We start from the raw sequence: 143,753 nt of genomic DNA on the forward strand, positions 1-143,753 counted from the left end.
GATCCGGGCTGCCCCAGAGCCAGGCTGCCCCAGATCCGGGCTGCCCCAGAGCCGGGCTGCCCCAGAGCCGGGCTGCTCCAGAGCCGGGCTGCCCCAGATCCGGGCTGCCCCAGATCCGGGCTGCCCCAGGACCCGGGCTGCTCCAGAGCCGGGCTGCCCCAGAGCCGGGCTGCCCCAGAGCCGGGCTGCCCCAGATCCGGGCTGCCCCAGGACCCGGGCTGCTCCAGAGCCGGGCTGCCCCAGGACCCGGGCTGCCCCAGATCCGGGCTGCCCCAGAGCCAGGCTGCCCCAGATCCGGGCTGCCCCAGGACCCGGGCTGCTCCAGAGCCGGGCTGCCCCAGATCCGGGCAGCAGCCAGCCTGGAGGTGGCTCAGGGCGGTCCCTGCGGGCTGCGCTGGAGGCAGAGCCCACAGCGCTGTCAGCGAGCTTGAACTCCGCAGCAGTGCAGGGGACACTCGGGCCCAGCCTCTGACCCGCACCATTTCACTGCGGATTAACCTCAAATTCCGCATTTCAGTGGCTTCTCCCGGGGTGCAGATGACAGGGTCGGGCCCCGCCAGGCAGGAGGCGCAGAGTGAGGATTCCCAAAGGCTGACGGTGCCCTCCTGGCTGTGAGCCCCCCTTGCACCCCCGTCCCCTCACACCTCCCCGCCCCATCCCCATCCCGGCTCCCAGCAGCATCCCCGGGCCCAGGGCGAGCAGCCGTGCCCCGAACGCCAGGAGCGGGTTGGGTTCGCAGGCTCCTTCCTCCCGCGGGTCGGCAGAGCCGGGAGCATCCCCCGTGTCCGGCTGCAGAGCCGCACTAGCGAGGGCCGCTGGTGCCCTCTGTTGTCGCAGGAACGCAGAGGAGCTGCCGGGAGCACGGGCGGGACCGTGCCACCCGCGGGGCCACGGCCCCGCTGCTCTGGGCTGGGACAGGGCTGCTCTGGGCTGCCCTGGGCTCCTCTGGGCTCCTCTGTGCTGCTTTGGGCTGCTCTGGGCTGCTCTGGGCATTGGGACAGGGCTGAGCCTGGCAGTGCCCGGGGAACAGCCCGGGCTTGCTGCAGGGAGGGCTCGGTGGCCTTGCACCCACCCAGGGCAGGAGCAGCTCCAGCTCACTCAGATCTTTCGCCTCCTGGCCACAGCAGCCAGGGGATCTCAGCACATTCCAGGATGCCTTCCGAAATAGTTAAGGATGAGTCTGAAACAGCCCATGGAAATCACATCCGGGTTTCCCAACTAAATAGTACATGTGCAATGGAATCTGCTTTTTCTTTTAAAAGAAGGAGTGCACCTCTGCTGTGGCTGATGGCTCAACATGTGCAGTGGCACCAAGGCCATGCTGAGAGCAGGGTGCAGCCCTCGCTGCCCAGCTCAGGGAAAAGCTGCCAATTCACACATTGCTGTTCTCAACGTGACTTACCAGGGTGCTCCAGCACTGACTGCTCTGGTAATTTCCCCAATTTGGGCACAGGATCACACCAAGCACATGCAGGGCTACAAAGTGCTGCTAAGAGGGACACTGTGACTTGTGATTTTCTTACAGTCTTGGCCCAGAGATGCACAGTATGGGCTCTGCAGGCTCTGGCCCCCAAAGACACATCTGACAATCCAGCCTGTAGCACAACTCTCCCCCATCCTCTCGAGGGGCAGCATGCCTCCCATCAGCTTCTAAGCAGCAGCAGAACCCTCTGAGCATCAATCAAACACAAGGTTTTGGGCTCTGTGAAGCCAGGCTGCAGTCTCCCACCTCATTCCCAGATACAGCAGGGTGCTTACATTCCTTACTCACCCACTAACAGAAACCCAGCCCTGCTGAACAGGCATCTGTGTGTCCTGCAGAGTCCTCAGGCTCAGACGCATTTCACGGCTTGCAGATGATATGATGATACAGTCATCACCTTAAAAATTAATATATGAAAACAGGGTCTTAACTGGAGCAGACAGATTTGACTCCATTCAGAGCAGAACAGACATCAGTAAGGAGTGGCTGGGTTCCATGTCCACAGCAATGGTCAGCTGTAATTTTTGTGCACATCACAAGACAGTACTAGTTAATTATTATTTTAGTACTATTTTTTTAGCATCTATCACAAACAAAACACCCCTCCTTATGGTCTGTACATTTTTGTGTAACCAAGTTTTAGCATTAATTGTTACTGGAGATGAAAGAAAAATTGCTATCTGGTCAACTCAGTAGAAATTTTGCTCTTTGTGAATTATCTCTGGAAAGATGCAATTTCTCCATAAGTGTGATTAAAAACAGCTGCAACAATTGCAGCCTCTGGTTCCTGTTAACTCCTTGTTAATGTGGCAGCTCAGGAGTTTCAGATGTAGCAATTACATGCTGTATTTCTGCTGTTTGGGAATGGTAGTAATGACATACAGGAAATCTCTCCTAAAAAACTGCACTGCTTCCTTCAAAGGCCACAAACACACCTGCCTGCAAAGACCTCATTGTGAATATCGGTGGGAATTACAGGCTAAGGAGCGACAGCCACAGCTGGGGCAACTCACACAGCCCTGAGAATGAATATCAATCAAATACTGGGCAGTGCTGTGCCTTCAGCACCCATGACCCTCCCTATAAGTCAGAGTTTTCTCTGAGAGGGCAACAGGGCTCTGTTTTTCACGAAGGGAAAGTTTTTCATCCAGGCAGTCTCAGGATCTGCCCCATTGCTCGAGCAGTCAGTCCCAGAGCAGAAATGCAAGGCCATGGGGTGATCTGGGCTGTTCTCTGGGCTCTCACAAGCACAGCTCAGAGCAGACCTTACACTTGCCCTGCAGTGCCAGACCAGCCCCAGCCCTGCACAGTGCTCCCCACAGACAGAGCCTCTCTGCAAGGGCAGCTCTGCTCACAGCAGAGGCAAGCACTGCCAGACTGCACAGCCTGCCCTTAGAAACTCCCAGATCAATGCTATTTTATTTAACAATCCCATTTCCTTTTCCTGAATTTCTGGAAAGAGTGTGGCATAGATCCAGGTTTTCTCTTTAAAGTGCAGCCTACACACGGAAATAAAAACATTCAGAAAGGTATTGGGCACGCTAATTGACTGAACACCTCCAGCAGCCCCGAGATGCCCAAGGAGCAGAAGGAGGTGTGGAGCTTCACACCTCCCTCGTGCTGTGAGCACAGGCAGCCTGTTTGCAGTGCCAGGAGTGTTTGTGTGTGCATTGTCTCCCTCTGTCTCTCCGTATTGATCCACTGCAGGCAGGGACTTCCAGGCCAGACCTGGCAGGGCTCCTGCACACAGAGGGATAACGAGCTTTAGGAAGGATTGATTTCATGACAAAACCCATGTAGGAGCACAGCACACACAGTGCTCTGCCTGCTCTAGACCACACAGATATGCAGAACTCCTTCCAGTGGCCTCAATATTATTAAGACCGAGTAAATGTTAATATAATAAATAACAAGTGGCTTAACTGCATTTTGAAGATGGGTAACAAAGCCTTTGTGGACACCCCCATGCATCTGTATAAACCAGGTAGGATCAGGCAAACTGTTACAAGGATCCTGTTGTGGTGTTACAATAACATCTTTAGGATGTTTGTGCTTCCATCTGGATCCACATCCCCTGAAAGTGCATTGGAAATGTTCCCTCCAAAGGGCTCATCCATTGCAATGAGGAGAGGACAGAGGAGAGCAAACCCCAGGCTAGGAACAGTGCAAAGAAGCACCCAAGCTGCTCTTTCATGGCCAAGAGAACTGTCTGGTTCATTTGAACTTACGTGGTCAGAGGGAGTTTGGAACTGTTCAGCCTGAAAAAGAGATTTATCAATGTGCATAAATATCTGCAGGGAGGGTGGAAAGATGCCAGAGCCAGGCTCCTCTCAGTAATGCCCAGAGAAAGGACAACAGGCAATGGGACAAACTGAAACATAGGTCCTACTTAAACAGAAGAAAACATATATTTACTGTGAGAGTGGTCATAAACCAAACAGTGACCAAAGGGAAGCCAAATAAAAAGGAAGCTGGGGTCACATCAAGCTGAGTGTTTTCACTTCTCAGACTGCTTTCTTTCTGAATAGGACAGCCAGGTTAAGCTATTACTAGAAATATGTTTTTAGGATTATAAATTTGAAAATTTTACTTTTAAATTAATTTTAAAAAATCAGTTTTAGTTATTGTTTTATTTTTAAAATATAGTGTCTGGTCATTATTCAGTCTGACCCTGTATTTCTCCAGGAAATAGGATTTATATCCAAATGCAGCATTTTTCTGAGCTTTTAGATTCACAAGATAAATACAGTAAAACCAGGTAACTTGCCTCATTGCAGGTAGAGAAAAGTAAAGATTTCTAGGCATCTTAATCACCCCATGAAGATCAATGGATGATTTTATGCTTTTTTGTGGAGAAAGACAGGATAGGGGAAAAAAACCCGCATATATTGATTCTCAGGCATCAGTGAAATGAATAATAGGGTGAAACATCCTACGTCAGTTCTTTGCAGGTCTTGTGAAAGCTGCCTGGCAAGGAAATGTAGCTGTGCATGTAGGTTGTGATTATGCTAAAGAGGCACTAAATTAGTACATTACATGCCCCATTTAGCACTACTGTGCAAAATCTGAAAGTGCTACTACATTTTGTTTCTAGGGTCAAGAATCATTAAAGAATGGATTCATGGTCATTCATTAGCCAGGAAATTAAAGTTTGACAGCTGCTTTTCAGTTCTGATTTCTCTTAAACGGCAGTGTTATATTAGAAGCCTTTTTTTTTTTTTTAACCTTTGAGGCTGTAGAATGATGTGTATCATCCCTAAAGCACAGTATCCCCAAGCCATCCAGCCAGAGTTCCCTCATAAGAGTGCTGTGTGGCTTTGAGGAGTATTTACAGGAGCTGGAAATGCTGCTGTGTGCTATTGAGAGTGGTTTCTTGCTCAGCTATATGGCTGTGAATGATCCGGGGCTGGAGCTGTAACCCTTCTCGGTTTGCATTACAAAGGCATCCTACTCTGAGCAAGCAGAACAGGGCCCTGCAGTCCTCTGTGGGCCACCGGTCCCAGGAGGGCAAATGCCAGGTGCCCATGTGTGTTTGGAGAGAATGAACCTCTTCGTTAAAACAAAAGGAGCAAGTAAACAACAGTCCTCTCAACTCTCAGCTGGGCTCAAGGGAGCAGAAACGCTGCTTGGCCACTAAAGCGGGCACATAACTTGGGAAAAGTCCTTGGTAACCCCAAGAAAACTCCTGGGATTAGAGTCTCTGTTCTGCAAAAGCCTCTGCACGTGAGCCACATCTGTGAGCTCGGTGGCACAGCTCACGTGAGTGCACAGCACAGCTCACACACCAGTGTTTGGTTTGCCAGAGCTGTGGCCCACGGGACAGCCCAAGGGACAGATTAGCTGACACTTGAGAGGCCTTTGTTCCCTGCTTTGCATCAGCTCCCACTGCAAACATACAGGCAGACATTCCCCTTTACTGGTTTCCAGCTTGCTCCTATGAAATTTATATCAACAACAGGAAGGGTCCTGCTTGCTCCACACACAGACATCCTAATGAGGGCCCTGCTTTATGCCTCCATAGTGATGCTCTTCCTGACAGGCCTAAAAGCATCTTGTACACTCCAGCACATGTCTCACTGTCCTATGGAGTTAACCCTCATTTTCTGTATGAATGGAACCAGTTTTGTGCTCATCTTTCTGAAGGTCTAGTACCTCTCTCTGTAAAAAAGCAGCTCTTAAATGGCAGCTTTGCATGGGAGAAAAGGATGGAGCAAAAAAAAAAAAAATTCTTGGAGAGCAAAATAAAACCAAACCAACCAAAAAAACCAAAACACCCCCCCCCCTCCAAAAAAAAACCCAAACCCAAACCAAAAAAACCCAAGACACCAAGCAGTCTTCTATTGATCAGAGCCCATGGCTGCCTTTTATTAATAATCTCTGCATCAATATTGCAACTGACATAATACTCCAATATGTTGCATCAAAAATGCCGACATCCAATTGGATTGATCTGGTTATTTGTACTATAAGAGACACTCAGTTCCAGTAAGAGGAATAGCAATATAGCCATCCGAATGGCTAAAGAGCAGAACTTAGAACAGTTATTTCACATTCCACTCACCACAAAACATTGTCCCTTCCAGGCAGGCCATCAAATAACACACACAAAAAAAAGACAAAGTACATCTGAAAAACTAGGATACTTAAATAGCAGAAACAGACAAAATTCAATAATTTATTCATTAGAAAATATTTCCCTCCTTATAAATTGGTAGAATCGAAAGGCCGTATTTTAATGATAAAGTTTTGCTTGGTTCTAAAGATCCTGTGCTCTTTGATAAATTTATGCTGAATGCATTTCCCTTTTTCTGAAATGTTGCTAGCCCCAGAGAGCACAGCAGGAGCCATGGAGCACTGCAAGCCTGACTTCAGGCTTAAGTGCTTTACCCAGTCCTGTCTTGGAGGTCTTCTGCACCAGAACAGCTTGCCACTGTCCTTGAGGATTATTCAGGTGCCCTGATGTCCATTGCTTTTGCTGTGCTCCCAGCCCCATTCAGGTGACCTGATGCTGAATCTGGGTCTTGAGCTTGGTCTGGTTAGGATGAGCTCGGTGGAGATCCTGTCTCTGCTGATGGGATCCCAGGCTACCTTCAGTGCTCACCTCAGAGCTTTCATGATGTGCAATGTTTCCTGGACCCATGAAATTATTTCCATGAAGTGCAGCTGGTGGTCTGCCAGAACCAAGTGACTCAGGAGCTGGAGTCCTCCTGAGAACACACGAGTACCCAGAAAACACTCAAACAGCCAGGCCCTCAAACCAAACCACTGAGAGCTGCTGACACACAGCTTTGGTGCTGGCAGCCTAGATGGTGCTTTTTCAGTCCCAGCTCAGCTCCCTGTTGTATTGGCTAATACAATGACAGCTGAGCAGGAATGGGGACCCAAACAGCCCTGTTGTGCTGGGACCAGCCTGCACAGGTCCACAGTCAGGTACAGCCATGTTGTGTCCTTTCCCATTGCTGCTGGCCCCATCACAGCCATCCTACTCCAACAGCAGCTCTGGGCCATGCCTCACAATGCTGGGAATTATTCTCTTGCCAGGCTGTGAAAAAACAACTCTAATTAGTGTTTTCTGGAGAAGCCCCCTCCCTGCCACCCTAGGAAAGATGCTGCAGGAGGCAGATGTGGAAGCACAAGGCGGCAGGGCAGAGAGGAGGGTGCCTGCAAATTCTCCATGAGACTCCTGGGCCAAGCGTTATCTCCTGTTTCCTTTGAGAGCCCACAAGACATGGCCTTCCCAAAGCAACCTCTGAGGTGGCCCGTTCAGCTTTTGTCTCTCTCAGCAAAAAACTTTCTGCCCCAGCGGCTCCGAACAAGGCTTCCATTAACTCCGTCCCCGCGAGGGCAGCACGTGGGACAAAAAGCCCAACACTGCGTCCCAGCCCTCAGACAAGCCTGGAAACAAACGGTGCAGGAATTTGTCAGAATAAAATCACCCGCTCGGTGTCACTGCATAAATTTACCTACCTCAGTGCCTATTCAGGGCCCTTCCAAAGGAGCAATATTAACAGAGAGAGATCGGACACCATCTCTATAGCAACCCCAACCCGGAAAAGCTATGGCTTCCCCAGCAAAGGGAATCCCTATTTGAGGCACACCACCAAGTCTAGGGGCTAGTCTTGATTTAAAAACAATTCCCCTTCAACTTACTTTTGTTCCTTGCAGTAAAACTTATTTAAGCAACGAGAGCACAGCAACCTGAGTGGAAGGAGAGCGACCAGAGGATGCCCAGCACAGAAGGGATACAGCAGAGGGATGGTGTGAAGTGCTGCAACACACACGCCTGTCAACAATGTAAATCACCAGCCTGCTGCTGTGGGGAGAGCTTTTCTTCCCACAGCAAATCCCAGGGTACAAAAGTTATCTGATGTCACACCTGAAAGCTAGGAAGAAAAGCATAGGTCAGAGTTCCAGTTTTTATCAAATTAATAATCACCAACTTCTCATTTAAAAAAAGTTCTTGAAATTAAGTGAAGTGCCTTTAAATTGTGGGCAAAAAAAGGTGAGAAAGCGAAGAAAGCTATTAGAGAGTATGAACTGGTGGAGGAAATGGGACTCATTGAAATGAGAGCTTGTTCCTGCAGAGGATATTAAAGCCAATATTGCCAAAGATCCTTTAACTCAAATCACAGAGACAGGTCTGCTCTATGTGGGGTAGAAATGAATGAGAATTTAGTTATGTCCCAAACTGGATGAGCACAATGCCCCAGTTTGTGCATACAGAGATTTGAGCCTGAGAGCAGAGACTGGGTGACTAATGGGAATAAGCATGAGAAACAGTGTCATTTAGGGAAAATCAGCCCACACAGGGTTATCCACGGCAGAGCCAGCAGCAGCTCCATCTGGATGCTTTTTGTGCTTGTGGCATGATCCAGTCTTTAGCCTCTGGTAATGCTTTCCATGTTGGAAAGCATTCCAAATCCTTGGAAGCTTGGATCTCAGGTGATGAATTTCTAAATTTGGTATGCAAAAAGCAGTTTTGGAAGGCAGGTGATCCAGCAGCATTGCAGACACTCTTACTTCATGATTCTTGACAATTTACGACATTGATCTGCATTAAAACCAAATGAGAAAGCTTGAAATAGCCCCACCATTATGCTGCAGAGAAGCCTTAGGTGACCTTCCATTAACACCTGCTCTGCAATAAATGTTGAGCATCAATTCACACCAGGATGAAAACTGGGCTTGTAGCTGGGTTTAACAAGTTCTCAGCACCCCATGGCTTCCCTGGCTGCAGATTTGTCCTCCTGCACACCACTATCTTAGTGAAGGTATCCCAAACAATGGCAAAGGCTCAACAAGGTCTCCCAGTGGGGCTTTTGGGTGGACAGCTGGAGGAAAGACCCTGAAGTGCACAGCTGAGCTGTGGCTTCACACAACTTTCTCCACTGAAGTAAAGACTTCTAGATCTGGAACTATCGTAACTTATTTGAGTCTAATCTGCCTGTCCAAACTACAGCTGCAAAGTAAACTTGTCCAGCTGAAATACCATGGAAAGATTAATGCTTAGCACAAATGCATTAAGTGCTGGGAAGGCAGGAGCTAAGGCAGTTAAGATAAATAAGGGGAAGTCTACTTCTAAGGCACATTTGTACAGTTACATTTCAAATATGGTTGCCAGTAATATGTAGTTTGGTATGGCTTCAACAAGTAGAAAAGATAAATTGCAGTATATTTGCACCTGATGGTTTCACTAGGAACATCCTGCAGAGGTGCCTTCCTCTCTGGCTCTCTGTGGCTCCTTTCTCTCACAGATACATCAGATTCCTCCCTCTGCTTGCTCCTCCTTCCCAGAGCTCTGTGCTTTCCCAGTTCCACAGCACTGGGCCCAGCAGCAGCAGCTGATGTGCTCTTCAACATCTTCATAAATGACTTGGACACAACACTGGAAAGGATACTGAACAAGCTCACAGACAATGCAAAACTGGGAGGAGCTATTGGCTCCTGCAAAGGCAGGGAGCTGGCAGAGAGACCTCCACAAGCAGGAGAACTGGGCAATCACCAACCATGCAGTTCAGCAGGGGAAAGTGATGGGTTCTGCATGGCACAGCCTGGGTGTAGGGACAGACTGGGGAATGAGAGGCCGGAGAGCAGTGCCACAGAAAGGGACCTGGGGGTCCTGGTTGATGGAAAATTGAATGTCAGGCAGCAGTGCCCTGGCAGCCAGGAGGGCCAACCCGGTCCTGGGGTGCCTCAGGCACAGCATGGCCAGCCAGGCAAGAGAGGGGATTGTCTGCTCTGCTCTGCTCTGGGGCAGCCTCACCTCGAGTGCTGGGGCAGTTTGGGGCACCACAATGTAAGAAAGACACCAAACCATTAGAGAGCATCCAAAGGAGGGCTGTGAATGGTGAAGACCTTGAGGGGAAACTGGAGAAGCTGAGGGCACTTGGTCTGCTCAGCCTGGAGGAGGCTGAGGGAGACTCTGCAGTCACAGCTTCCTCCTGAGGGGAAGAGGAGGGGCAGGCCCTGATCTCCTCTCTGTGCTGACAGTGACAGGACCTGAGGGAGTGGCCTGAAGCTGTGTCAGGAGAGGTTTAGGTTGATATTAGGAAAAGGTTCTGTCCCCAGAGGGTGGTTGGGCTGGAACAGGCTCCCCAGGGCAGGGGTCACAGCACCAGCCTGGCAGAGCTCAAGAAGAGTTTGGGCAATGGTCTCAGGCACATGGTGTGACTCTTGGGCATGGTGCTGAGCAGGGACAGGAGTTGGACTTGATGATCCTTGTGGTCCCTTCCAACTCAGCAGATTCTGTGATTCTGTGAAGCTTCTTGCCTGGAGCTCTGGGATTCCCCAAGGAGAGATAGTGGAACAGGTAAGAAAACACAGCAGTAGAAACCCCACTGCATGGCTCATAAGACCTCATATCCATGGCCAATACACAGTCACAGTTTATGACAGGAAACAGCCCTCTCTCTCCAGATACCTGCCAAAAGCTTTCAGAGACCAGTACTGTCACAAGAGAGGCTCCCTTCTTGGTCTCTTATTTCTGCCCTGCCAGATTTACTGGATAACCTTCTCTGCAAAGTGATTCTCTCAGTCCCAATGGTAAGAAATATTTAGAGGCTGATGCTGCACATGATAAACAGCACAACCCTTGGCAGCAGTAAACCAGCCCCTTCTCCTCAGCTGTGACCACAGCTTCTCCTTGTTAAGCTCTTTATGCCATTAAGTGGCCCCACTGGGAACAGCAGAAAGCACAACTGGGAGCATTAATGAAGATCTACAGCATTACAAGGAAAAGCTCAATGAATCAATGCCTTGTGCCTTATTCCCATGGCTGTGACCTGTCCCCATTAGTAACAGGAGAGGGTTTGAAAGGGGAGAGATCTCCCCTTCTCTTTCTCCCCTGAGAGGTTTGTAGTGCTTGGCACTGATAGATGCTTGCAGCCAACAGAGGTGAGTTGTTGCATCCCTTGTGTTGATGCTCACACCCAAATGGTGCAGACACCAGCAGCTGGGGCCAGCACTGGCTCTGTCACACACCTCTTGTGTCAGCTGGCAGCAGCAATGTTCACTGCAAAAGCAAACACCCACCTTCTCTTGTGACAAAATGTGCACAAGGGCTCAAAAGTGCAACCAGCAGGAAATATGCAGCAGAAAGGGAGGATTAGGAGATTTTTAGGCTGCTTTAGGAAAACCCAAAAAGCATGCATAAGACACGCTCAGAGGAGAACCAGTTCTTATGTCCCGAAATGAAGATCTGAGGCACACGTTCAAAGTGTACCACGGGAACCCAGGTGCACGGCCAGGGGATTAGGAAGGGGCTTTACACCTGCCCACATTCCCTCACAGCTGGGTTCATGCTCTGATCAAATGGCTCAAGCAGCAGGGGGAGCTGGGTGAAGGAAGGGGTCAGGGGATGGAGCTTCCTGACCCTTGCAAAGTGATTAAGACAGACCCAGATCTGACGGAGCCACGAGCTGCTGTGCTCTGTGAATGCCAGCAGCAGCTCTTGTCCAGGTCCCAGCCCTGCTGCACAACCCTGTGGAATGAGGAGAGCTTCAAGGGCTCCTGCACCCACAAGGACTTGCTGCAGGAACACACCTATACTGGGTCACACCATAAGAACATAGGGGTGTCTATCTGCAGGAATGAAAACTGGTGTAAATCTTGGAAACTTTTGTTTGATGTTTCCTGTACAACCTTGGTAAATAAACCAGTAACCCTGAATTGCTCAACTACATTGAATTCCATACTTAAAGTAATCCAGCCACGGGATGGGGAGATATGTGCATGTGCCTACTCATGGCACAGAAGCAGCTCCAAGGCTGACTGCAGGGAGTTATTCTGCTACACAGACCCTGGACTTCCCTTGTTGTTCTTAGTACCTAATACTGTATTTTTTGTCAAGAGTAGTAGCAAGGACTATATGAAATGAAATTAATTTTGCATTTCTTTGCAAGGGATTTTTTTTGTAGAGGCAGGAGTCTTCTCTCCAGCAATGGTAATATGGGAGCTGTGTTCATGCAGGACAGCACTGAGGGCACATGGGCAGTAATAAGGCTTATACTGAGGGTAGATCAAAGGGTCTCTGGACTTTTAGAGCTTTCTAGTAGGCTTGACAGGAATCCTTACAGCACTTTCAGCATAGGTTTGGGACACTGATAATAATGCTCATGCTGGTACCAATCAACAGCATCAACCTTTCCAGCCATCCCCTCTTAGACCTGCCTTGCTCCTGATAGGAAAAAAAAAAAAAAAAAAAAAAAAAAAAAAAAAAAAAAAAAAGTGTGAGCCTGCTTACCCCTCCCAGTAAGTAAGGTAACAATTAATCTGTGAAAAGACTTAACACTTCCCACCCCACTGTAGTTTCCTTAGGCACAATCCATAGCTCATAGCTCCTGCTCTCTCCAAACCCTTCTCCACCTCAACAGCCATCAGTGCATCTTCTTTCTCTGGGTTTCTCTCCTTGGCCCCCAGGTATAACCAGCCCCACAGAGTGAGCCTGTTAGGGGCAGGATGTGTTCCTGCCACTTGCCCCAGTGTTACTGACACGGTGACATGTCTGTTCCTTCCAGGAGAGCTCTCCCCAGATCACTGCCCAGTGCCTTGCACAGCCAGGACCAGGGAGCTGCAGTTAGGGACTGGCTGGTACCACACAGGCATTTATCCAAGTGTTTGTGATGGTCTGACCTTGCCACCAGGCAACTGAACCTCAGGGATTTAAAATCTTAGAGAAGGTCAGCCAGACAGTAACCTTCCCTCAGACTGGAAAATCCTGGAACAGGACTGCAGCAGACAGCAGCTCCCAGTCCAAGAGGGCCACAAATCTCCTTGGAAAGAGAGGACATAGAAGGGACTTCATCTGTTTTGGCCTCTCTGCTGCAAAGCACAATGAAAGAGCTGGTTTGCCATAGCTCACACTGAAATCTGCCTTTCACAGCACAGCACTGACCGGGGGTGTTCGCAGTGGCTCCTCTGCCCTTCACAAACACCTCGAGTCCACAGAGCAGTGCCAGGTCTGGGAGCCCAGCTCCAGCTCATGCTGCCTCATTATCTTCTCAGCCTTTTTGAGTCTTTGTCTCTAGGGTGGATGGTAAACTCTCAGGGGCAGTGACCATGACTTAGTTCACTGAGTGCCAGACAACTGCTGGAGCTCAGTTAATGACAGACAACTCCCATGGGCCCATTGTCTTAAGTGGGAGTTTCGGCTAAGTGAAGACCTCGGAGATTTGCCCAATAATAAGTCAGTAATTCAGGATGCACTTAAAGACACATTCAATGTGCCTTTGGAGCAACATCCTTGGGAAGTGAGCATTTGTACTCCAGAGCACAACTGCAAGGAAGTCTAATATTAATTAGGAAGCAAACTCAAGGGCCCTGAATAAGCCCTTATAACAAAAGATCTTTTATTGAATAACTGTAGAGGAGTGCAATGCCAAAGTTTCCATGCCAAAGTAACAATAAATGAACTGCAATTAATGCCTTTAAGGCCAGTCTGTAAATTCAATCTTAGCTTAAACAAAACAAGGAGCTTCTAAAAACATCTTTTAAAAACAGTGAGAGGGGAAAAAGAATGAATATAAACTAAATAAAATACACAGGTTGATTCAACCTGTTTCAGCTGATAAACGGCATAGTACTTGTTCTGTGCCAAAGTGACACTTGACCTCTATATATCTTCTTAATGAAGTCAGCAGAGAAAGACACCCAGTGAGCCTTTGTAACACTGTAAGCAAGTTGCAAGCTGGGCTTCACTAATGGGGGCTGTCACTTGGTTTTTTCCAGGTCACAAACTAAGAAGAGCAATTAAATCAAATTGGAGGCTGTACAGATTGGAGCAAGCCTCAATAGACCAGGTACCTAAATCATTAAAGACATAGTTCTTTTCCATGATAAATTGTTGAGGAGAGTGAAACATGCTGCTGGTCATTAATCTAGGCTAATCAGCTTGAAAGCTAGGTTGTTTTATTTAGTAATTAACTGGTTATTTGAAAAAAATGATACATGGCCTATAGAGCTGCCATCCAGCAGATAATAATGCAGAGCAGTGGGGAATCTCTTGAGGGCAATTCATGCCTTTTCAATTATAGCCATTGGCAAACTCTGAAAAATGGCTCTAGGTTTGTATTGACACGTAGCAAAGAAAAACACTCCAAGCAACATAGCAGGCATCTTGTGCATGCTGGTAATTGCTCTGGCCTGCCCCTTACAGACTGCACTAAAGGAAACCAAACATTTTGGAGGAATCCTTCTTCCCATCTCTTGGATTTAGTGTTTGTCAGACCCTTCTGCTGGAACTGGGGGAGAAGAGCTGCTGCATGTCCATGGTCAGCTCTGCAGTAAAGGGGGTCCAGCCTGCACAGCAGGGGCTGCATCCCCCCTACCCATGCACAGTAACCAGTCTGGACTCTCCAGAAGTGCTCCATGGCTCCCCAGATGGCTGAGACCAAATACAGTCTAAGCAAAAGAGCTGAAGTCAAATGTCTGCAGAACCTGCTGAGCAAGGGCTCCAGCTGTCCCACCTATTTATTGATGGGCAAAACACACAGGGCTGACTGTGCTGGCAGTGAGAAAGCAGCTTTGCAAGAACACACTGTTCCTCTGAGAGGAACCAGCCAGGCCCCCCTGCCATGGCAGTGACAGGTCAGTGTCACTCAGAGCCAGCCACAGCCATGACAAAGTTGTTTCACACTCAGCCCTTCCACTCATTTTGCACAGGGACACCCAACACCTTTACTACAGCCATGGATATATAAATTATTTTCCTTTGGTGACCGAGGCAAGTCTTTTAACATCATCAATAATTGCATCCAGGTGTCCACAAAAAGCCACCCAAATGCAGGGATCACACAAGTGAACCACATGTCCCCAGAATACTTTTTGTCTTTTGTCAAGTTATATTGAATACACAGACAACAGCTCTGGCTCAAAAGGCTCCTAACCACGAGTATCATGCACACTTGTCCTGTTTTTCACTCTACCCTAGGCATGTGCTGCTGGCTGAAGTTGGAGACAGGATACTGGACTACCCAAGCCAGTGGTCTGGTGCAGCAGGACTGCTCTTTTGTTTGGTACCTTCTCCTCCTAAGATTCAGAGGGAAAGAAATGCATGGCTGACACAGCAGCAGTAAGGATCTGGGCTGGGTGGAAGGGCAGTACCCTTAGCAGGTGGGTAAGCACTGTGCAGATGGATGGGCTTGTTGCTCAGTCACTGTATCCAACCAACTGTACTTCAAAAATATTTCTTCTTTTGAGAGTCTTTGATGGAGATTTCAGAGGCAGGAGGAGAAAAGAATGAGCCTGATCAATGAGGCAGGAAGCAGCATCCCCTGTGCAGAAGCAGCATCCACCATACACACAAAGCTTGCAAATACAGGCCATGCAGGGTTATTAAACCTGGTTGTGGGGGTCAGGAGAGCCCCCAAGCCAGTAACATCCCACAGAGCAAGCAAAGCAAGTTCCAACCAGCTTAAAAAAGCACCCGCTAATGAAAAACTTTACCAGGAAAGCAGATCACATCAAGGCCACACAGAAGCTTCAGATCCTTTAAGCTGCACTTTGAAGACCAGTGGTGACAGACTGACAGATAAAGGCAAGGTCACAGGCCATCGAGACCCCCTCCAACACACCGTGCAGCTGAGTTGAAAAAAAGAAGAAAAATCATTGTTGCTATTTGACTAAACATTATGAACTAAAAATAGCTGAATATCTCTGATTAGGAGAATTCCAAGGGCTTACAATCCTTGCCACTTGGGGTCCAATTTTCCTCTCTTTTATTATAGGCATTAGGTTTTGGACAATGCCAGGGCTACAGAGGGCGTATGTTAAGTTAGTCTAAGCCGGCACCACGCGAACCTTTGCACCCTGTAGGCTACTTTGCTGAATATTTCTGTCTCCAAATGAGCTGTAAAGGTTGCAGTTTTTTTCTGGCAGCAGCCAGCACAATTCCCATTAACACGTTTCATGAGTATAATTTTCAACAATATTAATAATTGTCCTCATAAAAGTCCATGAGAGGAACTTAATAGACTACACTGTTTTATTTCCATGAAATTCCTGCTCTTTTAAAAGCTCTCCATGCCTGGAATTAATATTTTCTCCTTTCAGATCTTGACCAACTGTTTCCAGGCATAAACTTTCCTACTTCAAGTGGGCTAATGCCAAATGAAAAGCAAAGTGATCTAAAGTTCTGCCAGACCCAGCAAGTTGGGTTAAAAAAGTCAAAGATGAAAGGGGCTGAACTGCCAGTCACCCCCAGATGACAAGGGGGAGACTTTGGGAATCATTGGCTCCAAGAAAGGATTTTTTGACTGCACTGAAGACCTCATCAACCTATGGGAATGCTCACTGCAAGGCCTATCCCACAAGGGATGGCAACCAGCCAGATAGGGCCACACAGACATAAAGCCATGATCCAGTTCCAGACCAGGACCTTGGGCCTGGGGTCAGTAGTGGAGGAGCAGCAGCCAAGATTGCTGAGCTGGTTTGCATGTTTGGCTCATTCAGCCCCTCTTAGTTTCCATCAGCAAAGCAGGTTGCCAATCTCTGCAGGCACAGAACACTCTGAGCATTGGAAAGAGTTCTGGCTGAAGCTGGGAGGGTCTGCTTGGAAACCCAGGTTCAATACCTTTGCTTAGGCTAGTAGGGAATAGAATTAATAACCTCCAAGTTCAGCATCCAGTCATAATTAACAGTGATAAGACATCCCATTCAAGACAACTCTTAATGCATCAGATAAAAGGCAGAATGAAATCTCAGTGCTTGAAACTACAGCATAAACTTAGACAAAATAAGATGGTGCTGTTTACCAATACCTGTAATAAGCTTAGCAAACTTATCTGGTGACAAGATACATCACAGAGGATTGTCACACTAGCCCTCCATGCTTCTTTATTGCAAGTCTCCCTTAGCCCAGCAGAAGTTTGGTGCAGATCACAGTGATCCATTCTCACCCATTTCTACCACCTAGAAATAATACCAAGGAGTATGAATACAAACACTTCTAACAAGCTGCTTACAAGCAGGTAATGGATTTTTGTTTGTTCCCTGCCATCTCCAAATTCCCCAAGACAACCTGTTATAGGAAAATAAGGAAAAAAATCTCAGATGTAGAAATACTTTTCTTTACCAAATATTTACCTTACACTGGAAAATTACCTTGTAAAAACAAAAAAAAAAAATCAAGCAAGAAAAAGCACAAACACTGGGACTGACTCAAATATTTCATGTCAAGGATTGCTGAACTCCTTTGATTTCCAGTGTAAGTGAAAACAAATAGCAGGAAAAACTTCATTTAAGTCAGTGGACCCCCACCCAAACAATATCAAACAACCTTGAAAATCCAAGATTAATGTTGGTAGAAGGAGACCAGATGATCATTGGTGTGCATTATCCCTCAGAATCTCCTTTTGACCAAGCAAACAACTCACCATACCTCTGTATCTTGGACCTAACACGTCTGTTTTCAGCTTATTATAAATGAAATGGTGTTATCTTGAAAATGTTTACCTGAAACCTGTTACACCTCTCACTCCTCAACCCTGTTGTCTTAATTATCACCTAAAGCCCTCAGTTTTGCATGGGGGTGTTTGACTGGGACAATCTTTTTGAGGTAGTTCTGCCCTTGTTCCTCATTAGAGTAATTGCAAGCACAGTTCACATCACTGTCTCAGTGCTGACTGAGCAAACACAACTAACAGGAATGGCAATTTGGGGGACCTGAAAACTGGAATACTGGCAAAATTCCTGACAACAAAAGGATAGACATGCTTTCTTGGGAATTTATGCCATAGTTCTCCTGAAAGGTTTTGACTTATTCTTTGCACACCCAATCAGCCCTCTGTCATCTAATCTGATGTGATTTCAAGGTGATCCTTTTGTCTCTTGACTACAAATTAAGCCCTACATACAGGAAAGCTATTTCCAGAAGGACTTGGAAACAGGGGATTTCAGGCACAGCATATTTCAACCATGAGGCATTTCCAGAGAAAGAGGCTGTAGCAAAGCACTAGTTTAAGAATTCTAACAAGCAAAAAAGCCACTCTGGTACTTCTCGTCAGCCACATGGGTTTGCACAATTAAAACACAGTAGTTTCTTCCAGGGCTTTGTTGAGCCTGGAATAGCCCTATGTGAGTGTGCAGTGTGGCATACCCTGCCCATTCTCTTCTCTCTGCAGGCTTGTCTGCCCAAGGCAGCTCCTCTGCTCCATGCTAACCTCTTTCTCCCTAAATGTTGGAATGGAGTTGTAGTTTGCTGAGTTTGAGTAGTGTTTCTGATAATGTTTAGGATCAGGTGTTAGTAAACTCCAGGAAATACTCAGTTCAGGTCCACAGTGAAGCCTTTGTTCAAGTGAGTATTTCCTTAAACCAGAATGCAATTTTCACATTAGCATTTATTCTAAAATTATCAGGCCCAATGAACCTGACAAATTCTGGGAAAACTCTCCAACCATACATAAATGATCATTTTGAGAGATAAAAGGTCTTATTCAGGGATTTCTAGGTCTTATTCAGGGATTATTTTCATCCTAAAATCAACTCTGCAGGTAAAAACCAGTCCAGCCAAAAGTTCCAAGCTCAGTGCCTATATACACTTGAATATGGCTTAATGCATATTTCCTTCTGCTGATTGGTTGGGTACAATTATTTCTTTGTTGCTGTTGAATATAGAGTAAAAAGGCTGAGAATCTCTGGATTCTTTACTTAGGAACTGGATTTCAGATTTATTAGAAGTCTATTTCTCAAATATCTTCTTAAGTAAAAATCTGCCTTTTTGGGGTTAAGACACAGGTTTGGATGATTTTGAAGAATGCATTTGAAGACAACAGTTTCTGCAGGAGCAGGGTTAATAAACTGACCCCAGTGCATAGGGAAACTCCCAGGCTGTCATACACATACATGCAATTTTCAAGGCAGGCACAACAAAACCTGTGAAACAAATAGACAAGTATTTTAAAGGGCAATATAAAATATTCTTGCCTTTGTTTAATACAGAGCCAGTTGTCCATCTGTAGAGGAATGGGAGTTTGTTACCATGTCATAAATCCAACTCCACAGCCTCAGCTGGATGGAGAGCTGCTGCCAGCTGTATTTGGCCTGATGAGCTCCTGCTGGGAGGGAAGCTGGAAGATGCTGCCTCACACAGAATCCAACTGATTCATCAGAAGGCTGCCATTCCCCTTCCCACATGAACTCACTACTGTTTTTACTGAAGTACCAGGCTGTCCTTTCCCCCAAACAGCCGACAAGCTCTGGCTGAGCATTTCTGGGAGCTGCTTCCTTCAGAAGGGAAGCCAGGCTTTGCAAGTTAGTTATCTCATTCCTAGCATAGAGTGCATATAGATGAATGCCATCTAAAAGGAAAAATCACATGAGCTGAGTGGATTGTATAAAAATGAGCTTTAAACCTGTGAAAAACTCAGACACCAGAACTGAGTAGCAGCTGGGAAATCAGTTTCTGCTGTATCATGCTTTGGCTGGCTCAGCCAGAACAGCAGCCACTTCTGCCATCCACACTCACAGGTGACACAAAAATACTGCAGCTTTATGGGATGGTCAGACTCATCTCTCTCCTAGGGCTGATGGCTGCTTCCTTTGTCTACTTCACAGCTATTGCTGGGAGGAAAAAAGTGCTTGCTTTTGCAAAAGCAAGAAACAGGTCTGACTTCTCCCTCGTGGCTGGGATTTCAGTCAGGGCAGCACAGTGAAGGCCTTGTTCTCCCCTGAAAGTTCAAGACAGTTTTGTCTAAGGGAAATAGAGGCTTCACCAGCTGCTTTTTGGTAAAAGGAGCCTTATAGACAATAGGTGAATCATACCCAAAAGCAGTCACTTGACATCAGCCACAAAAGCTTCCAGCCTCATGACCAACGAACCTCTGAACTAATATGGGAAGAATTACGATGGCATTTTCCTGGAGCGTGCAGCTTTGTCTCTCCCTTTTGCTGGGAACACAATCACAATCCCATCTCTCATTCCCTTCAGCTCTGAGTGACCCAAGACGAGTCTGAAATGCAAAATGGTCACAGGACTTGTCCTATCTCAGCACCTGGTACTGAAATCCATGCTGGCCTCTTTCTTTTTTCTAGGGCCTTAAATTTCTTTTTAGCATCTGACTGCATTAATCTCAAAGGCAAAGCTGTTGGTTTTTTTCTGAGGCAGAAAGGAAGAGGAAGCACCAGTAGTTCAACCCAAAAAGGCAACAAACAGTATATGCTGTCACTATCTGTGTCTCCATCAATGATATAAAAAGCTGTGGATTAATTTTTTAATACTTCTGTGGAGGGGACCAATCCTCCAAGCTGGTGGGCACCAGTCTAGAGCAGCAGGATCCAAATGGCTGTAAATGCTCTTTCTTGCAGATTCACCTCCAGTCACTGGAGCAGTGCTCAGGTCAGGTAACAGGATGTTTGTGATGGAATTTTTTCAACTCCATTTTGGCTCATTAGTCTTTTGTCTCTCCTACCATGCTCTCCTGGAAAAGAAAGAATTGACAGTGGACTTGCAACATAGCATTTCCTTTCCAGTGGGATTAGTCTTAACTCTACCAATCCAGAGTGATTTTTTTCTGTCAAGTATTCAAGTATTATCTTTCAGACTCCTGAAGCCTAGTCTGGGTTCCTGAACGTAGACCTGCAACATAATAAGGGAGGGTGGTACAGATAGCTTTCAAAAAGAGAAAAGAGCTTCTCCAACAGCAGTCATGCTGTCATCCTCCAGTGTTTTCAGGAAGAGAGTGGATTGTTTCAATATCGGTTTGGAGTAACCATGGCAGAGACAGATGTTTGGTTTTAGAGAGCAGGCAGTAAGTTTGTATTGTCAGAGCAAACACTTGGGACTCCAGAGCACAACATCCCGTGTTGTTTACCAAGTGTGTTATGCCAGAATCAGACGTGAAGATGCACTTCATGGTAACAAAGGAGGACAATGCTTTTATCCTGCAATTGTCAACAGTGTTACAGTGCTGAAGACTTTAGTTCAATATTTGCCAAGCAGTAAAATGAGCAACGCCTGTCAGTTTGTTGACCTAGATGCATCAGTTACTAGAAAAACTATATTGAGCAGACAGCAGTTCAGTTTCAATTGTTGGGGACCAAATTCCAGCCGTAGAATTAAGTGCTATTTGTTACATTCAGATTAACAGAAAGAACTGTTGAAGTATTGTTTGGTTGCTGTCACAGGGACACAACAAACAAACATCCTTATGCTGAGACACTTTGAAAGCAAGTTTGTAACAACAGTTTTGTCAGAGCCAGGCACTACAGGTCCTGCAGACTGAAATTCCAAGAGGGATTTAAGATGATGTAACCATCCTTCCTGGAAAGGCTAAAAACCTTTAACAAGATGTTACCTTTGCCCTACAGCAGAATAATCACTCTGGCTTCGTGGACAGATGTCCTGCAAGCATTAGGCTACAGCAAATGTTGGCATGAGGGTACATTTTTACCAAACCATAATTCTGCAGTCATCTGCCTCAGCACAGCCAGAAAGGCTTGAGCTGACTGCCTATCCCTGCTGGGAAGGCTGATGGGCCTGGAAAAGTGCCTGCCCTTGCCATGTATGAGGGCACATAGAGGGAGGATTGGTACTCCAGTTTCACCCAGTCCTGGAAAAGTGGCACAGGCCTGAGGCTGACAGCAGCCTAAATGTCCTGTGCTTGCATTCACTGCAACACCTCCCACTGCCAAATCACTGATCTATAGCTGCAATCCATGTACAAGAGAGTCACACACCAGCAGAATTGGCTGGCACATTCCTGCAGAGATAAAGCAAGCAACAACACTTAGGTGGAGCAAAGATCCAGCATGGTCTCCTCTGTTTACTGCAGGCACTGTTTCAGGCTTCAAAGGGATGACAACACTTAGACTTCAGCTAAAGACCTGACAATCATCCCTACCCCACCAGGCTGAACATGCAACTTCATGCCTGCAGGTAAAAGCTGTCAGAATCAGGACAGGATCAGCATTTGTGAGAATCCCTCTTCACCTACATCACAGTGAGACAATTTTACAAAACCTTCATTGATGTAATCTGCTATAGACTATGCCCTTGTGCTGCATTGGAGAAAAGCTGGCAAAACACTTTTGCCCATCTTGCCCAAGGAATCTCCTTTTCACAGAGCATCCCCTGCCACTCACTGCCTTGGAACAGTGTCCTGCATCAATCCCATACTGCAGCTTCTTCCAACTGCATGGGCTCTACACAAGGGTGTTTGCTGACTAGCAAGCACACCAAAACAGGCATGACAAATACCCAGTATATTAAAGGCAGAGGCCCACAGTTGGCTCCAACCCATGCTTTTCTAAGACAATGCACATATGTCACAGAGATTCCTCTCCAGCTTATCCAAGCTCTCAGAAAGGCTTTTCACTAAGTTTTAAAAGAGGCCTTGGATGCTAAGATACCATTCTGCTTTCTTAAGTAATGTCACAAGACTTCTGGTTTGGCCACACAGTTGCTTTTTAGAAATGAAAAGGAGATTCTGTGCTTCTCCTCGGGACAAGTGGCAAAACCACTGCAATCTTTTTTATAAAGAATGGAGGTGAAAAAAAGAGGAGAAAAAAAAGGATCAGGAACTGAGTTCAGTCACTCTGGGAACTCAGCCTTTATGTACTGTTTACCAAAAGGATGAGCTGGGGGAAGGGGTGAGGGGCAATAGTGTGCATTAGGTCTCACCTGCTGATTCTCAGGAGTCATGAATATTCTCATAATCCCCATCTCTTGGCCCAACAGGCTACAGGCCTTTTCATCACAGAGCTTGATTTCAGCGAGGATCTGGGAGTTGCTCTAAACTTCAGCAAGTGCAATAATATTCCCTTGTTTCCACATGAAAACAGCCTCTTGCCATGAACCACTCTCCAATGTTTCTTCTCTGTTACTCATCTACTAGTGGCATTTGTCTTTCAGACTGGATTAGATAAATTCTGGTTTGGGCTAGGCAGAGATCAGTCAGCAAGTCACGATTTCTGAGGCACTCAGCATGTTTTTTTCTTGCATAATTATGCATATGTAATATAAATGTTGAGATACAGGTATATTTATAAAATGTGATACACGTCTGTAGCTAAAACCAAGACATTAAAAATAAAACTGAAAAGGGACATGAGCAGTAGTAGACAGAGAAATTTTACCATATATTTTCAAGACAGATTATTGCAAGCATCTGATCTGACGTTCAGCACCTCCCAGGCCAGAGAATGTCACCTGGTGAGGGTGTAATTTTCATGCCCATAGGGCAGAGAAGGACAGGGAAGGCGGTTGTGCTGGCAAGGAAAGCAAACAGGGTGTGCAAAAATATCCAACAAAGCAGAGTCCAGAAATGAACCTCACCAGATAACCTATGGCTAGCTGTACTTCCATAAGCTTTATGGAATTCCAATTTTCAGGCACTAGGCAGTGGAAAATTATTTTCTTTTTCTGACAAGGGATGTGTTATTTCCTCCAGCTGAAGGGATGGACTTTGCATAAACTGACAGGAGGGAAAAAAGGACTTTTTAAAAGGGAAGCTCTTATTCTCCGTATAGCAACAGTTTCCAGTGGTAACGAGTCTTGGGTCATAAAAGAAACATTTAATAGCTTAAAAACTGCTGTCTTGCAAAAAGATCTAATTGATCAGAACTTCCAGATAAAAACTAATCTTCTGGCCATTGGTGAGAGCAGAGTTACAATAAGAACAAAAGGGATAACATTGTCTTCCTGGTTATTGTTGGAAGATTAAAAAAAATTAGTTATTTATATGTATTCTTGAAGGGCCTTATAAAGATAATATTCCTGCTGGTCTTGCTTGTGAGATCATAAGGATGGCCTACACAAAGCTATACATCTGCAATACTGGAATCTTGTGAAAGCATTAAGTGTTTAGCAAGGAATCCAGGAAATGGGGCAGCAAAGCTTTTATCCATTTGGATAAAAAATTTAGCCCATAATTAGTCTGAAATTACAAAATAGTTTGCACATGCAAATAACTTTTAGTTTAGGTGGGTTGAGATTACCACTGTTAGATGAACTCATCATCCCCCTGAGATATAGAGACATAGCACAGAGGAATCACAAATTAAGCATGAGCAGAGTTTGTTTTGGGATTGCACAAATCTGTGCAGGATGTGGAAGTTTGCTTTTCAAACTTAATACTACTTACTCCATAACATGTCATTATTATTAGTCTATAACTGTATGCAGAAAATATGTTATTATGCATAGGCATTGATGTGATAGGTAACATCCCTTATGCTTGCACTTTCAGGCTAGTCTACCAACAGAAAATCATTAGTATCTACATTTTTTAAGACAAGATAGGGTATGACCATCCTCATTCATCCCCTTTATGCCTGTGTCTTTTGTATCAACTCTGAGGCCTGATGTTCTTACAGATTTGTCCCAGTGTCTGTTTTGGCCTGTGGAGCCTTTAGGAAAGGATACCTGTCCCACAAAGTGTTGGGCTCAAATGGCAAACAGGCCTCTCACCAGCTTTGTGCTGGCCTGGGCAGATGGGGACTTGAACTGGACACTTCAGGCACAGCAAAATTACTGTCTGCTATGAAGACTTGGAGAGAGCAGTATTTTTGCAGGGCCAGAAGCTGTACTTCAATGATCCTTGTGGGTCCCTTCCAACTCAGGAAACACTATGATTCTATAATTTGTGCTCTGTTTGAGACATTTGCAATGCAGTATTCAGCAGGTATGAACAGTCCTCCAAACCTCACGGCACTGACAGTGCAGAGGGCAAATTTATGACTCTGCAGGACAGCTGTAGTGGTATTCCACCTTGTGTTTTGCTACTGGTCACATTCCTCTAGTCTTCTTTCTACAAAGTATCTTCAAGGATTCAGAGCTCAGAAACTCTGGTATAGAAAGTGTCATTGCTCCCAAGATTTAGTCCTGGCATGCAGGAAGGCTTTGCCTTCCTTATCATCAAAGACATAATCCAAGATCAATCCCTAAAACAAACCTGATGGTTTTCAAGATGTGCTGTGCCAATTTCAGACATCAGTCTGAAATACTCCTTTGAAAGCCACTGGTGTTTGGTGTGTGCTGTAGTCAGCTTTTGCCTCAGCCTCACCTCCTGCCCAGCTAAAACACATAACACTGGGCTGCTCAAAGGTCATTCTTTGTTTGCTTCTTGACTGCTTTTAAGACAGATGTTCCAAGGCACGACAGAGGATATAAACACGTGCATACTGGGGGAAAAAAAAAAGTGTCCAGGTGTTTAAGCAATGCCAAATGTGAAAGAATTCCAATTCACTGCCTTCTCCTTTAATCTGGCAATTCCAAGGGACCAAGCGTGTCAAGACTTGTACCCAGAGCACTTTCCGCTCGGGTGAGTTCAGACAAGGTCTGCATTAACTCCCCAACCTGCGAGAAAATTATTTGAAACAAAAGGTTCAGATATGTCCTTTTCCCTCCAACAAGCCTGGAAACAAATGGTACAGGAACAAGGTCAGAAAAGAATCATCCGCCTACCATACCCCTGAATTCATTTACCTACCTCAGAGCCCATTCAAGGAGAGGGGTAGGATGGGGAACAAGGAATGATATAAAGCGGAATGAAGCTCTGGGGTCGCTCGCTACATTACAAGATTTGACAGGCCTTTGCCAGCCTTCAGCTTCTTTGTGTCTTTCACATAATAGAGAAACACAAACTGAGCAGCCTGTGATCTGGGGGTTGCACTATTAGACAGAGCAAACCCTTTGCAAATGCTAATAGTATTGTAGCATCCTGTCAGACAGCAACACAAAAAAGGATGTTGATTTTCACATGAACCAGAACAGACTCATTGTAAAGAAGGCTGCAATGAATGTTCCATCTCTAAACATCAAAAGCTACAGGCAATTGGCTTGTGGACATGAGGCAAACACTGCTTCCAATGTTCCTAAATATAGGGGGCATACTGTAACCTTAATACTTATTTCATGAGGCTGGCAAAGAGAGGGCAGTTGTTTGAAACAGAAGTGAAAATGGTTTTCAGTTATGATTTCTGTAGTGAAATAATATCTATATCTAAAGAGGCTTTTGTTGTACAATTTACTGTCTTTCAGCAATCTGGAAGAGATGATCCTTTATGAAACATGAGTGTGCAGATTCAGTCCAAGGTAGAGCTTCTGTCACTTCCAAATGGTAAGGTTGGTACTAATAGAGCACAAACATAGTTGTCCTTTGCAGTTCTAAGGATGTGGCAGCTGTCAGTCCTGTCCAGTAATGCTCACTTAGTCAGGTGTTTCCTGAAAAGGTCTCTAAAATGGATGTAACACTCAAGCTTCTATTCTAAAACTTATTATAAAAGACCCTTTTCATTCAAACTTCACATATTCCTCTGTACTAATAATGGTATAAGGCAAGGTGTTATTGCCTTACACTGACTAACCTTCTAAAGTTTGTTGTTGTCCTTTGGGTGAAAAACCTGAACAAAGCTCACTTTGCTGCTTGTCACTACAAAGGTTAGTTTAGAAAGCCATATTAAAGTCATATTGGGAAATCACCACTGTTCTGGAAGTCCTCTTGGAGCCCATAGGCTTCCAAGAGCAGCAAATAAACAGTCTTCTATCAGTGTTCTGCAACACAAACACACAAGCATTTGCAGCTGTGTGCAATGAACTGCTTTTCAGAAGACAGGACTAGAAATATTTCTGGAATTGGCACTGGAACAGCACCTAAAGCCAGTCCCAAGAAACCTGAGTCAATTTCAGAAATGTTTCTAGAAAAATTTGTGAATTTGGCTCTAGGATTGTTTCATCAGTACCTTCAGAACTACTTCCTCAATCACTACTAGTCAAAACTAAAATAACGTCTCTGACTTTCAGCACTTCTTACAGAACAGCCTGGATAATTTCACCTTCTGATGTGTTGAAGCACTGAGGTGATGGCAGATGCAATCAAGATTTGTATACACAGAAATTTGCATGGGTTTTCCATTCCAGCACCACAGGATAAACAACCATTACAATCTCTGTACCATTTCAGCTTCTTCCCATCCTTTCTATATAGTACTATACTAAAAAATTCCTGGCAACAGCTACATGCTGTGAAAGCTCTGTGATAACAGCCATCTAGAACTCATAGCACTTGTGAAACTAGCTTTAGGAGTTACTTATCTTGCAAAGGTTTTATAATACTTTTAATTTATCTTACTGAATAAAAACTAGCAAGTGATTGATCATGGTCTATAAAGATTACTGCAAGGGAAGATGGATTACTGGACTAATTAAAAATAGAACAGGATCCAAGAACTTTTAACTGACATTTAAAATGAAAAAGGTGCCTGGGATATGGTAAATCACTAAGATGGTAAGTTTTTTCAGATAGAAATCCCCATATTTCGACATTTCAAATTATGAAATCTCTTGCATCTTTTTAAATACAATTGTTAAGAATTACTAAGCTAAATTAAGATACATGAAAATTTACTAAAACTTTAGCCTTGGAACTACATCATAACTCAGCTTATGTTCAAAATAGACTCAGCAAAGAACCAGATTCATGTGGCTTTGATGGTGAAAGAGCACACCAGTGTGTGTGAAATAACCAAGAACTTCATTGATGTATTCACCCTTTATGTTTGGTTTTTACACTTCTAAACATTTCCAAAATATTAATTTCTCTCATAGTCTGATAACTTAGAATGAGGTTACTAGTAACCACTGAGAAGGAGTAATTCTTGACATTTGAAAAGACATTATTTGTATCATTTTATCATTTGTATCATTTATCAAAAAGTGTCATGATACCTCTTGGCCATTAGTACTTAAACCTTGGCTCATAAAGGGTTCATTTTATAAAAACCAGAAATAACTTAGCATATCTACACAATAGTAATGAACATTCTTTGGAAATGAAATATCCATTTATGGAACATCAACAATATTTACATTTGGTGATTCTCCTCCCTAAACTCAAAAAGATACAGAAATTTCAGATTAGTCATTGCTCCTTACAATAAATTGCTGTCTCCAGAATCTGAAGGTAGCCTATGAAATACAGAAAAATATCATGAACTTGTGCAAACCAGTTTGGAATAACATACTCTTCAGTACCACATGAATTTTAGGCACTTCAAATAATTGTGTTTTCTGTCTCAATTCTGTTGTAATATTCAGCAAAGCCTTCTTATGCTGCTTGATATAAGATCTTTGTTACATTATTTATATAGTAAAGATAACAGTTGGTACAGTCACTGCTTACCTGGTGCTGACCCAGCTCTTCTCAATCAGACATTCTGATATCATTAACATATACTGGTATCATTAATGTACATTTGTTCACAACTTAACAAACAAGAAAAAGAAGGTCAAAGTGACTTCTTAGTTAGGTGCAATAACACCGTGTTCAAAACCCACATTTTATTATTCCTTCAGTTACATTTTTATTCAATAAATACCTAGTTTCCATGGAATACATCATGCTAAATCTTAGATGAGCAGCACAGAGAAGTTGGAACTAAACCCATAGGAACATCACGCTAAAAGAAATGAGCGTTGGGCCACTGGATGCGATATTTTGCAACATTTACATTACACAGAAGTTTCAAACAGTGATCTCTAGGTAAATGCAAAAGTTTTTGTTTGTTTCTTCGTTTGTTTTTTTTTTTTTACAAAGTACAGACTTCTTTCACTTGCTATACACAAAGGTGTCTACCTTCAAAGTTGGGCAAACTTACATTTCTGAAGTTATCTTCAGAGAATGGTCATGACAAAAGCCATTTTTTAATTTTTCAGTTCTTAAACACTCATTTTCAGGAATTAATTTTGAACAGAAAATCTCCAAACATTCAGTTAGATCACCCTGAAATATTTAACCTTTCAACATAATTTTAAGTTCTATGTTAGCTTTTTGTCCACATGGCTGAATATTTTATGTCCAAACATTTGGGGAACATCTTTCCAAACTTTGTATTGTTTCCTCTCAGAGCAAACCAAAAGAATATCTGTTGGAAAACATTCAGATTCCTCTCTTTTCATTTCTACATGTTAAAATCAATTGTCTTTTCAAAAGGGAAAATAAATCCAGGTCAGTTTTTCAATGTACATAATCAGATAACTGCAACACAAATTGTTTCAGGCCGAACATCTTCTTCCACATAAGTATTCAGAAGTGTATCCAGACCATTTGTGGCAAAGTGTGGGCAGAGAAATGTGGTGGTGATTAACCACCAGGCACCTATGACAGAGAGCTTATATCATGCTTAAATTTGTCTGAAGTAATATTTCTATGGCAAAACAGAAAGGCAGTTTTCAGTGCCTTACTAATTTTACTGAATGATAGACATCAAGTGGGTGTGGAAGGACCTTGTGCATGACATTCTTATAGAAGTGATTTTGGTCTTACAGTAGCTATTAGTAAAAATTAAATTAATGAAATTTTTCCTTTTTTTTTAGTTAGGAAGTTGGAGAAGTTGGAATTGTACATTCTTTTTATATTTCACACCTATTCCATCAGGTTACTCTGTACCTATGGTGAAGGGAGGAGTTAACAAGGAAATCTGAGTCTGTGCAATCCCAGAAATGAAATGTAATCGGCTGACATTCAAGAGTAACAACATATATCAGGAAAGAACAGGTAAAAGGACCAGCTGCTGACATTATTTCCTGAGCCTAAACCTTTTAAGGTGTCATTGAATAGCAGTCTGTGCTTTCAGGTGAAAGAACTACAAGAATTGCTTGGCTGACATCTCTAAATAGTTTAGGAGTTTAACAAAATCCACCACTTCCTCTCAGGATGTCAATACAATGCTTTTAAATCTGTACCACAGTGAGCAGCAAATGCTTCAACACAGAGCATAACAGATACAAATTACTTAGAAGGGCATTTTAATGTACATACAAATACTAAAATGTTATGTCAAACTCCCAGCATCATCTGCAGGCAAGAAAATGACAACAGATAAAATCATTTTATGAATCTGATCCAGCTCTACCATACAAGACACATACTAAAAATAACAAGCTTTTTTCCCCTTTCAGGAAAAAAAACCCTTAAATGTACAACTTCAGCAAGCTCCCAAGTTTTCTCATTAATACACAAATCAGATTCTTCTGTGCATGTAGCTTCAAAAATTAAACGAGCAGGTGATTTTAACTGAACTTCTCAATCCCATGAGACATTATTTTCTTTCTCCTTCAACATTTCAGGATGCTCCCCAAAAGATAGGAAAGAGAATGGGACACAAAAGCCATTTCAATTCAGTCTTTGTGCAAGGTATCCTGGAGAAGGTTGCATTCTTGTGTAAAGTTGCTGTTGAAACAGAATGACAATTATTTTAAAATATGTACAAATGTATGACAGCACTTGAGCTTATGGATTTGAGAATTAACAGAAATGAGATTTGGAAATTACCTGCATGCAAATACTTTTGCAAATGATATATAGTGTCTTGAAGAAAAGCAAAAGAACCAAAATGCTTCCATAGAAAAGTGTTCCATTTATTTTGATTCAAGCTAGTTATGGAATAAAATTTTCCTAATACAAATAAAAATATTGAACTGAAAGTAATCAGATAGCCTACAATGATTCCCAATACTTAAATAACTGGTCAGTTATTGTATTTTTACTAAGTTTCATATCTGCTTGTAGTGTAAAAACAGAAAGTATCGTTCTGCAGATTAGAAGCAAGAAGCAGCAACAGCCAGAGAATGGAATAAAACAAATAGGAATTTTCACAAAGTCTGTATGAAAAGATGCATTTAAATGAGATGGATGATTTTATATAGATCAATAAGATAACTGCAGCAATCTCTTTATGATCAAAACATGATTACCTGCTTGAACAATCTACTTTTCTTGATGGAGGGCTTCTATGAAGGCTTCAAGCTTCTCCTGGATTTCCCGAACTTTTTCTGGTGGAAATAAAAAGATCCCTGTTCAAATACTTATTACTATTAAGTACCTGAGGACAGGTTCCAAAAGAAAGGAAAACTCACACGAAAACCATGAACAAAAACATGCACACACAAACAAAAATTAATGCTGTCATCGATATTACCCTAAGCATTTTGTTTCTCAGTTACAGAGAAACATTTGCAACATTTTTCTGCATCAGAAAAAAGGAAACCCTGTCCTGTTTGAAGAACTCCTACAGACACATTTTATGACTATCCTGCTAATTTAATAACTCAAAACTTTCCTGAAGGAATCCAATACTAGAAATGTATTTCAAAAACCTGAAATTTCCATCAGATTATGCACAGCAGAACTTCTGTACACTTGTTACATGCAGGGAGCTGTTTGGTTTTAAATAATGCCCACTAGGCCCTTTCTTCTTTAACCAAATGTCCTCATTCTCCACAGCAAATGTAACAAACAGCACTAATCATTTTAAATAAAGTTGAAAGCTCATGCCCTTTCACCCAAGATAATTTCAGGGAACCACATGTCAGTATTCAGGACACCTCCTCCAAAGGGCACACATGATGTTAAGAATGTTTAAAACTTGCATTTTATTTTCTTGCATTTCAGTAGTAACCAGATGGATGTGGGCAGAATCTCATTTTATACAAAAACTAAATCTAGGAGTTTACTTCCCTAACAAAACAAGACTTGACCATAACTACAAATAGTTACTAGGAATGAAAAGGCAAAATAGATTGCAAAAAATCCAGGGGTTTAGGCATTTTTCCACTCTTTTCTCAATTCCATACAGCATTTGTCATCATATAACCTATTTGATTTATTAAATTGCTTATGAAGCAAGATTTAGAACACAGCTGGAATCCAAACCCTGTGAGATTTCCTGATTCGATCTCACCACATCCTCATTTGAAGCTCCTTCTGTGTGTGATTATAGGCATGAAAAACACACACTTCAGAAATATGAAGGAATGGGGGGAGAGCAATAGGACAGACAAAAATAAGTTAGATGAGCATAAACACAGACAAATATTTTTTTCCAGGCTAAAAATATTATTGGATTAAAGCCATATGTTCCCTTGTCTGAGATACAGGGTTTGAGCTTTTTTAAAAATACTTTTATTTTTTCTTCTCTTTATCAATACCATATGTAATCAACTTTGCTGAGCTGAAGTAACAGCAAAACGAAAAGAATAATAAAACTATCAGCTATAAATGGAACATGTAAACAAAAGCAGAAAAAAATGACCTTTAAAGAGAACACTAATGTAGATATGGGAACTGAAAGTTTGATCTAACAAAATGACAACTGCACAAACAAACATAAAATCCATTTTAGAGTAAGAGTAATAATAACAACAACAACTGAACAAACCCCTCCAGTCCTGTTCTAACAGAAGTAGAGAATTTTAGTGAGCATTTGAAATAAAGTATGGAAAATAGCCTGCATGAGTATGAAGAAACCTAAAGTTTCTCTCTTTATCTTGCAGCTCTGAGGTGATGAAGGGTAAGCCTCTGACATTTTCAACACTTCAGCATGCCCTCCCCAGTGGTGCTTATCTACAAACACAAGTACAGTGAAGCAGAATCACACTCAAGTCCTAGAGAAAACACCAAAAAAGCTTATTGAATTTCAGCTGATTTTTTTTTTCTCTTAAGGTACTTTGATATAAAATGAAGATTAGAGTCAATGGGAGGGCAAAAGCTGTACCTTGGCAATTAAGAAACAGCAATAGTTGATTTTCACCAGGTTAAAAAAAAAAATTAATTCTGATTCAGTTCATCAGAACCTTTGAAAGCCATCAATGAAAAAAAAGGTAGTCCTATGAGTACTTCTCCTTACTGAGCACATTCAAAGTGTTTTCACTACTATTTTTTAAATAAAAAAAGAATATGCATTGTATGCCAGTATATAAACCTCTAGTGTATAGAAAATATTATTTCTATGACATTAATTCAGGCAACTTAATTAACTCAGCTTCCAATACTGTTGCTCTATGAATGTTTACAAAATCAGCCTTTGAAATAACATTCTACTATTTTGGACAGAAATAACATATTTTTTTGACCACGCTATGCTGCATGGCACTTTGACCAACCTGGAAGGTGCCCCTGACCATGGCAGGGAAGTTGGAATGAGATGATCTTTACTGTCCCTTCCAACTCCAAATATTCTATAATGATTCTGGGTTTACAGATCATTAATCTTGGACCCTGCTCTCCAAAATGAACAGCAGCTGCCCGTGATAACTGGGAACGAGATCTCATGACTCAGAAGATCTCTTTATGTTGTGCTTTCAGCGGTTTTCTGTGGCACCTTTTTTTCCAATCGCAACATGTTTTCCCAAGTGTGTTCTTTGTATTGATCAAGCCATTAGACCCAGTGAAAGCAGGCAGATTTAGCAGTATTAAGTGCAAGTATTTTCCTTTCTCAACCTCTTGCTAATGAAATATTCCAGCTCTGAAAATTAATAGCATCAGCAAAACCATGTAATTATTATTTCACCCTTAAAAAAAGGTTTGTGCCAACAAATCTATTCTAATTTTCTGATTAAGGCATATTAAAACAACAGGATAGCAAATATGTATTCCACCAGAATATACTGAATCAGCTGTGTTTGCTCAGAGAACATGTATACTAAAATTGACTGCATACTACGAGCACTTTATTAGTTTTTATACTTGGACTGAATTGAAATGATTACTTAACTGTAGTAATTATGAGGTCTTGAGGTAATTTAATACTTTGAAATAATATGCTGGCTATTCTTAAAAAAGAACAGCTACAATGAGTGCCAAATAGCTGCAATTATTCATGCCGTGCCCTGTATTTTTAGCCATGGTAAAGCCTTTTGCAGCAGCAGATCCCAGGGAACCTGTAACACACTTCTGCAAGTCCATTCTGTAGTTCAGAGAAGCAGTCTGCTGGACTGGTTTACTTTTGAAATAGGCTGAGGGCAGAGTTATGCATTTACACAACACTCATCTTAATAAACTAGTAAATATAAATGTTTGGATGGAATTCTAATAGAGGAGTGCAAGTGCAGGCCCTGCAGTTCTGGGGTAACTGTCCACAGTTTCATCAGCACCATGTGACTTTGTATGTGGAACTATTCATTCCCAAAATTCAAGAATCAGATGTTATCCAACTTCAGGGAAAGTGAAATGCACAAGCTCTGTACCCACATTTGTAGGACTCTGACTGACACTTAGATCAAGGTATCAGTCATTTATACTTGTAAATTACAGTACATTCTGTTTTGAGGGAGTTTATCAGCATGCCAAACACAGAAAAGCATCTGGGTTTCAGGTAAGAATACTTATTGCAGAAGTAAATTTAGGGGTAGACTTAGAGACCTGTTGCTCTATGTCTTGTGACACTGTGTTTTTCCAAGGATAAGTAAACCACAGATTAAAAGCACTCAGCTCGCAAATTACTCCTGTAACTGGTTGAACTACCCAAGCTCTTTTATACAATGCTCCCATGTCACAAAGGGGACTTTAACAAAAGTGCTACACTTATTACAAGGTACTCTGTAAGTTTTAATACACATATTGCTTACAGTGGATTCTAGAAAGATGATGTGCTTGCTCTTTGCTAGCTCTAATGCAGACCTAAAGTTACAAATAAACAATTCTTCCAGCACCTGCTAAACACTGATCAAAAATCAAATTAAATCAATGAAGAATAACTGTAACTAAACCCTTGTTTCCATCTTAGAACAGTAAAATTCACAGGCCTAGGGGCCATGAATGGTTATTCTATTTCCCATTTACCCCATGTTTACCTAAAAGATAAGCTGGTTCATACATCAACTCATTATGCCTCTTGATCTGGTCATGAATATTCCCATAATCCTCCCTCCATATCCCATAAAACTTCACTGACAGAATGAGGAAATTCTTTATTCAGATGTCTTGAGATCCTCATTCATGCTCAGTCTCTCCTTATCTCCATATGAAATGATACTGCTACCCACTCATTTTCTTTTCATTAATCCTGTGATCCCAAATCTAAAAGGCTCAAAACCAGACTAATTGAACTGTAATGAGGATTTGGAATACACTGTGAATGCAGAAAGACGCAGGCACAGAGAGAGTTTGCTTTTCCTGCTATCATAACCTGGCCAGAAGGGAACCCCCTGGAATATTCAGTCTTACAAGGAAGGTTTGCTTTCTGATTGCTGCCTCAGATATCCAAGCTAAGCTAGCCAGCAATAAACAGTGCTAAAATGAAACAGCTGAAGCAACTTATCAAGCAAATCTCCTGATGTAAGGCTGAAAAATCCCAAATAAGAAACACAAATTACAAAAGCAAAGTGTATTACTGATTTATTTCAAACACACTCCTAGAGGCAAGAAAAGGTTTTCTTGTATTTTCCAGCTGTGTTAATTGGTTTACTAAGAGATGTGGCCTCTGTCCACAAAACCTGTCTTGCTTATGGTTTTGAAGATAAATTTATTTTGAGACATTCAAATACATATTCACCTGTAAAGAACCAATAATTTTAGCAGAGAATTTTAAAAATGTTCATGTCTGTCTGTGCCAGAGTACATGAGTACTTTGGGCAAATCAAAAAGCTTTCCCTTCCCAATTACAAATGTGCACATATGATACCAAATTTCAACTGCAGCAACAAAAAAAATCTAAGATCTTTTTGGACACAAATCCATTTTTGTTTTGTACTTTGATGAAACCTACAGTATGAAATGACCACAAAAATGTGTTAATATCTTATAATAAATTCTCCTGTTCTACATTAAAGTTACTTCTATCTCCAACTCATGTTTACATGGCTTTGATATTTGAAAGCTCATGGTTGTTGCTCCTTTTGCTCTGGATTGTGTTTAGACTTGAGTTCTCCCCTTCCCTTTTTTTTTTTCCACCTTCCTTCCATTCTTAATCCCCTCCTTGTCTATAAACTTTCTCACTGCTTGCTGTGCTACTTCTATGTTATGGTTAGTTAACCACAGAGGCAGAAATTCAGAATTTACTGCTCTGAATGCATCATCTTTCCTCTAGTAAAAAGGAAAGCCCTGTCAGTCAGAACTCATCACAATGCCCAGAAATACACCATTAAAACTAGAGATGTCAATCCAAAGTTTTCTGTTGAAAGCTGATTTTTACCTAAGGGCTATCTAAAACACAAACTCCATAGTTGTAAAAACCCCTATGAACAGTCAGGTAGAGAAGGGGGGAGGGAGGAATCATCTGTTTGGAGTTCAGCCTTTTGTGCCACATTCCTTGATTTTCTAAGGGCCATGTGCAAGCTTTAGTTCTTGTTAAAATGGTATGAGATAGCACACTCCCAGGCACTCCAAATAATGCCTCAGAAAGCAGACTTCCCAGCCACAGTTACCTGCAGCAACATGCTTACTCAGGCTTCGTGCAAACACTGCCATAATTCCCTGATCACTGCAAGGTCATGTCCTGCTGAATTTTAGAAAATCCTTTGAAATTATCTATGACATATTTTGCCAGTTTCCTCTTGTTCACATACCATATTTTCCTCTGGATAAGACAGAGAGGAAAGCTAAAGTTTTAAGGGGGAAGAAGGAAAAAAAGGCAAAACCACCCAGGCTGCCCTTAAAGAGACAGAACATAATTTGTCAGCTGCAAAGACAGATTTATAAGTAGAGGGCCCCCTCTGTTCCTTTAAGGCTGCAAAACAGATGGGAAGTGAATGGACAGTCAAAGGGTCAAGAAAACACATGGGAGGTGCTGCTTGTATGCTGTATGTATGTTCCCAGCAAAAGAAAGAGGTCAAGATTGTAACTGCATGGCTGGGTGCTGGAAAGGTCTTTTCTTTAAGCTGTTACAAAGACAAACGCTGTTCTTCATCCTGCTGTCAAACTGCTATAAATATTGTTTGTCAAGAGAGTTTCAGCAGCTAAAAGTTTTTTTTTTCAAAAAGGCTGAGCAGGAGGATGAATCATGTGAATGATTCTTAAACAATTAGCTCATTAGTGTAATAAAAGCACTGCAGAATCCTGAAAAGTTTAAATGGAATTTATAATAGTTCATCTAGTAAATCCATGAATCATTAAGAATATACAACCTTTAAAATGCAAGCTTGCAGAATGTAGCTGTCATGGTCATTAGTTACCAGTAGTTAGACTGAATGAAGATGCCAACTGACGCTACATTGTAGTACCTGTCCTTAAATGTTATGTTTTTTGTATGTGTTGCAATCTATCAGGACATTTGAATTTGCATCCAGTTTGATCTCCTTTTGCATGGCCATAACAGGAGAAAACGTCAAGGACCCTGTTTCCTACAAAGATAGAGTTTTGTTTTCCCTGTTGTAGGCAATTCCATCTCTTAAATAGGAACAGATCACCTCCAAACTGTATATTTAGCCTGATGTAGAAATATAATAAAATCAAGAAAAAAACCCCAAGTCACAGCTGCCATCACTGAAGTTACTTTGTTGCAAGTATTACTATCACATGAATTATTAATCCCTTCATAGCACACCTGAACAAAGCTGTCAGCAGCCTGTATGAAACAGTATTACCTTTATTTCACACTAGAGATAACCAGGCAGCAGCAGAAGTAGCTTGTCTGAAAACACTTCAGCTATTTTTGCAAGCTACTGAGCACTGCAACAATATTTTAGCATTACTAACAATGATCTTCAGCCCCAGAAATGGTAACTGTGTATTGTGCTGTTGAAATAGTAGATTAATAATCAATGTCTTGATCTATAGCTGCTCCAGATTCACTGGCCAGAGCTCTCAGTTTAACAAAACAGTTTTGACCACACATTTGCCCCCTCTTTGGTGGAATAGAACAGAAGCTGGTTGAGCTTCTTGGAGCAATCCCTGGGGCTCCTCAGGCTGGTAAGCAAGAAATCCTGTCTCTGACAGAGCATTTCAGAACTGAACTATGGGGCTAAAGCAAAACTGACAATTATGTAGACTACTGACTTTATACAACAGACATTTCCATGAGCTATTCATGCTCATGGAAATTCTGCTTGTCTACAGAAGGAAACAAAATATTACCAAACTGTGATGTGAGGTCACAAACTATTTCTACACTGTCACTGAGGTTAGCCTAATGTCCCAGTGATCATTATCCTGTATTAAGTTGCAAGTTTATGAGAGTCACAAGGTCTGCAATATCAAGGTAGGACTTGGGCATCTTTCAGTCCTCTGCCTCCATCTCAGATGTTTTAATTAAAACTGCTCTAATAACTCAGCCTTTCAACAGAACTTAGCTGTGTTGCTTACTGGACAGCTGGAAAGAGCACAGTAGCAGAATGACAAAGCAACCTTATAAAACAATCTCATACTTGGATCAGACTTACAGATACAGGAAGATTGAACTTCCAAATTTAAACTGTTAAACTAGAATGAATCAGAACATGGTGATGCTCATTATTTTGTGTGCAAACAGTGAAAAGCATAGAGGCAAATCAGAAATACTACCCAACAATTCATCCAGTGATGTAACAAAAGAGAAACTTTACCTTATGCAGAAAGTATATACACAGTGATGAAGATAAACTACTTATGTTAAGGCTACTGCAACCTTAAGGCTATAAAACTGTAAAGACTTTAACAGAGAAAATAACTGATATATTTTTGGGTGTTTCTCCACCCAAAAGAAAGCATACTCAGTAATTAGTTAGATAATGAAGTAATATACCATCAGGACCGTTTAAGTGTCTCTAGAATATGGGAGAAAATGATGATTAGACGAAATTTTTAGATCATAACAATGTTTAATAGTTGGAAATTTAAGTCACCTTATCCAAATGGTTCTATTATTTTTTCTTTGCTATAATTCCTATGGACAGAGTGGAGTCTACTGCAATTGACAATGTACAACATGCATGACACTGACCCCTCCAGCTTTTGGAAATGGGAATGTTACATTCCACAGCTCCATACTGCTTTAGAACAAAAGCATATATTGGTCCATTTACAAGCCTGTAATTTATACCAATAGTAAATCTCTCCATGATAAGTAAATCTCTCCATGATAAGTACTTAAATTTTGATTAATAAGTACCCTCACAAGGAACCAGTACCAAAGAGAAAATAGCATCCAATTAGATGTTTTGATCCTTGCATCATTCAGAAAATTTTAGCAAAAAAATAAATTCAGCAGACAACACCACAATGACCCTCAAGTACAAGAGACATGGGTCTAGAGAAAGATTAATAGGCATTAAACATGTCATTATTCATGTAGCAGTTTATCACTATTTTTCAATGTCAACTTTAAGTGATAGGCTTCTTTTAGTCAGTGACAAATGTGGTGAACTTTGTAAGGATCCGTTTTAGGACCCTGGACATCAGTGCCTAACTCTTCATCAATAACTAAGAAATCACAGCAGACAGGCTTTGGTCATCTGGGATTCTTAAGTTAAGTAAACCATCACTCCATCACAGGATGTCTGCAAGTGATGTATGTTCTCCCTTGAGGATTACTTCCCTCTGTGAGAAGATGCAGCCTTCTAAAGCACTTTCTGCCATGACACAAAGCAGGAACTACCTTATCTGCACTTTGACACACAGACCATCCTACACATTCTTCTGATTTTAATTCATTAGTTTCATGCTGCTGCCCCAAAACTCAAGAGAAAAAAAAAAAAAAAGAACTTGAACATTTAACCAGTGTCTTTCACATCAAGGTACACTTGCTTGGGTCGATTTCTTAAATTATCTACAGGGAGTTAAAAACATGAGAGTCATACAAAAATAATTAATTTGCATTCTAACAGGAAGTTTGCAAGTCTACTGTGAGATACTGCTTGGGTTCAAACTTAGGGGAAATTGAAGACATGACCATAGAGACTGATTCCAAGCACCCTGTTCCCCAAGTTCCTGCATCACAGAGCACCAGGACCCCTACAGAGCTCCAAGGGAGCCCAGGAATCATGCTGCCACCAGCACACCGGTGACACCAGCACAAGCCTGAACTCATTAAGAAACAGACAGCCCACACTTTGTGACTGATTGAGATTTGGGCAGAAACCAATGTGCTCTAAATGACAAGCAGCCCCTGATAAGACACAGACCATGCCAACGTCCTCAGGGAAGCTGCTGGCAGGGGACTGTGAAGACAGCAGCTCCCTGCACATACTTAACAGAAGTTGGAGATCTGTTGGGGATTCCCAGAGGGAAATGGCTGCTGTGCATCTCTCTGGGTAGAAGGCCACACCATCTTCCTGGTGTAATGTTCTGCCAGCTCAGGATGAGATGAGTGAGTGCTCCTCCCTGCTATGACCAGGGGAAAGGAGAATGAGACTAAAGCCAGACTGCTGACACCTCTGGAATTGTCTTACAACTATGAAGTAACCATATTTTTACTTAAGTAGCTTCTAAAATTCCAATATTTAGGCACTGTGGAAGAAATAAGAGCACAAAATAACTGTAAATAATCAGATTCTAATAAAATTACTCCTCCGTTTGCACTTCTCAAGATCCTTTCCTCTTTCCTATATCTATCTTTGGGTAGCAAGGGTGACATTCAAATATCTTGAAAATTATACCTTTTTTCTGTATCTTGTGAACACTGAAAACCATACTGCTTCTGATTTAAGAACTACTGACCACTGCCTTTTGAGCTGTTTTGTCTGCCTCTAGTTTCTACAGGAAAATTGCCTATGATCTGCTTATTTGAGAGATCTTTCCCCCTACAGCTGAGCTTTGCCCCTATGAAACACTGTGACCTTTTTAAAAAAAAGTTAAAGCTCATAATAGAAGAGCAAATGGAAGCAAAGGCTTTAGAAAGTCAAGTCAAAGCCTGATTTTAAGGAGCACATGTAACCAACAATGTCATGAAGGATGGAGGTCAAATCAAAACACGATTGGCAGTCATCTGAAGGAACTGAAATTTAATTAGGCTACAGTAATGACCACAGTATAGGATTACTTTCACACAACATTTGTGTTCTACAGCTAACAGCAATGAAAGAAAAAATGTAACCATGGAGCAAGTAATTATATGCAAAGTACTCTTCACAGACTTTACCCCCAACTTTGAATAAATGCATAACAAAAAAGGGGACTCACTTGGATTAAAACCAGTTTGTTACACAGAACAGACACAACAGAATCCACTCAGCTTAGCCAAATCACAGGAACTTCAGGCCCTGAGTCAGCAACTTGCATATGGAAGTGCCAACCTTAGCTTTCTAACTCCATTAAAATGGGAAGTTTATTATATGACTATATGAAATTACATAATTCATGCTCCAAGTTGGCAAATGGCTTACATTCAACAAAAGAAAAAGTAAATAAAAATTTAATGCTGTGACTGCAAAGCAATGACTTTAGATATAAAACTTGAAAGTATTTGACTGTAACTCTGGTTTGCTTAGTTTTTATATGTTTTAGTCTTTACAAGAAAATAATTAAGTTCTGCAAACTATTACATTTCATAGCTTACAAACGCATGACAGAATCGAAACAAATGGCCCTAAGCTGTATTTTCTTCATGTGAGGGCTTACTCCTCAAATGTTTCAAAAAGCTTTTGTGCAGAACAAAGTCTCAGCTAGCCCACGACACCTGTACAGGTGTCAACATTACTGACAAATGAACTCGGAGGCTGATCCATTCACATTCATTCCTAGCAATTTCAGAATCAAGTTTCCACAGGCATTCCCACCTCCTGCCAATGACTCTCCCATGCACATGGTTTTACTTATAATTTGGTGAAGAACTGGGTTTTCTTTTCCAACTTGTGAGGACACAGGATATTGGATGAATAGTATGCTGACCTAGGAAAGATGCTTTGTATGTACTATGTTTTGTTTATCCTGTGGCTTTGCAACATTCATAGTTTTGCTGTCCAAAAGGACTAAAAGGAGAAGAACTAAATGAAGATAGGACATATGTATTTCGTTTGGGTCTGTGAGATTCCAAGTGAATGGCAATGCTCCTGCTGCCTGTCTGAAGCTTGGATTCACCTGAAGCATTCAACATCTATGTGCACCACCTAGGAGGCTTTAGGTGCTACTGCAATAGGCAGAGACGGCACTTAGCTTTAGGATAAGACACTGAAGATCCACTTCCTTTCTGAAATGATTAAAGGATTCAATTCCTAACAGTCTTTTCTTAATAAAGCTTACTAAACCAGTACTTTCCACGCAGTTGCTAACCAGAAATATTCAGCTGAGGAAAAAAAAAAATGACCGTCCTTTACAATCTTCATGAATCACGTGTCATACAAACAAACCAGAAAACCCCGAGGGGGAGTGGAGAACAAGAGGGACCAGGGACAGGCAAGCGGCATCTTCCTGCCGACAGCGGGAGTAGAGCCCCGGGAGGGGAGCCCCGGGAGGGGAGCCCCGGGAGGGGAGCCCCGGGACGGGAGCCCCGGGACGGGAGCCCCGGGATAGGAACACCGGGACAGGAGCCCCGGGATAGGAACACCGGGACGGGAGCCCCGCGCTCCCTCCGCGGCCGCTCAGCGCCACCGCGCGCTCGGCACCGGCACCGCCGGAGCTCGCTCCAGCTGCTCCGGCCCCGCGGGGAAACGCAGCACGGCCGGCACAGAGACATGGCGCGATCAGTGAGCTACTTCTGCCAAGTGTTGTACTGGGGGACTCAACATTTTCAACAATTCCCATGTTATAAATAGTCTACAGAAAGGTATGATTTATCCACGTGCTATCAGGTATTTCTGCTGAACTTACTAGTCTGTCATTTGTGTTAAAAATAAAACAGCAGAAAATACATTATTCGTGTTGAATTCTTTCACCTAGGTATTATTTTCCTATTGCCCAATACTGAAGAACATAATTAATACAGTTCTAGGGAAGGTGTGACTTCAAATCATTGTCTTTTATAAATAACCAACCAAATGCCATTTTAAAATACAGAGAACATTTAAAACCTTCAGTAACTTCAGAGGCAGCCTGCAGGAATGTTCAATATCATTCACTTTAGAAAGTTAAACACAATTACAGAAGAAACAGTAGGAACTTGCAAATACTGCAAATGTTCACTTATAAAATTAAAGGTTATATATTGACTCATCCATTTTCAAAGGTACTCTAGAAATAAAGGGTAATTAATATCCAAAAAAAAGAGCAAGTGGAAAAGATTTGTATAGAGGTGCACACACTTGTGTGTAACAGCTGCAGGAATTTGAAGGGACTGACTTGCCACCATTAGATTTTCCCTCCAGCCCAAAGCAGTGCCTTAAAGCCAGCAATACAAACAGGGCAGTCTTGCAAAGAGGCTTTTCTGTGAAAGTCTTCCTATAAAATATTAATGTTTACCATTGTACTTTCAGCTCTCCTTCTATCCCATTTTACTTCTTATGGAACACCTAAGAAGCATATTTAAGATACTGATATAGCTAAGCAAATACTTAGTTGTGTGAAATATAAATTTCAAATCAAAGTATTTTGTCCGTCAGCAATGAGTACAATCAAGATGCAGGTGCCAACCGGAAAGTAAATGTAATTCCTCCTATTTCTGTCCAAGTCAGGGCTATGTTTCCCAAATGCCAGACAACTTTGGTGAAGAGCTTCAATAAAAATAATCCTCCAGAGTTATGAAGGAGGTTGTGAACAACTGCATTAAAACAGGTTCCTATCAACTGCTGAATAAGCCTACAGAACCCAGTTTGGCATGTAAGAGACAGACAGCACATTACTCTTGTTTCTGAATCCTTATAATAAAAAAACAATAAATATATCTCAACTGTACCTACAGTTTTAAAACATGACAAGAAAAGGAAAATATCATGGCTGTTACTTTTCGCACAAGAACTTGTGAGTTGTAGCAGATAGGTCACTGCAGCATTAGCTCACTGTTCAGTAACTGGCAAAAGAGGAAACAGACTACAAGGAATTACTGTAAAAAAGACCAGAATAAAACCCAGAAAGCATCATAACACAGCTGTATAAATCCATAATGTAGATACATTTCAAATATTTTGTGCAAGGTCTGCTCTTTTACCTCAAAAGGGGTTTAGTGGAACTAGGAAAGAGGAGAAGAGTGGCAAGGCTGATTGAAACCAGGAAAAAATATCCATGCAAAGAGCAGCTACACCATAAGAACTTTTCAAGTCAGAAAAAAGAACATCAAGTGCAGGTAGCATACACGTCTGTGAAGTCATGAATGGCAAAAAAAATGAAAAGAAAAAGATTACTGAATGTTTTTCACAGTGCAAGAATTAAGGAGAACCAAATGAAACTGGCAGGTGGCTCAGAAACAAACAAAAGGAAGTACTTTTTCTCACAATGTGTAGTTGAACCCTGGAACTAATTGCCACAGGATGTTGCAGATGCCAAAGTTTACATGAGTTCAAAAAGCAATTAGAGAAATTCACAGGAGGAAAAAAAAACCTCCATGAATGCCTATTAATCACAAAGATATTACCTCAGGATTAGGAAATCTTGGAACCGCAGACTGGGCTGCTGTGAGAGCACAACAGGCAAGAACTACTGTGTGCTTATGCTGTTCCCACGCCTGCTCACTGCCAGGGTCAGGACTCTGGGACACATCAACCACAGGTGTATCTTTCAGTACAAGCATTCTCATAGAGTGATTGCATTTTAGGACATTTTTGAATTAAATTTTCCCAATTCAGCTGTTCATACTTTCCTCTGCCCCTTTTTGCACTTCATGATCCTTTCTTCCCAAAGGACTCTAATTCTAGGGTTTCTCTATTTCCATAAACTTAGTAACCTTTCCCTGGTACAAGTATCATGATGATATTTATGTTAAGGAGTATATTTATGTTACATGTAAAGCATACTTTTGAAGAAATGCATCCTTCAGTATATTAAAAAATTAATAATTTGTTCAAAGATCTGTTTACACTCTTTAAAATACCTAGAATAAAACTTGAGATATCAACAGTGAGAAGCAGCAAGATTCAGGGCATAAATGTCATAGAAGGAATATTCTTATATAGGATTAAAGTACCATTCAAGGTTGTAGAACACAGACAACAAAACCTGCTCAAGTAAGTTTTGAGTCCTGTGTGAGCTCTCATCATGAGACTTGGTCACCCATGTGAGTAATAGCCATTAACCAGTATCCTGAATAAACAATAAAACACTTTCAGTGCTTCAGCACTACAAGACTGATAAAACAGCAGTGAGACAGTGTTCCCATATAATCAGCATCAAGAGGAGTCATCCCAACCTCAGGTATATAAATAATTTACATTTTCAAGTCGAGTTTCTAATCAGGAAGTGAATCCCAGCCCCATATTTACAAATTTAGTCTGGAAATTAGAAGTCTATTTGTAACCACCAGAAGAATGACATCCTGGAACATGTTTTCAGTGTCAATAGAGAGCCCCAACAAGTAACTGATTTGAAGACAGAGCTCCAGATATTCGAATCAGCTGGGTTATATAAACACAGCTGCATGGAACAGAGAGACTGGACTTTGTGGCTCAGGAGATCACTGCCCTTCCTAATTAAAATACCAATATACTTTATGAAAATTATGATTCATATTTAGGTAACTAACACCTATTGCAGACTTCTCTGTCCTACTGAACCCTGGATATAAGAACTTTCCTATTTACTTTGCTAATTGAAGGAAAAAACACTGATCACAATATTAATTTATTCTGAATTAAATATCCCAAGTCATACTTTAAGACAAAAATTAGTTTCTACATCAAACACAAAACAGAGATCTAAGAAGAATGCTCACCTGCGATGTGAACATGCAGGTATTTATGTAACTACAGGAGACAACCTCAACCTGGACTGTCACCTTAACAACTTTCACTGTTTAAAATTTTATTATATTAATCATAAAACCCTAATGGTTTTTGAGTACTTTTTGAGTTACCCAGAGCATTAAACTACTGTAATCCCTCTGGAAGAGGAATCGCCCTTAAATATTACTCTGTTTTAACTACATTTTTTCAATATATTTATATAAGTGAAGTTACATCTAGTGTAAATTATATTATCACACTATACTACCTATGTTCACCTTAGAATCAGTAAGATCTGACCATATTTAAGAAAAAATCTGTATGATATTAAATAAATGCCAGCACATAAACAAGCCACATCACACTGAATGCTCTCAAGAACCGTGGTAGAATTTACTTCATTTCAAGCTCACTTCAAAACACTGTAGAGTGAGTACTCACTGAGATCTTCTGCAAGCTGGACTCTCTTGCCAGTTAGGAGCATCACCTTCTTTTCATTGTCTTCAGCAAAATCTTCAAGCACTTCCTTTACATTCTTCTCCAAGCGCCTAACTGTAAAAAAACAAAAAAACAAAGCAACCAAAAAAAAGTGAGTGGCAACACTTTTGCAATTCCAATGACCTAAGGACAGAATTTTGGGAAGGTCTGTTGGAGATACAATATATATTACCATACTTATTAACCTGATAGGAGAAAAAGCAAACTTCTGAACATTTAATGGCCCTTCTTTGGGCCATTAAGAATGGAAATTCTTTGAAAAAGATTTTTAAATTTCAAAGGGTATTTCCCCTCTAAGCAAAATTATTACTGGATGACTTTTGTTAGAAGGAGATAATTTTTTGTTTCAAGCCCTTCCAGTGACTGAGCCTTACCTTCAGTGTTGGTGAGCTGCTGCCTCAGGGTATTTGCTGTAATGGCCAGCATTCGCTGTATCCGCCAGAAGAGGACGATGTCATTACATTCGAGCTGGAAGGACAGAACTTGTGGGGTCAGACCAGTGTCCAGTGAACATCCTACACACACAAGAATCTCTTGACATTTTTAGCAGTAATTGTAACCTCATGTATATATATCCAGACATTGCACAAAAACCCCACAGAATTACTGGTGTAGGTAACAAGGAAACACATCAAAAATACTTCACAAGAACCACATCAGCCTTATTTAATGCACTGCATCACCTTCTGCTATTTTCAACAGAGAGAGCTGTATCATGGAAAACCATGGAAAAACAATTTGTACACACTTTATGCAGGCTGGGGAGTGTAACCTAATGCTTACTGGAACACCACTGCTGGTAGCAAATTCACTGAGAGACAAGAGCTGAGCTCCAGGCTGTGCCTCCCTGCATGACAAATGCTTCTGAAGACAGGGCTGGGCCAAGAGCTGTATTTATTAACAACAGAAGAGACAGTTTCTACACCTGCAAGGATGGCAGAAGGGAGCATTAAGTTCACATTAGGGCACCTTAAAAAAGACAGGAACACGATTAGGAGTTTAAGTGTTATAAAGAGGGAGCTCTCCATATTGTGATCTCCTTCTCTCTTATCTCTTACAGGCAATGGTATTTCTAAAGTAACAAATATTTCTGGCTTCATGGCTTATTAAGAGAAAAAGTGAGGATCTCTATCTTTCCAGCAATTTCTCTTTGATTTAAAATATAATGGTAAGAAAATAGTGTATTCTTTGAGTGATTTGATGCATACTGTCATTTCTTGCACAAGCCTGGGTTGACAAATCTGGAAAAGTTATTTATAAAGACCTGTTTGGAAACTTCATAGCTGTTCATTCTTTTCCCCACTGATCACACATGGTTCGAAGCATTAACCATAAACATTTACTGACCATAGTTTTCCTGTGAATCCATACGGATGTTTTCTAAATTTTTTTGTATAAGTGAAGCAAATAACTATCAATGGGAAAGTGGGAGAAATGGCTATCAAAAACATATCAACAGCTGTACACTACTGGTTTTAACGGTGCATTTTCAATGCACATGGACTAGAAACAGATGTTTAGGTCATGGCTGATACCTAGTGGTCATTTTACATAATTACCACCAGGATGGCATTTTATCCATTACAAGCCCCATGTAAAACTTATCTGAGATCACCAGCTATCTGGTCAGATTACTTTGAAGTACTTCTAGATTTTTTTTCAGCTGAAATAGAAATATTAAGGCAAAACACCAGTGTAGATGAAGTACATCTGTTCTTTAATTTACCTCTGAGTCCACAAAATGCCTCTGATAATAATAGAAGCCTCTTCGACATAGATTGCAGTGGTTCAAAGCAGACTTCAGGAAGTATCTTCTATAAATTTGGTGCCACGTGTCTTTAATCTATGAAAAGAGCATTTAAATTTGTCTAAATAAATAAATACATACACTCACTATCATGCTTAGATTAATGATTGCATTTAATTTTAAAATATAACTCCAAATTCCACTGTTCCTATCATGTAACATGCATCTAAATATTTCTCAGCAATTTGTCTGCAACTGGGATATGATTAATGTGTTAGTTACACTTGGCAAACACTACAGATGACTTGTCAGTTTAAAAACCTACTCTTCCATGAACATAACCGAATGCTTAAAAATACAGTTTGTGGCCAAAACACGTTTAAATTATATACTAGAAAACATTTTTTACATTAGCACTGAGAACACATTTTTGAGTTGTACCCATTAATTTAGCAATTAAACCAGATTAAAGCTTAGAGAAATATTTAATGGGTCTTACGTAAACAAACATTTATAACTTTTCTTGATTAGGTTTATTATGTTTCAATTCTTCAAAATTAAACATGTGTATCAAGATGCCTCTCTGGAAAACCCATAAAACATAATTAAGAAAATCAGTTGCTTAGCTAGATAAACCTCAATTTGCACTCAGCCTCCTCATGTAGAAGATGTGGATCACTACTATGACCTTTATAAAAAATGCAAAGTGCTGTATAGGAAAGGAGCAGCAGATATTACAACTCTTCTTCCTAGGAGAAGTGCATGTATTAATGGTGCAAAGGTAGCCAAAGTTATTGCAGAAAATAAATCACTGCTATAGGAAATCTACATCTATTACTTATTAATGTCTGAATTCTCATTTAAAATCTCACATTTAATTAGATAACAGGTCTAATTACCCTTAGGGGCCTTTCACTGCAATGAGATATGTAATTTTCCAGAACATTTCAGATGTACAATACAATCCCTTGGGACACTCTAAAAAATCCTGCCTTTTTCTAAGTATTTTAAAAAAATTTTCTCTCTCTTCATTGTACTAATGAACTGTAAACTCCACATACAACCACACTGAAAGCTGTAGGATACACAGTATGTTTTTACTGTAACTTGCTCACAAAGGCCTTGATTACATCTGAACAATAATTTCTAACAAGCTTTGTGACAATGTAGGCAAGAAAGTCTGCTCAGCAGATTCTGATTCCAGTCTAAAGGGACAGATTCCAAAGTGCTGCACAGCCTCTGTCTGCCAGCCAACAGAAGTGTGTGAATTGCGTGCAAGCAGTCACTTAATGATTTGTCTGGAAACATCTGCACTACAAACTCAGTATTCAGATGAAATCTTTTCTTTGGCATCTAGAAAACATTCAGATGTTCACAGGGGGCTTCCATGTGTCTTGTTACAACCCTGCATCTCACCAGACATGGATCCACTGCTACTCCTCTTGCTTCCAGATTCTTTCTGACAGTCGTTACTTCATCATTTGCCAGATAAGCTGGATGATCTTCATTGCACTTGATTAATTTCTCAAGTTCATTTTTTGTTTCATTACGAATATTCTAGGATATAAATGATTAGTTGGAATTTATTATTAGCGACATAGAGATCATCAGCCCCTCCCCAATAAACATTCTATTTGCTTAATAAGCCAGGGCAGAAAAAACCTCTGACACTATTAACTATTACTTTTAAGTTACTTCAAAAGGAATTTGTGCAAAGGACACATCAAATATAGCATTTTTAATGGATAATTAACTGTCAATTTAATTCTTTTCTCTTTTCATTATACACAGAAATGCAGAACAAGAATAGAAGGGTGGGAAAAAATCATTGGTGTTAGCCCCCTTTTCCCTAGATGAATATCTGCTAGCAGGTTTCACATTCATATATCACTTGTGACACTGATTAAAACTGTAATTTTTGACTATTAGCTAGCAGGAACTCTCCATGGGTTCATACCTTTAAGCTGCTGTTCATAAAAGTCAACTAATATAGGCTGAAGTCACTACCATACTCCAATAGCTGGCTGCATATAGCTGACTGTAAAAGTCCTTTCTCCAAAACAATTACTTCCTACTCTATCCTTTTAAATTCTGCTTACTTCTTTAAAGTATGAATCAGTTTGAGAAACATCTAGGAAAAGTAATATAAAAAGCCTATAATCTCTGGGCATTCAACAAAAGGTGCAATTAAAATTCAAAGGAAATTTCCAAAAGTTATGAGCAAATAAAAGGAGATGTTATGATAATGCTCTCCCATACTAATTAAATCCAAATAGAGCATGACAGGAAACTGCATCTGACTTCTGTTTAGAAGGCAGGCATGAAAAGTATAGGAGAGAATAGCCCAGTATCCACCTGCTAACATTGATTTCTTTCTACTGCAAGAACTTCAATACACAGGTCAATGGCATAATAGCAAAGATGTAATTCAGCTGAAAAATGGAAAACAGTTTACAAGTCACTCTGTAGATGGAGCATGGAAATGTATACTAAATTCTCCATGCTATTTAAAACAATGACAAGTGAGGTTTTTTTGTAGTCCTCTAAATAGTGTGAAGAGAATCGGTAGTTTTGAAAATTTATTGAGTAATAATCAAAGTTTTCTAAAAGTTGTGAACTGTAAATTCTTTATAATTTTTTTCCTTTTACCTGTTCTTTGGTGCGGCCTACCCAGTGCAACCATCTTTTTTTCCAGTCTGGACCCACCATATCTTCAATAACAGATTCAGCTGAAATAGGAGGTACGATATTAATTATCAAACAAAATATATGCAATCAGCCAAATTTAAACTTTCAAAATTAGGTATGTGAAGAAGAATGAGCATTTAATGTTGAAGAACATAAAATACACCACACTCGGTTAAGTCAGGTGTATTTTACTTCAAGCAATTGTTGATGTATTTTACTAAAATTTAAAAATTACTTCCAACCAGTAGATACTTCAAGAAGTATATAAAAAACACAACAACCCTCTACTGAGATCAGCCTCCTGATTCCAAATCATGCATTAAAAAACGGTCAAATCTTACCTTGGCTGCAACTTGCATCAAAACTGATTATGTTAGAAACCATAAACAGACCAACTATTTTCCCTGAATTTATCCTGTTCTCCTACATGTGCATTTAGACCATTTTTTGACTCTATAGATCTCTACTGCTCTCATGCAGATGTCTCATTTTAAGAGCAAGAGCAAGAGAGCTTTTGAGGCCGTATTTTGCTAAATATTTCAGTATCAGTACCAGTGCAAGCAGTCACCACTGTGTCAGCTGGGCTGATATGAAGGCTGCCCTTCAGTGAAGTGAGCTAGCTCAAGACTGGCTCAGATTAAAAAGGGAAGAAGAGTGGAATACATGACAGCACTCACTGTCTTTGAGCCGACTCTGGAGCGTCTCTTCCATGAAATGAATGGCTGCATCCCACTGCTGCTTGTCAGATATTGACCGGTCTTCTAAAGCGTTGTGCTGGATCACCCGCTGCAATGCACAATGTCACTTTAGCACACAGCAAATCATTCCTTCAGGATTTACTTAATAACCCATTTCTAGTATTCTTTTCAATTTTTAAAATGTCTGATGAAACAGATTATATTGGGCACATACAAGAGATTCAAGAGGCACCTTTCAAAGCACTGCCAAAATTATTTTCTACAGCCTACATAAATAATGGAAAAAATAAAGCAAAATATACGAAATCCCTCTGGATTACGGAATCTATAAAGATGAAAACCAAATGTTGTTATTTTATAGGGCTACACTGAACAGAACAAATAAGCTGATGCCAAACAATTCTCACCAGGCTGCCCTTGTGCAGCCAGTGGGTTATGGAGGACATTCATGAAACAGCCAAAACAGTTTTATTAGATACTATTTAGGGCAATAACTAATAAAAGATAATAATGAAATGGGGAACACTGAATTAAAACATATAGAAAATGTGAGATGGACAGAACAATAATCATTCTATGATTACATCGAAAGAATGCAAAAATACCAATCATCTCTAATAAAAACATTTCAAGGCAAAAAAGCCCACTACATTATACCAGGCTATCCTCCGCTCTCTCATTCCATTTATGCCGCTTAATAGTTTCTTCTTTGACAGCTTGCTTCAGTTTATCAAAGATATCATCGTGCTCTTTTCCTTTTTTTTCTGTCATAAAACGGGAAAATTCTTCTTGCAAAGTCTCCCATGCCACCTGAAGAGTTAGCAAACAATTTCTCCTGAAATGGACCATTACACCATACACCACCTGATAAAGGCACATTTACTACAATTCTTTCAAGCATGAAAATCTGGAGACTTTTCCAAAAAAACCCACACAAACATAAATCACTGACTTTTTCTTTGCTGCCTTATCCACTGCTAATAAAAGCAACATTAAACTTTGCTTCACTATATTGTAGCAAGCAGAATTCTGTTAAACTTGCATAAATCTATTAAATGTGAATACACCTACTTGAGGGGTTTGTTAACCTTGCAAAAATAGGTTCGGGTTTTTTTCTTTAAAATAGACAAAATTCACCAGAAGAGCAAAATACAATGTTTTTTTGCTCTGAACGGTTCTGGGACCGTTGATCTTGCCAGAATGTAGATCTTGCCAGCCTTTTCTGACTTGTAAGCTAGTTAAAAGAACTGCAGTTCAGCCATTCAAACATCATCTTACTTCTCTGGAGTTATGCTTTCATTTTACATTTTAATTAAGTTTTAATTTCATTTTTTTCTTTAAATAACTAAATTCTCACCTCTACTGCTTTATTAGGCAGCTGCTTGTCAGTCCACTGCTTCAGTTTGATGTCAACAGTGGTGTTAAATGTCCCTGAGTTTGCAGTCTGTGCTGCTGGCAGGTATATGTTCTCAATCACATGAGTAGATACCCTTTCCCATAAAGTTTTCTCAAGCATCTCCTCCCTAAAATGAGAATTATTGATAGTTTCCAGTACACAAGCGACTAATAGGTGTGCATTCAATTTGTTAGGAACACAGAAAACAACATTACAGATTATAGGAACACAATACATTGTCCAAGAAAAACAGTTTCTTACTTATTGTGGGGGGAAAAAAAAAAAAGACAAAATTACTGTACCAGTGCTTTGGGGTGACCTGAGTCAAACTTATGACTTCATCAAGAATCTCATTCTTTGCTTTCTCAAACAGTTCATTCTGTGCAAAAGAAAATAATAAGATTATGTGTAGTTTGATCATGTCTCCATACAAAAGGTAAAAAAATTCAAGACCTTTTCCTTAAGGCCTTTAAGCATCAAATGATGCCTCCTGGTCGTGTTCTGAACAATGTGTGTGCATATCATCAGGCACCCTGGTTTACCATACATCTTCCCTCCCAAATCTTGCATGCCTTTGTCCAGGCATGGCATTCAACATTCAGGATCTCTATAAAAGAATTACAAAATGAGATCCCAATGGTTTTGCTACTCTGTCTGAAAGACCAGGGAATGTAACTTCTCTTTGCCAGTTCTGTCATAATCACAAAGAAACACTGACCTATCCCTTAGTTACCTAAGTCAGGTAACTGTATACTAGAAGAGTGAAGGACTTAAGTGCTGAAGCATCACAATTCTGAAGAACAGTATTTCCTTCCCCTACAATAATTTACCCTGTCCTAACATTTTGAAATGTTAGTACTTTGTGTTAACATTAAGAAACCTTTACAAATGAAATTAAAAGGCATAAATTTAGATTCATAGTCTTCAAGCCTTTGCAGCACACAGAAACAGCAGCAGTGTAATTTACCCTGTCAAGCTCTCGCAGCCGGGGGTAATTGTTCTTCCATTCCGTCTCCAGATTGAAACGTGTGGCTGCAAAAATCAGAAACAGGGCCTTGTTCTTTTAATTGTCCATAAGCACTTCATGACTACCTTACAAGTTCAGCAGGTTTTAAAACTGCCACGAATGTTGCTTATGAAAAACTCTCCAAGAACTTTAAGTGTGTCTGCAAATGAGCAGAATTTTTTTTTTCTGTCTATGCCAAGATACTCTGTCTACAAATTGCAGAATTCATGCATTAAAAAAGCACAGAGGAGTCATTCAGCTTCCAGCTCTGCACACATCAGCCCTGCCCTGGCTGACCAGATGGTACCTTTTTATAGGAAGCCATTTTAAACATCTTAATCCAGTGGAAGAGCTGTATTTTGCTCACAAAAAAAAAAAACCCAACTTGATTTTTGGTCTTCATACTTTTTTACTTCTTTGGTTTTTAGAGCAAGTAGTACTTGGCAACATAAATTACTTTTTTAGTTTTTTTCTAGAAATGACCTGGGGCAATTATCAATTAATGGGAAATATTGATAATATAAAACATATGAAACAATTCCCAAGTATGCTGGCAAAACATTATATGCATATGGAAGAAATAATTGTTTAATAGCAAGTTGCTATTATATTTTTTCAAAACATGTTTACCTTTAAAAGCATCTGCTTGCTGCTCCACAGACTCTCTCACCATTTTCCAAAAGCAGTCTGACACAGCAAGACTTAAGTTCTTGGTTGTTACCTGATGTGCTTTCAGCATACTTGTCCTGTGAAGAAAGACAGCCAGAGGAAGTTCTCTGCATACCATTTCTCAGGCCCCTATTTTCTGCTCTCTACAATAAAGCTTTGCTTCTCAGAGCAGAAAATAACAATGTAACTGTGTACCAAACCCAAATTCCAGTCTCTTCCTCTAAAATACTCAGTGTAGATCATCACCAAAGCAAGGAGAAAAAGCCCCAAAACAAAACATAGGAACAAAAGCCCCACCCTAAATAAGTTTTTATTCTAGAGGTTGCAGTGCAGGTACCACAGTCCCAAAGATCATGTACTGTACTTTTCTGAAGAATACCAGCCTATGAAATCAAAATTCCACTCAGTGAGTCTCCCTCAGAACATACAAACCAACCCTTTGAATACAACATGGTCACACCAAGACAACTGACGTTTACAGGCACTAAAACTCACTTCTGTGCTGGATTCACTCCTCTCAGCTCTAAGTGCTCAGACAGGCTGAAACTTAGTTCTTGTAGAGCTGATGGAGAGACACACAAACCTTGGAAGAGTGGCCCAGAACTGCAGTGGAATCAGCTGCTGCCTGAAGATGCCTGTCTGTCTTCACTGACTTACAGCAAGCATTAGGAAACCAGGATAAATTGGTCACCTCAACATGGTACTTAATTTAAGCATATTAAATCTCAATTAGTGTTTCCACATTGCAATCCTTCTAAATTCCACAAGAAAACCTGATGCTAGCATTTACCAACACAAGCTCATTTTAACAGAAAGGATAAAACAGCAACATACTTTAAAAGCTTTGAATTTTGAAAAAATTCCTCTTCATATTCTTTAATGGATTCAATGCTTTCACTGCTGTTTCCTGCAAAAAGAAAAGAGTGCTGCAACAGTTCCATTCAGACAGCTTTCTGGGCTACCAAGGACAAAATATGCAGAGCTAGAGCTCTCTTTACCTTTTCCAGTAACAACTGCAAAATAACCCAAAGCTTTCATTGGGAAGAGTTTGCCTTCAATGATTTGCTGGATCTATGAAAATAAAGGATTAAAAAAAACATCATTAACTTTGCACAGAGACATTCCACAGTTTTAAGGCCAGATCTAGTCATAGTTATGCATAGACTACAGCAGGAAGCATTTTGTCATGGGACTATGAGTACTACTGAGATTGAAAACAAAACAAATAAAAAAAATAAAGGCATAAATCTAAAAAGGCATAACACAGCAGAACACAAAACACAACAAAAATGCCTATATCAGAATATCCTTAGCCTTTCTGGGAAATGGAACTTGCTCAGGTCACCTTCATGAAAGGAATCAGTATTATAGCAAGCTGAGACTGAAGTCCCGTAGCTGATCACTAAAAGCAAGACCTGAGAGAGATTAAAACAGCAACTACTAAAAATATCATCATACTCAATAGAGAAATAAGCACTCAAAACCATCTAGAACAGGCAGGTGAGGTCCAATATCTCTGCCAGCATCACAAATATTTTACCATGTGTGACTTCAGCCAGCACAATATGAGAAAAAGAGTTTCACCTCTTTGGACTCACCCTGTTTGGACTAGCCACATTTTTCTCTGCAAGATCAACCTTAGTCAACACAAATATTGTCCTTTTTCCTTGGGGATCCATTTGGCTGACTAAGTCTGTGACAATACTGCGCTCTGCGTCCACTGACCCATCTAAAATAAATATAAAGTTTATTTTAGGGACTATGTAATCTACACACAGTACTGAAAACACAGTAGCCATCATCAAGTTTCATGTTACAAATTTAACCCCATAAAAGTAGACTTATGCTCCCTTTTTGGATACACATAGTGGAAAAATTGCTTTGTTCCCAGAATCAAAACAAAGCAGTTTGTTGTAGTTCTCTAAGTTTTCAACAAGTATCAGCTTACTCAAAACATTCAACATTATATTATATTCAATATTATTGCATGCTACCGCCAAAAACACTTCTGTGGAAAACTTGAATTTTATTATCCATTTTTCTTTAATGATACAAAAACTCTCAGCAAAAAGTTGCTTTTGCCACAAATTTTGCACAGATTGCCTTAATTTATAAACAGATATTCCACAGCATGCTGTTTTGTACACTACACAAATTACCACAAAAGGAAAAATACTATCAGAACAGACTTCAGAGTAACATATGAACCATGATTAAAAATACAAATGGATAATTGCTTAGATTCTTAGTACCTTGAATACAGAGGATGATGGCATTAGGATTCTGCATGTAGGCTTTGCTGATGCTAAAGATAGTTTCCTTTGTATCTGGAGCCATACCTGACGTCACAGTCTTTAATATGCATATGGAGATAAATATTTAAAGAAAAACAAAGGAAAAAAAACATGTTAAAAAAACCCCAACAGCTAATGTTCTCAACAATAACACTACTTTATTTACATGTCTTCATTTTTTAAATTATTGCATACTCACACTAATGACTCCAGGTAAATCAACCAATACCATTCTCTGCAAACCAGGACCTTTCACACTTAAGGAGATGGTCTGTGAAATAAAATTGAAATTAGAAGTTTATACACCATCTACTTTGAATATAGTTACATAGACAAAAACATACATGAAACTATATGAACACATATCTACACACATATGTTTTATTCAGGAACAACCCGTCATTTTAAATAGGAAGTACAACTTTTAATGCAAGTATAAATGCAGCATTGTTGTATGAAACTGATTTTAACAGTCCAAATACACCTTGTATACTGCAAAACACAAAGTATATGCAGACTGGATTCATCACAGTCCCCCAGTTGAAGAATACTTCCAAAACATATACACATACAGATATTTACCATGAAGTATTTGAAAAGTCTTACCTCAGTGCTAACAGTGCACCCTTCTTTCACACTATTTCTCATTCTGATTTCTATTTCATTTCTCAAAGCTGCAAGCTGTTACAAGAAAAGCAAAATACCAAACAGAAAACTCTTTATAACTGTAATAGAAGAAAAATTACCTAGACAGAAAAACATTTTTAGTTAGGGATGAAGATCTCAGTTTATAAGTATTTCAAATGCATGTTTAGTAAGTCTAGTAAATGGGAGGGCACTAAATGACAGATTACCTGCAGATCCCTTCATGCTTCAAAAAGTGTCTTGGCACAAGGAGCACTCAACATTTTATCCACTTCAGTGCCAGACAAAGAGATAATTTAATAGCTAATACAATGCCTTGCCCCACTAAACATCTTTCACTCTAATTAAATAGGGGCTTAGAGATCACAGAGATACAAAATTATTCAGAGAATCAACAGAAGTCTCATTAACTTCTAGTCACTTTATTATACTTACATCCTCCTCTTTGGTCAGATCAAATTCCCGAGAGCTGTCTTTGAATAAAGCCACATGGTGGGGACCTTCACTAAGGGTCACCTAAATGTTAAAAGCTTTAATGAGAAAGTATAGCAAATCTAGCACAGAGAAACATGAGAAACACTTGACATATGTACACTTCCCTCTGTAGAAACACAGTTCTATGTAATGATCATTTAGCACAAAATTACTAAATGGTACTGCTACTACTCAGACAGTACACATGGATCATATACAGACCTGCAGAGCTCTTGTCATTGGCTGAAACAACTCCCCTGCTTACAGGCCATTTTATAAACCTATGTACATGTATGCTTCAATCAATGTCACAATCAGAGGGAGAACAATGCAGCAAATGCTGATTCAGAGATGGGGATGTTTCTTACCTTGACAGGGGAACGTGTCATCATCTCCCCAGAGCCTCGAGGGAATATGCGGGCCTGGGCGATCATTTCTAACACGCTGGTTTTTCCTGCACTTTGGTCTCCAACCACCACCACCTTAAGTGAAAGTTTAAACAGCCATTGGCTTTTGGAAGGATATTCTGGAAGTTTAGACAAAAGCTGACTAGGAAGACATACATCTGTATCAACATCATCCATTTCCATTGAAAATGGAAAGCTGAGCACAACAGCAGTAACTGAATCTAGACAGGGTTTATCTAAGAGCCAAAACAGGCTTATTTAACATGGTTAAATTTGTTATCTTCAAAATTATCTTACTGCTTTTAAAATGAAAGACATGTCTTAAGCAAAAAGGTGGAATTATAAGAAAATAGCCTAGCACTAACTCTGGATTATTCTGGAATATAATGAAATGCTCTATTTAATTGCAAAACTGGTGTTTCAGTAGAAATCATTGAACTTGTTATCTGCTTACTCGAGGTAGGTGATCTTGAGTGTTATAACTGGCATCATAATCAGACAGGATGTCAAGTACTTCAGAATACATATCAATCAAGGACTTCTAAAAAAAAAGTACATAGAAAAAACACAGTCAAATAAGAGATATATATAGTTATATAGTTAAAAAATAAAGGATGTGTGAAAGTCCTGATGACTCAAAAAATTAACAGAGGTATCTTAAAACAAATGTTAGAAGTTTATATATGAATAAACAAATGCAATTTAGAATAGCATAATGGAAAATACAGTGCCATTATATTTCAATGAGGTTTTGTAACACATACCTTTAACTTCCTCTGATGAATTCCCTTGTCATCTCTTTGCAGTACCAATTTTCTCAATTCTTTGTTCTCCTTCTCTAATCGCTCAAGCATTCTTTGGTATTTGAGCTATAAAAAGTAGTACAAACATATTTGTGCAATTATGGACATAATAGATTCACATGAGTGAAGTTTTACCTATGAAAAACTTATAATCCTTCAGGCAGGTCTTTCAGAAATATAGAAACCTTCATGATCACTAGTCATTAAGAATACAAGGTCACCAAGAGAAGTGTGTCAGAATTACTTTATTTTTTGCAATGCAACCCTTTTGCTTCAAAAGTTTTTATAAGAGCACACTATTCAAACCTCAGGACACAAAGATCAATATTAAAGCTTCTTAAGCATCATTTTCAAAGAAGCTACACATATGGAACCAGACAGAAATCAGTGTCAGTGTGAACTGGCCATTCAATCAAAATGGAGCTTGAATGTAAATGGGCATGCCTCATTTAGACCCTTTCTTCAACATAAAACCTCAGATTGAGACAACTGTACCAGCTTTGCCCTGTTTAGGAGATTGCAGTAGTACTCTGAAGATGAGAGATATATATAGTTTTGATATCTACTCTGGAAATGTTTTTCTACAATGTGGAAATGTGTTTGGCCTGAGTGTACCTTAAAAAAAAACAAATTTCAATATGTTATTAAAAAAAGGTAAGTAATAAATGCACTCAAAACTAGCAAATCTATCATGAGGTTAGGAATGCCCCTATAGAATGTAGCTGAGTCAAAGAGCCAATCAGTTTAGAAGCCTGCAGATAAAAGATTAATTGTACATTAATGTGAGCAAGAAAACCAAAACATTGACAAATATGACTAATGTGCACCATCCCTGAAAAAAATCTAGCTTACAAATAACTAGCTCTGTCTTGCTAATCAAGGTGAGATTAAAACTTGCTTGGAATGAGGTCTTGCTTTCTGTAAGTCATTGTCAGAGAAGAACAGACTAAACTGACCTTTGCTCTGTGCCAACACAGGGGCCTCTGCATTCATACATTCAGAGATTGAAAAAAGCACTGCATTTCTACCAAACATACTTCAGGTCTGCTTTTGTCTAGTAAATCTGAGTCCGCTGAACATAAATCACTACTTAAGGCACCAATAACTCAGAAAAGTCACCTGAGTGCGTAGTAATTCTTCTTGAAGTTGATCAATCTTCTCTTTGTCAGAAACCTACGAAGAAAAATAATCATGGCTACTATCACTTGTTTAGTTTAAGCACTGTAAGTAACCAAATTATGAACTGAAAGTTTCATTCCACATAAGAAAAGTGACTTGACATGCATTTTAGCAAGTAAAATTCTTCAATTAGCATTTGAAATTTAAAGCCGATGGAAAGCCCCATCTGCATCAGGAGCTTTACATCAAAGAATTGTCTGAATTTCAGTACATGCAAATGTAAAAATGAACCCTTCAAGACCTTAATACTGGGAAAGTGGGCTTAAGGAAAAGCTGCTTCATATGGTGCTGAGATTTCTGCCACTGAACTAAACGTAGTTTTAGTGGTCAAACTCTCAGGATCTTGTATATCCATTTTCTGAATTAGCACCATCTTAATGTGATAAAATCACTGAACACCTGCTTGCTACAGAAAATACTTTCAGGTGAGTATTCACTATTTATGAATATTCATAAGCATTCTTACTTCATATTTGTATGTCATAATTCTAAACAGGCTACACAACTTCATATACTTTAGATAGGCAGGACAGTCTTGAAGGGTTATTTCAAAATTATTTAGATTACATTAAAACTTAGGAAAAATTAGGATATTATAGTACAAGACATCTTGAGATTCAAGGAATTAATGTAGTAAGATCAAGCACTAAGAAACATTCTAAGCTACATGTTCCTAAAATGTGTTCATCAAGATGCAGTAAACAGTTGTTTTAAACAATCCCCTTTTACTAACACAAAGGCAAAAAGCATTAATGATGGAATACAAATTCCTATGATGTAAATATTTACAGACAACAAAATCTAATGGTTGACTGATAAAATATTCAATTTAGAAAAAATGGTAACCTAAACAATTATTGAGTGTGTCAATATTTAAATAAAGTTCACGTGATAAAGCCCATGTGACATTTACAACTCAAGCTGGCTTCAAATGAGAAAGAGCATATTATCTAATATGCAGAGGACAGCTGTTATTTAGACATAAATTAATTCCATTACTAAAACTTTACAGGAGTTGTTACAGACTAAACAAGAATTACAATCCACAAGTATTCATAGCACTCAGTACCATTTAGCTGTTAAACCTGAAGAACTGTGTCTGCACTTTATAGAAAGAAATCCAAACTGACACTTCCATCTAATTGCCATTATTTTCTTTCATAAAGAGCAAAGACAAAATGCTGTAAATTAACTTTTCATTGCTGTTAATTAGTTCAGTGGTAGCAAAAGTACATCAGAAACAGGGTTAGTTGAACAGAGGACTTGATGCGTGCAGCTATAAGCTGCTATATGTAAATAAACATTTACATATACACACACCTCCAACACCTCAGAGATATTAGGGGAAAACAAAAACAGGAGGCAAAGAAAGTGATGCACAGAGCCAAAAGAAGCAAGAAAATTTAGGAAAGAAAAGGAAAACAAAGAGTTTCCATGTGCTGCAGACTTTCAAAGGAGGTAATATTTTCCTGCTCTCTGTTGCTCTCAGAGGACTTGTGGGGCCATGATGCACCTCTAAAGTGCTTCCCTACAGACCTCTCCAACCACAGGCACTGTCTGTGTGGGCTGATGCTTCTGTTCAATGCAGAAAGCCAAAATACTGCACAGCCTTGCATTGCGAGATCTGAAGCAAAGAATCATCCAGCACTAGATGATGAATTCTAACAAGGACTTTGGGTAAGTTATGTCAAAACCAACAAACAGCTCCAGAATGATGCCTTTGCCTCAGTGCTTGGTGCAGGTGTGATTTCAATGTTAGACATACAGTATTTTGAACATGTGGTCCTTAATATTGCTAGAAATTTTAAAGTTGCCACAAAAGCTAAAGTATCAATTTGAAGTACTAACAGTCACATAAGACTGATTTCTGATTTCTATCCCCCCCAAAAAACAACTATTAAAGTATGTTTCTATAGGTATAGAGTACAGAAGGTAGTACATAGGTATAGAAACATACTGAGTTTGTTTAATCCAGTTCAATACAGAGTATTGAGTATTTGTTTAATCCAGTTCAATACGGTTTGTAACTCAAGATTACTCCCTCTTTCCCCATTGCCACCATAAAGAATTATGAGAAAAGAATGCTGGAGACTTATTTTTAATCAAGGACCCTTGCACACAGATATCTGTTCACTGCAAATAATTTGAAACTGATTATGTGCAGAACTACAACAATTTCCAATAATTTAAATGAAAATATTAAGGCCCAGACAAAATGCATTCAAGCAGCCATGCACAGTGCAGTAGGTAAACAATTTTACTGCTAGATATTTAACAGGCTGCCCAAGAAAAAAAAAAATCAACAACAGAAGATTAAATTTTTGGTTTTAGTATCTTCTCCTGATTGTGAGATGGTTTGTACTGTTACTCAATTTACAACTGCAGTAGATTTAATATTGAGTAAATAAATTAAAATGGAAAAATATGCAAGTAAATTGGGCAACAAAACTTTCAAGAACTGAAATAGAAGTACCATGTTTTATTACAGACATGCAAGCAAGACAACTCAGTTAAAAAATAAAAAGGGTTAGTTTACGCCCTGTCAGAAGGGCCTGCAATGATTTATTTCATTGACAGTCACAATTTGTTCTTCCAAAAGAGAATATGGATCAATAATTGGATTCTTTGACCCATATCCTCATATCAAAGTATTAAAGAAAAGTTTACCATCTCTTTTAAATTGATTCAAACATAAAAGTTAGTGTAACAAACATGACTCATTCTTTGTCTTAAGGCATGTATGCCAAACAGCACATTGAATGCTAAGTGAAAATTTTCCATATGCAAAGGAAGGTAGACCTTCAGTCCTCTGAAAACACAATACTTGCCATGGAGGGCAGGATAACATTTACAAAGACAGCCCTTGCAGCTTCTTCACAGCTTGGGAATTGCGGAATTAGTTGCAACAAAGTTCTAAAAAGTAGACTCTCAATCATAAACAAATGTAGTATCAAGCTCATTTTTTCTCTGAACGTGTTTATTAGCCTGATAAATTTTTATATATCAAATATTGTGTTGGTTTTCCAGCAATTTTTACATGTTCATACATTTTATTATTACTTCAATCTATTATTCTATACTCTAGCTCTCTCACAATAAACTGTATACAATCCGACAAGGGAGCTTGTAACTCTAAACCATATAAAATAATATGGCAAGAAAGTAAAACACTGAAGTACTACTATACTTTCAGAGAACACTGTTTTCCTCTGTTGATGGACTCAAAAGCATGACAATTACAGCTATGCAAACATGTCTAAAAGTTTAATTAATATTTAGAGCATTTCTCTTTCTGTGGGATTTATCTTTAGATGTACAGAAGATCAAGTTCTGTATTCAGTGCTCAATTCCAAAGCTGCTGAAAAGTATGACTAATCAGAAAGTTTTTAAGGAGATACAAAAGCAGCCAACAAAGCAATGTGGTCAAGAATTACAGATTGCAACAGATCAGACAACTAAAACATCCCACTTTAAGAAGGATTTCCAATCAGCCATATAATAATTAACAAAATGATCAGAGCTTAAATTAAACAAGTAAAGAGAAGTATAGATGTTCAACAAGCATAACAAATCAGTAAAAATTCTGCTTTAAGATGGAGAACAGACAAGGGACTACCACTGATGACTATACAGTAGATATACTGTTATTATCAGCAGTATTCTATTGTATAGGCAAAATTCTTACTAAGGAGCTGCTGTCATTTTCAGATTGGCAACAGTATAAAGCAGGGGAGAAAAACTCCCAGAGATATAGTCCCTGTAAACACCTACACTCTTACAAGACAGAGCCACCAGAAACAAGCAACAGTAAACAGGTTTGATTCATGTACTTTCCTTAAATGCATTTTTAATGTTTGAACTTTAAATAACACTTTTTATAGAGGCAGAGATAATACATTTTCAAAGCAACACAAAGTACCTCTTTTGCTTTTAACATCATGCTTTAAATGCAACTTGGTTAAACTGAAACAGGACCACCCATCTGTAGTGAAGTTGGCCAATTACTTGCATCCACGATTTAATTAGTTAGATTTTTCTAGCTCAAATGCAGAGAGCTGAAGTATTGGATTAGAGTGAATGCAGAACATTTCATCCCTCAGGGCATCACCTTGCGCTTCTGCTGGGAAGAGAAGCCAGCGGCTCTGCGTGCTTCCTCTTCGTGCTGCTGGATTTGCTGTTGTAACAGAATGAGCTCCCCAAGCAGGCCCTGCCGTGAGTTTATAATAAAAACGAGAGGAAAAATTTGGGGCGTAAGGAGAACAAAGTTAAACCAAAAGGCATGACACAAAGACAGATGAAAACCAGGTATGAACGGGTCAATTCAAATGCAAGTGGAATTTCATTAGCAAGATCTCTTGCTAGCTGGAGTGGATAGAGTCAGCAAAACCATGCATTTTGCAAATCCAGGGAGAACAAAGCAACCAATGTTTAGCTACATTTTACAATTATATTCAGCTTTAACAAAGCATCTAAATATTTTTAAAATTCCATCTATAACTATCTCAGCTTTAAAATATTATCAAACTGTTCGGTTCAGCTTTGTCAGTAAAAATTCTTTAGGGTATTTTTGCTTTGTTTTTATTGCTAGCAAAATACAGACAGTTTATAAAAAATGATTTTTGGTTGGTACTTGACTTTCCAAAATTAGCTGAAGAAAAATAGTTTCTTGAGCATAAAAAAAGAAAAAGCTCCTTCTCCACTTCCATAACACACTGCAATTTAAATTCATGCTGTCATAACTCTTCCTGATCATTCCAAAACTTCCTAAAACTTGATGCTTATTTTTTTACTCATTCAGCATTTCCACAAAGCTTAGTTCTCTTCTCCCTCCACACCAAACAATCCTATAATGGTGAGCTGTCTTTCAAAATTGGTTGAGAAATACAATGCCAGCCTCTACCAGAATCTTATGAACTGTTTATTTCAGAGAATGCAGAGAAGAATATTAATGAACTATTTAAATAAATTTCTTTTAAAAAAATATTACATCTTCTAAGAAAACATGCAGTGAAATGAAATGTTTCAAAATTGTACTTCAGGAATCAAAACAAGCTCTGAAACAGAACTTTGGTGTAAGAATTCAAGACATCCATCATCAAGTATACATCTGTTGCATGAAATACACACACAGGCATGTACACATAAGGATAAACAACACAAGAGAATGGATAAAAGGAGAGACACAATCAAATGACCAAATATAAACATTGTTAAACAGTGATTTGTATAATTTGAAGCACAGAAAAATCTTCTTGCATTTTACTGAACCACTTTCAGATTTAATAAATGCCTCTAATGCCAGACTAGCAGATGCACTAAAACTGAGCCAGGAACTCGGGCAAAAGACTTCATTCCTACACAGAAGCAAGGAGAGGAAGCCTCTTGGCTAGATTTAGTATTAGAAGAACAGTAATTATATTTTGCAGACAAGGAAACTCTCGGTATGACCCAACACATTCCCTTTAAACATTATGCTATGGGTCCAAAAATACAAGAAAAAACGCTGAACAAAATCTGCCATGAAGGCCTTTCAGCATTTAAACAGCAAGTAACAGAAATTTGAAGTCACCAAATCGAATTATTTAATCAGCAATTCCTTTCAAAGACATCTGGTACATGTGACTTCTATTCCACAATAAAATATGACAAGAATAATTTGCAACTACAGTCACACCATTTAATAAAATATTCAAATAAAAAAATTAAGTCATTTAAAAGACTTCTCTGATAGATACGAAGATAATGTTACAATCAATAATCACATTATTACTTATATTTTAGATCTTAATTTACTGTTTTAGATTAAAAAAATAAATTAATATTAAAAAATTAAGAACTTTAAATAGCACAGAACTACACACACAGCACCCCAGCTGGCATAAACCAAGACACAAATAAAAATATTGATATCTCTCTGTCATTGGACACTATCACTGCATGTCCCCTCCACCAAAATCAACCTGTCCTTCAAAGAATTGTTGCTAGAAAAATCAACACCAATCAATTAATGAAATTTCAAAAATCAAGTTCTTTACAATCATTACATTATTCTTTTCATTGTCAAAGAAACAATGTAAAGGGTAGGGAATAACAGGAGTTAAAAGACTACAGTAGTTGACATACTGGGACAAACCCTGACATTGTTACTGTGCATTCTTTAAACTTCTCCCATCTCCTATTATCTTGTATTAAAAGTTAAGATACTGCACTACAGCTGAGTGCAACTCTCTCTTTATTTTAAAAGGAATACAAAGGAGTGAAAATTACAAGATAGGTAAAGAGATAAATTTTTAAGAATTTGAATAAATGTAACAATTTTATCTAGAGCATCTATAACCTCCAACTGGGAATTAAGTTGGGAATATAATAGCACTCTTAATAAAACAGAGAAAATTATGCAAACTTTATTGCATAAGTTGCAAGGAAAAACAAAACAAAAAACAAATGTTTAAAAAAAAATCCAAGTGAGTGACAGTCCTTACTCAAGTCTCTCTCACTCTCCAGCAGCAGCTGTGGTCAGGGGCTGTGGGATTTGTGCAGCTCCTTACACCAGCTGAAGGTGACCCTGTGCAGGCTGAGAGAGACAATCACACACTGCAAGTGCTCCAGGGAGCAGCAGGGTCTCCACAGCACGACATGGTGCCAAAGAACCAGAGCAGGAAAGGACCCTAAGCCCCACACCAAGACCTGAGTCACAGTCTTCAATCCAACTCCATCAATGCTATATCCACTATATGTTTCCTTTAATGGTAAAGACTAAGCTTTAGAATTTGTCTGCTTTAAGAGGAAACTATTTCTTAAAGAAAATTTTCATGAAGACAGACAATAGTGCAAGATAATCTAAGAAGATAACACAGCTGTTTCAAGTAGGAGCCTCAACTAGTTCCTCACTTACAATACAGTACTTTTACTTCACTATAGTTTTTATAACTTTGCTCTTCTTTCTCCCAGAACAAAATTTCTTATTTAATCCAGGTAAAGAGAGATTTAGATGCCACATATTTAAACTACTTATCTGAACACTCCAGTAATTTAATTCTCTTTTAAAAAGATTGTACTTTTTGGATTAAATGAGAGATTATGAGATAAACACATTAGCTGACAAGAAGCAGTACAGCCTGATTTCGTGTTTAGGACATCTTTCACTCTCTTAAAGTTACTTTGCAAAACAACTGGTTTCTTACTCAGTCTGCTGGAAGCTTTTAGAGACCTGTCTGAGGATCACATCCTGTAACAATTCTTCAGAAAATTCCTCCAAACAAATAATTTCTAGATTTATCAGTTACTAATCTCTTCACAACGAAACAAAGAAAACCATCTCTCATCAGGCACATTGGTCATACTACAGCACCCATACAATCACTTCATGAACCCATACAATTACAGTTCTTAAACTAGCATTGGTTGGCAGTGGTAAGCATTGAATGCAAAAAGGCCATCTCATCCATTGTCTTGAAAGCAATAATTTTTCCTGCCAACAAACTTGGTGATTATGCTCTGAATAAATGTAAGAGATTCATATGTGCCTAGTTTCAAATATTCTGTCCAAACTGATCAGATTAATTAGTAAATTAACAGTTTCTTATCAGATATAATCATTAGACCAAAATTTTCTTAATCATATTAATTTAATCTGGTGATATTTTCCACACCACAGTCAAAGTTAAAATGCAGATATCACTGCATCCAAAACAACCACAGAATCATAACAAGTTTTAATGATATTACTAGTATTCAATAGAAGTGTCAGTTATTTCAATCATCAGAGACAATAAACTAAGATGGCCACTTCTTCACAAATCAATAGTAAAGTGTTCTTTATGTTTTATACAGTGAAACCTGTGCAAAGCAATCACTCTGGAGAAAAACATAGACAGTTTACCGACAAAGGGGAAATAAAAAGCTAGGTTAATTCTTGTGTAAAAATCTATCAGTGTTCTACACGGGGAAAAATGGTTGTAAGATCTGAGCTTTGTACATGTTTCACTATGTTACCATGCAGAATTAATGCAGAATAAATGTATACATGCCTGTATATACAGAAAAGTTGTTTATGGAAAAGCCCCAGTTATAGTTCAGAAAATTTCAGTTCAAAAATAACTATATGATAATTTACAAATTCCCTGATGTATATTGTTTTCCTTCCATTTTTGTTAAAACAATTTTTAAATACAGACACAAGAAAAATAAAAGCCTTTAAAGAATGAGCAATACGACAATTTAGGAATTTAACAGAAATGTTCATGAAAACAAAAAAATAAACTTCACCTTCTTGACTTCAAGGAAAAAAGTGCTAAAACTTTAGGTTATCAAAATACAGTAACATTATTTTCCAGAAAATAGTAACAAAAATATGATGTATGCTTTATCTATATGAAGAAATTAAAAAACAGACTAGTTTAAGAAATGGAATCCTTTAAGGCAGAAATTCTTAAGTAAGAATTAAAACTGTGAAAATGTCAACAGAAATGAGTTTGAAGCAGAAATGCTAAAAAATAAATATAAACACCTAAACCAACTTCAGTAATAAGTTATAAACTCAAGTGCCATGGAGATCATGCCCTGAAAAATTGCAAATGCACATACAATACCTAAAATCACATTTTTATTACAGACCAATTTTCTTAATAATGCAATTACTAAACCTATTCATGTCTGCCTTGAAGTTCCTTACACCAAAATGTTCATTATCCGTGCAATAATTTTATTTATAAAAAGCAGTAATGCATACTGAACTAATATTCAACAATAAATTGTTTTCAAGCTGCTTCAAATGAACTTCTGCAATGGGCTACTGATGCACTTTCAAACCATAAATACCTGTTTATAGAGACATTTTCAGGTTTGCAAGTGAGTAATTACCTTCTTGAACTGTTTGTCATTGTCATATCCCTGGTCAGTAGCCCGGAATGCTGTTTCTCCTGGAGAACCTAGGACACAATTACAGAAACTAATAATAAGATGCAAAAGGCACTTAAAATCTCGAACTACAGTTACTTCAAAATTAAAGCTTCAACCCCCATGAGTTAGTAATTCAATAATCTTTGAAGTTCCTATAAAAAAAATTCATCTTAAGAAAGTGAAGAAGAAACCCAGTTTAAAATTCATCTGAAAATTTTATATCTAGTTTATGACTCAGATTAATTATATCACAAGGGAGCAGGGAGCTTCAGTTAGACTATTAGAAGTTCTCAAAATATTGCAGAATTAGTTTTTGAGAAAGACAGAAGGATAATGCAAAATCCACTGCTGTTACTGTAATGAGAAAAAAAATCTTTCCTATTGTAATGACAGGTTTTCAAAAGAAGCTTCTGAAACAAGCCTGAAATAAAAAGCATCTGCTAAGGACTATGGCAGAGATACATCAACCATTCACCTATTCATTCCCACAGGGGAGGACCTAGGTCAGGAAAAGGTTCTTCACTCAAAGGGTGGATGGGCACTAAAACAGGCTCCCCAGGGAAGTGGTCACAGCACCAAGCCTGGCAGAGTTCAACAAGATTTTGGACACCTCTCTCAGGCACACGTGAGATTTTTAGGATATCCCTGAAAAGGGCCAGGAATTGGACTCTATGATCCTGATGGGTTCCTTCCAACTCAGCATATTCTGAGATTCTGTGATTCTATGAAGTATTTTTAAAATAGTTGGAAAGTATTTATAAATCCATATTAAGTTGCTGTAAATAGTTGTATTTATATTGATATTCACTCCTCTTAGTATAGTAGTGTTTTAACAGTTTGCTGTAAAAAGGCAAGGGCAGGAAAAAGGGCTTTTACACACCTAACAACAGAAGTAGATCAGAAGCTCCTATGACTTCACTAACCAAATTGTAACCTGTGAAAAATCAGCAGAAGAGGGGAAATAAAAATTATAAACACAAAACAAAATGCAAGATAAAGATGAGGGATCTTTGTTTCATTTGGAGGACCACACAATCATAAATGGCCATTATGCCAGTGTGAGTATGATAACAAGTAATTGGTGACATCTCACTATTGGTCAATAACAACACAATTTTAAACTGTTAAAATTTTAAACAGCCAGAATACATAGGAGATTGTAATCTACTTGTCACTCTGCTGAACTTGGCCCCTACTTAGATTCTTGCTGCATTTGTAAGATTAATAAACTGGTTCTGCCACTGACAGTATTTCAAAGAAACAAAACCACACTTCTTACGCACACTGATATGAAAATATTTTCAAACACACTTAGAACAATGATATAACCCCTCACAGATACACTAAGCCTCCTACTGCCTGGATATACTGAATAGACAAACCATCCCCATGCCTTTTCTGAAGGATTTGGAACTCACCTGCTCCTTTGAAACACTGCCCCACCTAACCTAAATCTCCAAGAATACCTTTGTTACAAATGCCCTACTTCACACGCTTGCAACATTAAGAACCTTTGCTCTTAACAATCCAATCCAACTCTTTTCTCCTGTAACAGCTGATATTGCTGCTGTCCAGTGACACACTCACGGAGTTCTAGCTGGACACATCCAGCTTCTCTGACTCACTGATGAATTGAGCTTTCAAGCTGAAGAAGAAGATGAAGCTGAATAGAAGTTTTCTATTCAATTTCACATTACAGTTCTCTGCACTTGCTACTAGGATTCTCTCTTTTAAAAATACATCACACTTACCTGTGTCCACAACTCTTTCAGAAGAGATATTCAATGCAAACACAAACATTTTCAGGATCTGGTTTGTTTTAGTGTCTAAGGACATACCTACACCCTCATCATCAAATAGGTTCAGCTTTTGAAATTAAAACTTAGCTGAAAATTTGTTCTCACCAGGAGAAAGAAATCCTTTCAGTGAAGCAAGGCTCTCTCCAATCTTGTCAAAGTCAGGCATAAGTTTGGCAAGGTCATCTGCATCAGGGAGGGCTTTGAGAAGTTTTTCTAGGAAAACAGTACAACAGCTAGTGAGTTGGGCTTTTTTCTATTATTTTTTGGGGAAAAAGTCTTAGGCTATAAAACCTAGCAACTGTTTCAGGATATGGCTTTTAAAAAAATTTTTAAACAAGTATGAAGAAGTTTCTCTCCACATGCACCTCCCCCCACTACTGTTGGGAAAGACTATCAGATCTGAAAAACCACTTGCTTTTTTAGACTTTGAACTTCCTGATAAGTTGGCTGCCTTAGGTACTTTATAGTTACCAAAAACTTATTGCTGCATTTTACCACATTTCATACACTATCCTTTCACTTACTTTGTAGAGGATGTTTTAAAATTACATGAAACTGTATCTATGCTCACGTCTTTAATCTTTTTAAGAAAAGCTTAGTTTTCAATTTCATAAAAAGCCAATTTTGTGATCCTTAAGAGTAAAAATCATTAGCTTTAAAGTACTATAAAAATGCAGTGTTTATTTGCAGTAAGAACAAGAAAAACTTGTATCAGTTTCCAATCTCTGCATTTACCTATGCAATTCTCACACATGGCATTGAGGCTGGAAGTAAACATCTATAAGGCCCCTCCCAATCCAAAGCATTCTACCATTCTATGCAGCAAAATCTGCATTTTCTTTTCCAAAAAAAAGATCATCACATTTCTACCCTACATACAAAATATAAGTCAGAGCTTGATTTTCAGATTTCTGTCTTTCATCTAAAAATACACAAAAGACTCTACTGCAACCTGAAGGCTCAGGAAAGCAAGTCTATATTTTTCACTTTCTTTTCTTCTGTATCTTCAAGATAGTTGTGTGGATAGGCAGGTTCGCTATTCTGCATTTCCAACTGGTCTTTTGCTCACACATTTTTTACTATCTATTTATATTTCCACTTATAAGTCAATCATATAGAAAGAAAAAACTTTCTGCATAATACTACCAAAACCTGTGTGAGTCCCCTTGATCATGCTGCAACTCTCCTTTCTGGGAGACTAATGGGACTATATGGCTTTATGAAAGGACCAAGAACATTCTCAAATGAAAGGATGCATTAGGGAATACCCATGCTAAACAGAGCTTAATTTCTTCTTACAAACACACTGATACAAATTCTTTGGTGAAACACACATCAAACTCCAAAAATAAAAGTCCACTCAAATTACACCTGAAAAGCTACTCCTGGAGTGAGGCCCTGAGGACCTACACTCCTCTGTTAAGTTTTACACATGCCAGTCTTTAGACAGAGAAACATCATGGCTTTGTGATACCGATGTCAACAAGTTCATCAAGCTCCCAAATGAAGTCAGGAACAATCCACTTATAATCCTCGAGATCTGGTATCATGTCCTTCCACTGCTCATATGTCTAACAAGAAAGGAGAAAAATCACGGTAGAAATAGAAAAATAGAAAAAAGAAATGTACATAGAGAAGTGTATGAGCAACTACTACCTACACATAAAACATACTAACCCACCATCTTTAGCTATGAGTAGTACTTTGATCTTTTAAGATCTATAGCACTTTCCTAAACAATGTTTTCCATATTCACTCATTTTTATTATCATCAGTTAACCAAGCAGTGGCATCCCTTTTTTGTGGCTATAACAAGAACTTCTGTTCTGAAGTATATAATAGCAAAGACAAAATGCATGAAGTAGTTTCCAGAGATAAATACCTTCTTAGCTGTGTAGCCACCTCCTACTGCAGATCCTAAGATGAGATAGCGAACTCTGAGAAGCCTAGAGGCTAATCTGGCCAGCCAAAAGTTCCTGTGGGACTGGTACCCATGTTTTACATTTAAAAGTTTTGTTTTGTGAAGGGGAAGACGATTCAGAGAAGAGAACTGCTGAATGGATATCCTTAAGGGAGGTCTCTGGAACTTTGCACTTGGATAGTAGGGATGATGGATACTTCGGGAAACAAGATGCAGGTTTTGAAGCGGTGATTTTCTCTTTATTCCACAGCTGCTGTTTGCTAGACTCCGGCAGATGACACTAAAAGAAATAAATAAAAAATTCAACTGATTTCTTCAACACACCATTAACTCAAACACCTCTGTAGAAGCAATCCACATTATATTCCAGCTGGCTACAGATAATCTTATTACATCACCTTGAATCCGCAATTTCCAGCTACTGCTGCTATGCTTATGAGGAAAATAAAAAGCTGCAAACATTGTTAATGGGTATAGTATTTCTAGTGGTTACAGACAGAAAACCTTCACTACAAATTCTGAAGTCTGTTAGGGATTACATTTAACTTTCACACTGCAATAAGGCAAGTAACACATGTGGTAAAGCATTGTTTGGGCTAAAGAGTCCATAAAACACTTCCAACATACAAAAAACAGTTTGGCCTGTCTTATTCTCTAAATGAACTTTTAGTGAACATTAAGTTAGCAGAGGATTTCCAAACTTTAAAAAACCCCAATACACAGAAAAAAATTCTTTGGAGAATACATTTGTCCTATTTAGGCCAACCATGTGCTTAATGACATTTTTCAGTTCCTTTCACTTGCTGTGGTTCTAGGATTACAAGATTATGGTTTTGTCTTGGGTTATGTATAGACAAGATTAGTTTTGGAGGTGGCTGCACCATGCGCATTGATGCTTTCATGAAGGAACTCAGATTTAAGAGGGAAAAGTCTGGAAAATTTGACTCTGAAAGCAGAGCTCAGCCATGAAAAGCACACATTAAAACACAGGAGCCTAAAAAATCCTGCCTATGTTATGCAAACACATGGTCTGGAATAAAACTTGTGTACTATATGTGAAATTACAGGCATGAAATTTTGAAAGTTGAAATGAAACCTTGTCCTTTTTCAGGGTTTCCAATATTATCAAGTGCATCTACTTCCAAATGGGACAAAAAAAGAAAAGAAATGCTTCATATCACTGAAATGGCAAATTACTAATTCCATAATCCTAAAACATTTAAAATTAACAGATTTTAACAAGAACAAGTGAATCATACTTAGTGGACAATATTACAGCACTTTCTAATAACATGCTTTATGATCTATACAGCTCTTTGCCTCAAGATTTTCAATGTACTAGAGGTGACAGGCACATTCTTAATGTCCAAACAAGTGAAAGACTTTGTCATAAAAAGAACTTTTAATCCAGAAATTGAGCTTTTGGAATCAGAATTCAGATATTTTTCTCTCTTAAAGACCAATTTTGCCAATGATCTAAGTTTAGAAATTTCCTTTAGTGCAATGGAAAGCTCAGTAAAGGAACTCCAGGGACTGCTCTGCCAGTCCTTGCTCCTAAGTCACTATGGCTGAGAAGGACTCCCTTTGCTGCTATACTAAACTATCTCTGCAAGGCTGGGCTTTGGCAATATGAAACTTAGAACCTAGAAAGAGATTAATATGCAGGAACAGAACAATTCCTAAACCAGTAAACCATTTCTCCTCTTGGACATGGAATTACAAAAGGCTCAGAAATTAACTACAAAGAGAACCAATAAAAAAGTGCCTCCACACTTGAAATGTTTAATTTCCCAGTTTTGAAGCCAGGTTTTTAAATCAGGGTGTGCTAATCCTGTATGATGCATGCCAATGACTGGGCTGTTCATTATTTTGTTTTGCAGTCATTACCATTTCACAGATCTTTATTATTTTCAGCAGAGACCATGTGGTAGCACATACTACAGCAGTCACTCCTCATTATTCATCTTCGTCTGGGATAAAGGCATTTTGTGCAATATTATGTGACTTTCTTCTCTGTGATTTTTTCTTTTAGAACACATTGTGTTGTATAGCATTGTCTGTATGCTTAAACTGAAGGGAAAATTGAATTCTATTAAATTTGCCTGGCAAAACCTCAATCCACAACTTCCTTTTGAGTGTTACTGCCTATTTCAAACCCAGCTGTGCTTTACTTGCACATCTGAAATCTTATAATTCATTTAAACCCCCACTACTCCTCCATCACACCAAAACATCCATATTCTATTTCCTCCCTCCTGCTGCTGCTAAGTCTCCTGATGAATACTGACCAAAAAATCACCTTGAGCTCTCCAATGAAAAGTACAGCCAGATGGAAAAGGATGGCAGAACAATGCTATTAAACGACCACTTAATGAGTTCCAAATTTCAAGCCTCTGCTACGTTGGTTTTAACAATAACAAAAATAACAATAACTATCTTTCCAGATATGAGTGGTTCTGCCTGATTACAGGCCTGCAACCTGCAACACTGCACTGAGATTATAAATGCCTTATAAAACACAAAATAAGTGGCCAGCTATGCCTGTGACTACAAAGCAAACATAACCCAACAAAAAGCACGGTGGCATTTTCTTTCTCCCTCAGCACAAGACAATGCTTATTTTCCTACTGCTTCTCCCAAATAGGGGTTGGAACTACATGATCTTCACGTTCCCCTTCCCACCCGAACTATTCCATGACTCTATAAAATTTGCCAAGGAACATCGTGCTGTTATCCACCAGTCCCTGTCACTGCTCCAGCCGGGAATGCTGCAGTAGAACGGTGGAAAACAAGCGGGACGCAAGGCAGCTGCTGGCAGGGACAACGCATGGACACGAAAGCAGCCCGAGCTCCCCTGGGCGAGAATGCGGGAGAAGCAGCCCTCTCCTACATGCACCGCCTCCCCCGGTCCCAGGGGAGCCGGAGGGTGGAGAGTGCCCAGCCCGGGGCTACCAGGCTGCAGCAGCCTCAGGCCCAGCCCTGCGCCACTCACACCCGCACCTCGCACCCCAACCCGCTGTGCTGCGCCGCCTGCAGCCCGCCAGGGCCCGTCCCGCTTACCAAGCCGCCGCCGCCCGCGTCCGCCACATCGTAAGGGCCGGGAGGGAGCGGGAGCGGCCCGGGAGGGAGCAGGAGCGGCCCGGGAGCCGCAGGAGCGCGGCCGCGCTGAGGGCAAGGGCAGCGGCAGCCGCTTCCGGGCACCGCGGTCCGCCCGGCCCGGCCCGCCGGAAACAGCGCCTCACTGCGTGAAGGTTCCGGGCTCAGCTGCGGAGAAGCAGGGAGGGTTTAGAGGGAGCACCGCGGCGGCTGGGCGGCCGGGAGCGGAGAATAGGGGCGTGCTGAATCTCTAATGTTGGGATCAGGGATCCCTCACCGGGATCATGGAGCTCTCACACTTGGATCAGGGATCCCGCACCGGGATCAGGGGTCCCCGCTCCGGGATCAGGGGTTCTTGACACTTGGATCAGGGATCCCCGCACCGGGGGCATGGAGCCCTCACACCGCAGTCCCGGATTAGTCACACTTGGATCATGGAACCCCGCACTGGGATCATGGTTCCCTCACATCGGGGTCGTGGACCCCTCACACTGGGGTTCTGGATCCCCCATACCCCCGTGATCGCCTCGGGGCCTCATCCCTGTGCCCCTGGCTGCTCTCGGGCAGGCCTGGAGAGGGTGCTGAGGGCAGCCCAGCCCGGGTGGTGGTACCAGGGGCTCCCACGCTGTTACAGGAAAGATTCTGATGAGTCCCCAGCTGTTGTTGTGCCTGGGGAATGCATGACATGCGTGGCATGCTCTGCCTTGAAAGCTGAAAAACACAAGGTGCTTCCCAGTGGGCTTCTGTGAATTGTTGGGGTTTTTTCTGGCCACAATGAAGCAGGAGGCAAAGGCGACATCAGAAGAGTTCATTAGCTCTGTCCATCTGCGCTCACACAGGACCACCTCTGGTTAGGTCACTTCTGAGCAGTGCATGCCACACCTGTCCCTAAAGACCACACAGACATTGGAGCGTTCACCTGGCAATGCCAATGTTTGCTGACTTCAGTAGGAAGTATTCCCTTGTGCCTGATCTGAATCTTTCTTGTAACATGTCCACAGTGGACAGGGATAATGTTACATTCTCCAGTTACCTGTTTGGAGATTGTTGCCATGACTCTTCTCAGTCTCCTTTTCCTTAGATAGAACAACACTAAGTAGCTCTTCCATATTTTATGACTCCTTTGTCATTCTCAGTGCTCTTCTGTGGAATGTCACCAGTTGATTCACAGCTTCCTTTCTGTAATGTGGCCAGAACTGGGTGTCACATGCTGAGAAACAGAAAATGAGATTTGGGGTGCTTTAGAGGTCAGGTTTCTGTTTATACTGTCAGATTTTTCAAAGCAAAATAAATTGCTTAAGGATGACATAATACATACATGTATTTTCAGAACTAGGATAAAAGTTGGGTTGAGGTGAGGCACGTGTTTTTGCCTCTTGCTTGCCTACTTTGTGACCATTTATAAGTTTAAGGGACTATATTTTAAATCCTACTTTGCTTTTATATTTTAGTTCGACCAGTTATTTTTGTAATTTATGTATGATTTTTTAAGACACGTTTCAATTTAAAAATATGAATGATGACACTCCATAGGACATGCTAACAAATAACTTTTTATGAATAAATACTATGTAATTCTTACTCCAAACAGTAGAGAGCATCATATTACTAAAAGTTCCAATTCAGGCTGCTTTCTCTCCAGGCAATGTGAACATGCTTAAGAAAATGAACAAATGTCACCATCTTCTTTGGTTGTGGATTAACAATTTGATGAATTATTATTACAGATTGTCAGACTCTGGAAATGATGAATGTTTTGCACCTTTAACCTGTTTTTTTCTTAATTTTCAGTTTTGAAGGTATAAATACTCCTATGAGGGTTGTCTCTAAGAGTGCAGAACACCTTGGAGCTGGAATAAAACTATGAATAGTTAAAAGATTGCATGAGTCTTTATTCTTCCCTGGAGACCCTGCTTTGGTGGGAACTCTGCATCTCTCATCTCTGTGCCAGAGCAACCAAGGACCCCTGCTGCACCCTAGTCTGCTGCTGGCACTAGAAAGAGCAAGGATGATGTTTGGGAAAGCAGCAAAAGCTGACCAGGCAGAAAAAGCGTGTGTGACCATCGTGTTTTCCACACCTGGCACCTCCCAAAATAATGAGTCATTTCCCAAAATCATCAGCCTGCCTTAGAAAAGTTACCTTTGCAGTTGTTCCCTTTTTTAGTTTTAGCTTGTACTGTGGCTCTTGTATAACAACTGGTGTTCCCTTTGCTTGGTCTCAGAAGAATAAAATGATAAGTTGAGAGGCTCAGAGCAAGTTGCAGTGGAAGGAAAGAGAGGGTAGCACTGAAGTTGGGTCTGGAGAGAACCTTCTTCCCGCTTGATCTTGTGCAATAAATCACCCTTACACAGCTTAGTGCAGATATATCTTTGTGCGTGCAGCCTCTGGCCTGGGCTCCTTTTGGAGGTGTGGTAGGTTTCAAGGCAGAACAACTTGCCTCCAGTGCTTAGCACCAGCATTTTCAAACACCTCTGTCCCTGTGCTGGGCATGGGTGCACATCTGTTTTTATTAACTAACCGAATTCCTTCATTTTCTCTTCTCTGTTTCCTGCATTTCTCTGTTTCAGATCCTCTGAGCCTGCCCACTGGAGGATAGGCAATGCTCTTTCCTGTTGCTTGAGATCTGGACTTGTACAAGTCCATGCCTCATGGCAGCAAAATGCTGAGGAAAAGGAACTAACTTGATACCTCTTGATCTGTTTCAGTCACCCTAGAAGTAATGCTTTAGTTTTCTTAACATACTTACTGGAAGAACAGGTTTGCCTTTCCTGACCTCACTCCTAAAATATTTCTTGTGTAACTTCTTAAAAAGTAGCAAAGTACAAGGAAATAGTAGTGGAATGGGAATGAATCACAAGACTAATCAGCAAATGCAGCCCCCAAAAAAAAAAAAAAAAAAAAAAAAAAAAGAAAAAAAAGAAGAGGTGGCAAAACTCTCAGTGTTGTTTTCCTGCCAGCTTCCTTTTGGCTCTGATTTAAAGGTCAGAGACTGACATCAGTGGGAAACTCCAGTTTTCCCCAGGAGTGAGTAAATAATCTCAGTGATGTCTCCCAAAGCTATATGGCGAGGTCAGAGGACATTCTATGAGGATATTCTCAATAATGAATAAAGTTCCTGGTTACAGATCCTACCTGGCTGAATCCTGACACATAGTCAGTACACAAATCCACCTGCACAAGCTGGGGCCCCTTTTTCCAGTGCCAGAGCTTGATTTATTTTCTACAGCTTATGTGGAGATCGCTGCTGGACTCTTAGCTCAGACTGGTTGCTAAGAGTGTTAACAACAGCAATGGCTATTTTGTTTCTTATTTGGACACACTCCCGGTCTCCAGTGATTCCCTAATCTCTTGAAGAAAAATACTCCCCTCTTGCCCTCTCCTGAAAATTTTGTGCCAGCAGCGCTTGCTTGTACCTACCAGAGTTATGCTCTGGAGTCATATTGTGTCAAACACTTGTAAGATTGAACTTTTTCTTTCTTGCATTTTTGACTGAATTCTGCATGAACCCTCACAATTGCAAAACTGCAGCAACAGAATGGAGGGAGGAGGGATAAAGTGTTACCTGCTAACCCCAGAGAGGGAGGAGCTCCCTACTTCAAACATCATCAGAATTATAAGGAAGGTGTGTACTTAGAGCACTTCCTCAATGTAGAAGTTCAAGCACACTATGCTGAAGACCTGTCCTGAGGGTGCTGTAGAAAGTCTCCAGAGGGTCATTTCATGGGGGAAAATCCTGCCAAGAACCATTATGCACAGCTTAACCAGGGAGAAGAGAATGAGATGGTGAGTTGTGTCTCTGTCTAGGTCTTTCTTAGCTTGAAGCAGAAGGTGGCACGTGTTCTGCAATAAAATGCTACAGACTGTAATTGAGTTATTGCTAGTTGGGATGTTTCTTTGGCAGAAACATACAGTTAGAAAAGGATATAATTTTTTTTTTAGCAGAAAGAAAATAAGGTTGACTGTGTCCATTGGATTTAACTGGTTATTCCCTCCAACAGGGATGATGGCTCAACAGATTATTCATGTGGTGTTACAAATCTAGATGGAGATGGCTTAATATGAGCTTGAGGCATGGGCCAGACTGGCATCCCCAACCATTTGACAGCTGGGTCTCCAGGATCAGCTCCAGTTAGAGAACAGGAAACCTTGGCTTTCTCCAAAACATAACACCTGTTATGTTTGCATAAATTACTGACAAATGCAGTCTGTTGAATTGCCAACCCTATCTCAGAAGCTGGGATTCCTAAATACTGAAATACTATATTTCTTTCCAGAGTTTCCCAGGGAGAAATGAGTTTGCATGCATTTTGTAACATCTGGAAATAAGTCCAATGTTTACAGCAAATCTCTGGTCTCCTGCATGGCAATGCTCTTAAATAGTAAAGCCAGTACACGATTGAAGTGAATTCAGTGCTTCTGAGTTGCTTTGGCATTACTGTGTGTTATGAGTCAGCTATTCACATAGATTCTGTCCCTCTAATAGATTCTGCTGAAGATGTCAGATCCACGATGCAGCTGTACAAAAACAGGTCTTAGGCATATCTGGTAAATGCAGTGCTTCTCAAAATTCATGTGCTGCAGAGCCACTGGAGCTCTGCTGTGAGTGCCTGCAGGATCTCAATAGCAAAGCTATTGAAACACAGTCACTTCCAAGTTGACACAACTGTTCACTTTCAGAAATCCTGGAGAAGTCTTCAAGATGTCCTCACTGACATTATTGTTCTAGTGAAAGAGACTGTGTCACATGCAAACATGGATGGATACCTGTTATCTTGCAAAGAAAAATGTAGATTTTCAGACAGCCCTCTCAGCCATCCAGGGAAGGGGAGATGCCCCATTTTGTGTAATGCAATCCTGGGGAATGCAGGAGAGAGTCACCCAGCACCATGAAGTGAGCAGTGCAGGAAGCACAAGGCACTGGCTCCGCGGGTGGGGACTAATTAGCTCCGTGCAATGCAGAACCCGACTGGCTCCGCCGGCCAGTTACTAAACCTGCTGGCAGCACCCCGCTCCTGGCTCTAGCCCTGGTGCTGATGTGCCACTGCTCCCCAGCTCCAAACAGCTGCTGGGTTTGTGCCTCTGCTCCACCCTGCCCTGTCCTTCTAGGACTATAAACACCCTGTTGTGCTCTCACCGCTATCGGTGCTGTCTCTAGCAATGCCAGAATTGAGCTGGAGCTAATTAGGTTTAAGTGGATTGTCTTGTGCTGTGTACAGTCACACTATTGTACCCTGCACGTTCACTTCCAGCTGTGCACTGCTGGGACACCCAAGCTGTGCTTGTATGGAGCCAGTTATCCCAGAGATGTTTTTGTTTCTCACCAATATCATACTGACCCCATGTGTCCTGAATCTGGTGCTCAAGGATCTGTGAATCTGAGGTTTTCCATGCACAGCTACTGTGTGTGCCCAGTGTTGAGTCAGTCTTCACTATGAGTCCAGAGTGTCTGGTAGCTGCCATGCTCTCCATGCCTGCAGTGAGTAGGATCAGTGCTCATTCACCTGGAGTTTCCAAATGGAAATCAAAGAAAAAAGACTTGTCAAGTACTTGAGTTGAAAATGCAATTAAAACCGTAGCCAAATTATGCTACTTTAGGCAGGAATGCATGTGTGTTTGTTACATAGATGCAAGAGAGAAAAAAAGTACAAGATAGAGGAAGATGTCCCTGAGGATGTATGAGGTACTGTAAGAGACAAGAAAAAAAGCAATGTGTGTATAGAAAAAAGAGAACAGCTAATATGTGTATTTGTGTGAAAGGAAAAAAGAAAGTAGTATGTAAATGGGAGTAGTTGTGAAGAAAGAGAAGTCTTTAAGTAGAGGAGTGAAGAAGAATATGTGAAGTAAAGAGAAGTTAATTTTTTTAAATTCAAAGCCATAAAAATATATTTGATGCTGTTTTCAACAGTCAGTTTAATCTACCTGAACTAAATTATTAACAAGCAGTTCCTGACTTTTCAAACAAGATCAGATCTCTAACAGCTGATGCTGTGCAAGTGCCAGCTCTTCCAGAGTGGAATAGTTCAAGTAATTTGAAAGAATGTAAGCAATTCACTTGAACTCTGGATGTGCAATGCTTCCCTCTGTTGAACCAGCTGTCCTGTTTGCTGAGGAAATTTGGGGAACTCTAATAAAAGGAAATGCTTTTAAGCTTTCTTCTGTTATTTCCACTTCTTGGTACAGCTGAGGTGCTAGATAGTCCTGGATTTAAGAGTAATCAGTCTGACTTAGGAAATCTAACCTGTATATCCTTGTGTATGTCTTTGGGATTACTTTACAATTGCTGCAGAACATTTGCTTGAATTAAAATTCACTATTTTGCTATGCAGCTAAAACTTAGCCAAGTATATTCAGAGCATGAAATAAACTCTTTCTCCATAACCATTTATAGTACCAGAAAGATCTTAGTAGTGTGAGAGAACTCTGGGCACAGCAGCTTGCCTCAGAGAGGGCTAATAGTATGCTTCCCTTCAGAAAAATCTGCTTGAAGATTTTGAGAAGAAGTACATTTACTGTGGAATACAAAGAGGAAGTAAAACCACAGCTTTATGCTCTCTGCCAATTTGATGTTCTTCTCTGCACAGCTTGGGAATATTCATTCCCTTTGCACAGAACCTAAAGTGTGAACCTTAAGTCTTGCAATGCAAAAGATTGTGATAGACTTTGACAGGCTGCTGCTTTGGGAAGGATTTTCCAGCAGCCTGTCCTAAGCATATGTTTCCCCATTTCTTGTGGCTGAAGGAATGGAAGAACTGCAGTCAATCAACTGGTGCACCCCAGTTCACTGCTGCATCTTGGCAGCTGTTTGCATCCTTTGAGAGGCCACAATTCTGAAGGGAATCTGGTACAGGAATTTTATATACTTTGAATTTGAAAAATGTAACTTGAAAAATCGAATAAAATCTGAAAGGTACAATCTTGTTCCTAATGGAACAATAGCAAATGTCACTACTGGTTTCGGAGAGAACAGGGACAAACCTCTGATGAAACAGGTTCTGGTTGGTAAGACTGAGATTCAGTTATTAAATTGCTTGTGAAATTTAGCCAGTCTTTCAAGTCTAATCCTATTAACTGTTGTTATAGCAACAGGTTGCTCATAATAGGGTACCTGGTGTTGGGGTTGCCAGAAATATGACCATTCACAGCCACCGTTTAGGTTCCCTGATGGTAGCTACAGGCTTTGTTTTTACCAAAGAAAAAGGTGCTTGAGTTTGTTTGACATTTGCATTTAAATTCTGCTGTGCAGATGACCTGGCAGTTAGAGGCAATTTTTATTTTGAACATAAGTAACGAAGACTTGCTGGACACTAGAGTGATAAGCCCTTGAATGCTGTCTTTGTATGATTGTAAAAGCAGCTAAGAACCTTACTTGCCACTGAGCAGGTCTGGCAGCCTTTTCTGTCCAATAATCCTGGCCGCTTCTTAGACCCTTCACTCACAAGTCAAACCATTTTGTTACAGTCACTTTGTTACAGTCATTTTGTTACAGTTACTGTGACTGTTGAGTCTCAAGAGAAAAGGGATGTTAATAGATGAAGAAAGAAAATTTTACTGTACACTACACTTTATTAAAAATTTTTCTATAGGGATGAGATGAAACTGTATACCAGCCAATTCTGTAGATGGTGTTACCTCCTATGAGGAGTCTTACAGACAGCTAATCTTCGTTTTATTTTCCACCATTTCCTAGTCTGATGCACTCAAGAACCCAGATTTTTGACTGTGAACTGTTTTATATGCCAAATGCACTCATTTAACTCCAAAAACTTGTTCATGCATTAGAAAAGTTGTCAAGGTGCAAATCAGATCCTCTTCAAAAGAAGCATGTCTGCATGAGTGCAACGAAATGAAACACAGCAAAAGTTATTTCCTTAACAACATAAAACTAACCTGACAGACATGTTCTTGCTGTAGTCCTCTCAGCAGGACTTCTGCCAGCCTTGAAAGTATTGTTTGCCATAGTGGACATGCATTTGCTTGGAGATCTTTTTAGCAGAGGCGGAGTGAATCAAGAATTTCTAAACCCTGATTACTATAAGTCATTCATGTGCCTAAACAAACCTGCACCATGTGTGTGCCTGTTCCTCCCTTCTTCATGCAGATTGTGGATACCTCTGTTATGGGTCTAATATTCACCTTTTTTGTGGAAGATAATAGTTTTAAGAATTTTTATAAAGAATTTCATTTTGACTTATCTGATGAGTGAGAAGTTTCTGCTTTAACAAGGAGTTATTCATGTATTATTTTTTTTATGAATGCAGCATTCATTGCTATAATCCTTCCAGCTGAAAGCACAGGGCCAGAAAAAACTCCTCAACCTAACAGAACATTCTGTACTGAAGTTAAGCTTGAAAGGTTCTGGCTCAGAGAACTTTGGCACAAGTCAAAGTTGGAGCTCAGTCTATTTCCCTGCCTAGCTTTACTTCTCAGTGACGTGGCCCAGGTGACCCACTCCAGACATTTCCAAACTGTGGGAAATAATTTGCTTTGGCAGTAGATTCCTTCATGGACATCCAGATGCATCAGTTAACATCTGATATTTATTCTTTCCCAGATGACTCATTGTAGAACTCCTAAACATCTGTATTCAGAAATGTCACACTCATCAAGACGTGAACCAACAAACCTGAACCAAAATGTCTGTTCATATGGCAATTCATGCCCTTGAAGGGTCAGAACAGCTCAATGGTATCCCTCTGTCTATCTGTCTCTCTGTCTGTCTCAGGAAAGTCCCTTGTGAGAAGCAGCAAGATCCAGCACACAGCATAATGAATGTCTTAAAGAGCATGTCTTTTCTTCCAAGATGAGCTGTTTTCCTTGTTTCCCTCTCTTCTGTATTTCAAGATGAGGAATACTGATGCATGCTTGGTTCTGGGGAGCGTCTTGCAATCTATGGATTCAAATCACTTTTTGAGTTGAAACTAATCTGGAAAAAAGGCCTTAAAATATATGGTGGCATAGGGGGACTCAGATACATATCTTCATATATTGGTTTGTGGTTTCCTAGGTAAAAATTCAGAGAAATACAGTTTGCTCTAGTTTTGTGGTTATGTTGTTGTGTCAGACTTGGAAACCATTGAACATTTCAGTGAAGAACACTGCCAACAGATGATCCCAAATGACTGCCAAACATGGGCAGAGCATTCCCTCTCTCTTCTTAATTCTACTAGTACAGCTTTACTGACTCCTCAGACATTGGGTGTAAGAAACAAAAACTGAAAATTAAAGGAGTGATTCACAGGCAGAAGCTAGATGCACATGGCAGCAATCCTGCTCTTCCCCACCCTGATATTCATGCCCATCCCAATTTGAAAATACTATTCCAGTTATTCCAGGTCCAGCCATATACTGAAGGAAGTCTGAAGGCGTGTTCTTTTAACAGTTCTTCCCTTAGGTGTCTCTGTCTTCTTGGGAGATCCTTTGCCTTGCTTAGGAGATCCTTTGCCTTGCTTACAAGCTGTGAAGCCTGGATCCAAGCTAGTAAGCAATCTGGATCCTGCTAGTAAGCAACTGCTGAGAAGAGTATGTTCACATTGTCCTGTGTATTATTCTGTATGCGGGTGCTGACCCTATTTCTTTAACCTTTTTGATCAGGTTATGGCTAGAGAGAGTTGAATGGAGACCCTTTACCTTGTTATGTGTATATTAATTGCACAACTGCTACACCAACTGCCTCCTAGCAAGCTTGCCTGTTTGCTGTCCTCCATGGGCTTCCTTCTTTCTGCTCCAGAGTTGTCTTATTATCTTGGCTGCTCAGAGATTATTGAAGCCTTTGAAAATGCAGTGTGTTTATCTCACAGGTGGTATAACCAGGTCCTCTGCAGTGCAGGCCACTTTCCTGTGTTGTTTACCATAATTTTTCCTCACGGTTGCCAATTTCTTCCCCTTAGAAATCTCTTGGAGATTGTCTAGGATGACAGAGTCTGTCTTTTGGAGAATGCCACAGAGCAGGTGTGCCGAGGCAGCATGTGGAACCACTGGGCAGGGCCTGCATTTCACATAACAAGCAAAGACTCCAGCACAGAACCAGGAATTATGCATTAGTCATCCTTACAATTACATTGCCTTTTCTTCTCACCTTATAAATGGATCTTGCAATATCTGTGGCTGCAGATATCTGATCCTCAGAAGCAGATTACACAGTTGCTGCAGATAGAAGAAGGAATTGAGGAACCTTAACCCTTATGCCAGCAAATTCTCCTGGTCACCTGATGTAATTGCAGCCATGGAATCTCCCATCTTAGCTTAGGCTGCATCTTCTCTATAAAGGCACTGTATATGTTTGGTTTCACATTTACTGAGTCTCCCTGATAGCAGTACTGAGAGGAAATTTGGCCATGGTACCAAGACCTGCAGCTCTTAAAATGTAATGCTGACAGACATGTTTTGGGCAAGTCACCTTGCCTCACTGTAACAATTTCCCCAGCTTTAAAAATGGAATAATAATACCTACTCATACAACTAAAATGAGTTGCTTCCTTTGGCCTTCTAAACAGGTAAAGCATTCTGCAAGGGTTCATTAGATGTTCTTTCTAACAGTTGTTGTTATTATTACTATTATTATTATTATCATCCTTGTCATCATCATCATCATCATCATCATCATTAGATGTTAGGCACATTGACAAGCTCCAAATTCCCGTACTGGAGCTGTCATGGAAGAGGGTAACAGCTCCAAAAGCTGTGTCTGTGCCAAGTTGTGCACAGCAGCTCCAGCTGGTGCAGGCACACAGTGCCATTCGGCACCAATCAGAGACACTGGCTGAGTCTCTGAAGTATATGTGCATTAGTGCAGATCACTGCTAGAGCAGTGATCACTTCTAAGGCAGCAGCTCTGCACTGATCACTCACCATCCCCTGGTGCAGATGTACTTAAGCTCTTCAGCTGTCTGACCCTTAAAAAACCTGATGGTCAAATCTGAATTCCTAACTTGGAATAAAGGTTTGAGCCTCTATATTTTGTTATCATTCCTGCTCATGCACACACAAAACAATGTCTCATGCTGAGTTTCACAACTACATAAGAATAGTGGTCAGGCTATAGCAATCTGGATTTTGTGAAGGTGGATGAAAATTCACTTGAAGATGCAAATTATTGATAATAATGCTTAGGATACTTAAAGTAGCCAAATACAAGTTCTATGGCTTGTTTTTCACAGTACCATACCTAACAGTAGCTATGGCAGAGCAGGGAGTGACAGGAAGGTGTAGTATTCCATGCATTTCTTTAGGAGGAATAGTAATAATTTTTGTCTTCTTTTTGCTGTACAGGAGATATTTGGCTACAAAACTCAAGGCTGCCGAAGGGCCTTGTGCATTGCTGGATACATCTTGTCCTGTGGGGCTCTGAGGCTGCTGTTTTACTGGAAGCCAGAGTGGGATGTGTGGATAAACTGTATCCGATGCAGCTTGGACGAAGCCGATATTATTCTGCTTAGAACAACGGTAGGTGCCTACTTTAATCTTTTAATTAGTCCCTAGTAGGTGGCTATTTGGAAGGTGAGTTAACTGTAAGGTATCCAGTTGGCTGAAATCTCTTACATTGCTGGTTTCCAGCAATAATATCTTATGTGTACCATTGTTGATCTAAAGAACTTCAAAATATCCCACAAATTATGTGTGTGATGATGATGGGAATGGAGTGTAACAGCTGATCAGACAAGGTGAAAGACATTGGACTGAAACAACCTGTAATATCTGTGGTTTCAAGACTGTTCTCAGTCCTTCTTCCTCCCTTCTATCATCCCTGTGCTTTCTACATTGTAGCCTTGTGCTCCAGATTCTAAAGCATCTGTCTGTTTGGCAGTAACCAGCAGGTCCCATTTCCATCACTTGGCTGTTCTGGCAAAGATGTCCCTCTCTGCCAAAATTTATCTACTGGGCCAAATTAAAGATTTGTTTAGCAATGTCCCAGCAGTGTCCAAGTGTGTCATGAGGGATACAGAAGTACACAGAAGAGGCCAAGCCTACACTGCTTGTTTTCTTGGCTCTGTGTTTCCGTTTCCCATCAGCCTTTCCCATGTCCAATAAGCTTGCAATCCTGCAGTTAATGCTTTCAGAGCTGGCACATTTTGCTGTAGTTTCCTGATACAGGTCACTCCCTGTTGAGGACTGTACTGAAGCACTGCAACATATGCAAACCCTTGGTTTTATTTCATGGAAGCTACTGCAACACTAAAGAAGTAAACTGAGACTTGGATCTAAATACCAGCTGAGCCTGAATACCCCAGGAGCTGGCAGAGTTGGTTTACTTCCAGAAATTTGATCTGTTCTGCTTCAAAGATTTCTGAACAATGGCATTTTCAATGTTTTTAATTGCAAAATGGATCACTTACTGCCTCTGTGTTTGAGCTGCCTTCTTAAATGAGCACAGCAGTGTGTAGTTAAAATCCCAGGTTTTGAAAATCACAGATCTGCCTGTTGAATACTTTATAAAGAAACAATCTGCATCCGAATAGTCTGGGGGTATGTTTTTTCTTTTATTAAAAACATCGCATTAGGCTTAATATCCCTTCTTAATCTTCAATTCAGTTTGCATTTTTAATTGCCTATTCTTGTGTGTAATTTTAAAAAGATGTGCCATGCCAAGCACTTTTCAAATAAATGAGTTTTTAAATGATCCTTTGTGTAATTAAACAGGAATTGAATCATATTGTATGTTCTTGTTATCAAGAAGCTTTCTCAAATGTGCTCCAAGTGTTTGAAAATTTAAGATTTCCTTCATAATCATTTGTGTTAAAATGACAGTTTTGTTTTGTTGTGCTACATTATGATTATATCAGTTTTCAAATGTGATGGCTACTGCTAATGAGGATACAAGTAATCTCATCAGCTTGATCCTTGGAATTATCTTTTGCTTCACATAAAACCTTAATTCTTAAGTCATCATTATCTCTGCATTTGCAATATAAGAGCCTATTAACTCACTTTTGTTATTGAATTTTGATTCACTTTAGTTCAAATGATGAGCACCTGTGTTATTCACTGGTTCCCATCTCAATCTGCATCCCAATGTCTACTCATTCTGAAATCTAAATTAAAGATAAATATCAGAAAATGAATGTCATTTTACTCAGAAGACCAGTTTAAGAAGAAAAGTGAGCAAATAAGATATATAAACATTATTAAAGTTCTTTTTTTAACAATTAAATTGTTCCAAAGGGCTCATATTTGGTACAGAAATCTTTTTTACTCTTCCCTTTTCCAATTAAAGTTTCATAACTGCAAAACTGATCACACACAGAATGTAAGTCAGTCTCATGGTTGGCCTTAATGCATGTAGTTTAGTGTTTGTGACTGAAACTTAGCATGAGGCTACTCAATACAGTAGTTCCTCTAATCTCTCAGACTGTACTACCAACCCTTGTCATCAGGCAGTTCTAATGTTCAACATGCTTTATAAAAAAAGGGAAGGTCATGAACTCAGTTTGTGGTAAAAGCTTGTCTAAGGTGTCATAAGTGCTGACACTTCTTCCAATGAAGTGTTAACTCAGGAGTGGCTGTTAAAGTACTGGCACTAAACATCAATTTTGCAGCACAGCACTGTGTTCCTTTTGATCTTCTTTTTACAGCACGGTCACTGCATCTCAGATTGCCCTGTGCTGTTTGCCTGCCCTAGATCTTGACCTGGGTGTTCACATTCCATCCTTATCAGCCAAACACCAGACCTGTGGTCACTGAAGTATTTGCAGTACTCCCATTTTGACAGGATAGTGGTTCTGTTCCTATTCTAATGACTTTTCTCTAAATCACAGCTGTTGGGAGGCTTCTGTTGGCTAATCCTCAAAAAAAGCCAGAGTAGTGCTCTAGAAATGCTGCTGTAATCATTGACTCCAAAGTGAAAGTGAATTTGGTCTGTGTTTGGGGCAAATTGTGACATTTTTCTTCTATACCCACTTAGGATGATTTTCGGACTTATTCTCGTAAGACTGTGACATGGATCTCTGTGTCTGCATTTATCAAAAGTAGATCAGACTATCCAGCCACTGAGGAAGACTCAGTCTTCAGCAAAGCCATAATGAAGCCAAGTTTGCTAGTAAGTAAAGTACTCTCTGCAGCATCTGGGAGATGATGGCAAATCTCAGCCATGCTTCATGGCGTAAAAGTGAGCTGTGAAAAGAAAAGAACTGTATTCAACTGTACTCACCTCTGTAAAAATCCTCTTATTCTGAGGGGGGTTTTGAAATGAGAATTCTCACTATTTCTAAGAGAAAACATGTTATAAGTAGGAGAGCTTCAGGAAACTGGGATTTGCAGTGGGGAATCAGTTCCAAATAAAAAAATTCTTGGCATAGGAATCAGGGAATTTAGAGGTGACTGTGTGTCTGAAAGGAGACTGTGCAGAACTGAATGCAGCTGCCCCAGTAACATGAAAACAGGGATGAATGCAAATAGGGAATAGCACAGAAAAGTGTCTGAGCTGGATCAGTATTTCCAGAAATGTTTCATCAACACATTTTGCTTCTTTGCCTTTCTATGCACCAATTTCTTCTTTAAAGTGCATTTGCTAGAGTTGGGTTAACAGGAGTCACTGTTAATAGTTCTTGCAAAAATGTATCCTGGTCTCTGCCAGTCCCATAGATTTGAGAACCCAGTGAGACAGTGGGGAGAAGATAGATGATGGATTGATCCAAGCAGATCTCAATGTCCCTCATCAGCTGAGTAAATGTAATTATCCCATGTCTAAAACATGTACCAGACAGTTCAGCTATGTGCCTTGCTTAGCATTACATGTTCAGTTTGTGTGAGCAATAGGAATGCAAAATGATACATTTGCTAAATCTGGCTCTTGATTATAGATACTAGAGCACTGCACTGAGGAATCCAGATAAGAGCTATTTTCCCTTTCAGGAAATAAATTTCTAACTTACTAAAATTACTTTTTTATATCTACAACGATTTTTAGTAAATATTTTCAATATAAACCTAACTTTAGCTGAGCAAAGCTGTTGTTGCTGTTTCTACTGTGGACATATATTAATGTACATAGGAAAGTTTAGTGCCAACTAATTTAATCAACTGGCACAATATGAAAAAGGTGGAGACAGGTCTGTAACATTCTTTTGAGGATCAAATTACTAACAAAAAAAGGCTAAATATAGCCTCAAATAATAGGCCCTTTGAACACCACTTTCATATCAATCAAAACATCTAGATAGAAAGGATCAGATTTCAAAGCAGCAAAGAGAGAACATTTTAATCTTTCTGTAGCAATTCAAAATCCCCTACTTATAATTCAATTTCAAAGTGCTTTTTCCATTTAAGCTACCTGAGTGCACAGAGTTCTGCGTAGTGCCCAAGAGCTGTCCAAGGACCTCTTCTGACAGTGAGCTGAGTCCCTCACTTCCTCCTCCAGATTTTAGCATTGCAGATATTGCAGCTCCTATTGCATGAAATCCTAACTTCAGATTTCTTGTTAAGTTAATGACTGTGGTTATAGCTCCATTTTGAGTTGGTGGATGAGCTGAGTCTAGATTTCATTGGCCTATAATAATGCTTATTGCTCTGGGCAGGGAGAGTTCCCTGGAGCTGATTTCTTTATCACTCCTGTGTACAGGTGTATATCCCTGCCTTCTACCAGCTGATAGTGAGTGCCATTATCTTTAATAGGCTTTGTTATTGTTGTGCTAGACAGGACAGACTTCTCTTGCAAGTTATAAATGACAGCGTGTGTTCCTAATGGATAACTGCTCTGCAAGGGCTTAACATTAGCAGTGACTCAGTATCCTGGGATGGCCTTTCTTGTCTGTTGGCACATCTGTTTAGCTGAAAGACTCAGCAACAAGCTTGGAAATAGCCCAAAGCCCCCTGCTTTCCCCAAAACTAGACAGAAGACAAGGGAGCTGTTGGCTTTTTCAGCTGCTTGTGTAGCCACCATGGCATCAGTGATCTCTTACATTCATTCTATGAGATCAGAGTGAAGATTATTTCTTTCTTCAGAAAGAACACTGCCTTGTACTTGCTTGACCTAAAGATCTGTAAAGCTTTCTGGAACCCACACTGTTCTCCAATTATAGATTGGGGATCCCAATCTGTAATTCATCTAGGTTGTCAGTGAATGCAATCCTGTCTTCTCTCCCTCCTTGCCCCCATAAAATTTCCCTTATCTGTACTTGACCCCAGTGAGGATGCCCAGTTGAGCTCTGTGAGCATATTTTTGTTTGCTGTGTTGCATGCTTTGTTGTCCCTGTCTTCTTTTCCAGGTGAAAACTATCCAAGTGCAAAAAATCTGCTATGTCTGGAATGTCTATGCAAAACAGTTCCAGAAAGCTGGGTGAGTTCACTGCACTGCTTGCAGAAGTCTCTGAAGAAGTCAAGTGTCTTAATGAATAACATCCTAAGGAATACACTCCCTTTCTATTTTAGAGTCCTAGAAGACCACTACACTTGCTCAGCTATACATGATAAATTTGGTTCTGGTCTCACCTGCAATGAACAGAATGTCAGGTACTCATTGTAAAACATGAACACTCAACATATGGATTTCAAAGATATGTAAATTTGATCTGTTGGTGTACTTCCCATGATTTTTTTGTGTATTTAATAATATGCACATAATTTTAGATGAAACAGCCATGTATGGAAATATTGAATGAAAAGGGCTAGAGAATGTTGTTTATTCCTTGTCAAAGTTTTTGAAGCATCTCAGTATTCATCCCTGTTATTGTTCTCAATCAGAAAATAACTGTGTTCTGTAACTAACTTTAAGCAGTTCTTATTTGGAGTAAGAGAAAGTCTCTGTGGAAGAGTGCAGATAAGTTGTGTGTTTGCTTCTTCTCTGGAGCTCCAAATCGACTAGTTCTAGTCATTGAACTTATTCTCATAAACTACTGTATCATTAAGCAAGTTACAGAACATGTATTTATGAAATAGAGGAATAAATAATCTTCAGTTGATTGAATACTGAAAATCCAGCTCCTGACCTTAGCTCATGTCAAATCTTACATTCCAATCATTCTTAACTTTTTGCAGAATTATTTGGGTTTGGATCATTTAGTTTTAGATGCAGAATTCCTTTGTTTATGGTGTATCAAAGCAATTCTTTTATGATGGATACATTTGCCTAATAGGTTGTGTCGCACCTCTTGTCTGCATAAGTAAATGTCACTGGTACAGCCATCTTTTCTGACATAAGCACTGTAGGGACATTTAAATTTCTTTTCTTGAAAAAATATCCTCCTGGCCTTTAAACTGGGATCAACAGAAGCTCTCAGGACTACTGAAATCTGTATTTTCTTGAGCAAGTGACACTCTCACTGTTTTATCTGTAAGTGATGTATCTTTATCCCATACAGGAGAGTTATCTGTGGGCCAAACACTATTGATGTTCCAGTGATCCCTATTTGGAAACTACTCATCAAAGAGGTTAAGCATTTCTGTTGCTTTTATTTTATTTTTTTTTATTTTTGCTTGGGAGGCCATATGTGCATATAATTGATTCTATATCAGATTTAACTTCCCACTACTCACTCTTCAAGCACATTTCTTTTTCAAATCCTGTTGAAAGCTGTTCCATGAAATCATCATAAATTCCCTCATTCTCCCTTTTTCCTGTCCTTGATCTCCATACCTGTGTGTCTGCTTGGTATTTCTATGTATCTGTGTCCTGGGAGCTCATTGTATTTGCCTTCTGAGGGCCATTGAAGGTTTCCAAGTTGCACTGGAGATCAAACCTTCCAGACAAGGGCTGTCTCTTAATTAACAGAGGTTAAGTGAACAGCAGTACCTGGTACATGCCTATAGCTGCAGAGAGCTCCAATGAGCTCATGATTTTGGGCACAGCACCACACAAAGCACCAATATCTCTTTCAAACAGGAACAGCCTATACGTGGCCTAAGCAGAATGTTTGTGGCAGTGTGCTTATGGAATGTGAGCTCCATGCTCACAGCACAATCTGCTCTTCTCTCACCTTTGTTACATTTCTTGTAGGAAGCAAACAAAACAAGGATGGGACTGAGTCATTCACATCCCAAATAATATCCTATTGGTCCATATTATTTGTCCCTTCTGTCAGATGAAGATGGTCTGATCTGATTGGACTAAAGTGACTGCTGAGAAAATTACTAAGGGGGTCAGAAGTCACAATACTCAATGTCTCTTATTCCAGACCTTTTCTAACAGGTTGGACTGTCTAAGTATATTGGGGCCATTTAAATGTGGCCAGCTCTTTACCACTGCTGTCTCTCCAAACAGGTTCTAAATCCATTTTACGTGTTCCAGCTGTTCAGTGTGTGTCTGTGGTTTGCTGAAGATTACATGGAGTATGCCATTGCCATCATTTTCATGTCTCTCCTCTCAATTTTTTTGACCATATATGATCTTAGAAAGGTGAGACACCTCACATTTTCCACAAGGCAGATTTACTTTAAATGTCTGAGACAGGCCAGCATGTTACAACATGCACACAGTGCTACAAGACTTACTCAGAGGCTTACTCTTGTGACATTGTGTAGTAGCAGGTGCAATGGCCTGGCCTCCTAGTCATCATAATCTCTGTGTGGTACCTTACCCACATCCTCCCTTCCCCATTCCAGTGCTTCACCTGGTAACATTTTGTTACATTCTCTGTAATTAGGGTGGGGGACTTCTTTCTCTCTGGTGGTATAGTTCCTGGTAGAGCTGGAGCCCAGTTTCTGAAGGCTCTCATAACCACAAATAACAAAAGGAAGTGATTGTTGTGGACAAATTGCATCATGTAAGTAAGATGTTACACTTTTGTTTGTTCTTCTTTAATTTATAGCAATCCATTAAACTGCACAGACTGGTTGAGTCTCATAACAACATCATGGTCACTGTCTGCAGAAATAAGGAAGGTGACTCCTCTATGCTTCTTTTTTATAATGTGTTTTGTTTCTCTAGCAATTTACATAAAGCATGTATAGTAACAGACTTATTTTAAGTGGTTTTCATCTTCTGTTTCTCAGCTCAGTTAACTCACTTCTGCACATAGAGTTAATTTGACTTGGAAATATGTTGTGGCATATCAAACATATTAATAATTGAGTGCAGCCTTAGATGAAAATTGTCAGGAAAATGAAGTCATTTTTCTTAAAGTAGTGCTGACATAGCCAACAACATACCCATTAAATGGCTGTGAGTCCACCTAATCGCTCCATGCAAAGTCTGTTCATTGTAAAGGTATCTAGAGCACAATCCAAAGAAATGAAGTCAAATAAAGAAATTTAGATCCAAGGCTCTTCAGTTAGGTCAGTGAAATGGAACAGTAACCAGTGGTTGGGATTCTGGGTAGATAAGGAGGAATTCTAGAATTGGAACTGATGCCTAGGCTTTTCTTAAATATTGGAGGTTGTATACATAGGTCCTACTGTAGTCCTTTTTTATCAGCCACTACAAAGAATTCTATTTAGCAATTAGTTCCTTGTATTTTTTTCCCCTTGCTACAGAGAAATGTATGAAGCAAAAAGTTTGCATTACTTTTCATTTTCAGGTTTCCAAGAGTTGGAATCACACTATCTTGTTCCTGGAGATTTGCTGATTTTGAAAGAGGGCAAAACCCTTTTGCCTTGTGATGCCATCCTGGTCAGCGGGCAGTGCACTGTAAATGAAAGCATGCTGACAGGTACAGCCATCCCTCCCAGGTTTGCCACCTGAACACCATCATTGCCCCATGACTTCAGCCAGTGACACAGGACAGACAGAGTTATCATGCACATCCCTTTCTGTGAGACAGTCCATAGCTGCCCGAGAAGGGGATTCTTTTGGTTCCATATAATAGAGATTGAATTGTTGTTGATTGTCTAAACAGACAATATGGACTTTAGGAAGGGCAATTTATCCTTTCTTACCTTCACGGGGTGCAACATTTAGGAAGAGGTGATCTGATTAGAAGGGAAAGAGTGGACAGTGAAGAGGAGTGAGCAGGACAGGAGAAGAAAATGGATATGAAGCAAAGTTGTTCCTACACAGGGCCCACAGTCCATCTGGCTGCAGGGGTTTTTGTCACTTACTGGATGTCTCATCACTGCAACATCTCCTGTGGAGTGTCTGTCTAGCCCTCCAGACACTTAGCCTCACATTCCTGTGATAGCAGTGGAGGACACACCAGGTGGGAAAGGTTACTGGAAGGCAGGATTTTTGGTGCAGAAGGAGGTCACAGTTCCATTTCTTGTCTTTAAATTTGGTCTTGGTCTGAATCAAACTGAAACTGACAGTTCTGAAATTTCATATAAATGAGAAATTCCAGAAACACATTTCATTTAGAAAATTTCAGCTGTCACAAAACATTTCTTCTTCACCTTAACTGTCTGCTTTGACATAAATAGGATATTTGTCACCTATCAAGCACTGAGCTAAAGGATCTCCTTTTTACTAGAGGGGGAGAATAGGGGATATCATGTTCCCATCTGCTTGAGGGAATGTGTAGTGACCTGCACATGAGGTTCAAATTAGGTGAACAACTCGTGGTTCAAAGGCAGTCATGCAACACCAGTTCATGCCTCTTTTCAAGTCTCTATATCTACAGCCAGGGTTTGGAGTCCTTGGACTGCTTTCAGTTCTCAGACTTACTGAAGTTAAGCTGTACTGATGCAGAGGAAAACTCTTCTCTGGCAGTCCGTTCATTTCCTAGGCTTTAAGCTCTATTCACTCTGAAGATGTCAAAATATAAAAATAAAATTTCTGTCAACTGGTTTCTCTAGTACATACCTTTAACTTACCATCTAGATGTCTGGGTACTTATTTGAAAGTCAGCAGGCTGTTATTAAGTGTACTGCAGTTTTCCTCATCTGAACTAATCTCCCCTAGGAGAAAGTATTCCAGTAACAAAGATCCACCTACCACAAGCTGATAATTTCAAGCCCTGGAGAGTGTACTGTGCAGAGGATTACAGAAAACATGTCCTCTTCTGTGGAACAGAGGTCATCCAGACCAAGGCAGATGACAGAGGAGTAGTGAAAGCTGTGGTGCTGCAGACTGGTCAGTCAACACTTGAGTTCACTTTTCCTTCCATGATTTTTTTCCACTGGAACAGTCTGACAAAGTGTCAAATCACATTAAGTTAAAGAAACGAATCCATATTTACAACAGACAGATGGAGAATCATTATCCTGGGCTGGGCTAAGTTATTATGTATTGTTTCTTTTTGCTTGGCATAACTTCTAAAAAACTTCCAGCATATAATTACAAAGAATTTTGCTTTACTTCTGAGACATTGAAAAAATCCCCCCCCCCAAGACAAAAATTACTCTTTTCTCTATTCTGCAGATAAGGTCACAAAATGAAATACCTGGGCTTTGCTTCATAAGTTGCAGAAATTATGAATAATTTTGAAGCCCCCCCCACCCCATTCTTTGCAGAGAATATTAAAAAATATTTTCCCTTTGTAAAGATTTTAATTTGTCTTTCCAGGTTTCAACACAGCCAAGGGGGATCTGGTGAGGTCCATTCTCTACCCTAAACCCATGAACTTCAAGCTGTACAGGGATGCCATGAGGTTCCTGATGTGCCTCATAGCATTTGCAGCCATTGGAATGATCTACACAGTGTGTGTATTTGCACTTAATGGGGTGAGTTATTAATGCAGGAGAAATGGTTCACCTGAAACCCTTTTAAAACAGTTCACTCATTCTCGTGCATCAAAGTCAATGGGAGAACAGTTATACACTGTAAACAGTAGTTCTGCAAATTTTAAAGCCTAATTGATTTAGAACTTTTTCAGAAGCTTTCAAGAAATCATTTCATGCCATGATAATTATCTGCCAATGTCAAGTCCAAGTCATGAGTTGTAAGGTTGATTCTGTAATTCAGCTTTTGAATAATTTTTCTCCTGAGGCATAATCTACAATCAGTTGGCTCAGAAGATTATTTCCCCTTAGGATATCAAACAAAGTGTGTTTAAGAACATATTCTTGTGTCTGCTTTGCAGTTTTTCCATTTTTTTTTTAATTTAACTTCCCCATTGTAATATGTAAAATACATGCTGATGCTATCTCAATTGCTGAAATTGTCTTGTCAATCTTTTAAGATTGAATCACAGGATGTACTAAATGCTTTCTCTTCTGTGAGGGTTTATCTAAAGGTGGGTGGTAAGTACTTCCTTCTAACATAAAATAGATACAAAATATGATCAAACTGGTGTGTTCTGTGGTCTGAGACAATATCAATGAAGGGAGAACCAGACCATGACAGAAATTCAGCACATCAAACGCAGCATGATTTGTGGTCAAAGTCCCAAGCTCAGAAGCAGTAATAGTAAATCTCTATGTTGGTTTGCGAGTACTTCTGAACTGCAAATTTACTTTAGTTTGCAGTGTCTCAGTCCTGGGACCCCAATTTGAAAAGCATTCAATTTTTTAGCATTCCTATCAACTGCCCAGAATAACGGTGTCCACACTCAGCATCCTGGCAGTTGGTTTTACACTGACCTCTAAGCTCCCAAATTATAGATTGCTTTTACAAAGGTAACTGTTACTCCCATGTCTCTTCCTGCAGGTAAAAGCAATTTTCTTTCACAACTCCTAGAACATAAGATCAGAAGAAATCATTAGCTCATACATTCTTCCCTCATTTTCAGCACCATTCCATATGTCTCACCTGTCACCTTGACATGGAGTCCAGAGCTGTGCCTATAGGCATTTGGATGAATGCCCATATAAATAGCAGATTCCTGTGTGCTGTGTCATGGGAAAATAGGTTTGACTGAGGGTGCAATGATCTAGCTGGCATGTTTGAACACATGTGTTTAGAAGGAGGCTGTGAACCTGGCAGGTTTGTTTGCATAGAGAATGGATGAAGGCCTGGAGGCTGCTCTTTAGCAGTGATGAGGCTTTAAAGCCTCTGGTTAAATCAAGCCTATTAATTTCTTATGGAGATGAATATGTGGTGAACCACGAGCAGAAAACAGCATAGCCTGGAGCACCTGCAGAGGAGGGGAGGAGCAATGAAGTGGGCTCAGTGCAAGCAGCACTTCTTGCCACTCTCTTCCTGATAACTGTCCTTGTTCTTATGTCAGGAGGAGACAGGAGAAGTGGTGAAGAAGGCTTTGGATGTTATCACTATTGCCGTACCACCAGCTCTGCCAGCTGCCTTGACAACAGGAATCATTTATACCCAGCAGAGGTTGAAGAAAAAGGGCATCTTTTGCATCAGCCCACAGAGGATCAACATGTGTGGACAGCTGAACCTTGTCTGCTTTGACAAAGTAATGGCTGTGTGGTGGTTATGCCCTCATTGGTAATGGAGCTTTGCTGGGAGTGGGAGGCTGGGGTTTGATGAGCATTTCCATTGTATTTTAGAAACAAAATGACGAGTGCTCTGTACTTCAGTTCTTCTCGTCTGAACAGAAGCTGTGGCAATTTCTTGTTTTTCTTGTAATCTAGGAGTTGTCTGGTAGCGCTTTTGCTCTGCACCATGCTGGTATTTTTTGGACAGTAACTTCTTAAAATAAGTCTTGTTTTTTATTTCTATTGGAGCTTTTATGTGAGAAGTTAATTTAAACGTACATTTTAACTTAGACCGGCACCTTAACAGAAGATGGCCTGGATCTTTGGGGCTTACTGCCCTCTGAAAGAAACTGGTAAGGCTCCTTGACACACCAATGGCATCTACATTTGCTTAGTGATTGGATTCTTCTACTAGACAAAGGACCAAATCTGGAAGACAGTTATTGTTAAACAGTTAAGCAGCTGAAGTTCCCCATGTTTAGATTTTAAATCTTATTTCTATATCCTCTGGAAAATTAATTGTTTGCCTTATCCCAGGGGTCCTGCTCCAGATGAAAAGATACAGCCACTGTTGCCAGCATTTGGCACAGCATGTCTGGGCAGACAGTGTTCAGTTGAAAACCTGGGTTAGATCTCAAAGCTGCAGTGTAACCCCAACCCTTTATGACAGGAAGTCACTCTTACCCACAAGATTGATACTCTGTTCTTTCAGTGGCCTTGATTTTGCCCATTTACATTTCCAGAAATGTGCATACACAGACTTGCTCAAATTTATATCAGCTTCATAACTCAAAGAATCTTTGCACAAGCCTCAAGGAAGATATTTTATAATAATCTGTTCCTCTCTCCATCCCATTGGATTCCCTAACTAGGCATCACACACCTGGTTTGAGCATGTGTATCCCAGCCTTTATAGGTACATGAAAAGCAGTTCATGTGGGAGGAAAGTCCCCAGAACATCCATGTAGTTTGGGCTCAGGATGGGACTTTAACTGCCCCCAGTTTAGGATTTTTTTTCTATTAGTCTTATGTTGTTTGGTGTTCTCTGAGAGTAACTTTTATGCTCTCTTTTGCTTTAGCTTTCAGAATATTCACAGTTTCCCTGCAGACCATGGCCTGCCTTGGGGCCCACTGTTCAAAGCACTGGCAGTTTGTCATTCATTAGTTGTTTGGGAAGGCAAGATCCAAGGAGACCCACTGGATGTGAAAATGTTCGAGGCTACTAACTGGGTAAACTGGTGATTTATTGTTATGCAAACAGTGGGGAGATCACCTTGCCATCTCAGGTTTAGCCAGGCATCTGTTAAAGTTATGAAAAACTCAGGAATTCTGTTAAATACCTCCTATGAAACAGGAATAATTGAGTTTCTTTTGAAATGAAAAAATATTTTTATTCCTCATAATCATGTTGTGATGATAAAAAAATCCAGATGATTTGTGGAATATTTGAAGAACAGAGCTTTCTACATTAATACCAATCCTTGTGTATTATTTTCTCATTGAGTCTATGTTATATCTAAAGATTTTCCTTTATTTAATTCTGTTGTAATGAATAAAGGATTTATTGTCTGTGAGAGGACATTGTCTATTTGCTGTGCAAGGGTACAGCAGTGTCCTAGTGAACCCGGTGAGGCTTTCTACTCGATTGCTAAAAGAGGCAGTGGATTTTCCATTATTGGAAGTGTTTAGATTGACATCAGACAGACCCCTCCTAGGAATGAATAAGATACCTTGTTTAGAGACAAGGAAAAGCTCTAAATGGATCCTTAAGGTTCCTTTCAGCTGTACTGGTGTTTCAGTCTGAAATATTTTTGTCTTTCAATACACAGGTGATAGATGATTCCAGCGGACACCAGAATGAAGGTCAAGGATCCACACATGCCACTGTTGTTAGACCTGGACTTCAAGCCACCACTGTAAGTTACTTGCAAGATTCACATCCATGTTCAAGTTAGACTGTCAGTGTAAGGGTTACCTTTCAGTATAGGAAAGGTTGGGTGTCCTTGTCAAAGAGAGCTCTTCCCCACTTTGTCTTTCCTGTACTGCCTGCAGAGAGATTGCCTTGCTCTATCTGATTACAGACGCCTGGGGGAGCTTGCTGCTCACACCGGAAACAGGGGGATGCTGGATTAGAGATTGTCCAGCTCAGGGATGTGCCTGTCCTCATGGCTTGAGACTCAGTCTGAATTCAGCTGAGTGGGGAATGCAGTGGAGTCTGCTGGCTGATCTCAGACCCTTACTGGTGGCATACACTGGTGGGACACTTTCTGACAACCATTTTCCCTTTGCAAGACCAGTGTAAGACCTAACAGAGTCTTATTAAAGAAACAGGACTAGTAAATTCCTTTCAGTGAGTTACATTTTGTAGTCTGCGAAAATTGTCAATAAACTTTTCCTACTGCTTAAGCTAAATATTTCTGCACAAATTTAATCTCATCTTTATGTACCAGTCATTTCTAAGTGTGACAAATTAGCCCATTATACATGGTTAGCATCTTACTATGGCTGAAAGGACAGACCTAAAATCCTTTGGTCTGAGTTTAAAATCCTTGCTAGAGTATATAATCCACTTGCTTTTCTCCTAGGCCCCTGTGGAAAGAATTACCATTTTACATCAGTTCCCATTTTCCTCAGCCTTGCAAAGAATGTCTGTCATTGCCCAGGAAATTGGTGGGGACCCACAGGCCTTCATAAAAGGGGCTCCTGAAACAGTAGCTATGCTGTGCAGAGCAGAAACAGGTAACAAACATTTATAAATGCATCCTAGAAACAGATATATATAAGTGACTTTGGATGGTGCAATGAAATAGAAGGCCAAAATGAGATTTCTGTCTAAGACTTTATACTAAAGCCTGAAAAGTGTCTCTGTTGTTTTCCAAGTCTAAGGCTAATCTCTCACACAGCCCTCCTCAACAAAGAAGGATTTTGAGAGAGATAAGAGATAAAAGTAACTACCAACTCCTATACAAGATGTACAGTCTCTGTCAGAATAGATATTTGGAAAAGTTGTCTACAGGTCCGCCTCCCTCAAAAATGTGGGTTTTTTTTCTCCAAATCTTGGGAGGGCATCTAGAGAAGCAGAGATCCTTCATGACACCCCAGAAGAAGGTAAGTTTTTGCAGCTGAGGACTGAAGTTCAAAATGATAAAGGAGAGGCAAAGAATTTCTTATTGAACAAAATTTCCTTTCTTTGAACAAAACCTCCCTTCTTTGACATGCTTGGCCTATCGGTAGACTCTAGGTGTACAGGTCCTCTGGGACATAAACCTTCCATGCTACAAGGCTTCCTTTCATTAGAAAGCAGTTCAATGCTGTGATAAACTGTGTTTTCCTCTTTTGCACAGTCCCATCGAACTTTGAGAGCAAGCTCCTGCTCTACACAGCCCAGGGCTTTCGGGTCATTGGCCTGGCCTGTAAATCTCTGCCGGCAGGGAAGCTGCCTGCTGCTCTAACAAGGTAAGCCATAAACACCACAGCTCCTGGCCACATTCAGTCATGGGCCAGGGGTGCCTCACAAAGCACCATCACCACATCACCCCTGCCAACAGCAGAATCATAGTACAGAGTTTTGTTAGATTCAGGCCGGTGGGAATCTGATTTAAATCTGGATATAGGCCTGGGACAAGATAGAGGGCACTCCTATGGCACATGCACAGAATCCTTACGTATTTGTTCAATTTTGAAACTCTGGATTAACATAGGAAGCATAAGCCTATAACACTCTGAACACTAACACATGCCTCCTCTTCATTCTATCATTTACACTAGTCTCCTTGCAGATTTACCCATGCTTTCAATTGAAGAGAAGTATTTTAAAAAATTTTTCTCATCCACACTCTTCAATTCAGCAAAGAAAGCAGATGACCCCCAGTAGTGATCTCCAGCTCAGTCAAAGGCAGGAAAAGGCATGCCAAGGGGAACACAGAACTGCCAAGACATGGCTTTCTCCACAGCTTTCTCCTTGGAACCAGCCTTGGCCCAAGGCTGCTTTTACTGCTCTGCCTAGGGTTAGGGTTTTGAAAACCACAAAGCCCAGAGCAAACTGTCTTCTGCTGTTCTGTTAGTTCACTCATTTAGCTTTCTCAGTTTTACCCTGTTTACTTTCTATTGAAGTTAGCAAACTCTTCTATTATGCTTGTGGTATTAGTTTTGTAAAAACTGTGCTGCACAAAGAAGCCTCAAGGTGAGGGTCACTTGCTTTTTCACAGGGTCTTTTGCTTTGCTGAAAGGGTTGATGACGCTGAGGTAGAGTGCAAGTGGTTACATAAATCTTGTCACTTTCCACCCAACGAGCAAATGTGTGTGAAATGGCCCAGATTTTGCAGTTGTGTATGCAGTTACAGCATGTGTGATGTTTATGCTGACAAGAGAAAGAAGAAAGCTTGTGAAAAGCAGTGACCATTCAGGCACCACCTGACTCAGCTATTCTGACTGCCATGCAAGTGTTTGGCATCTCCTTGGTACCTAAAATGAATGCTTGAAAGCTTTTATTCTTTTCAGATTCTTCAGAGTCGACCTGTGTCCCTGAGAGACTTCTAGTTCATGACTCAGGGGTGGGGTGTCTACTCAATTCTGTTCTCAGAAATACATATGTTCACCTGTAAAAAAGCAATAGCACAGGTGAAAAGAGAAATGTAGGGGAAAACAGAATTGGAGGAAATTGGGGAAAACAAATTGCCACAGGATGTTTGCTCTTACTGTCAAGAGGAACAGACACATTAACTAAGGTGCATTTCTTTGTTGTACAGTCCTCAAATGAGAAGGTCTAGGATGCAGGGACTTTTCAGATCAGACCACCACATTTTGGGAGTCCTGCAGGAAATTCAAGGTTCTGGTACTGAATCAGCACTGCTGCTATTGAAATAGCACTGCAAAAGACAGACATCCTGGGTCTGCAGAAAACAGACAAATTATTTTAATTCTTTTGAGTTAGGTGGGATGGTTGGTAGTTATAACTGGCTATCACCAAATCCAATGGTGATAAAAGGAAAAGAAATAATTAAATCTATCTGTCTCTTTTTAACTGTTAGGGAGGAGGTAGAATCTGATCTGACATTCCTGGGCCTGCTGATAATGGAGAATCGATTAAAGAGGGAGACAAAGCCTGTTCTGGAAGAGCTCAGTGCTGCCCGCATCAGGACTGTTATGGTCACAGGTATCTAAAAAAGGTGGATTGTTTTTGTGGTCACTGGCCCACACAGGGAGTCCAACAACGTTCAAGTGAAAAGTCTTCTGTTGTCAACACCACTGGTTGGAAGGCATGGATATTTAATCCAAGAAGCATCTGTGTTTTAAAAATGACATAAGGTGAACCATGTTGTCCCTGGTAACTTCACCAGGCCATGTCTGATTCTAATAAAGGCTTGTCATGCAAGATCCCTTTTTAATAGGGCCTCCTGAAATGAGCAGAAACAGGGCATGCATGCTCAGGACAAATCTCCAAACCTTTTGACATCTGTTAACTCATGCCTACCATTGCCTGTCTATCTTTTTATCTTTTTCTTCTTCTTGAAGGGCTATTCTATCCAAATCCAAACCAGGGTTTGGATAAAATAACCCCAAGTTTTTCCATTGTCCAAAGACTTGGGCCTCACCCCTTTCCGCCCATGTACACCAAAGCCAATCAATGAGAATCAAGGATACCAGCAGCAATTTAGGACTGAACCCCTTACTGTTTTTGTTTAAAACAAATAATCCAGGAGCACATTACCCATATGGATTTCTTCGAGCTGAATATGAAAATACCTCATGTCCAGATCAAAGTGATTCTTTTTCAAATGAAAATATGTTTATTGATTGAGACAAACCTTATCTGCAAAGTTTTAATCTTTATAAAAAACTTTGTTATGCACAGACACTGAAATTTTAGTAATTCTGCTGGATATATTTGAAAACTCAGAATTCAGGCTAATGAATAAACAATTCCTCACTGCAGAAATGTTAGATAACACTTCCTTTGATTTTTGTAGGGGACAACATTCAGACAGCAATAACAGTTGCCAAAAATGCTGGCATGATAGCTCCAACACACAGAGTGATTCTTGTGGAAGCAAATGAAGTGCCTGGATCTTTTTCAGCATCTATAACCTGGAAATCCCTAGAAGAAAACAAAATTGAAGACTACAGAAGCCTGGTGAGTATATCAGAAGCAGGTTTTGTGCAGCAGGAAAACAAACTAGGATGAAATGCTTTAAACAAGGAGTGGGATTGTGGTAGTACAACAGAGAACTGCCATTCACCAGCAGAATATGTGCTAGAAGAGTGTTTATGAGAGGGGATCTTTATAAAAATGTGCTCCCCTAGAGCTTACTTCCTAGCATTTTATCCTGTGAACACATTTTTGCTAACTGCCTAGCTGGGTTTGAGACCAGCTTTGCAGAAATATCAGAAAGATTTGTCTCTAGCCCTCATGCTTAGCTGATGCCAGTTTAAATGCTTGCTTTTCCTGCAAGACAAATTTGATGGTATAATGTGGACCTAAAATCTGTGGAGCTGCATTGAACGAACCAGCCCTATTCAAGCTGGTAGAGTGTTAGCAGTGTTAGCACTTTCCCAGACCTGCAGAATAAAAACACGGACCCACTGTTGAGAAATTGCATGTACACAGTGAATCATAGGCAAGCCTGGCTAAGAAATTTATTTCATCAAACATCTCCACAGAGAAGATGGGAAAAAGGCCAGTTACTTTCTCCCTGAAGAGTTAGTCTGAAGGTGCTGAGCCTTCTCTGGGAGGTACAGAGTCGGGCAGATGGTAGGGAATATCTGCAGTGGTTCCTCATCTTGAGCAACTTCTGTCTTGTGTTTCACTGCACAAAGACTTCCTTAGATGTGGTACACATCTGCTGGCTTTAGTCCCTCTCACTTCCAGTGCAGCTCACCGGACTGGCACTGTTTCCTGAATTCTACCAAATGCAACAATCCATTTGATCAAACTCATGCAACAAAAGCCCAGTTAACACTGAAATTACTGGTGTTATATGCCTCAATCCCTTTACAAATCCAAGCAAAGGCCATGGGCCTTGAATCCAAGTTTCCCAGAGCCTTCAAGAGTACCCTCTTCACAGAATGCCCTTTACTTTGTCTGTAGTAGTGTCTGTGTAAATGCAGAGTAGCTTTTGAGGGCCTGGGCACAGCACTCATTCTGTCTCTTTTTATAGGAGGATGACACTCAGACTGAGCCAGGAAACAGGCTGGCATTGGGATCAGGCCAGTATCATTTTGCCATGAGTGGAAAATCTTACCAAATTGTAGCACACCATTTCAGGCACTTACTTCCAAAGGTAAGATCTGGATTATGTAACTGGAATACCATTGCCATTCAGGAGATATGAATTGTCCCAGTACAATTAGCTGAAGAGATCTGTATCAGGACATCTTTGGGAATAATTATAACCCTGAAATACTTATAGGCTGGATGAATCTCTGATATTATTATATGGGGAAGGATCTGAAAATCCCTGTATTTTTCTCTGCACATAAGAGAAGCAGGCATGCCTTAAGGTGTGAGGACATGATTTGAAACATTTGTGCCCAATTCCCTACCCCTTGCACAGCACTGGCTCTGATCTGTTTTGGAAAACAGGACAAAATGTGATATTACACATGGTGCAATTCAGCATAGCTGGTCTGTTCCATGGACAGACTATCATGAATTCTCACAAATTCTCTTCTTATAATTCCATGCCTGGCAGCCTGTGTTCATCAGGTAACTCAAATGGCATACCAGGCCTCTTGTCCTTATTGTCATTGTTACTTTTTCAAAATATTAATTAAGATCCCCTTTACCTTTGCTCATCAGCCTTTCCCTCCTTTCAGAGTGTAGAATCAGTTTTTTATAAATGTGATATTTGGTGATTTTAATTCAGATTATTACTGAAATCACTTACTTCAAGTTTTTTAAAAATAATTTCCTATTTTTCTCCTTACAGCTCTTGCTGAATGGAACAGTTTTTGCTAGAATGTCTCCTAGTCAGAAATCCAGTCTTGTGGAAGAATTTCAAAAGCTGGAGTAAGTTCCTAATGAATTTGAAAGTGTTTGTTGAATTTACAGGCTTGTAAAGAGTCTAGTAAGAGCTAGCTTTTGTTTAGCATAGAGTTTCATGGAACTGCACAAAACTGAAACCCTCACACTGCAAGTTGGCAATTAAATTCCAAAAGTCTGTTAAAAAAGAGACACTGAACTCAATTCTGGTTTGGCAACCTGTCAGAGATCAAATACTTCCATGGTCCTGGATTTTGTTTGTTCATATCATCCTTCATCTTTACTTCTCTCTGGGCCTGAAGGATTGACACTTGTCTCCCCAAGATTTATAAGAATCTCTCCCAGCACTGCAGCTTCTCTGAGCTTGCTGTCTTTTTACTGTGCTACTGCTGGCTCAATGTGATGGCTTAGAAAATGTGTCAGGGCAGTCTGTATTGTTCACAGTCACAGTGATATAAATAAATAAATAAATAAATAAATATAAAGAGAGAGAGAGAGAGAGAGGTAGATATATTTCTGAATCCAAGCATCTTGTTTCCTGTTGCTCAGCTGTTCCCCAAGTCTTTTGAAGACCCTGACCCTTATTTCACATAGCTAGCCTCAGGCCTTGTCCTAGAGCAAGGTGAGCTTTAGATTTGAGCATTTCAGATTATCAACCTGGTGTGTGCAGTTGTGAGCACCTCAACTACTGTCTGGCCAGACAGGCTTTAAATTTCCAGAAAGGCTTTTAACAAAAATCTTCTATGACTTGCATAAATGACTTGCTTGGAGCAGGGTCTGATTCCTGATTTGCCTTATCACTTTATTTTTTAGTTACTTTGTGGGCATGTGTGGAGATGGAGCCAACGACTGTGGGGTAAGTGAAATTTTTTTTACAGCATATTTTAAAAATGAGAAATTATTTGAAACATTTCATTCCAAACATTCAAATGCCAGTAGAATATTCCAAACTGAGCACATGCTGGAGATGGGAGTGTACCACTTATTCACAGAGCAGCTGTACTATCACCAGTATTGATTTAGACCTGATCCCACTGTGTGGTCCTTATCATGCAAGAGCTGTCCTAGGCAGAGATTTTTGCAGTTTGTTATCTCAAAGACTGGCTCATTTTCCTTGCAAAAACCACCAGAAGATTCTCCTGGGGGGAGCAAGCAGAGAACCCAGACTACCTGCATAAAGTGTGGGAACAAACAAGTGCTAAAAAAGGAGGCAGAGCCAAACATGTCTTTTGCAGCAGGTAGTGGATGGCTATGGGTCTGTGGAAAACGAACTTTCCCATGCTCTCATCCCCATTCTTTCCCTGGACTCGGCATCTCACTGGAGGAACCCTCGGGGTGGAACACACCCAGGGAGTGAAGAGGGACTGCTGTCACAGAACACATCCTGTAATAAGGGGTCACTGCTTGGCTGACATGTAAGATGCTGTGTCTTCCTGGTGAGCACTGAGGAGGAATGTGACTTTCAGGCTTTGAAAGTGGCACATGCAGGGATATCCCTGTCGGAGCAGGAGGCATCTGTGGCTTCACCTTTCACATCCCGAACGCCCAGCATAGCCTGTGTTCCAGAGCTAATCAGGTAGGCATGGGGTTTTCTTTCCTATTTCATAAAGAAGGAAGTTCCCACTCCTCTCAAACATTAGGCTTGGGTGTTCCCATCAAGTCACAATATGCATATCTAGAGAAAAAAAGTCTTTCACCTTGAAATTGCCATTTGCCTAGTCCCAATCTGAAATTCCTTTAAGATACATTAATTATCACAAGAGGAAGACATTTACAGTTGAGCTTTGTCATCAAAAGTATTTTAAATGCAAAAGAAATAACAAAATTAACAATGCTCCATAAAGCTGAAACAAATGTCCACCAGCCAACCTGTAAATGAATTTTAGGTCCTACCTCTGATACCCTATGCCAGTAAAATATGGCATCTCTTATGCCAGGATCCTGGTTTTCCTTACTGGGGCGTTTGAGTAGCCAGGGAGAGAGCATTATCCTGACTGGGTATTGTATGTTCACTGTAGGAGGAAAAGACTTGTTAGTTCTGAACTCAATGAGCAGCTGCTTGGCTCTGTAAGTTTTTCCTCATACAGAGTTTGCTACCTACACTATTAATGTCAGCAGAAAAAGTTGCTGGGGTAAAATTGTAGTCTACAGGTGACAGGAATCAAGCCCATTTCATTGGACAAGACCTCTGCAAGTGAAGATTTTACTTTTATTTAGGTCAGATTTTATTTATTTCACCTCCCAGCAAGATACTGGTAAAGGCCTCTCTGCTTGTGATGCATGCCTTGTTTTTCAACATCCTTTTGGGAGAACTGGCACCAGGACAGACCCACCACCTAATTGCTGTACTTTATTTATGTCTTCACACAGGGAAGGCCGTGCTGCTCTTGTCACTTCCTTCTGCATGTTCAAGTACATGGCACTGTACAGCATCATTCAGTACCTTGGTGTTCTCCTGCTTTACTGGGTATGTATTGGGAACACATTGGCTGGAAGTGGATAAGCTTCTATTTCCTTGTAGGAGAAATAGGGCGTAAAAGCCACATGAGACTGGGAGATGGAGATTTACCTTTACCCGAGCTGCAGAATTCTGTGGTGTGATCATACGGTCCTCCAGTAGAAAACTGGCAAGATTCTTCCCATTAACTTCAGCCAGAGGGCTCGAGATCCAAGCTGGGCAGAAAGAAAGCTGAGATACTGAATGGTGTTTTGGATGAGGGCATATGTCTGTGAAAAGGAAGAATCTGGTGTAAGCATATGCCGTTAGAATTTATTCAGCATTTAAAGCATGAATTAACTTGACAGTAAGCAAATCCCCTGGAGTGCCTTAAACCACTTTTGCATGGCTTTTTCCCAGATGGAGAGGAGGGCTTTGTGTTCAGAAGTAACCCAGCAGTGAGAAAGCAGTCTCTTCAAATATTCTTCTCTTTTATTGCCTGGAGTGAACTGAAAGTGTAGTTAGTCCAAACAATGTGCAAAATGAGAATATTCACTGCAGGGCCAATGGTGAGGAACCTATTGGCAGGGTGGTGAAAGGTGTGGTCTCCTTAGCTGCAGAGTAGCATTTCAGAACAAACAGAGCAGGAGCTCCATGGATATAATACGGCTTTCTGGAGATGATACAAACATGCCCATGGCAAATGTCTGATTTGTGATATTTTTTTCTTTGTTTTCCTCTTTTCAGCAACTAAACTCCTTTGGGAATTACCAATTTTTGTTCCAAGATCTGGCTATTACCACTGTAATTGGTGTGACAAGTAAGCCCCTTAGACATCCTATGTATTAATGAGAGAATCATCTCAAATACTTTTCTCCTCCTTGGAAATACATAATTGTAGATAGAGAAGGGAAGAAAAGAGAGGCCAAGCTTTCTGCAGGCTAAACTTCCTCTATGTAGAATACAGGATGTTTGGATTAGTAGAAGAGGGGTCTTGTTTGAGAAAAGCCCTAAATATGGAAAGTACTTTGTGGTGCATTTGCTGAGCATGTAGGTTGTTGGTAACTGGGCTGCTATCTTTAGGACCAAGGAGTAAACCCACACCAAGTGCAGTGGAAAGTCTATTCAGGCACTTTCCTGTTGACTTAGCAAGGCAGATTAAGAAGACACCTGACTCCATGCCCAAATGAAAAAGTAGGGATTAGCTTTTATCAGCTTACATTTGAAGCTATGTAAACCTGAGCCCTGAAAGAAAAGAGAGGTGAAAATTGAGAGGAAAGAAATGACAGATGTCAGACACTACAGAGCAGGGAGCTGTAAGCCAAGAATAAGAGGGGAAACCAGCACTGAGGCAGAAAGACAATTTTATTGGGACAGAATAAGTGCAGGGGAAGTTTTAGAAGCAGGAATGGCAATGACAGGGCCATGAAAAGCATATAGCAAAACCACATCCTGGTATGTTCCATCCTTGCTGGAACACAGACAGCAGGAAAAGACTTTGATGAAATCAAGCCTAAAAGGTCAGCCACAACAACACTGCATGCCAAAAGCTACATTGCTGTAAGTAGTTTATCTGGAATTGCATCAAAGCTTTGTGCCTAACTCTTTTACTCAAAGTCTGGATAATTTTTTTAAACTTAAGAAGAGAGGAAAACCTGTTGTGTCAGGTAATGCTGTCCTTCTCCAGCTCAAATAACCTGGTTAGGTGTTTAGTTCAGGAGGATGAACAGAACATGGGCAGCAAAAAATCCCAAGCCACAGCTGACATGTGACAGAAAGAGTATAAAAGAGCATATGTCCATAATCTTGGGCCTGACAGTAGCCAAATAAAATAAAAAGCCAACATTTTATTTTTAAAAAATACCTCATGATAGATGACATTAGTTAACCTCTTCTGTGTCATACGATTTTGTAAGAAAACAACTCTGTGTTTTGTACTTGATACAATCTTTGTGTGTTTTATGAAGAATATTACAGACTGCAAAAGTGCCATTGATACAGTCAGTATTACACAGCATCACTGTTTGTATTTTGGACACACTAGTAAACACGTATATGCATATTTCAGTGAGTTTCACACGTGCCTATCCAAAGCTGGTCCCCTACAGGCCTCCAAGCCAGCTCACCTCACCCCCACTGCTGCTCTCTGTTGTGCTTAACATCCTCTTCAGCCTCAGCATGCAGATCTTCGGGTTTGTGCTGGTCCAGGAGCAGCCTTGGTATTCCCAGACCGACATACACAGGTAGGACCCCTTTCTGGGACTCTGATTACCACAGGGTTGACCTAGTGGGGCAGTTCTGTGTGAAATTATTGATCAGCTGATGCAGGCCAGATGAGCAGCTGCAGCCAACCCTGTCCTGCCCAGAGGGTGCAAACACTTTAATCAGTGCTGTCTGAGGTCCCTAAGCTCTCCAGCGACCTGCCACACACAGTTCATATGGTGAGAATGCTTCTGCTGAGCACAGAGAGGAGGATTTTGATTGCAGGAGAGAACAGGTCTGAGCTCAAGCTCCAACAAGTTCAGCAAACTCAACCAGTGGTGAGATTGTGGGCATTGCCAATAACCTATACCATGCCTGGGAGGGAGGATTCCTGATAGTAAATAGTGGAAGCTGGGGGAAATACCCAGGACAGTGATCATTCCCTGAGCAGTGTGACACTCTTTTTCAGTGCCTGCCTGTCAGTGAACAACCGTGAGAGGAATTCATCCTCCAGCCTGGGGCTCCACGGGGTGAGAGATGGAGCCCATGAGCAAACAGACAATGGCTTCAAGAGCTATGAAAACACCACAGTGTGGCTGCTAAGTACCATCAATTGCCTCATTGTAGCACTAGTGTTTTCCAAGGGAAAGCCTTTCAGGCAACCCATCTACACCAACTGTAAGTATGGGGAGAGAAGAAATTATATATAAGTCAACTTATATAAGTAGGTCAGTTTAATAGGGAAAAATTAAACTTGACCAAAATTATGTCAGCCAAAAAATCAGAAGAGAGACTGTCATGTGAAGGGAAGATGAGCACATATGTTTGTGACAGTTCCAGAAAATTCAGTGAGTCATGGAAGAGCTGTTCTTTTTCTCTTTGGGACAAATACTGCAGAATGCTCTTAGACAAAACTCTCTTCAGCTCTACTTTATTATTTTTACTGAAGAGTTAAAATAATGCAGCAGGTTCCATGGCTTTGATGTTTCAGTATAGTAATAGTGAGGAGGGGACATTCCTTGTAGAGAGCAGAAAAGTGGGTCATCAGTCTCCCAGAACAAGGCAAAACACAAATGAGTAGGTGGAGGACGAAGTTTGGTGCGTGCCAGCTGAAGAGAAAATTAATTTACTTATCATTGGAACATTTGCCTACAGATGGAGAAGACAATAGGTTCTCCATTACTTAGACTCTTTAGATTCTGATCAAGACCAAAGTCTTGACATCACTGAAGTTGAAGGCAGCATTCCTAACCATATTAAGATCAAGACTATATCCTGGCCATTTTTTCTGAATCACACAATATACTGTGATCAGAGAGACTCCCTGGAAAGCTATAAAACTTCTCAGATATAGAAGGTCAAATCAATTGTTCAAAATACCCATTTGGCATTTTAAATCTGTGGCTCCAAGGCTTGTCCCACACTCGTGGTATATCCACTTGATTTAGTAAAGCTAGGGTTATACTCTGTTCATTTTTCTCTTGCTGAAAATTCCTTTATATCTCATGGATTCTTTTGATGACTGTGTAACGCAGAAAATTATTACAATTTTCTACAGTAAAGGCAAACAGCTGAGAATGCTCATAAACCTGTGGGTTTCTTTCTTTGCTCTTATCCCTTCAGATGTGTTCATACTGGTGCTCATAGGGCAGCTGGGCATTTGCCTCTTCTTGATGTTTGCTGACATTGATGATCTCTACTCCAAGATGGATGTGAGTATTGTTCCAAAGGTGATTTTCTTCCTACTGCCAGTCCATTATAAGCACACTGGGATTATTTCAACAAAAGGCACAGACTTTTGCAGGAAGATACGGCATCTCTAAAAACAAATCATATTTAAAGAGGTGGATTTTAGATGATGGGATTGTAGAAACTTCTGGAAATACAGTGACTCCAAACTGTGTATCTATGCATTCAGTGGGACAGCCACACATGTGGTTTTGATTGTTTCAGCACATTGTCCAAGCAAAAGAAGATAACATCACTAAGCTTTCGTGTGGTATCTTGGTGGCTTGTGAAGCCAGGAGCAGAACAGGGCTGGGCTCTGTGAGTTTAAAATAAAGCACCATGTTCTTGTGTTTCTCAAGCTGTGCTACTCTGAACAAAGGTCCTCTTGCCAAAATCTGCCAGTTGGCACTCAGAGCAGCTCTCAGTTCCTGTCTCCAATCTTTTCAGGCTCCCCATTTAAATTTTAGGTAGCCTGCAGTTTCCCAAAGTAGGATTTGGGTTTAGAACAATTGTAGGGAAAGAATAGTGGGGCTGCCATGGCAAGAGAGGATCTGTCTTGATCCTTGATTAATAAATACCAATAAGGCTGGACTTATGTCATCTGGCAGAATGCAAGCTGGGAGTTGTCTTGTGCAAATCCATCCCAAGGGAAATGTGAGGGAAGGATAAGATCTACATCAGCTGAAGGACAGGGTTGTCAGTGGAGCTCACAATTAGTTTGTTGAGGCTGGGAGATGTTAACCTCCTCTACTGTGACATTCTCACAGTCTTGCTGTAGGAGCCACAGGAGCAAAACATGAAAAGCACCACACAGCTATTTTTTTCCGTACATTTGCAATCAGAGCAGTGGCCTTGAGTCACAAGTGCTGAACATAATGCTTCCAGTCCTGTATGTTTGCATGTCAGTTAGCAAGTCGGTTTAGATATGGGATTAATGGAATTTGTAAAACAAAAGTTAGTCAAAGGGTCCGGGTCTCGATTTTAAATGTCAAACAGCCCACTTATCACTCTTGCCTGTAACTATTTGCAGAGCCCGGCTCAGCAGGCAAACCCAGTTAGAGAACCTGCCACGAGATGGCACTTTAAAGCAAGTCATCGTCCTGTTGTGCACTGTGGTGGCACAGGACATTTTTCAGCGCTGCAGCTGCAAGGGGATAAAACTCATTTGGGGAGAACTGCGAAACTCCCAGCCCAAGAAGTCTGGAGGGAATTCACTGGAATCGCTGAGAACATAAAATGAGGGAGTAGCAATAAAAACTTCTGCAATAGCCTAGCCCTGGAGAAACTGCTGATCCCAACTGTGGATCTGAGCTGCATCTCCAAAAGCAGGAAGAAACCCAGTCCCATCTCTGGGAAGCTGGAACTGGGTTTGGGGCTGAAATACTCAGTTTGAACTATTTCTTAATATTTGAAAATAAAAAGGCAGTTAGATTTTCTCTTGCAGTTCTAAAGAATGGTTTTCTCTACTGCATCATAGATTTAAAAGCATCTTTATCAGTAATTCCTCAAGACAAATAGCAGTATTAGCTTATCAGCAGGGTAAGCCAGTTTGGGAGTTTGGCTTTTTATGACATGAAGCTGCTGAAGATCTGGAACATAAGTCATGTAAGGGGTGGCTGAGGGAGCTGTGTTTGTTTAATCTCAGGAAAAGGAGGCACAGGGGAGATCTTAATTCTACAGTTACCTGACAGGAGGTTGTAGCAAGGTGGGTGTCACTTTTTTTCTCCCATGTAACAAGTGATAGAGAGGAAATGGCCTCAGGTTGTGCCAAGGAAAGTTTAGACTAGACATTAAGGAAAAATTTTAACTGAAAGGGTTACAGACAGGAACAGACTGCTCAGGGAAGTGGTTGAGCCATCATCCCTGGAAGTATTTAAAAGAAGTGTAATTGTGGCACTGCAGTGGACTTGGCAGTGCCAGGCTTATGGTTTGGCTTAATGACCTTTAGGATTTTTCCCAACCTAAATGATTTTGTGTTCTATTGCACATATGCCCACCAGTGTTTACTGTGGATTCATTGCTGAATATCTTCTCCTGCTTTTTCCCCAGCTCGTTTGCACCCCTACCACGTGGCGAATCTCCATGGTGGGAATGCTTGCAGTCACACTGGCTGTGTCCTTCCTTGTCGAGGTGAGTGTGCATCCTTAGATGTGCTGGTCAGCACTACTGGAGAGATAAAATTGTCAAGTCTTGCTCTTTCTCCCTCCTCCTCAGCTCGTTTTGGGAATATCTAGTAAAACAGGAGTAATTGCTGCTGCCTCACCCTTGCTCCCTTTTCTTAAAGCACTCCATCTGAATGATAAGGGAATGCAAGGCATAGCCACCTTTTCTTTCCTCGGGTGAGTGGGAACCCTGCCCCAGGTTGGAAAATTTGGGCAGTCTGTGGTGTTTTCTGCTCAGATCCTGAAGAGTCTCAGGATGAACTGGTCACAGTTCTCTGGGGAGAACTCTGGGGGAGCTGGTATGAAATGTGGTCAATAAAATGCTGTTTAAGGTACATGGATGAGCAGGGCAGGTGGGAGATCTGGGTCTCCACTGTTTGCCCCATATTTGTACTCTGGATGAAGAGTAAATGGCTGTCCAGGTCCTCTTAAACCCTCTTTTTGCTTTTACCTTTACAGGAAGCAGTCATTGAGAACAGACCCCTGTGGCTGCTTCTGAAAAAGACATTCCAGTACCACTCAAAGAGCCACTACAAGAGGCTGCAGCACGTTTTGGAGCAGGACTCAGCCTGGCCACCTCTGAATGAAACCTTCTTCTCAGATTCTGTGGCAGTAACAGTAGAAGGAAATATGGGAGGCCATAGCAATCCAACATTTGACAGCAATGAGGACTCGCTCTGAAAGAAACTGCAGTGAGCACGTCCAGGACAGTTGAATTTGATCTTAAAAGACTCAGTGACTTAAAAAGAGGAAGAGCTGACTCATTACTGCTCTCCCATTCTAGGAGTAACCAGCTCTTGCTTACATCTAAATTAACTGGAAGCACAAAGTCTTCTGCAGTAACATAAAGCCACAATGATGTTTCCTCTGTCCCCTTGCCCGTATACAAATGGCTGCCAGCTGAGTATTGGTAAAGTATTTGTGGTTGAAACACCCCATTGCTGTGTCCCTCTGTTGAACTGCATTATGGGGTCCCTAAGGGTGGGAAGGTGCTCCAGATAAGTAGCTAATTGCAATAGCAGCACTCCCCTGGGCAGATCTCCTTTGAGAAAACAAGTAGAACTTACTCCCGATAGAGGCTGCTGAGCATAGGTGTCCCTGGGATTCTTTGTGGAGTTTCAGATACTGCTACTCGGTGTCTTGCTTCTTTTTGGAAGTTTTAACCCTTCTGGCAATACTTGGCTTCCAGAGCTGAAAGGAGCTACAAACAGCCAAAGCTTTCTGCAAGTGTCCACTCCCAGCACCGTTGTGCTTTTCCCATGATGGGAGCAAGAAGCACTCTCTTGCTAGCTCACTGCTACCAGGAAACCTGTTTGCACTCTTAGTTTTTGGCAAGTGATATTTGCATTTTATGGGTAAAAAATTGTTGACCTGCAAAGCAGAATGATTTCATTATTTTTTTTTTTGGCAGGAGGTATTTTTTCAGGATGTCCATTAAACTGTAGAATGGAATGTATTAATTACAAATTATGATCCTTCAAGGACATGCTGTCCCTTGTGGGGTGCGCTTTCTTTACCAGGGCAGGTTCTGCACAGCTGGCTGCCTCCTGGCATCAGTTTTACCAGCGTCAGAAGAAGCAAATATTGAAGAGCTTATTAACCTCAAGGACCTAAGGCCTGAAATAAAAGATGTGGAGCCAGCTAGGCCTCAAAATAATTTTTTAAAAAATCTGTGGCATGCTTTTAAGTTGAACCATCTGAGGTTTAGTCTCTGGTTTCTCCGTAATTGTAGATGCAATTCAATCATCAGCTCATATCCCTCATCTGTTAACCTTTGATATAGAGTTTTGCTCACTTTGCTGTGCTGTATTTGCCATACATAAATGCAACAATACTGCACATTCCTGCAAGTATTACCTACTAAGAAAAAAAGTAGCTTCTACCTGCACATACTCTCTTAGCCCACTGATGTTAATCTGCCTTTCTCCTCACTGCATTTTGCAATTTTGGTCCCCAGCTGGATAAAACAACCAGATAGTCAATCAGTAGGGCTTTGGACCAAGAGGAACTCTTCCTTCCTTGGATAAGGTGTGCAGAGGAGCTGTGCCTTTTGAGTTGACTTCACAGCTTGTTTTCCACTCTTGGAGCTAACCCATGTTTTTACTGGGTGGGGCTGAGAAGCACTTTATTACTGGAGACTGTATTTTCCCACCATTGTATGCTAAAGCACTCATGTGCTGCCACAAAAAGCCAGGAAAGAGGCAAGCTGGGAATCAATTGGGAAAGACTTATTTGGGTTTTAGATTTAAAAATCAGCTTGGGAAACAGAGAGCAAATCCGAAGAAATCATTAATTGTTTTGAGTCAACATACCTGCACCAGAGTAGAGTCTGAAAATAATCTAGCCTGAACCTAAAAATAACTAAGAAAATAAAGAAATAATAGCTAAGAATAAAAATAAAAATACCCAACAAACTCAAACAAGCAATATTTCAACTTGAAAAAAACTTTATTTGACTCAAAGCAATTTTATTATCTTTTTTTGACAAGTTTGACATAAGCAAATGGAGTAAATACCTTCCTACCTACAGTAGTTTACCTAATTGTAAATGCCTGTCACACAAAGCCACACAACTTGACACAAACTAGAAATATTTCATAATAATTCCTCGAAGTGTCTCCCAAGTTTTCATGGGTTCCCAGTTCACAGCAAAAGCCACTGGAAGGGGAAGGCTAGATGCTCTCTGCGTTCCTTACAGCTGGAGGCACCAAAGAGCAGGTTTAGTGGAGGTACTCCTGACATCCTGTCTTTTAGGTACAGTAACATTTTCTGAAGACAAAGTTCACTGTCCTGTTACAAACTCCCTGACAAAACTAAAATGTTGCTGCATGTGATACAGTGACAGCAGCAGTAGCATTGCAGTAGCATCTGCAGCAAGGCATGGGATTTATGTTTAGATAACACTGACACTATAAAAGTATCAAGTCTTGGTAAGCCTGTGGTAATTGTTGGGTTGAGGAGATAAAGAACTGCTTGCCTGCAGCTGAAATACAGCCTTCCCTGCAAGAGAGCAGAATTCAGATGCCAGGTAATGTTTAACCTCTGCCACTCTAAGCACTGTCATCACCTCTGCTCCTTTTCAAAGAGGTCAGTGAGTCAGGCCAGCACTTGGGGGGACAGTTATGAAGATTTCACCTGGGTGCTTTGGGATGGGGTGGCTGATACTTCATAGACATAATCCATGGTGGAGAGCTGGTGAACCTCTTTTTTGGCTATTAGCACACATTCCTGGCAGAAGGTTGCAAGGAATGATAGGAAGCTAAGGAGGTGCTGCATGCTTGTAACAGCTATATATTTCCCTTATGGTGACTGAGTCTCTTCTTGGAGAGCAGTACTGCCAAAGACTGATGTCCTTCTCCTCTGCTGTTGGCCCTCATTCCTGACAGAACTTTTCCTGTGAACAGGGACATCTTGCATCCTGACTGAGCAGCAACACAGACCTGGAATGCTTCTGCTTTTTGCAGCTGCTGGAAGCACAGCCAAATCACAACTGCCCTTTCATGGAGGCTCTTGCTAATGATCTTTATTTCAGTCCAGCTAAGGCACACTTGTTCCTCTTTAACAGCCTTGGTTTAGTAGTCCAGAAACTAAAAATCACCAGAGAAATTCTGCTGCTGGGATTGCTTGCGGCCTCAACAGCAAAGCACGGAAGGAAATATTTGCAAAATTGATATTTTTAATTTCTTTTTCACCTCATAACTTCCTTTTCTCCCATGACATAGACATGGGATGTGTTTTCCTAAGTAAATACCGCAGGACTGATCTTCCTCTAGAGAGGACAAAACAAATACATCTTGTGGATAAGAGGGGAAGTAGTTATGGATACTTACTTGCTGAGTGTGCATACAGAAATGCCAGGCATGTGTTTCTGTATGCAGGATATTGTCATGCTATCTGTGTTCACTTTACTGGGCTATGGATGCCACATGAGTGTCCTTAAAATGGGAGACACCTATGAATGCTGGGACTCTAGACCAGTATGTTCCTGAACTTTTACTGAAGTATTTTTGAAACCCTACAAAATTCATGAAAATTCCAGGACTCTTGAAAAGGGTTAGATTTGATGTTACCAACCTTTCAGTGCCCTCTGGAGAGAGGTTTTGAAGAGAACTCCAGTGTGGCACTCTGAAAAATTTATTTAATTTAAACTTTGCATTTTCATCCAAGGCTGAAACCTCATGTTTGAAATACTAATGGTAGTGCCTGGAGGCAGACTGGTCCTCATAAGCTTGTGGTAGTTCAGTCCAGATACAACTTCAATGTCCAAGGGCTGGCACCCTGATTTAGTGTCTTTCTCTTTGTTCTAGTGAATGTTGAAGAATGCATTAAATTTTCAGTGAGGGACCAAATTTTTCAGATGAATAATTCATTTAAGTTCCAATCCTTATGCAGAAAACACTTTCAATGGCTATTTTAGTTCCACTAGCTCTCCAGAATAGTCTGTCACTAGTTCAGAGAATCCGAATGGAGAGTAAATCTCCAAAAAACCATCATTTAAACGTTTTGCTGTTATTTAGGTTCCACAATATTAAAAATTATGCTCTCAGATATCCGTGGGGCTTGTGGCCTGTTTCAACATAAAACATAAAAGTGAGTGATGACTGTTGTCATAAGGCTGACAGAATGTAGAGCAGCTAAAAGTATGCAAGTACAAGGAAATCATACCATTATTTTAGCAGTAGTCTAAGGCTGATTACTGCTGACCTCACAGACCATCAGGTTTTCTTTCTTCCAAATAAATATCATATCCACAGTGACTTTCTTAAATCATTAAAGATCAAAGACTTTTATGCTAACTCAGTCTTCTCCCTCCCCCATATTTGTGTACTGTGTCCTGAGTAGCAGTTATGTATCATCAGAAATGCTGCCTCTGTTAGATGGCTCTGCTGGGAAATCACACGACTTACAGGCAGGACTTACAGTCATGACAAACTCTGACGTTCAACATAGTTGCTGCCAAAGAGAATTGTCTGCCAACATTTTCTAGCTACAGACATGTGTGAGCTGATAAGCTGTTCCCTAGCCAGGAGGAACAACCCTGTCCTGAGGTGCCCCCAGCACAGCATCACCAGCCAGGCAAGGGGATTCCTGACTCCCAATATGTTTTATTAATCTTTAGGAAGACATAAGGCTTAGAGGTCAACACTGAGAGTTGCAATTGCTGAAGATGGCATGGTGTGATTAGAGGTGGTGGAGGGAGTGAAGGGATGGCAGCTCTGAGGTGCACTGACCTGTTTGTCAAGATCACGTGCTGCTTAGAGCCAGGCACAACTTATGTTGCCTCCAAATTCACTGCTAAAATCATTGTTTCTGAGCTGAATTACTGAGCAAGGGCAAGATTCAGCCTTTTGAGACGTTCCTTGGGAAGCTGAAGTGCTGTCTGTGAAGTGCTGCCCAGGAGAACTTTTATTGCTGCCTCTCACTGATCTTGGCAAAGTCCATGTGAAAAGCTGAGGCTTTTACCTGCACAGGTGTGTTGGCTGCACATCACATTTTTGTATCTCCAGTATCTGTAGGATGAGTAGCATTCCCATGCTGAACAAGTGCTCAGAGATGTCAGTGTACCTCTGTACTTAGAGTACTCACGTCCATCATTATGCAATTGCACTTTTTAAATCAAGATAAGGCATTCTGTCTAATGGACTTGCAATGACAATTAACTTCATCATTACCTCCGGAGATCCAGCTGTACGAATTAAATTGCAATAACTGCCAAAGCTCAGACACCCAGCTAAATTAGAATTTCTGTATTTCTTCTTGCAGGCAGTTTTGTAATGATAGTCTTTACAGCTTGGTGGTTCTGTTGATATCCTGCAACTGTTGAGCACAAATAAACCTTCTACGAAGGGACTGCAGACAGCAAGGCTGCATTTAAGTGTGCTGACTCTGGCATGAAGCAGGAATTGCTCCTTGAAGGCCAAGGAAGATACAGGGGCATGAATTGGAATCAAACAGAAAACTGGATCCATGTTCCCACCACAGCTTATTCTATGTTAACTCAATGAACTCACATCCAGACTTTTATTGAGTGATGTAGCACCTCCCTAAGTAACTCTGAGTTCAGTTTTTTTGCTGTTAGCACAGAACTGTAACTTTCTGTTTCTTGTTGACTACTGGTGTCTTGCTGCAGTCACTTTCCCATCCACAGCAGCCTCCCAAGCTGCACCACCTCGCTGAGGAGCATAACAAAGTTCAGGTTACCATCTGCACCAAGAGAGGAGTGTCACCTGCATCTTATTTTCCTCACCACCCTGTATAATGAACTAACATGTTGAAATGTATCTGGAATTGCACACCAAAGGAGGAATGGGGCAGAGGGAGGTGAGGTGGGCAAGGCAGCAAGAAGTGTGGTTACAGCCTGTATGATGCAGTAATGATGCATCTGTATCTGCAGCATCTGTCATTATACAGTTGAAACCAGTAATTTGTGTTAAGAGTCTAGAACAGCTCGGAAATTTAATTTCACAGACAATCAACTGGATAACAATTCTGGCCTTCCAAGACCTGCTTCCTGCTTCCTGGCTCTGCTATAGGCTGATTACACAAAAATCTTGTCAAGCAGTTTGCAAGTGGTTTTTAAGGAGTCTAGACACATGGCTCCCATCTAGGTATGTGCTTTCTTTCCCAGCCTCAGTTCCTCACCCATGCTCACTTGGAGAGAGAGGTTTAAAGGGCTGATCTTTGAGCTGTTGTTTTTCAGCCAGTATTATTTCTAAGAAGCACTGGTTTAAAATAATACAGTGGAGAAGGCTGCTGATACTGTGTATGTCTTGAGACTTTACCTGCCCAAAACTTGTGCATAAGTAAAGTTCATTTTTGTATCTATGGTCTATAGGAATCTTGTTACTTACTCCCTGGAGACACATTTCTTTTAGGTGGAAAAATGTTCTGTCTCCCCTGTGATGCTGTCCTGATTGATGGAAGCTGCACTGTGAATGAAGGGATGTTCTCAGGAGCAGCACAGGAGATTGAAATGCAAAGGTTCTCTGAAAGAGAGGTGTCTCTATCTGCTCTGACAGCAAATTATTTACTATTTATTAGTGTAGTTTGCAGCAGAAGGGAGAAAAACTGTGGCTTGAATAATTCACAGTTGTCTTAAGCTTTTGGACACTGTCAATGTGTAATATGACTTTCTTATCCACATTAAAAACAAGTAGTAGTTATGTACTCTTAGGAGTAGAAAGTGAAAATGTATACATAAGTAAATGGAGTTACTTGACAGAATATGTATTTTTTTAGTTTTTGGATTCTGCTGTTGCAGCAGTTCAGCTCAAGCACTCAGAGCAGGGAGGCCAGTGTTGGCCCTAAACATCTAAGACACGGCAAGGCATAAACTTGGTTCAGGGACAAAATGTTCCCAACCTCCTCATACATAATGTACAGAACCTATTGTACCATGGATGGGAGGAGGCAAGAGAAGGAAAGGAGCTGCTCTTCTCTCTGCCATGTCCCAGCCTGGAGTGGTTCTGGATCTCTACAGTTAACTACCTTGTCATTTCTTCTCCTTCCTTGTCAACCTTTTTCTCAAGAGAGCTACCCAAGTGTTTTTGGGGAGGCAGAGTGTGATGGGTGTCACTGCTTCCTACTCAGCTCCTTCTCTCTAAGGAAGATACCTGGGCACTGCTGTGGCAGGTGTAGCCACGAAGGAGGCTGCTAATTCAAGGCAAACAGAACTCAGCAGCAGCCTGAGTGCTTTTAATTACCCTGAGGGCATTAGGAGAATGTGCACAGGGCTGTTCAATTATGTCATTCTCAGCACAGTTAATAAATATTCTTAATCTAGTCAATAAACCTTTCATCTTGTAAATGTTAGGATAATGCTCCTTCTGTTGAAATTAAGTCTTGCTGATTTTGGTGCTTGTCAAATAGCACCTACCTTCTGCAAAATCCACGAGACCACAGATCAGAGCTGCAAAGGTCACATGTCTTTAGGGACTTTCCTAAATCCTGGCAGGCTAGATCTCAATTCCAAGCCTAAAGACCATTGAAATAATAAGAAAAACCATATAAACATGAAAGTTGATTATATTAAACATTGTACTATTTAATTCGTATTGCAAAATACAGTAACAGACTTCAGCACTTCAGTGCATGTGATGCCAAGCTCAAAGTGTTAATCTTTTCCAGTGGCCAGGACAAATCATACACCCCATATCAACTCCCAGGATCATTAGTAGTTATTAGTACACCAGATACTTCAACACCACAGAGATAATTATGCCATAATGAATGAAAGAGAAATTCATTGCAAGAGGAGAATAATCACATTCCCAATACTTCTTAAGAAAGCAGAGAGGAAATTACTATCTGATGCAAATTAATGAGATGAAATTAATAAGTGTCAACCAATAAAGAACTCCTCCAGTGGGACCAGACTGCAGGCACGTAGTACAATCTCTTCTTGGCCCTCCTGCAGTGCTCTGGTGAGGCCTCACTGAGGAGGTGCATGTTGAACAGGCTCACAGGGCACCACCACCAAAGGGCAGGCAGCTCAAGCAGTGCCAGAGGGATTTTCACCAAGGGTACCCTTGCAGGCAGTGTCTCACATAAGCAGCAGAACAAAACTGGATCCGTGTGCCAGAATAAATTCATGTAATTAAATCCATCCTCTGGAAGGCATCACAACGTAAAGCTCTTTTTGTAGACGTGTCCAATGTGCATCCAGCTCAGAAGGTGCTGGTAATCTCTTGCCAAGAACACGAGGAGGAGCTACTGCTGTGTGCATGGATCTCATTAGTCTATTTGCATAATTACCCTTTCCTAAATGTTCACATTTTTAAATGTATTGTAAGACTAGCTGTCAGCTAAGCTTAAAACTGTGAGCAGTAAAGGAATTTAATTCTACTTACAAAATATCCTATTTTATGTTTAATAAGATATAAATATTTGTTGGTTTTATGTGATGTTTAGCAGCTTCACAGTGTCTCTGAAGTATTAATTAATTAATAAGCCTATTATGATCAGGCTGAGAACAAGGTATAATGTGCTGGAAACAGAAGAGGCTTTGATGGCCCAGAGGCACAACAGGTCCTGGATTCATTGTGCTTTGTAATAGAGCTGCTTGCTTCCAGATTAATTTCACCATGCCTGTGCTAGTAACAGGGGATGCTAGTGGTGATCAAACATAAATACACCTATTTAAAGTTCTCCTTAACGGGCCAGACTAAATGGTGATGGGCCGTGTTGTGGTCTGGCAGACACACCTTGTCAGCCAGCAGCTCCTTAGGGGGGAATTAACTTCCATTATGACATTACAGTGTCTTCACCCAGCCCAGCCTTGAGTGTCTTCAGTCTGAACTGCATGCCCAGGAGGGAACAAACCTCAAGGCTGGGCTGAAAGACAAAAGAAAGAAACAGAAAGAAGTTTCTTTCACAGAAAGAGTCTGGGGCATGAATCTCTGAGTTATGCTGAGGCATAGTGTCAAAAGGGTCTAATCAACTTACCCATTTTTAACACCAAGGTGGGAGGGACAAAGTGCCTGTGGCTATGCAAATATAAAATCTACATCTGGAAGTGAAGCTGGGGCTCCTTGTGGCTTTCAAACTGCTCCAGGATGCCTGGGAGCAGGCTAGCAGTGCTTGTCCAGCCCTGTGAGTGAGCAGCACCAGCCCAAGCAGATGCACTCCCTTTCCACACTGCAGCCTCACAACCCTTCTCCAAGGGCACATCACCAGGATATTTTGAGAACCCTGTTGTGAGTTGTTTCCTCTCCAATAGCGTGGTTTCTTCTCACACAGCAGTTGCTAAATAAGATTCCTGTCATAGCCCACCAGAGTGTTCTTCCATCTCAGTTACTTCACATCAAGATAAACTCATGAGAATTAATCATTGAGTACTATTTGGCCCTCTTAAAAGCAGTCCCACCAACAATATGCTTTCAATATTCAAGTTTCAGAAAATCCCTAGGTTTCCATCCTCTGCCTGGGGAGCTGTATGTGAAGGCATGGAGACCTGTCACATACTGGTTGTTTTGGATAAGGACATTCAGGGAAATCCCCTGGATCTGAAAGGGTTTTGAGTGACTTAGGGCTGCCTGCATTTGCTCTCTTAATTTGAATTGGAAACACTGGAGTCTAAGGCAGGGGAGGGAGATTCTGGTTGTTGCTTGCTGAAAAATAATCAGACCACACTATGGTCTTCACCTTCAAAGGCCCTTGAGAAGCTCTGTGTTCTGACAGCTGAAAATCTATACCCAACCAGCTTCTTCCAAGCAGAAGGAGCAGGATTTCTTGTAACAACACCAGGAAGACTGTGCTATGGCAACAATGAAATCAGTCTTGTTTCACAGGCTGCTCTGTTCCCATGACAATGTCACTGTAACTCATCAAATTTCAGTTTCCAGTTTTCCAGGACTGTAGATTTAGAAATATTGCATTAATATGTGTTTATTAAGAGAAAGGCTGGGACAAACACTGGAAAACAAGTGAAATATAAAGAAAAACACCTGAGATATAAAGATTCCTGAGGAGTATGCTGAGATGCCAGTTGTTGAGACGATGGTTCATAAACTTGAAATCAGTGGTCTGATTACACAGCTAGAAGACAGAGAATGTGAGTTTGTCAAAAACAAAACAGTCACCTGTTATTAATAATTCACTTTATCAAGAAAGATGCAAAGTTCAGGATGGAATTAGTTTGGGTAATCAATGATCCAGAAAATATCTCACCTTCCTGACCTCTTCTGGTTTCCTGTGGAAGGAATTGCAATCCTACCTCAATTCTCATTTTCTTCTGGGCTGTGGAGAATAGCCATTGTTTTACAGAAGATCAGGGAGGAGCAGTACAACATGTACATGAAAGTACTACCAGAAATATTTGCAGACAAAACACTCATGTGGAGTTTCTACAGTCATACAAAAAGCGCAACTTTATAGTGGTTTTGACCTTAATCAAAACTTTAATCAGAGCTTATGTTGGAGCTGAAATCCTAAAAGGATTTCCACTGGCCCCACTGCAACTGCATATATGTGATTCCTCCCACAAACAAGCCTTGGGCTCATTAAATGTCATTAGTTAATTCTACAAACAAGTTTTCATTGCTTGTAAGTTAAAGATGCACAGAGCCCAGCAACTAGAAAGATACACAGCCTGAAGTTCAGCTGCTGTGTATCTCTTAGCTGACTTGCATCTGCTGAAGATTTAGTGCATAAGTAATATTGATATGTCAAAATATCCAGAGCAGATGTAGGATCACAGTAATTGCCTGTGTCACATCAAGTGTGTTGTGCTGCACAAGTTCCTACATCTCCTCCTAACTTACTGCCTTGTAAATTCAGCATTGAGTTACTGAGCCAGCTTGTAAAGGCTTTAAATCTTAGCAGTGCAAAGCTCACTGTGGACATGGAAATTACTGTTATTAAGGATAATTGATGTTAATACTCAAGCCAAGGCTTCTGTCCTCTTGCTGCAATAAGCACAGGCTTTTCTTTTTTGTCTATCAAGAATATTATAGGCTTGTACTCAAATTTGTCTGCAAATTTGAAACTCAGGTCACTCCTGTGATTCACTGAATATCTCAAAATAATCCCAGGCAAACACAGGACCAGTGATCTGTGGCTCTGTGTTCTGTTATTTTAGGTGTCACTGACCTGCAAAGAGGTGAAGAATTCCTCAATGCAAGAAAGACAACCGATTTCATAACCCAGAATGATAACAAAGAAGATGTGTTGGTTCATCTGTCTGCTATAAAAAAGAATAATCCCAAGAAATACCTCCACAGTCTAGGAGATGGAGAAATTGTGGAATTTAATATAATACAAGGAAGAAAAGGCCCCCAAGCAGCCGATGTGACAGGACCTGGTGGAGTCCAGTGCAAGGTAGTAAACATGCACCAGACTACAAACCTGTGAGATATTATCCACATCATAGAAGTCTTCCACACTCCTACCAAAGAAATAGAACCCAAAACCAACAGCCATCAAGCCCCAGCAACAGTCTAAAAGCAAGAAGAGCACAGAACACGGGCGAGCTGTCCTGCATCCAAAAGCCCATGTCGATAATGAAAGAACCTTCCAGTCTGATAAGTCCCACTTCTTCTAATACCCTTCCCCAATTCCTGTGGCCTTCCTGCCCACCGCCCACTTTCTCCTTTTCCTTTCCATTGTCCTATTACCCCTTTTTTATGTTCCCACAAATTCCTACCACCCATTCCCTTCTCCCATGGTCTCCCTCCACTAATCCCCTTCCCCAGAGTTCCTTTGTAATACCAGAGGGAGCGTGATTAGGAGGGAAAGAAAGAAAAGTTTCCCTAAAGTAACCATTTTTTCTTAAAGTAATGATTTCTATTTGGAGTTCCCAACAGGCACACCACCACCTACACTACCTTGTGCAGAGTCTATCACAGCTGACCACTTTACCACAGGAGACAGAGAAACAGCCCCTGCTGAAGAAACTTTCTCCTGACTCAGTTTCCTGAAGAACCATGCTAAGAAAACCCCACATCCCTCCTGCCAGCTCTAAGACACCCCAAAAAGTCTGTTTGGACACTGGGGACTCAGAATTGTTTACATTTTGAAAATTGTCTTATAGGCGCTTTTGATTGTTTTTGTCATTTTGAGTTAATTCAGTTGATCCTTCAGAAAAGCTTTCTTAATAATGTAAAAAATGGGGAGTTGTGAAGGCCCTGGAGGGGCTTCTCCTAAGTTACAACCCATTGGCTGCTTCCCCTATTGCTATGCCTGAACATAGGTGCTCCTGAGGCTCTCCCTCCCTTTTCCCTGATTGGGCCTCACCTTGATACTGCCCGGAGACCAAGGTCAGCTGGGAGGCCCCTGTGGGGGAGAGTGGGACCTTGGGGGGGTGTGGGTCTGAGAGCAGAACATCTCACTGAATTATACATCTATGGATATTATGCAAAAGTCTTTTTTGCTTCTTCACCCTGGACTTTACTAGCAGCAATTTAGGCTGTAACAGATTAGATTTATGTGAACCCACCTGCAAACACAGTAAAGAGAGTGAGGTGAGACCCTACAGCCAGGCTCAGGGCTGCACGATGCTGCGGCTTCAGCCCAAGTTTTCATGTTCTGATGTGAACCAGATTCACATGGCTGACATCCCTGCAAAAGCCTCTCCATTTAGGGAGGGGCTGCATCAGTCCTGGCTGTGCCTCAGAGCACATACATTGATATTTTTTTCAACTTTTGAGAAAAGAACAGCCTTGACTGTACTCATTGCCAGCTGTAAAACCACCTGACTGGTATAGCTGCAAAAAAAGTTTTGATTGCATTTCCAGGAATCCAGAAAGGAGTTTCAGTTTCAGTTTGGTTATATCATGTTTTCCTGTATTAAAACTAAAAAAAAAAATTGGGAAGGATGTAATAACAAAGGATAGCAGAAAAACAACAGGAATTCTCGGCTTGATGATTTCAAACATTGAAAAACTTATGTTTAACAAAAGCAAAGAATTAATTATTTTGCTTTTTCTCAAGCTTCAAAGTTTTCACTTCAACTCTTCTGATTCCCTCCCTGATGGGGCTGCCAGGGCAGTGAGTGAGCAAGTGGCTGCCTGGTGCTTTGCTGCTGGCTGGGGCTAAACCTGGACAACCTGTTCAGAGCAGACAAAACCAGCCAGCCTCTCACACACAGCTCTTCTGCTCTCACCTGTCCCTGCAGTCCAGGCAGTTGCCTGTAAGAAAAGCAGCACAGACTCTGTGTCTCACAGGTGGGATGCAGCTAACCTGCTTCCAAACACTCAAGGCAGATGCTCCAGGAAAAGGACAATAAAGCACACTTAGCCTGAAGAGTTTTCTTCCAAGACAATGCACACATCAGCTTTGTGACAAGGAAATGGTGTGGCTCAAGTACACTGGGAGATGAAGCATAGGTGCTGCACAGCTCATTCTTCACATCCTTCACCCCCAGCACTGCAGGGACCCTGGCTTTGCCTTCCTGCTGGCTGGGGGAAGATTGATCTGGTGCTGGGACTGTGAATGCATTGGAATCAACATTTGGTCACTGAAATGACTTTGCCCCAGCTCTGGCAGGCAAAGTCCCCTTGCTGTCCTTGCAATTCTTTAAGCCTCAATGTTTTTTTAGAAGCTGAAAGAGCAGAATCCTAGAATGGGTTGGATTGGAAGGGACCATAAAAATCTCCTGGCATGCTTATTCAGGTCCAATGCCAGCAACCACTGCACTTACAGGGTAATGGGAGAAAACTTCAACGGTACAGTGGAACAAACAGCTGATAGAGAGAGACCTCACTGGGTTTTCCTGTCAGACCTCCCCACACTGGGAGGTCTGCTGCTCCCAAAGGGAGTCAGAAGAGCCTGGGAAAAGTACACTTTATAGGCAGGGCAAAAGTGAGTAAAACTCCATCATGCCAAAATTAGAGCATGCCTGTAAATCACTGACTTTGTTTCTCAATGGGATAGCAGGGAGAAGCAAGGCTGTACTGCTGAACTTGCACACAAAACTATATTCAGATAAAAGAGGATTTTAGGACAATATGATTTTGTATTGCAGCCATTTTATTAAGGATTGTTTATTGTTTACAGTAAGGTTGGCACAGTTGCAAGGAAGCCTTGATGGCAGGTGTTGTAAAGCTGGCCAGTGACCGCTGTGCCCAGGGACTCTGCCTGACTTGCTCTGAGCCCTTCCCGAGAGCCCATCAGTAGCACTATCTCCTGGATGTGCTCTCAGACAATGCCATCCCAACAAGAGCAGCTCCAGCAAGAATGATACTTCCAACAGCTGCTAGAGCACTGCCAGCAGCTGCTTTTCTGGCCTATAAAATGGAAAACAAGACAGGTTTTGGAAACGTGAAGGGCATTTATATTTACAACGCTCTAGGATGATAATCTAGAAAAGGCGGGGATATTCAGGGTAATAAATCAGTGAGAGCCATGTGCTCCATTAGCAGAAGGGGCAGCACCCAGGTTTGTCCCCCCAGGAGGTGGCACTCAGTGAGAGGGCACTGCCAGGTGCAGACAGAGCACAGGGACCCTGCAGGGGCAGGGGCTCTGGGGAGGCAGCGCTGCTTTGGAGCCCACGCCGGGCACTCGGCTGTCCCCTGCAGGCTGCAGGCTGTGTCCCAGCGCCCGGCTCACAGCCAGCAGCCAGGAGCTGCTCTGGGAGGCACCCGGGGCTCACCCCTGGCACTCACCTGGTCTGAGACTCCGTCTCCGTAGCGGAGCATTGTCACAAAGTGCTCACAGTTGCTGGTAAGCACATCATATGGCACCTCCCTGTCAATGCATAGCTCGGCACGCCGGATGATCTCCTCCACAGGGAAAGGAGTGCGGAACTGGTCATACTTGTTGTTGACACGCCATTTATGATTTTTCACCACATCCTTCAGGAGCTGCTTCTTCACCTTGGCTCTTGTGGCACGTATTGATGAGCTGCTAAGCAAAACGGATGAGGCTTCTTCATCTGCGAAACCCAAGGAGGAGATAAGGCAGTCAGGCAGACCCTCTCTGGCCCCTCCAGGACTTTAGATGGGTTTCTGCCTGCTCCTGGAAAGGTCAGCTACACACACAGCATCCACCCACAGCCCATGGAGGGAGACAGGGCTCCTGGGGCATCTCAACATCCACTCAGCACCTTGCCAGGCGGCACAAGCCTTACCTGTCACATGAATGACATATCCATACCCCACGTAGAGGGCCCAGTGCTGGTAAAGTGGCCGGTCGATCTCGATCAGGTCTCCAGGCTCGGGTTTGCAATTGTCCTGTCCCATGCCGGGCTGGTGCAGTCAGGCCGTGCAGGCGCAGCTGGGCTGGCTGAGCGCAGGGCAGAGCGCAGCGGGCAGGCGAGGGCTGTGCAGGGGCAGCTGGCGGGAGCGCAGGCACGGAGGGTGTCAGTGGCGGGCGCCGAGGGCAGCGGCTGCCGGAGCGGGGGCCTCGCTGGGCCGGAGCCGGCTCGGGGCCGGGGCCGCCGCCGGCGCAGGGCGAGGGAGCGAACGGCCCCGCTCGCAGGCAGCGCATCCGTCCGGGGCCGGGCCGGGGTCCGGCTGCTGCCGCCGTGCCCGGCTGCCCCCGCCCGCCCGCCCGCCCGCCGTGCCCGCGCTGCCCTCCCGGCCGCGCTCCGCTCGGGGCTCCGCCGGGAGCTCCGGGCCCGCTCCGGTGCCGGGACGCGGCTGCCCGGGGCTGCCCCGGTGCCGAGCCGTGCCCGGGCCCTGCGGCACCTCCGGCCGCCCGGCAGAGCCCGGAGGGGCCGCATCCTGCTGGAAACGCCCGCTCGCATCCCCCGAGCTCCGCTCACCTCAGCATCTGTCCCGCTGCTGCCGTGGCCCTGCTCAAAGTCCCCTCTACCCGCTATAAATAGGGAGCACCGGGCGCGTGGGTGTAACTCGCAGGGCTCGCTGCCGGCTTTGGCCCGGAGCCAGCCCGTCGGGGCACACCCGCCGCCTGCTCCAGGCTCTGCTCTCGAGGTTGCTGCCAAAACCACCGCTGGATAAAAAAGCTTGGTTGTTGTTGCCAAAACCACCGCTTCTGGTCCTGCCACCATGAAAGTTGGGCCACCTCCTCTCTGCCAGATGCCCCTGCCCTCAAGGGGTGCTTCTGTTCCACGGCAGGAAACAACCCTGACACCGCTTCTGTACAAGTGGCAGGATATCATCTGTAAAAGAGCAGCTTCAGGATCAGGTTTATAGTCTGGCTTGTGTGCCAGTCAACCAAACCCAGAGAGGATGTAAATGGCCAGTGCAAATGGCCTTGTGTAAATGCAAAAACTTTGCAGCAACAACTTGATGGATTCGATTTACATTATCCCACCTACAAATAGAATGAAGAGGACCAGGTGAGGCCCTTGAGCCAGGCTCAGGGCTGCACAATGCTAGGGCTTCCCTGTCTTGTACTGAATCAGCCCAGGTTTTCATCCTCTGATGTGCACTAGATTCAGATTGTTTAATGTCCTACAAATTCCATTCTTTTTAGGGACTCACTGTGCCTGTGCTGGGTGTGCCCCGCAGCACAGGAAATGAGAGTTCTCTCAGCTGTTGGGAAAAGAATAGCCTTGACTCTACTCCATGGCAACTTGAGCAGGTCTCAGGTCTTGCCAGTATTTCCTAGAAAGGCTCAGAAGTGCACAATGTAGCAACTGATGGATTTTGCTGCTCCTCCTCACACTCTCACCTTATGGTTTGGGCAGTGTTCCACCAAATCCTGTCAATGCACCCACCAGGCTCAAGGAAAGGCATCCCACAATGAACAACATCACCCTGACTGCAAAAGATGCCTGGTACAACTGCCAACTTCTGCATTCTGTGAAATGTTGCAGCTTTTACAAACAGCAAGACAATTCCCCAGATAAAATAATGCCAATTCTCTTTATTGTAGGATGAAGTAGAGATGTGAGAGGTCCATATGCTGCCCTCACACGGTGCTCACTTGTCAGGGTATGCAGAGAGAATGCTCTGAGAGCAGGAAAGTTCAGAAGTTCTGTATAACCACCTCAATAGATAGCCATGACAGAGGTTTTGATTCCATTTCCAGGAATCCAGAAAGGAGTTTCAGTTTCAGTTTGATTGTAAGGTGTTTCCCTGTGTTAAAACTAAGAACTTTGTTCAGATGTAGTAACAAAGGGCAGTACAAAATACAACTGGAAACTTTGCCTTGGCTATTTCAAACACTGAAAAACTGCTGTTTAAAAGAGCAATGAATTGATTCCTTGTTTTGCTTTGTTGCATGCAAAGATTTTGGTTTACCTACTAAACCAACTTTTCCTCAAGCCACAAGTTTTTAATTTCAAATCTTCTGATTCCCTCTCTGATGGGGCTGCCAGGGCAGTGAGTGAGCAAGTGGCTGCCTGGTGCTTTGCTGCTGGCTGGGGCTAAACCTGGACAACCTGTTCAGAGCAGACAAAACCAGCCAGCCTCTCACACACAGCTCTTCTGCTCTCACCTGTCCCTGCAGTCCAGGCAGTTGCCTGTAAGAAAAGCAGCACAGACTCTGTGTCTCACAGGTGGGATGCAGCTAACCTGCTTCCAAACACTCAAGGCAGATGCTCCAGGAAAAGGACAATAAAGCACACTTAGCCTGAAGAGTTTTCTTCCAAGACAATGCACAAATCAGCTTTGTGACAAGGAAATGGTGTGGCTCAGTACATTTGTAAACACTTTGTAGGCAGGGAAAAACCATGCATAACGCCATCATGCCAAAACCAGAGCACTCCTGAGAAACTCTGAAGGGCACAGCTTATAAAACTGACCCTTCCTCCGACCTCCCAGGAGTTTCTCAGTTTAAGCAGCACAAGTACAGATTCAAGACACTGCACATGCCCTGCCTGCTCCTTTGCAGACATTGCAGCCAGGGCTTTCCCACCTACATTGACCCTCAGCTGGAAAACCCTCAACAGTACTTTTTTGACTTTTTTGGAAAGTTGAGGTTAAAATCACAGATATACAGAAAAAGCCTACAGGAACCAATTGATGAAAAGGGATGAAAAGCCTGCACCAGTGCAAATGTGCCCAGACTACCACAAAACTCATCACAGGCAAGGAAATAAAAGTAGAAATGGCAACCAGGCTAATGCTGCCAGAGGTCACTTTAAATGATGCCAATCTGACTTTTTATTTCTTAATGATATAGCAGGAGAAACCAAGGCTGAACAGTTGAACTTGGATGCAAAGTTAGATAAAAGAAGATCTTTTGGCAATTAAAGTTTGTATTTCTGACAATTTATTTAATTAAATATTAATTGTTTATTGTTATATTAGTATTATTTAATGATTACAGCAAAGGTGGCAGAGTTGCTAGGAAGCCTTGATAGCAGGAACATCAAAAGCTGACCAGTGAATGCTGTGGCCAGGAGATCCCCCTGCCTTGCTCTGAGCTCTTCCTGACAGCCCATCAGTAGTACTTTCTCTCTCTCTTGGATGAGTCCCCAAACAAGCCCTTCACAACAACGGTGGCAAGACCAGCAAGAATGATACCTCCTACAGCTGCTGTAGTACCAATTACTGCTTTTGTGACCTATAAAAGGGAAAGTAAAACACAGGCTGGAAATATGAGGAGCACATATGTTTAGTCCCCACCCAGCAGGATAATCTAGAAAAGGCAGGGATAATCATGGTAAATAAATCAGAGAGAGGCCCACCTCCTAGGGCCCCCAAAAACAGAAGGGCAGCACCCAGGTTTGTCTCCCCAGGAGGTGGCACTCAGTGAGAGGGCACTGCCAGGTGCAGACAGAGCACAGGGACCCTGCAGGGGCAGGGGCTCTGGGGAGGCAGCGCTGCTTTGGAGCCCACGCCGGGCACTCGGCTGTCCCCTGCAGGCTGCAGGCTGTGTCCCAGCGCCCGGCTCGCAGCCAGCAGCCAGGAGCTGCTCTGGGAGGCACCCAGGGCTCACCCCTGGCACTCACCTGGTCTGAGACTCCTTCTCCGTAGCGGAGCATTGTCACAAAGTGCTCACAGTTGCTGGTAAGCACATCATATGGCACCTCCCTGTCAATCCATTGCTCGGCACGCCGGATGATCTCCTTCACAGGGAAAGGAGTGCGGGAGCGGTCATACTTGTTGTTGACACGCCATTTATGATTTTCCACCACCACCTTCAGGAGCTGCTTCTTCACCTTGGCCTTTTTGGTGAATACTGATGTGGTGCTCACCAACAGAGATGGGGCTCCTTCATCTGGGGAAGTCAGGGAAGAGATAAGGCAGGCAGGCAGACCCTCTCTGGCCTCTCCACAACCTCAGATGGGTTTCCTCTGCTCCTGGACAGGTCATCCACACACACAGAGTCTACCAGCAGCAGCACATGGAGGGAGACAGGGCTCTTGGGGCATCTCAACATCCACTCAGCACCTTGCCAGGCGGCACAAGCCTTACCTACAGGTGTGACGTTGATGACATATCCATCCCCAACGTAGAGGGCCCAGTGCTGGTAACCTGGCCGGTCGATCTCGATCAGGTCCCCGGGCTGGGGGTCGCGCCTGCCTTCTGCCATGCCGGGCTGGTGCAGTCAGGCCGTGCAGGCGCAGCTGGGCTGGCTGAGCGCAGGGCAGAGCGCAGCGGGCAGGCGAGGGCTGTGCAGGGGCAGCTGGCGGGAGCGCAGGCACGGAGGGTGTCAGTGGCGGGCGCCGAGGGCAGCGGCTGCCGGAGCGGGGGCCTCGCTGGGCCGGAGCCGGCTCGGGGCCGGGGCCGCCGCCGGCGCAGGGCGAGGGAGCGAACGGCTCCGCTCGCAGGCAGCGCATCCGCCCGGGGCCGGGCCGGGGTCCGGCTGCTGCCGCCGTGCCCGGCTGCCCCCGCCCGCCCGCCCGCCCGCCGTGCCCGCGCTGCCCTCCCGGCCGCGCTCCGCTCGGGGCTCCGCCGGGAGCTCCGGGCCCGCTCCGGTGCCGGGACGCGGCTGCCTGGGGCTGCCCCGGTGCCGAGCCGTGCCCGGGCCCTGCGGCACCTCCGGCCGCCCGGCAGAGCCCGGAGGGGCCGCATCCTGCTGGAAACGCCCGCTCGCATCCCCCGAGCTCCGCTCACCCCGGCGCCTGCTGCTGCCGTGGCCGAGCTCCCGGCCCGCTGCTCCCGCTATAAATAGGATGAAGATGGCGCTCGCTCCGATCCTGTCGGGCTCACGGGCAGCGCTGACCGAGAGCTACCCCATCCCTCTCGTCTTCCATCTCGTCCCGTCCCACCGCCCCCGCCTTCTCCCTCCCACCGTCCCTCCCATCCGACGCTCCGCTCCCGAGATTGTTTCGAAAACCACTGGTTTAGTGGAACATCCGATCCTGTCCCCGAGGAGGAGGTGCCATTGCCACTTTCCCGGAGCCTTCCGCAGCTCCTCGAGTCCCTCCAGCCGCAGGGTGGGTCCGGTCCCGCTCGGCCGAGCGGTGAGTGAGCACCCCTCAGCAGGAAACCTTTCGAGAGAAAAATGGGGTGCTGCCGTTCTACTTCTTCACCGTGATGAGAAACAAAGGAGGTGGAGCTCTGAGTGAAATAATTTTAGGGCAAAGGGATTTTTAGGATGTGTTTTTATAACGTGGCCTGCGCATTTCCTTTGGGACAGCAGAGGAATTTCATGATTGTGCCCTGCCAAGGTCCCGGTCCAAGAAATATGCACAGCTGAGCCTGTACAGCCATCTCCCTTACTGCTGCTGGCACAGTGTGCTAAAACAAATGAGAAAAGTGTCCTCTGGGTAAGTTGAACTAAGGAGTATTTAAAGCCTTGCATTTCAGAAGTCAGGCAAGCAAGCTGGTTGATATAAAAGATGAGAGCAGTGGAAGATTTGCCATCTTTCTGTCTTCCAGTGACATGGTTAATTCAGAGGAGCATTGTACAACAGTTCTGCTTTCTGTATCATCCCCTTCTTTAAATCTGATCTGTTTGCAAAGATTTGCACTGGAAATTTAATCACCGAGGCAATTCTTGTGGTGTGGAAAAAACCCCAAACAAATACATGGAAACCCAGAGATCTGCTTTACCTGGGCACAGGAGGGTCCTGTTGCTTGGGGGAGCCTGGGCTGGGATCCTGCAGGGGAGGGGACTGGCCTGTGCTCCCACCCAGGGCAAAGGGAGGTGAGTGTGGTCAGCACTGCTTGGCAGTCACAGAATCGTGCTGTGGCAGGCACGAGAGTGCAATAGAAACTGCCACTGAACAGGCAGCAAAGATGGTATTATAAACACAGTGAAATTCCAGCATAAAGTTGACAGTTCATTTGTGCACGAGTAGGCTTCTCTCACTGATTCATTGTCATTGTGTAATGAGGTTGAAAGGCCCTTTCTATTCATACTCTTTCCAAAATAGATGTAGCCTGTGTGTATGGACAGCTGCTGTGCTCTTGAATAGCCCAGAATAACCTAACTCACCACGGAGACTGCAAATACTTCTCTGGCTAACAGTACACATGGGTTTAGGGACACAAGGGAAAGGAAAAAGGGCAATTAAATAATAATAAGCATTACAGAAGAAAAAACAGCAAGTCCTGTTAAGGAAACCCTCCTGTGCAACCATCCAGGACCCACTCTGGCAGTCTCACTTGCTGCATTTGAGCTGGGATTGAGGCCCTGTCAGAGTCCCTTTGAGGTGCCGCCCTTGACTCCCTGTACACTTCACACTCACACATCCAAAGTTTTCTCACCTGCACAGCCCCAGGTTTGCCATAGCAGAGTCTCAAACATCTGGATCCTTAAAATGAATTAATCATGGTGCAACAACAAAACAACAGCTTGAGCTTTATGTCTCAAAGCTCCACTCATAGCCCTGCTAATCTGTTCTGGGCTTGGACAAAGCTCAGGCAATGCTTCAGTCCCTGAGCTTTGTGAGTGGTCTGTCATGGGGTGGGTCTCACACACAGCATGTAGGTAGGCATTGCTGCAAATACCTTTGGTCTCCTGATGTAGGGGAGCCCTAGGTATGGTCTGGGACTGAGTTGATGCAGAGCTCCTCTCACATTCATCAGTGTGGCAGCTTCTGAGTTTGCAAAGACGCCCGTGGAGACATTATGACACAATCTCATTCTTCAGAAAGTTTTTGTTAAGTTATGCTCTTATTTAGTCCCCACAGACTGGGGACTGATGACAAGCCTGCTTCTTGTCCCCTTCACTCTAAGAGGAGAATGGAGCTCATCCTTTTTATTACATCTGTCCTCAGGTGAGCTCAGTGTCTTGTTTCTTTCTCTCCCCAGTTGGACATGCCTTGCCAGAAGAGGGGTAAAGAGCTGTGTCCATGTTGGTCAACTAATCCCTACCCATGGAAGGATTTGGGTAAGATCTCACGAAGACCTGCCTGGGATGCTATAAATAGTTCATAGAATCATAAAATGGTTTGGGTTGGAAGGAATCTAAAGATCATCCTATTCCAATCCCCTGCCATGGGCAGGGACACCATTCATTAGACCAGATTGCTCCAAGCTCTGTCCAACCTGGTCCTGAACACTTTCAGGGACAGGGCATCCACAACTTCTCTGGATAACCTATTCCAGTGCCTCACTGCCCTCATAGTAAGGAATTTCTTTCTAAGATGTATCCTAAACCTGCTTTCAGATATCTAACCTTTATCTACTCTCTTTCAGTCTGAATTCTGACCATCAGCCTATGTTTGTACATGTCTCCGAGGTGTGGATGTCATATTGTGCAGCACATTTGTGCCATCAAGGTCTGTCTGGAATTTATGCTTTTCAAACTTCCTTTGAAGACAACAGTCTCCTCCGTCACTTAGAACATATTTCATTTTGGGCGTACAATGTAAGATCTGAGAGCTATTTTAAATGAACAATTACAAAGGTTTTCAACAAATGCAATGATAAATTTATTATTATTTCTTCTCAAAATATTAGAAATATGATTAAAATACAGAGTAAAAAGTATGACAAATTATTAGGAATAATATTGTTAACTATAGAGGTGCATTTGGGGATTCATTTTGATCAAATGCACTGTTCACAATGCAGCCATAATCTTGCTCACGTACTCTGGCATCCAATTTGTCCCTGGACCCTTTCAAAGAAGAATCCCTTGTTACAACAACTGTATCCATCTTTCTCTTCCTTCTGTACAATGGGGAAAAAAAAAAGAAAAGAACAACCTATTTTAATTTCAATTCTTATTTATAGTGAGAGATCAAACAATGCTGTGAGCATGAACAGAACTGGGTTTTGGAGAAGCTAGAGTTTTATGATAAGGGATGCATATGCCCTGTGTAAAAGAAATGGAATGTGTTCACTCCTGATAAAAAAAGTTAAGTTTTCCCTCACATTCCTCAGAAGAGATCCCCAATGCCGTGGCTCCTTTCTGCTCTTGCAGGTATGTCACTGATGAGAGTTTTGAGGTTTACAGGTGCTAAAAGAGGTGTCTTTGCTGAATGTAGCAAAGCTGGGAAAAGCCTTACCTGAACAGGTACACTGTAGAGGAGATGAGAATGACAATAACAGCTACTCCTGCCACAACTCCGATGACAATGGCAATGGTGTGGTCTGAATCCTCTGTGGCAGGGTCTTCAGCTGAAGAACAAACAAGAGCCCTGTCACTGAAAGCTAACCATGCTGTGAACAGAAATGGTTTTTCTCCACCCTTTTCTGTCTGTTTGTTATTTTTTGTGTTCTCTGTGGCTTTCTGGAATGGTGTCAGACCCAGGTCCTGTGTGCTGTACCAAGCCCTGCTGTCCTGCTTTCTGGTACCTCTCCAGTGGATTTCTGACCCTTCTCTCTGCTTGGAGGACCACAGGCTCTCACGCACTGGGTTACTAACCTACATCATGAAAATGAAGAGCGAGCCCAGTTCTTCTCCACAACAACATCCATTTTTGAAAATTATGTGTTTAATGCAGACAGAGAAATACAGAATAGTTTTATTACCTATTTTTTCAGCCTCACAGTTTGGTCCTGTGTAGAGTTCTGAACATTCACAGAAGTGGAGGGAGGTGCTGTTGGAAGTTTCAGAGCAAATGCCATCATTCTTACAAGGATTTGGCATACATGGGCCACCTGGGAAAAAAGGAGAAACACTTGACTCTCAGACAATCCAACCTGAAGAGAATTGTTCTTGCTTAGATTACGCTGACTCCTAATGCTGCACATCCCCTGTATTTTAGCATGTTTCTTGTATCTGTCAACATGAATAAGGGAAAGAAACACTGTTTCTCCAGTGAAACAACAGAGCAAGATGCCTTGCATGGTTTTCTTCTGTACACTCTCTCTTGCAACTATCCCTAACCCAATGATGCTCTTTAAAATTAGTCAAGACTTCATAGCATCAAAGACAATGTGATAGTGGTTGACTCACTCCTGTAGCATCCACGAGTGTAGTTTGAAATGTCACAGATTTCTCCAGACCCACACACTTCATCAGAGCAGAAAACAGTGGAGCTTTCTGTGCACTGGCATTTCTGAGAGCAGTCATCAGTGGTGAATATTTCTCCAATCTGAAAAAACAGGAGTTAGATGTTAAAAAAGATCAAATAAAATCAGCCAGAAAAAACATGAATGTAGGCCTGGAACCTTCATTATGCTCTCTCTGATGCTTTCCTGATGAATGGCAATAGAGCAGATTGATTTTTTAAAGTAGTTTGTAAAAAAAAAAACAAAGCAAGAAGCTTATTAATGCAGCTCTCTGAAACTTGAGGATGGCTCAAGAAAGAAAGCAAAAGAAGAGTTTGGGGCATGTGATCCTATCCCCAGGCAGGGTACACGTGCAACCAAAAATAGGCAACTGTTGCTTGGGATGAGTGGCAGATGAACCACATCATACCTCCAAGGCAATGTGGAAATGCTGTCTGCCACTTCAGAATTTCAGAGAGAGACCAAGAGATCTTGACCTCTTCTTCCCTTTCTCCAGAAACCAGGATTTTATTAAACAATTTCTCTTTGTTTCTAATGTTTCTACTGCAAAATTATATGCTGAGGATTATACAAAGATGGTCAAAATAACTAACAAGAGAAAATACTGTTTAGTGGGAGCTGTCTGACCCACAGAGAGACCGTACCTCATAGTATTTGTTAAGGTATGTGCAGCCACACTGTTTGTAAGGCACACATTCAAAGCCACTAAGAACATAACCAGGGAGACATTCACAGCCTTCAACACAGGGTGATTCACACTCAGAGGGGCTGGTCAGGTCGTTGCAGGATGCTGGACATGCAGACATGCACGAGCTGTACTTGCTGTTGGGAGGACATGACATACCTGTAAAAATAAGGAGTCCAGTTATACCAGGCTGCTGTGTGTTACTTCCTTACAGAATTCCCTTTCTGATCCATTGTGTAGGAGGCAATATGATAAATACACACAAAGATGTGCATGCATATATAATAGCTCTGAAGTTGTAAGTAAAGCACTCCAAAGTCAGGAAATGCATCATCCAAGCTATTTGTATACTGCGCTCTTGTTCCTGGTATACACTGCTCTCAAAACAACTTCTCACACATTCAGGGTTGCCATCCCTGCAAGTGCCAGAGTTGTTCCACAACTGTGGGAACTTTGTTTCACCAGAAATACAAAGTCATATAACCATAGCAGACACAGGGAAAACATGGTTTGATGAATCTCCAAATTTAAATATAAAATGAGGAAAAATAAGAAAAAATTGAGATGATTATAAGTCTTATTTCAGCATTTTTTTAGTCTGAGAGTTTTGAGTTTTCAGTTGAATCTTTTTTTTTAATCTTGAAAAAGATAATTTGAATATTTTGTAGATTTAAAGAGAGTGTGAAATGCAATGTTTTGCCTTCAGATTTGTAGCTTGTGAGGGTCTCCAAAATTGAAACTTTTTGTCCTATTTGGAATGGGGACATCTTTTCACTCACAAAACTTCTGATGGCAGGGAGTTGACAGCTCTGATTTCCCAAGTATCTCTCAAAGCTGGGGTTTAAATGCAAAAGTCAGCATAGGACACAGAGGAGAGGTCAGAAAAACAAGTGTGCTTAATTGTGAACGAGTGAGTGAAGTGTGAATCAACATGTTTTTATTCCCTGAGAAGATATGATAAAGGAAAAGGCTTAAACTTCAGATTTTGAGTCCTGTAGGTAGAATCTCTACTTTCTGTTTCTTCCTGTGCTTACCACAGTCTGTCTGTTGCCTCCAGCCATCCATGCTGACTCCCTGCTGCTGACAAGCCAGCACATATTCCTCCAGACTGCGACACAAGATCTCATCTCCTTCCACACAGTTATCAAACAGGCAGCTCCTATGAGCAACATGAGAAAACATTAATTCCCAGTATATTTGTTATTGGTGGTTTTCATCTGCTTTTCTGCCTGACTCTGAGTTAGTTTTGTTTTCCAACAAAACTATCTGGCTGACAGGAAACAGAGGAATACCCCAAGCACGTGATTGGAAAGATCAGGTCATTTGTTGTGCAGCTGCTGCTGCTATGTGAGGTGTCCAAATAGGATCATATCATCATTAAAGTTGGAAAAGGCCTCTAAGATCATCAAGCCCAACCTTTAACCTAACTCTACCAGGCTCACTACTAAACCGTGACCCTAAATTCAAAGTTTTCCTCTTATGCAATCTAATAAAGTAATAAACAGTTACCTGACTTAACACAGTAAGTTCTTCTTTGCCCTCTGCTTCTGTTACAGGATACATGTTGCTTATAAAGCACTTTTTAGTCCTGCTAAGTCTTACAGCTGAACTACGTGCCTCTTTCAATACATGAGTACCCTCCCCATGTCCATCTGCCTTGAATGTTGACACAGAATTCTGTTTTATCCAGTGTTTGTCTGCCAGTACTACTTTCTCAGTTTTGCTCATCATTTGAGTATTCACGGGCTGATTTTCAGAGGCACTGAGATCCAAGATGAATGGAATCAGCAAATATTCAGGACCTCAGAAGAATCAAGGCTACCACTAAGCAGGTAGAGCAGGATGCCCAACCAAATTCTAGAGTGAGGAGAAAAGTAGGCTTGTGTTAAGAATATGGATAGTGGTCCACTTTATTTGGCTTAAAGTACTGTAACATTCTTCTCCCAGATAAGAGGGACTTTGGGGTGAGCATTATCTATGTCTTTAAATATTAGGCACAGCTATGTAACTAAAGAAAACTGGCAGCTACTTGGCAAAGTTGTGACTGATGATGGATGAAGCATGAAAGATGAATGTGGGGATGAATACAGCTCAGAATTAGGTGTGTTGGAATTGTATATGTAGGAGGCAGAGCAACCTTGAAACACAGCAGAGGGAACTTTCTTGAAGATATCAGGTTAGTTAATCTTCACTAATTTGGTTTTTGCACTTCTCCATGAAAAATTCATAAGTGTCACTGTCAGCTTCAGCCTTTGGCTATGGCACAATACAAATTTTATGAAGCTAGAACTGCTACCCAATAGACCCAGGTTCTAAAGTCTCACTGAATGTGGATGAGAACTGTAAGCACATTGGAAATTCCAGGCTTAACACTGCTGCTTTATCTGGGTGGGAAAAGAGGAAAGCTACTTTGTAGAACTAGCAGAGAAGTGAAACACTGAATAGATGAAAGAAAGATAATCACAGCTATTTAAAAATAAATAAGGGGATGTAAATATATCAGTAATGAAATCACTGGGTCCAGTTCTTCAAAGATACTATCCTTAGCTCCTATTAATAGCCTGGAGACTCCAGATGACTGAAGATAGTTCTTGTCAGAAGGTATTGCCAAAATTATTTTGGAAGTGGGGAGGACAACTGTCTGCAGTAGACACTTACATGAAATAGAAATCTGGTTGGACTGCAGAATGACACTTGGCAAAAGGACCATTCGAGTCAGTCAGGATTTGACACTTTGAAGTTGTGTTTTGCTGCTCCAGCTGATTTTCATTGCAACCTTGGAAAAGCCCTGGATCTGGCTCCTCCTCAGATTCATTTTCTGAGTTGACATCTCGTCTGTAAATGAAGTAATTATGAAATCATCAGTGTTCTGTGAGCATCCAGCATTCATGGTACTATGCTCTGAGCAACACTGCAAGAATACTTCTGCCTTGTGGTGTAAATGTAAGATAAATGTATTTATCTTTCATGTTTTTTCCTGAATGGGAAGGAGATATAGCAAATCAAAGATGTACTGGAACACTTCCTACCATCTCAGAGATTTA

General features: G+C 41.4%; 5 protein-coding genes across 9 annotated transcripts; 1 reads left to right on the forward strand and 4 right to left on the reverse strand.

Moving 5' to 3' along the window:
* Positions 1 to 28,211: 28,211 nt before the first annotated feature.
* OPA1 (OPA1 mitochondrial dynamin like GTPase) lies at positions 28,212 to 75,723 on the reverse strand. 4 transcript variants are annotated; one of them, XM_036388675.2, is made up of 31 exons: positions 75,596 to 75,723; positions 72,497 to 72,815; positions 72,089 to 72,185; positions 70,720 to 70,827; positions 69,696 to 69,749; positions 68,777 to 68,844; positions 64,023 to 64,121; positions 59,855 to 59,908; positions 58,697 to 58,801; positions 58,387 to 58,473; positions 57,894 to 58,007; positions 57,487 to 57,567; positions 57,013 to 57,087; positions 56,606 to 56,677; positions 56,365 to 56,464; positions 55,711 to 55,841; positions 55,111 to 55,183; positions 54,947 to 55,019; positions 54,074 to 54,189; positions 53,405 to 53,469; positions 52,740 to 52,816; positions 52,399 to 52,564; positions 51,699 to 51,851; positions 51,021 to 51,129; positions 50,305 to 50,384; positions 49,072 to 49,212; positions 47,635 to 47,751; positions 46,283 to 46,376; positions 45,852 to 45,962; positions 30,669 to 30,746; positions 28,212 to 30,144 (listed from the first exon to the last, which is right to left on the reverse strand). In XM_036388675.2, exons 1-30 carry the CDS (start codon positions 75,622 to 75,624, stop codon positions 30,682 to 30,684), a joined length of 3,033 nt encoding a protein of 1,010 aa, XP_036244568.1. In that variant the 5' UTR covers positions 75,625 to 75,723; the 3' UTR covers positions 28,212 to 30,144; positions 30,669 to 30,681. The 4 variants fall into 4 exon arrangements, with proteins under 4 accessions (XP_036244568.1, XP_036244569.1, XP_036244570.1 ...); XM_036388676.2 differs by lacking the exon at positions 69,696 to 69,749; XM_036388677.2 differs by lacking the exon at positions 64,023 to 64,121.
* A 3,629-nt stretch (positions 75,724 to 79,352) lies between these two features.
* Positions 79,353 to 116,001, forward strand: ATP13A4 (ATPase 13A4). The gene is made up of 30 exons (XM_036388950.1): positions 79,353 to 79,415; positions 86,901 to 87,074; positions 89,530 to 89,664; positions 91,832 to 91,902; positions 91,995 to 92,075; positions 92,924 to 92,993; positions 93,823 to 93,957; positions 94,370 to 94,442; positions 95,078 to 95,209; positions 96,394 to 96,564; positions 96,997 to 97,154; positions 98,600 to 98,788; positions 99,102 to 99,163; positions 99,890 to 100,040; positions 100,640 to 100,726; positions 101,396 to 101,549; positions 102,155 to 102,266; positions 103,841 to 103,965; positions 104,780 to 104,943; positions 105,968 to 106,090; positions 106,739 to 106,818; positions 107,605 to 107,647; positions 108,258 to 108,367; positions 109,162 to 109,258; positions 109,976 to 110,048; positions 111,297 to 111,471; positions 111,900 to 112,108; positions 113,054 to 113,142; positions 115,208 to 115,288; positions 115,780 to 116,001. Exons 1-30 carry the CDS (start codon positions 79,353 to 79,355, stop codon positions 115,999 to 116,001), a joined length of 3,609 nt encoding a protein of 1,202 aa, XP_036244843.1.
* A 13,764-nt stretch (positions 116,002 to 129,765) lies between these two features.
* LOC118690102 (phospholipase A and acyltransferase 1-like) lies at positions 129,766 to 130,997 on the reverse strand. Its single transcript, XM_036388817.2, has 3 exons — positions 130,886 to 130,997; positions 130,422 to 130,690; positions 129,766 to 130,043 (listed from the first exon to the last, which is right to left on the reverse strand). The coding sequence occupies exons 1-3, from the start codon at positions 130,995 to 130,997 to the stop codon at positions 129,936 to 129,938; spliced, it is 489 nt and encodes a 162-aa protein (XP_036244710.1). The 3' UTR covers positions 129,766 to 129,935.
* Positions 130,998 to 131,003: 6 nt separating this feature from the next.
* Positions 131,004 to 135,842, reverse strand: LOC118690101 (phospholipase A and acyltransferase 1-like). 2 transcript variants are annotated; one of them, XM_036388815.2, is made up of 5 exons: positions 135,729 to 135,842; positions 135,087 to 135,297; positions 134,621 to 134,889; positions 131,522 to 131,878; positions 131,004 to 131,090 (listed from the first exon to the last, which is right to left on the reverse strand). In XM_036388815.2, the coding sequence occupies exons 2-5, from the start codon at positions 135,202 to 135,204 to the stop codon at positions 131,013 to 131,015; spliced, it is 822 nt and encodes a 273-aa protein (XP_036244708.1). In that variant the 5' UTR covers positions 135,205 to 135,297; positions 135,729 to 135,842; the 3' UTR covers positions 131,004 to 131,012. The 2 variants fall into 2 exon arrangements, with proteins under 2 accessions (XP_036244708.1, XP_036244709.1); XM_036388816.2 differs by lacking the exons at positions 131,004 to 131,090; positions 131,522 to 131,878 and adding an exon at positions 132,569 to 134,232.
* Positions 135,843 to 138,478: 2,636 nt separating this feature from the next.
* On the reverse strand, positions 138,479 to 139,664 carry LOC118690309 (protein crumbs-like). Its single transcript, XM_036389129.2, has 3 exons — positions 139,542 to 139,664; positions 139,076 to 139,187; positions 138,479 to 138,737 (listed from the first exon to the last, which is right to left on the reverse strand). The coding sequence occupies exons 1-3, from the start codon at positions 139,657 to 139,659 to the stop codon at positions 138,584 to 138,586; spliced, it is 384 nt and encodes a 127-aa protein (XP_036245022.1). The 5' UTR covers positions 139,660 to 139,664; the 3' UTR covers positions 138,479 to 138,583.
* Between the last annotated feature and the right edge of the window lie 4,089 nt (positions 139,665 to 143,753).

The sequence above is a fragment of the Molothrus ater genome, chromosome 10, assembly GCF_012460135.2.
Source record: "Molothrus ater isolate BHLD 08-10-18 breed brown headed cowbird chromosome 10, BPBGC_Mater_1.1, whole genome shotgun sequence".
Lineage (NCBI taxonomy): Eukaryota > Metazoa > Chordata > Aves > Passeriformes > Icteridae > Molothrus > Molothrus ater.

Coding starts and splice junctions, on each gene's coding strand:
- OPA1 (XM_036388675.2), bottom strand. CDS start 75,624: ATGTGGCGGACGCGGGCGGCGGCGGCTTG. Junction 72,816..75,595: donor ACGCGGGCGGCGGCGGCTTG/GTAAGCGGGACG, acceptor TATTTCTTTTAG/TGTCATCTGCCGGAGTCTAG. Junction 53,470..54,073: donor GCAAGCAGATGCTTTTAAAG/GTAAACATGTTT, acceptor TGATTTTTGCAG/CCACACGTTTCAATCTGGAG.
- ATP13A4 (XM_036388950.1), top strand. CDS start 79,353: ATGGGGGAAAATCCTGCCAAGAACCATTATGCACAGCTTAACCAGGGA. Junction 99,164..99,889: donor CTGCCCTCTGAAAGAAACTG/GTAAGGCTCCTT, acceptor CTTTTGCTTTAG/CTTTCAGAATATTCACAGTT. Junction 109,259..109,975: donor GTGTTCTCCTGCTTTACTGG/GTATGTATTGGG, acceptor TCCTCTTTTCAG/CAACTAAACTCCTTTGGGAA.
- LOC118690102 (XM_036388817.2), bottom strand. CDS start 130,997: ATGGGACAGGACAATTGCAAACCCGAGCCTGGAGACCTGATCGAGATC. Junction 130,691..130,885: donor ATATGTCATTCATGTGACAG/GTAAGGCTTGTG, acceptor TGGGTTTCGCAG/ATGAAGAAGCCTCATCCGTT. Junction 130,044..130,421: donor GAGACGGAGTCTCAGACCAG/GTGAGTGCCAGG, acceptor TCCATTTTATAG/GCCAGAAAAGCAGCTGCTGG.
- LOC118690101 (XM_036388815.2), bottom strand. CDS start 135,204: ATGGCAGAAGGCAGGCGCGACCCCCAGCCCGGGGACCTGATCGAGATC. Junction 134,890..135,086: donor CATCAACGTCACACCTGTAG/GTAAGGCTTGTG, acceptor TGACTTCCCCAG/ATGAAGGAGCCCCATCTCTG. Junction 131,091..131,521: donor GCAGCGGGACAGATGCTGAG/GTGAGCGGAGCT, acceptor CGCTCCCGCCAG/CTGCCCCTGCACAGCCCTCG.
- LOC118690309 (XM_036389129.2), bottom strand. CDS start 139,659: ATGCCAAATCCTTGTAAGAATGATGGCATTTGCTCTGAAACTTCCAAC. Junction 139,188..139,541: donor CTGTGAGGCTGAAAAAATAG/GTAATAAAACTA, acceptor TTTGTTCTTCAG/CTGAAGACCCTGCCACAGAG. Junction 138,738..139,075: donor TCTACAGTGTACCTGTTCAG/GTAAGGCTTTTC, acceptor CCCATTGTACAG/AAGGAAGAGAAAGATGGATA.